This window comes from Stegodyphus dumicola, chromosome 11 (assembly GCF_044657685.1).
Source record: "Stegodyphus dumicola isolate Sdum_Otavi_A_Nest chromosome 11, ASM4465768v1".
NCBI classification, from domain to species: Eukaryota; Metazoa; Arthropoda; class Arachnida; order Araneae; family Eresidae; genus Stegodyphus; species Stegodyphus dumicola.
In genome coordinates, this window is record NC_140778.1 from 62,216,904 (window position 1) to 62,361,082 (window position 144,179).

Consider the following 144,179-nt stretch of genomic DNA (forward strand, 5'->3'; position numbering starts at 1 on the left):
TGCTGCTTAGATTATGGAATATATTGCTTATAATTTACAGTTCTCAAATTTTGCAAATCTTACAACCTAATAGCTTGCTGTATATGAATAACCTTCACTGAGTATTATTACTTTTATTAATAGTATGTTGACATAACAGTTGACTTTTTATTTTAAATTTTATGCCAATTTTCTACATTACTTAAACATTTTATCTAACAGAAATCTGAATTTTTTGTAATAAAAACTCTATAATAAAAGTAAGAGTACAATTTATATATAAAAATTTGACTACAGGGCAAGCAATTAGATACTGATTTCAATGTCTTTAAATGTTATTATTATAAAGTTTAGATATATTCTTATTAAGATATACTTTTATTCTCTTGTAGTGGCCCAGTTATTGCATGAGAAATCATTATTTTTTATTTCATATATTTGTTCATGTGTTTAATTATTTTATAAAATTAACTTTAATATTTTGTAAATATTCATATTTATATTTCTTTTATGCTAAATGGAAATAAGTAGTTCATATTTATATTTAAATTTCTTTATGCTGAATGGCAACGAGTTCTAGTTCTGATTCATGATTGCTAGATTTTGGTTTCAAAACGTTGCTCGTAGCGTCGCATTTCGATAGCCGGAAAATAAAATGCAATAACTTAGCTATTTGTTTATAATTCATGCTGTTCCTAGTCATAAATTAATTTTAAACATTAGTAGCCAAGGCTACATCGTGGTGACCCTGATTAATTTTCGAAATGTAAACAAATGACTCTTCTGAAACTGCTATGAAAGATACGATGCAGTCACCGGAGCTTCATAAGGTGTGTGTAAAAATACCTCCTTTTTGGACTGATAAACCGGAAATATGGTTTTTTCAAGTTGAAGCTCAGTTCAAAATTAGTAATATCGTTTCAGAAGAAACGAAATTTAATTATTTAGTTTCACAGTTTGAACCTAAGTTCGTCAAAAATATTTGGGACATTGTAACGAACGATAGTGCCACAAAATATTCGGATGCTAAAATTAGGTTATTACATTTATTCTAAGAAAGTGAAAATGTACGGATTAAACGTTTGATTACTGGTATCGAACTTGGAGACATGAAACCAAGCCAACTTTTGCAGAAGTTGAGATCAGTTGCTACTACAGATGTGTCTGAAAATCTAATCAAAACTTTATGGCTGGAGAAGCTACCTGAATAAAAAATATATTATTAATTAGTGATGAAGATGTAACCAAGTTAGCGTCTATGGCAGATAAAATTAGTGATATGAATCGGAAACCAGAAGTATTTAGTGCTAATGCTCCTTCCGTTCCCGCAAATGATTTCTTGCAAAGAATTATCTTTCTTGAACAAAAAATTGATCAAATAACCATTCGCTCAAGACGCAGGGACTCGGATTTACGTAATTCACGTTCACGATCTCGAAGCCGATCTCGTAAACGATATGACCCTACTGGCAAATTTTGTTTCTATCACTTTCGATTTGGAGCAAAATGTATTCCAGAGAAATGCAAGCCTCCGTGTGCTTGGGTAAAAAACGATTCCAAAAACCAGGAAAACTCGAATCTGCAGTAGGTTCAGCGGCAAACGCTGCTGCAGAAAATATGAAGGATTGTCGCAAATTTCGTTTATTCGTTCGTGACCGAAGATCAAATTTGCACTTTCTTATTGATAGCGGAGCTGACGTAAGCATAATTCCTGCTACTTCACAGAATAAATGTAAAACTGAATACAAACTGTATGCAGCTAATGGCACAGATATTTCCACTTATGGCATAAAAACGCTAACTCTTGATTTGGGATTACGTCGTGATTTTCAGTTTCCATTCACAATTGTTGATGTCACAAAAGGTATTTTAGGAGCTGACTTTCTTCACAAATATAAATTGCTTATCGATATAAATAAGAAAAAATTAATTTATGGCGTAACACAACTTTGTGTCCAGTGTGATGTCGCTGCTATTTCCAGTGATTACTCAGTAACCACATTAAATAAATCCATAAAAATTTTCGATTTACTGTCGAAATATCCCGAAATTTCTAAACCTAACCTTTTTCCTACACAAATTAAACATGGTGTTACACATTTTATTACGACTGATGGTCAACCCGTTTATTCAAAGGCATGACAGCTAGATCCAAAACGCTTAGCTATAGCTAAAGAGGAATTTAAATTTATGCTTGACAATGGAATAATTCGTCCATCAAACTCCCAGTGGTCAAGCCCCTTGCACCTTGTTACGAAAAAGGATGGTTCATATCGTCCTTGCGGAGACTACCGACGATTGAATGCGCAGACGATACCCAATTCCTCGCATTGAAGATTTTCATCATATTTTAAGAGGTACAAATATTTTTTCTAAAATTGATTTATTCAAAGCTTATTTTCAAATTCCCATTGCAGAAGAAGACAAATGTAAAACGGCTATCATCACTCCTTTCGGTTTATACGAATTTAATGTAATGAGTTTCGGTTTAAAAAATGCTCCTGCAATGTTCCAACGATTTATTCATGAAGTCTTTAGAGGATTAGAATTCGTTTTTCCCTATTTAGACGATATACTCATTGCATCCAGTACCCATGAAGAACACGAAAATCACCTTAAATTAGTTTTCGAAAAATTACATACATTTGGGTTAAGAATTAATGTTTCAAAATCTGTATTTGCTGTTCCACAAATCGAGTTTCTAGGTTACCTAATTACACCTAAGGGTTCCCGTCCTTTGCCAGAAAGAGTTCAAGCTGTTACTAACTACAAACGACCAGAAACAATTCATGAACTTAGAACTTTTCTTGGAATACTTAACTTTTATCGTCGTTATATAAAGGATGCAGCGCAGAATCAAGCATTGTTACGTGCGTATCTCAAGGGAGCTAAAAAGAGGCACAAACGTAAAATCGAATGGACTGAAGAAGCTGAAAAACAGTTTGAAACGTGCAAGAATGACCTGGTGAACACGGTACTGTTGTCTTTTCCCAATTCTGAACTACCTCTGGCGTTATTTACAGATGCTTCAGATACGGCGATTGGCTCAGTGTTGCAACAATATGAAAACTCCTCGTGGAAACCAATAGTATTTTTTTCTAAAAAATTAAGTGATACTCAGCAAAAATATAGCACCTATGATAGAGAACTATTAAGCATATATCTTTCAGTTAGACACTTTAAGCATTATCTAGAAGGAAGAGTATTTACAATTTATTCAGATCACAAGCCCTTAATATTCGCCTTTCGTCAAAAACTTGACAAAGCAGCACCTAGACAGGCTCGCCAACTTCAATACATCTCCCAGTTTTCGACTGATATAAAATATGTAAAAGGTGAGAATAATATTGTGGCGGATACATTATCTAGAGTTAATGAAAATTCATCGATAGATTATGATAAAATAGCTGATGAACAAACTCAAGATGAAGAACTGAAGAGTTTGCAAACCACTACTTCCTTGAATTTCAAGCAATGTTCTCTACCTTCGGGGAAATATTTGTGGTGTGATACATCAACTAAACATATTCGGCCGTATATTCCTCAGGCTTTCAGAAAACACGTCTTTCAACGAATTCATGGTTTATCACATCCAGGAATAAAATCGACTATGAAATTAATTACATCAAAATTCATTTAGCTCAACATAAAAAAAGATGTACAGTTGTGGACAAGAACCTGCATTCCTTGCCAAAAAGCTAAAATCAGTCGGCATACCAAAACAAAATTAGGTAGGTGAGTTTGAAGTACCACCAGGAAGATTTTCTGTCATCCATATCGATCTCATAGGACCACTTCCACCATCTAAAGGGAATATTTATTGTCTTACTTGCATAGATAGATTTTCGAATTGGATGGAAGCAATTCCTTTAGAAAATATTTCCGCTGAGAACGTCGCAAGAGCCTTTTATAGCAGCTGGATAGCGCGTTTTGGAACGCCAAGTAAACTCATTAGTGATCGTGGATCCCAATTTAAAAGTGATACATTACGAGCTTTGTCCAAAATCTGTGGCATCAATTTACAACACACTACTGCCTACCACCCCTCGTGTAATGGCAAAGTTGAGTGCCTTCATCGAACATTAAAAACAGCATTAAAAGCCCACAACAACATATCTTGGACGGACACGTTGCCAACAGTACTTTTGGGTTTGCGTACTGCTATTCAAGAAGATACCAATCATTCTATTGCGCAAGTAGTTTATGGCCAGAGTCTCAGACTTCCTGGAGAGTTTTTCAGCGAACCAAGTATCCAGACAGCATCGGAGACTTTTGCTAATAAACTCCAGAAACAGATGGAAGTTGTTGCACCGAGACTAATTCGTAAAAATTCATCTGAACAGATATTTGTACATAAAGACTTAAAAAATTGTTCTCATGTGTTTCAGCGAATAGATCGGGTAAGAAAAAACCTCTGGAACCCCCTTATGAAGGACCATTTCCTGTTATTGATCGCAAGGACAAATATTTTACTATTAGCATAAAGGGAAAACATGTTAATGTATCCCTGGATCGCTTGAAACCAGCATATATTTTAGCTGAGGAAAATTCCCAGTTGATACAACCTGACTACAGTTACTTGCAGAGACCGGACACAAATTCCTATGTGAATCAAAAACATTCTCGCACAGGTAGAACTATGCGTTTACCTGTTAGATTCAAGGACTGACTAAATTATTCTGATAGTGGTTAACACTGCAATACTAGTTACTACCTATTTCTCCATCTTCGTAACGTAACTTAGTTACTGGTGGGGGAGTAGTGTACTGGCCTAGTTGTTGCATGAGAAATAATTATTTTTTATCTTATATATTTGTTCATTTGTTTAATTATTTTATAAAATTAAATATTTTGTTAATATTCATATTTATATTTCTTTTATGCTGAATGGCAATAAGTAGTTCATATTTATATTTAAATTTCTTTATGCTGAATGGCAACCAGTTCTGATTCATGATTACTAGGTTTTGGTTTCGAAACGTTGCTCGTAGCGTCGCATTTCGATAGCCGGAAAATAAAATGCAATAAACGTAGCTAGTTGTTTATAATTCATGCTGTTCCTAATCATAAACTAATTTTAAACATTAGTAGCCAAGGCTACACAATCACAGTTTCATCCATTTCATTTCAGTTGAAAAATGCTTTAAAAGAAAGGTTTAAAAAATAGAGATAAGATTCAGATAGAACAATTTTAGTTAATCGCAGTTTTCTAAACATTTGTATAAACTGAGGAAATGGATTGCGAAATTAAGAATAATTTGAAACATGATTAATTAGGTAGATTATCAATCTTTAATCCATTAAGATACGTAAGCAAAGAAAATTAAATGAAGGAATTATTATGCATAGTATATATTTTATTTTAATGAACTAATCTAAGTATAAAAATTGCTTTATATCTTCATAAAAAGTTAAATATATGAAATTACATAACATTTATTCGAATAAGAAAAGTAAAACAATATTTTGTTTTTAGCAGAAGCGGTCTGAGAGACCGCTCACAGCAGTTATGCGACAATTTAAGTCACAGTAGTTAAAGGTTAAATTTAAAGATTAAAAGTCCGAATATCCAGCACTCAGCTAAAAGGCTAGCTGCCTCAATTAACCGGATTTTTTAAAAATTTTAACTGCTCGTCGCCCTTTGGAAAATTAAACAAATAATACACTTGGAAGTCTTTGTAAAGGATGTATCCCAGGCTAAACAAGGCGTAGTAGAAACGTCGCAAAATGGTTGCACACTTTGGATGAGGTGGTGCTAGCTTTTGCATCGCCGATTTTCAGTAATGATAATTTCGTTCATAAACTAAACAAGAAATATTTTTGAATCTAAAAGAACAGGTATTTTTTTCTGTTACACGAAATACGACAGTCTGTACATACAAAAATTCAATTTAATTCACGTTTTCTCACATTAAACTTGCTTGACATTTATGCTTTTGTGATTTCACAAAATAGGTACTTATATTTCGGATAACTCCTTTATGCAATCTCATGGCGGTTATTCGCCTAGTGAACATATCAGCGATTTTGATGATCTCAGAAGTGAGTCCTTCCAATGAAGCTTAGAAAATCGGTTTTTGTCTGTGTAATGTAAATACTATGTAATGCAATTTAAATACTATGTAATGTAATACTGTAATGTATATACTATGTAATGTAATGTAATACTGTAATGTAATGTAAATGTAATTACTGGGGATGTAAATACTTTGATTTGTTAAGTTTTTTATGGATATTTTGTGTAGATAATTTTTATATGGATTGCATGTAGTAGTTACGAAATAAAAGTTTCAGAGAGCATGACCGCCTGTCTTGTGAAGACACGAAATAAATTTTAATAGAAATAATAGATTCCGTAGTGGTAAATAACATTTGTTCGGAAGAAAACGCTTCACTCGGGACACATAATTACTTTGTAAGCATTTCATTATAAATAAAATATTTAGATTAAGCTTCCAAACTATGTTTTATATAACTCATCCTTAACACTCAAGTTAAGCAGAAAATTTCTCCTTATATATTTATAGAGACTGCTAAGTACCGAGATGTTTAATTTATTATTGTTACTTAAATTATATAATCAGAGTGTTTGAAATAATATCTCTAATGGTAATGATAAAAAAGTGAAAAACAGGTCTCTGAATTCAATGGTGTATATGCAAAGCTTTCCCTCATCCGTTAAAAAAAAACTTCCGAAATAAGGCAATAATCAAAATAAATTGTAAGAATAGTTATATCTTGTTGTATGGGGAAACAACTTATATTAAGGAATCGTATCGATGTACTTGTCAATAAAATCCGACACCGATTAGTAATATAGGGCTGCTCGGATTGTATTTGTACCATCAATCAAGCTCACGAAACAAGAGTTGATCAGAGCCCAAGTTAAAAGACGTTTAGGCAAAACAACAGTTTGAAAGAGCCGAAGGCTCTAAATAAAGCGAAACGGATTTCGAGGTATTAAGAAGCGGAACCCTTTTGTTCAGGATAAAAAATGAAGATTTGCGCCAAAATCCTTTTGTTGGCTTAATTTTAAATTTAATATTACTAATAGATTTTAATTTAGTATTTTCTATTCCAGTTGAAGGATAACTTTGCACTGTCAGAATGGAGGAAAAGCTTATCTCACGAACTATCACAATGAAGCAACATTTCTACTCGAAATGCAAAAAGAAGAAAATTAGCATGATAATTATCATAATACATGATGATATGATTATGATAATTATCATAACTTCTAACTAGAAGTAACTGCAGGTAATAAAAAAAAAGTTTACGATTCGAAAGATTTGATTCGTTAAATTTAATCCTAAAGAATTTTATTCGCATCATTTAATAGTACGAACTTAATTGAGTCAAACATAATCTAAAATATACAAACTTTTTAAATCATCCAATCCAACTAAACTGATAAATACTGTTTTACGCGTACGGGTTCGTAACAGACTGAATGCGCACAGGCCCGTTGGTAGGTTAACAAAATTTATTTTATATAAAAAAAAAAAAAAAAAAAATCAAATTTCTGGAATTTTCCGCAGAAATACTCGTATAGGTGTCCACAGTATCACACATTACAATCACTAGTTGCGCCTTAAACTACTAAGCACGTCAAACGCAATGCAATGAAAAGCTTATCTAAAGAGAATGCTAATTCGGATACATATCAATGCCCCTGGAACTAAGAAATTGCAAAAACAATAACTAAGCAACTGAGAGCAAATTCTCTCTCTTCTTCGTAAGTAGTTTTCAGTCCGTTGGCGAGATATTTCTAGTATTTTCTGCTTCTCGAAATTAGTGGAAAGCAATACGATGGTGGAATTACGGTTACAGTTAACATAGTGGTGAATTATATTTATTCAATTTCAATACATATTACGGTAATACAGGTACCAGACCAAACTGTCGCCAAATGATCGCCCAAATTTGGTAATTTTGGCGATTTTTTCGCCAAAATTACCGAGATACCCATTTACTCTATGCCATATGCACTTGCCCCTGTGATCTTGCTTTTCCAGCATAGCTTCTCTTTAGATTTTTCATGTTACGAAAGAAATATAACAATTTTAATAAAATTTCCTATCTAAATGCTAAATTCGTAACACTATACTAAACATGCGCCAAATAAACTCCTATTTCACATTGAATCCGATCGGAATATAAAAGTAATATAAACAAAATATTCCCTTTCTAATTTGAAAGGCATTCTTTTTTTTTTTTTTTTTTTTTGAATGCTCTCTTAATTTTCATAAAATATTAACTAATTCCCTAAATTATACTGATTAAAAATGTAGGCGAATTTTTTACTAAAGTCTATGCAAAAGAAAAACAGTGATCGTAATAAATTTGAAAAATATCACAGTTCATACACAGTGCATTATAATTTTGCTGACGATCTATGAATTCCTGAAAATCAGCGAAAACACGTGATTTTGCCCGTTCGCTTGCTTACGGTATATTCTCTTGTCATTCTAATCGCGGTCGACAGGTAAAGCCGCTGAACCCTGGTAGTTCGGTCCGAGATTCGAAACCCGCGAACGGGCTTGCTGAATGGGCGTTTTCGTGGTTTGCCCCATGTGTAACGTGTATACGAGCCAGTTTTCCTTAGAAAGTACTCCATGAAGGCATCCCTCCCCTTAGGCAAATAGCGCTCGAGGCTTTGCCATAATCACACATACACCACTTGTCATTCTAATCTTTTTGCTTTTGAGATGTATATTTCTGAAGTTGTAATATTTCTGAATGTGAAACTTCAAAACATAAAATGACTCTGATTTATTAACTTGTTCCTAAATGTAGAATACAACCTTTAAAACGGAAGATTTTTTTAAAAGTAAATGTACTAAAGAATCACATTCGGAATATTTCCAGGAAAAATAATCAGTTCTTGTCCATGTTTTGCATACTCGGATACTAATTTTATTGGAAATCTGACATATTCGTTTCTATTTTATATTTCACTATTACTGTTTGGCTTGGAGAAACGTTTTTTCATGGATATGACATACTTCTCCTATACGTCTGTGACAGTTCTAATAAATTACATGACCAACTAGTGTGAATAAATTCCATAGTTATACAGGAATTATCTTGAATGTTTGCTTAATTTGAAACGAAAAATGCAATCTATGTGAAAAAATAGAGGAAGTTTGCCTTAGAAAGTCCTCCACGAATGCTGTTTTCCCTTGGTCTTTGCATGCTTTTCCGTACTTATCACCTAAGTTCATTGTGTGCCTATCTTTTCTCTAATTTGTGAAGTATTCCTATTTGAATCGTTTTAAATGATTTTTAAAGTGCGTATATATTTTCATCAATGCGTGGGGAAATGAGGAATGCTAACACCGAATGATTCCAAGCATCGTATCTTTTTTTCATCATTTTTTTATTAATAATACAGCCGGTTAAAAGAGAAATATGTTTCGTACTTCGTGAAATATATTTTATTTATTATGTGTGATGCTGATGATAAATAGTTTATATAAACTGATTCGGCTATTACAGAGACAGTCTTGTGAAGAATGCAAAAGGCTCATTCTTGCGAGAAGGTTAAAATGTAACTAATGAGAAATACTCGTGTAAATCAACACGAAATACTCGTGTAAATCAACACAGCGTTTCATTTTGTGCTATAAAAACAGAGAATTACTTCCTAACACAAGAAAAGGTTAACTCTCCGGCGTGCTCGGCAAATGACGAAAGCCGGATAAATCAAATTTTCGGATAGTTGAGTAGATAAAAACTTAATTCAGTAAATAGAGAGAAAAAACGATTTCTGGTTTAAAGTTACAAAAATTATTCTGGTTAGCTATTAGGTTTATCATCAGAAGTCTAATATAAAATTTACAACAATCGTAAACATAGAGCGCAGACAGTGGAGAATTTTCTGCAGTCTGAATGTACGTACGTTCATGTAATACGAAATATATGTGACAATTCCCCATTTAGTTTGTATTTATATCCGAATTCCTTATAGTAAGCTGCTGTTCTGATATATTTAACAAAAGTGACACTAATATTTGTTTAATAAACTTGTGCTTTCTTATTACATTACTTTCATAAACAAGTTTCAAACATATATAATAATTAGAATATTCTTAACTATGGATAGTTAATTAAATATTCGGATCTAAGCCAATAAATGGAGTACTCGCAAGCTTATTTATGCGATTTTGCATTTTCATACTTTTCAGTTTAAAATATCTGCAAAAAATAGTATAATATTGTTGCGTGCGTACGGGCTCGTTTGAATCGAATGCAGAAGTCCAATGAAAAATGGACAAAATTTTATTATCACAATAAAAATTCTTAAATTCCTTTGGATATTCTCTCAGCATTACAATATCTTACAGTAGTTATCTTTTAACTACTCAAACCTTCGATAGAAGTTAATTCAAAACAGCTAAAGAAAGCTAATCCGCGAATTCGCTACAATCAACAAGAGCAGTTTCCTAAACAAACTCTTAAAACAACAACAAACTAACTAATAATCGAATTGAGAGGTTTTCCTCCTTTTTATATGATTTTAAATCGCGCGCGAGAATTTTCTGAAACTTTCTCGAATTTAATGAAAGAGAATCAGGCTTACGCTCCTCTTCGAATACAAAACTGGGCAAATTTGTTCAGATATGCATTTTAGTTTTGATAAAAATTTTGAAATCGAAATCTTCGAAATAAGCTTTGATTCGAAGAAGTAACATATTTCAAAATCAAATCAAATCCAATATAATACATAATATAAATTGTTGGCCACCAGTTATTTTGTCCCCTTTTGAAGTACAAAAAACCTGAAAAATTTGTTGAGAAAACAACTATCTACCACCTTTTATACCGATCGTTTTAAATAAAACTGCGCTGTATCTTTGCAGCAAAGCAGTGGTTATGGAATATGTATTAGACCACTGTCTTCTTTCCTGCTAGGTTCTTTTTGGAGAAATGTTGGCGGTATATTTTGGAGCATTGATTTGTAATGTGATTGACGACTATTCAGTTAAATTCATTGAAGAAAATTGCAACAAAATTCCAAAACCGTAATGTAGACTTGATAAAAAATATGCTGAAACCAGCACTGTTCTTCAATTGACATAGAATCAGCAGGTTGACAGTTCTTGAAGTCTTTACAGAAAATGAAGTTAAGGTAGATACAGCTGAGTTACGTTTTATTCAAGAATTTATTCAAAGCTAAACACTACACGGAATGTTTTATCAATCAAGCCTGTTTACTAACAGTAGAGTTTATTATTTATTCTTCCGGTTATTAATTGGGGTTTCTAATGGAAATTTCTATATTTACTCTTTGCAGGTAAATTTCGACCTTTAATTAACAAGTGCCAATCGTTATTGAGATAATAAATCTTCAATATGATTAATATCCTCTAGACTACCTTGCAAATAAAACTACAACCATGCATAAAATTTACTCAGAATTTACCCTTTATATTAAACATTCTCCAAATTCTTATCCAATGGATGTAATGTGAGGTGGTTAAAAATATTAAGTTTTGTTTCTGAAAGCGTTCAATTTGGCGAAAAAACACACCGCTCTTTTTTTTAAATGAATCAAATATTTAGTCACAATATTTAAATAACTTTGGTAAAAATGGATGTATATAAAATGAATTAAACAAATATTGTTCAGTTTACTTAATACTCTAAAATTAATATTACTAAATTTACATTTTTAGTAATGAGTTAAAAATAAATATAACTATAAAAAACCTGAACCACAAACTTGAATGAAAATTTCTGTATTTTCACGATTTCAATATTAATGAAAGAATATCTCAAGGAACACTAATTTATATCCTCTAAATGATAATTTAGCTTCTTTGATTTATAATGATATGAACAATCATTTTCTTGAGTTTTGGGTGGTTTAAATATTTTTGACGTATATCATATTATGAGCAGTAATAAATCAACTCCTTTCTTCAAATAAGAATTTGGGAATTAAAATCTACCTTTAGACCATAGCATTTGTTTTGTAAAGACACATGATATAGATATATACATAATTAAATTAGATAGGTCTTTCATATGGGCACTAGAGGGCCAACCAGCGGTCGAGCTGTAAAGTCGCTGAACACTGGTAGTTCGGTTCGAATCTCGCCAACGGGCTGGCTGCATGGGAGTTTTCGTGGGTTTCCCCATGTGTAACATGTGGTTTCCCTTAGAACGTCACAATATTTAGTCACAATATTTAAATAACTTTGGTAAAAATGGATGTATATAAAATGAATTAAACAAATATTGTTCAGTTTGCTTAATACTCTAAAATTAATATTACTAAATTTACATTTTTAGTAATGAGTTAAAAATAAATATAACTATAAAAAACCTGAACCACAAACTTGAATGAAAATTTCTGTATTTTCACGATTTCAATATTAATGAAAGAATATCTCAAGGAACACTAATTTATATCCTCTAAATGATAATTTAGCTTCTTTGATTTATAATGATATGAACAATCATTTTCTTGAGTTTTGGGTGGTTTAAATATTTTTGACGTATATCATATTATGAGCAGTAATACATCAACTCCTTTCTTCAAATAAGAATTTGGGAATTAAAATCTACCTTTAGACCATAGCATTTGTTTTGTAAACACACATGATATAGATATATACATAATTAAATTAGATAGGTCTTTCATATGGGCATCAGAGGGCCAACCAGCGGTCGAGCGATAAAGTCGCTAAACACTGGTAGTTCGGTCCGAGGTAAAAATGGATGTATATAAAATGAATTAAACAAATACTGTTCAGTTTACTTAATACTCTAAAATTAATATTACTAATTTTACATTTTTAGTAATGAGTTAAAAATAAATATAACTATAAAAAACCTGAACCACAAACTTGAATGAAAATTTCTGTATTTTCACGATTTCAATATTAATGAAAGAATATCTCAAGGAACACTAATTTATATCCTCTAAATGATAATTTAGCTTCTTTGATTTATAATGATATGAACAATCATTTTCTTGAGTTTTGGGTGGTTTAAATATTTTTGACGTATATCATATCATGAGCAGTAATAAATCAACTCCTTTCTTCAAATAAGAATTTGGGAATTAAAATCTACCTTTAGACCATAGCATTTGTTTTGTAAAGACACATGATATAGATATATACATAATTAAATTAGATAGGTCTTTCATATGGGCACTAGAGGGCCAACCAGCGGTCGAGCGGTAAAGTCGCTGAACACTGGTAGTTCGGTCCGAGGTTCGAATCTCGCCAACGGGCTGGCTGCATGGGCGTTTTCGTGGGTTTCCCCATGTGTAACATGTGGTTTCCCTTAGAACGTCCTCCACGAAGGCAACACTCCCCTTAGGCAGATAGCCGTCGAGGCTTTGCCATAATCACACACACACACACATATGGGCATCCAAGATGGTTAAATATTTGAATTCGAAGCTGTAGCTCTTATTCATTAGAGTGAAATAATTAGTTTTATTTCGCTGTGCCAGTTAATTTCAAACTGCTTTAGCTTTATATTATCAAAAAAGTATTAATTTAGATTATAGCTCCGTGAGACTGTACCTTAGATTGATTGTGGATCAAATCAGCACCGTTCCCTTTATTATTGTAAAGACAAAATGTGTATTGATGCTTCTAGGAAAAACGACTGTAGAAGATTCATCTCCTACTTTATACTCTGTCAACAATATTCGCTGTTCTCTTTCTATAACTTTTTAGAATATATAATATTTAAAAAACTCTACAAAGAATATAGCTTGACATTTTACAAAAACTTAATTTGCACTCTTTTTATTTTGAAATAAACTTAAGATATCAAATTATTGTTGCACCTACTTTTATATCTAAGCCCTACTCGATCGTATTTATTCTTTAACATGTAAGAGGAAAAACGTTTAGCATAATTCTACAGCTTATAAATTTAAAAACTGATGGGAAACAAGGTTCTCGTTAGAGGCTTGAGTTCTTATAAGTGTCTTCTTGATATAAAGCTTCAGCCAGGATCCCGTGGCTCGTGTCCTACGGCCACCTAAGGAGACTTTATGACGACACGCTTATCCATTACTGGAAATTGTTTAGCAATATTGCTATAAATGACCTAATTAACGGAATTTAAGAAGAAATGTTGAAAAGTGATAATAAGTGAATAGGATACATCAGAAGTTTTCTACTGCAGTGGCAAAATCCCAGTCATTATACTAGTATTCTAGATTCAACAATTGTAGTGTGATTTCAAGTCTAGCAAAATATTGCAACCAGTAGTAAAGAAACTGACAGAAAGGTTGTTGGAATTAAGACTTCGGCTGCTAGGTTAATGGTAATTCTAGAAATGTCGCTTAAGGGCTTAAACAATAGAACTTTGAACTGAACAAGAAATCATATCAGTCAGTAAAGACAATGTGTTATCCTCCCAAAAATCAAAGCAGTTTAAACGAATTACATTGAAATAATTTTTATTAAAAGAAACAAATTAATAGTTAGCCTTTTTTTTTTTTTTTTTTTAATATCTTGTTCCACAGATATAAAAGGCTTCATTATTTCATTTACAATCATTTTTTTTTCTATTTTTTTATTTTACAATGCTTACGTGTCATTTGTATAAATTTTAATTGATCATAAAAAATCCGAAAATTTCCGAAATTTGGAACTGCCGATGTCCCGGCGTTCCGGGTCTCGGACTTGGTTTTGCTTTCATTGCAAAAAAATATAATTAACGGCTTACTTCCCAGCTCAATGGAAGCATACTGTAAATGTTCCTTTTTAAAACATAGAAAAGATTCTACGCTGCTTGTCAGTTATCACTTATCAATTTGCTTCCGTGCATTGGGAAAATACTGCAAAGGATTTTTCTTAAAAGACAATGAATTTCTAGTACATCACAATATTATAAATAACAATCAATTCTGGTTCAGAATTAATTCATGGTCACTCTACAACGTTACAAATTCTCAATGTTATGGAGACTATTGCGAAGGCTTTCACTAAAAAACAATAGATAACAGACACAATAACACGCCGAATAAATACTAATTCAGAAGTCAAACAACAAAAATCAGCGTTATATTTACAATATCTTCACAGGACTAGTTTCGATGGTTTTACCGAACCACCATCTTCAGCTGCAAAACCGCAAATGAACCAGATAGGAAATAATGATTATATAAGATAAGAAAGCCAGGACAAGAATAAGCAACTGGCGCCATCTGTTGGTGAAACCAGAACTAAAACATAATTTCTTTAAAGGCCGAAGGCAAATTTGGATTGGAATTAGGATTGTTAACTAGAACAGAAAGGTTTTTATGAATGTGAAATGCCTCTAGAAAATCCAGTTCTCCAATGGAAGATGTTTTTTGAATAATTTTGGCAGCAGAAAAACTGAAAGTGTGATTTTCGGACCAATAATGTTGAGCAACAGAAGACTTCTGTGTTTCTTTTTTTCTAACATATGCCTCATGTTGCTTGACGCGAAATTTTAAGGCTCTCTTAGTTTGGCCAATGTAAATTAAACCACACTGGCAAGGAATCCTATAAATACCCCAGGAATTCATATCCGGAATGGGGTCCTTGAGTATGGAACTCGGAATTTTATTGGTGGGAGAATAAACAACCCGAAAGTTAAATTTCTGCAAAATATGTGCAACTTTATAGCTAATTGATGGAAAGAAGGGAATGACAACAGAATTTTTATAATCTCCTAAAACAAGAGTGTGCCTTTTAGTGTGTTGAGATGAGAATTTTTTAACTGCTTGATTAATAATGTTGGGTGAAAAGCCCCTGTCAATAGCTATTGCTTTTAAATAATTTAGTTCTTCATCAAGGGCTAGTTTGGAGGAGCAAACTTGAAGAGCACGGAAAACATAAGAATAAAATGAAGTTAACTTTTGTTTATTCGGATGACATGATTTAAAGTGTGGTGGAAGGCAAACCGATGAAGGTTTACGGTAAACCGTAGTACTGAAGTTGGATGTGTTACGTGTGACCAGAATGTCGAGAAACGGAAGAGAATTGCAAGTCTCAAGTTCAAAAGTGAACTGAATAGCAGGATCAATAGAATTCATTGTTGAAAGAACTTTATTTAAATCATCTTTATTACCTTCAAGCAGAGTCAAAGTATCGTCTACGTAGCGGAACCATGCCGGGAAGTTTAAAGTTTCAAACAATTTTGATTCATAATAATGCATGTAGATATCAGCCAGGATGGGACTGAGGGGGCTTCCCATGGCTAATCCCTCAGTTTGCTTGTAATATTTATTTTGGAAAACAAAATGTGTTTGTTTCAAACAGAGTTGAGTGAGAGAAATTAGCTCATCAATTTCGATGCAAGAGAAATGAAATTCGCGATTCGAGAGAAATTCGAGAAGAATTCGAAATTCGAGAGAAATGAAATTTTTTCTGCTGCCAAAATTATTCAAAAAACATCTTCCATTGGAGAACTGGATTTTCTAGAGGCATTTCACATTCATAAAAATCTTTCTGTTCTAGTTAACGATTCTAATTCCAATCCAAATTTGCCTTCGGCCTTTAAAGAAATTATGTTTTAGTTCTGGTTTCACCAACAGATGGCGCCAGTTGCTTATTCTTGTCCAGGCTTTCTTATCTTATATAATCATTATTTCCTATCTGGTTCATTTGCGGTTTTGCAGCTGAAGATGGTGGTTCGGTAAAACCATCGAAACTAGTCCTGTGAAAATTTTGTAAATATAACGCTGATTTTTGTTGTTTGACTTCTAAATTAGTATTTATTCGGCGTGTTATTGTGTCTTTATTATAGAAGCCCCAAACAGGCTTATTTTTTGCTTTCTTTTTTGCACGTGGTGTGGCCGCCATTTTGTGATTGCATGAGTTTCGGTAAGTACTTTTTTGCAATTTTCAAGTTATGTTTATATTTTGTATATTTGGATATTGTGCTTTGCTTGTCTGATTTCATGCAATTTGCTTACAAACGTTTTGTTTTCTATTAATTTCATTGAGGGATTTTTCTGCTGTTTTGTGTGTGCTTTATTATTGTTTAGTTAATTTAGTTTGATTTTCTGTATTGTTTATCATGCCTTCATCCGTTAATCGTTTCACTAAATTACGCCTGAAACGGTAAAAATTCCTGAATCATCTTGACTTTTTACTTAAATGTAAATGTAAAAAATCGATCCCCAATTTTATTCAAATCAAATCTAATCAAAAACCTTCGAGTCGCGTTTCAAGAATTCTTTTAAATTGCAAGCTTAAGGAAGGTTAACACGGCTTTTATGGCATCATACAGATTTCTTATGATGAAGATCAATGCTTAACCTCAACGTTAAAAGGACTCGCCACCTTAAAACAACGATTCGCCCATTTCTCTTTTATGCTATAACAGCTTAAGCCACCGCACCCACATCCTAGCGGAAGAAACTTTAACGTTTCAAGATATACTACTTAGTTGTTGGTTGTTGTTGGTATTTAATTATGGCAAAGCACACTAGGGCTATCTGCCTAAGGGGAGGGATGCCTTTCGTGGAGGACTTTCTAAGGGAAACTGGCTCGTATACACGTTACACATGGGGAAAACCACGAAAACGCCCATGCAGCCAGCCCGTTCGCGGGATTCGAACCTCGGACCGAACTACCAGTGTTCAGCGTCTTTACCGCTCGGCCGCTGGTGGGCTCGATATACTACTTAGAAATCTTACGAATTCGTCCTGGTTTGTGCGCACGCAGATTATTCATAATGTTCTCGGCACTTTCCCAGATCACAATTACATCCTCGCATAGTGATTTTTTTGAAGGAATTACAAACTCGGTTTATGTCCATATAACCTGTGTTGCGGAGTATGATCGTACCACTGAGCATCCGTTTAAAGGTCCTAGGACAATTCAGCACAATGCTATATATTAATAGTTAATCTTTATATATTTGCATATATTTTTAAGTTGCACTATCCGCGATTCCAGCGCTCTGATACGCCATCTAGTGGCTAAAAGGTGGAAACAGTAAAGCTCGGCATTTACGTTTGACAATGCTACCTAGTTTGTGAAGCGTGTTGTGATCGAAAAGTAATTAAACGTTTTATCTTTTATTGTTGTGGGCATATGTATAACTTAAAAAGAAGTACAGACCGCATGTTTTGTTGTGTACATCAGTGTAAATCACGAGCTTGCAAAGAGCCTGAGTTATGCTTCAATCGCATTCTTGGTTCGAAAAATATCGAACGAGATAGCAAAACGAAGAGGGTGGATTCGCGTATTTCGAATTGGAAAGAAAGTGGGACATTATATGAACGTGCGTTCTAAGCATTTAAAAAAAAAAAAAAAAACTGATTACATTTTTTCTCGTAAGAAAAGTTTTCTTTATATATGCAAAATTTCTTTCTCGTGTATCATACATATAAACGTGTATGTGTATTCTTCGAAAGTAAACATGCATATTAGTGTATTGAAGTATAAATCATTATAGCTCATTAATCTCTTAAATATTATTAATATACATATACATATACAATTATCCTTTCATCCATATTTTACCTGCAGAAATTTAAATTGTGTTTCAGTTTATGTTAGCAATGATTTAAATGAAAATTTATAGAATGACACATATAAAAGTAAAAGTTAATTATTTTAACGTTAATGATGAACTTTGAATTTCATATTCTAGTAATGTTGAAATTTCTGTGTGTGAGTCATTTCCTGTTAAACTATTTAGAACTGTTTACAGTGGTTCAGGGTAGTTAGCATAAAAAATTTCCAGTTCAGAAAATAGGTATGATGATCTAGTATGAGTAATAGTATAAAAAGTATTACAGATATCAAATCTTTTCCACTATAGAATAGCATGCACCAAACAATTTCTTATAAAATGATATACATACCATTGTTACTCGCTGAGCACGGTTAAATGTTTTTTCTTATCTTTTATAGCAGTGTTCGTTTTGAAGTAAGTATTAGTAATAAAAAGTTTTTAAAGTAGCTTAAAAAATTTATCCATGGTGAAAATTAGCTAATGATGAAAGTATTTTTTCTCACTTGAAGTATCAAACGGGCATATGTATCTTTTTCGAGAAAATCTGTTGTTTTGTAATGTAAAACACCCAAGTATTTGTTCAGTGATAAATATTGATAGGGAAGAGACTTTTAAGTAATTTCATTTCTCAGCCATTATTCAAAATGTGGTGGCATATAACTAAATAAATTTGGAGTAAATTAAACAGCGTGCACAGACATGTGTATACAGATATACAGGTTAGCAAATAAAAGCAAGAACAGTGGATTTGGATCAGTTCAGTGATTTATTAGATTGTTTATGTATTCCTGTTTTATTTATAACAAAATTTTATTTAGTAGAATAAGAATGTGTAGAACATTTAGTAGAATAAGAATAATACATGAATACACAGCCTTTTAGTTGCAAGAAATAAGATTTTGCATAGTTATTTAAAGATGCAACCATATTTATTATCTCAAACATATTCTATCTTAGTTGTATTTCTGGGGCAAATATGCATTAATTCTCTTACCTATTATTATGTCATTATAAAAATTTCATTTTATCGTGTTGCTTATATGTGCGTAACTAGAATTGGTGTCGATTCTATGCAGTGTTGATACCTGTAACTATAAGCCTCATCGAAAATATATGCATATTGGATGCCTCATCAGTGCTAAAAAGATTTAGCGATTTTTTTTTTTACTGGCACAATCTCAAAATTTTCATTGCCAGTATGTAATTGTTTGCATAAGCACTTTTACTAAGAAAATTATAGTACATATAAAAAATGCTAAGGATAATAAAACCTTTGGTGACTCCAGATATACATATTGATTTGATATTATCTGATAAACATTGTAAATGAATGAATAAATTTGTCATTAAAATATTTCGGAGGAGTAAAAATACATTAAATCATTAAATGAAGAGGCTAGATGAAATATTCAAATTGTCCAGCTTCTACATTTAGTGCGACAGTAAAAAGTCTGAAAATAATATTAATTCTTTGGTAAAAATATCTTTATTTATACCAAGTGTTGCAAATCAATCTTAAGTTATTTTTTAGAATGATATATAAAAATCTGCATGTGTATCGTGTATGCAGTGTCTTCTGGATGCATATTCGTGCAAAACCGATGAACACTGGTAGTTCGGTCCAACTTTCGATCCCGGCGAACGGGCTGACTCCATGGGTGTTTTCTTGATTTTACACATGTGTATTGTTTAAGCACTATCTTCTGTATGCATACGTGAATAAAGCGCTAAATCTGGTAGTTTGGTCCATTTTCGAATCCCGGCAAGCGGGCTGACTGCATAGGTGTTTTCGTGATTTTCCGCATGTGTAACATGTTGGCAGTATCTTGTGAATGCATAACGTCAATAAAGCGGGTGCAGCGCGGGTAAAATCGCTGAATACTGGTAGTTCGGTCCAACTTTCTAATCCCAGCGTACTGTCCAGAAATTGTGGATGCATATGTGAATACAGCGGGCGCAGCCCAGGAAAAAAAATCGCTGAACACTGGTAGTTTGCTTCAAATTTCAAATCCCGTCGAATGAAAGCGGGCTTCACTGGTAGTTTGGTCCAACTTTCGAATAAAGGCCAATGAAAGCAGGCTTCAAGCCGCTCAAATGGTGGGCTTACCTGCTAGCAATCATGCGAGCTAGCGTATATCTTGTGATTGCATACGTAAATCAAGTGACCTAAAGTGAATAAAGCGGGCGCTCCACGAAAGCATCCCTTCCCTCATGTAGCGGGCTTGTCCGCTAGTGATATATAAAACTGTCCCTCTCTAGCTACATCCCTGAAATTAAGCATTCATTCAAATATTTAACAGATAGATTTGATCATATTTTATGCATCATGCAGACTATATTTCCAGCTCTTTCATTTAAGTGCAATTTATTTCCAACGTATGAACGTAAATACTGTACAAGCTTAGTCACTTATTCGTAATTTAATTCAGTTTTTATATAAAAGTTAAAATTTACCAGGCAATTGCTTAAAAAAATAGTTTAATAGATGTTGCTGTAATTTAACACTTTTGATTTTGATGTTTTCAGAAATTTGCTAAATCAAGTTTATCTTCGTGTGACCTTGCATCAAAGGCACCGATAATAAATTTGTTTTGGCATTCAGTGCTAAAATTTTTAAAGAAAAACTTATTATTGATGTAAAAGAAGGAACAAAGTATATTTATCTTGGTAATATGTCTTATGATATGCTTATTTATGGTGTCATGATATTGCAGTAACTTAACGGGCATTTCATATAACTTGTTTCTTAAGTTGCATAACCTGTTTTCATAACATTTTGTTATCAAATATATATAAAAGGTAAATTTCTAATGAAATATTCTTCATTTCACAGCAGTGTTATTTACCGTGATATAACGTGTATTCACATTTATTATACGGTTATGATCATTATTCATTATAGAGCTTTATATATTTGTTTTATACATTTAATTTATATCATTATGTTTTACATGATTTTGCTTTTAGAATATATCACAATATATATTTCGAGTTGCTAATAGAACTACAGTGGTTCCCAAAGTGTTCGTAAACTTATGATTTTCATTGAAATAGGGCTCTATCCATTAATTAAAAGTAAACTTTCTGAATGAGACTTTAATAATAAGATCTATAATCTATTTGTAACAAAATTGTATAAAATATTTTTTAAATGTAGTGAAACTTTATTTTTAAGATATTAATAATCAAAAAATGACAAACATTTTATCTCAAAAAAAATGAAGATCTTCATTCTAAGAACTTAGTTGGAGGCTATATGCCTTAAGGAAGGGATGCCTTTGTGGAGGACTTTATAAGGGAAACATTTTAAACATTTAAAGGGCTCGTATACAAGTTACACATGGGGAAAACTACGAAAACACCCATGCAGCTAGCCCGTTCGCAGGATTCGAACCTCGGACCGAACTACCAGTGTTCAGCGGCGTTACCGCTCGGCCGCTGGTGGTCTTCGCGGGCGGTAATTATGTGAATTAGGATGCTATCATACCGCTCACCCGATGGCAAAAATATAGAAAAGGCAAAGTCAAAGGTTAAATTCATTAATTCTAATCAGAATGCACTAGCAAAGTAAAGCACTGTGGTTTTACATAATTTCTGATTAAGCTATTGAAATTATACAAACTGAAATAATTCTTGCATTTAAACTTGTGTTCCAAATTAAGATTTAACTTGAAATTAATGTAGATAATTACTGAGAGAATTGAATTTTTGTAGTGTACTTTACGTGAAATGAGATCACTTGGGGTCATGTGATGTGAACCGGCGAATCAGGATGTTTTACCATGAAAGCATAGTAAATTCTTAAATTAATGTCTTTTTGCAAATTTATTGGCTTTTTTACAAAATTTTAAATGACATTTAAATGTTTATACCTTTAAAATAAAAATTCTTAGAACTAACATTTGTCTATATTTTTTATGTGTATACTGTGTGTTGCTCATAAAGTCTGCTGGGCGAGATTTGCGCTGGCGAAACGGAAAAGTACCAAAATTTGCATTCTATGAAATTGTACTTTTTAAATGATAAAATTTTAAAATCTACAATCTGAATATTAGAATATGGTTGGAAAATTACCATAAAATTTCTTGTTTCTACCAAAACGCTTTTAATATTCTGCTATGGAATGGGATAGTTCTTATGAAAATTATATTATGGTACTGGAAATGGCTTCTTGTTTGCTTAAGAATTATAACCAGATAGTGAAGCTCTTACAAAAAATTTTATCTGATTAATATAATTTATGCCTTTTTTATAATGAAATGGCTGTTGTATATAATGATTGTAGTTGTTTAAGAGGTATGTTATATTTTCCCATGAAACCATTATGGCATACTAAAATTCATTTGATAAGTTTAATTTATTTTTGGCTGTTGGGTATTATATTTCTATGTAAATACATTATGGTATACTGATGATTATCGTCAAACTCCTAATATTTTTACTCTACTTTCGACCATTTTTGGCTAACAAAAACTGATAACAATGTACATTAGCCCCAATAATGGATAAGCATGATATCAAAACGTACTCATAAATTCTTGGTGGTTTCTTTTATCTGTTGATTATCTAACCAAATAAATAGCATCTGTTCCTCCCAAATTTCCACAAATAATTTTTCAAGGTTTTTTTATATGCTATATCTCTATAGTTTCTGTTGATCATGTAACTTAAAAAGAAATATCTGTTACAATAATTTTTGAAATAGCAATATTTCCATCAATCTTCTTGACTGACAAGAAAATATGTGGAGTTATTATAGCATAGGGAAAAACATGACACCAATTTTACAACAAATCTGGGCTAATCTTTGGAATATGGTAACAGGTAGTTTTGCGACATTTTGGTAAGGCGATAAAGGTTACTAGCTAGGACTTTAGCAGTGTACATGGATACAGTCAAGAGTGTGCGCAATGCCAATTTTGTGCAATTCTGGGATGTTTTTTTAAGTGAAAATAGGTCGACGTGTACATGGATGATACCGTGTATGTGCAATTCGTAAAAATGCGGCAAGCAGTGGGCGATTCTGCCCTTTGTCCCAATTTCGCACCTAATCTTCGTCATGATTAAGCACTTTTATTCCATAAAAGTTCTAGCATAAGCGTAATTCGGCTAGCAGATTGTTGGAAATGTTGAGTAAAAAAAAAACATGCCTTTACTTCGTGAAAACAAAATGGCGTTCGAACAAAAACTAGCAGGTTGCTGTAACAGGGTTGGTCACCAAATTTTAGCCAAAAAATCGCCAAGTTACCATAATCCAAAGATTAACCCAAATCTGAAATTTTGTTTTGTGAGTCTCTGGTTAAACTAAGGTAGGTATAGGTAGGTATGAGGTAGGTATAATTTATTTAGGATGAAATAATTCTTTGGCATAATGTAATTCATATCATCTGTGTTGCTACAATTCTGTTTCAATACAAGACCATCATATCAGTGTAAGATTTCCTATGTGGAGACTTGGTTTCGAATCTTTGTGTAATATAATACAGAGAAGCTCGTACTGTAAATTCGTAAGTATAATTTAATCTTCTATTAGATTGGAATGGACTTGGTGTTTTCATATAGAATGTTTCATATTCAAAGTGTTAGTTCGGTGTTTCATATTCAAAGATGTTGAAGTTCATAAGATTTCCTATGTGGAGACTTGGTTTCTAATCTTTGTGTAATATAATACAGAGAAGCTCGTACTGTGAATTCGTAAGTATAATTTAATCTTCTATTAGATTGGAATGGACTTAATGTTTTCATATAGAATGTTTCATATTCAAAGTGTTAGTTCGGTGTTTCATATTCAAAGATGTTGAAGTTCATACAATGTAATTAATTAATAGTCTTATCACACATAGACTTATTTTTGAATTTTTGGCTCAGATATAAAGTTATTAATTAAAAACAGCATTAGAATAGCAAAACTGATTAAAAGAACACTTCCATTATTTTTAAAATTGATATATTTAAATGCTTTTGTTCATATAAAAACAACAATAAACACATTTCTAAATAATGAGATTATTAAGAAAATTTGGAACATTTATAAAGGTTTGCAAGGACAACATGATCGATTTTGTTATAAATCACATGGTTTTGACATGTTTTGAGTATGCTCCTACCAGATTGGTAGAAGCCTGGTGATCCTGTTATGAACAAATCTTAACAGATAAAGATATAACATGTGAATATAGAATCTAAAGAAAAGGTAAGGTTAGATTAGGCTATTTGAATATGGCTAAGCACATTGGTTATCAGCTTGAAGAAGAATGCTTTTATGAAGAACTTTATAGGGAAAACTGGTTTGTATTCACAAAACACATGCAAAAAAATAAAAACTGCACAGCCAGCTTGTTCACCAGGATTTGAGCTGAGATTAAACTACCAGTATTGAGTTGTTTAAACCACTTGTAGGACAAAACTAAAGAAAATGCTTGTAATATCATGTAATCAAAAGTTAACTGCATGTTATATGCCAGGATTGCTTTCTCAAGTATTGAGGTAGGTAATACTTAATCTGCTTTTTTTTTTTTTGAAATGTTTGGTCATGGTATTATTCATTGCATGTATTTTCTATAATACATATAGAACATTAATAGTTCTATAACAAGTGTCTTTTTTTCATTTTTAAGTGCTTTGCTTGTTGATATTCTCAAAATTGCATTTGATGATTAGTGCTATCATGTGTATAATAAATACAATAGATGCATATAATAGATCAATATATTTTTAGTATACATATAATGATTCAATATCATTTTTATGGGAAAAAAGACACTTTTGACTGCACAGATTTTCTAGAAATCCCAAGTAAAACACATATGAAATCATTTGTTTACAATCAGTGAACGTTAAAATCAGCTACCTGTCACAAAACAACAAAACAGCGACACAATTTCCTACAACAGCCAGCAGTTCCTCCTTTACATGAACAAGAATTTTTTTTAAATTTTTATTTAAAAAAAAATTATTTTGTCCTTTTTGAATTTATTTTGTCCTTTTTGAACAATGAAATGTCCTTCGATTTCATGCGATCAGGACGCTATAGAACTTATCCTTAAATAGAAAGCCAAAACTTCTACATTGGATTTGAAGTAAAATTCCATGCATTACCAAATGATCAGCTTTTTAAAATTTCAGTAATACAGCGAGAATTAAAGCCTCCTTGAATAAAATCAAACATTTCGGAAGAGCTAAGTAACTCCATTTTTGAATGTACGAAGTCAGATCACAAATGAAAATACCGAGTTTTATCCGCCATACTAATGTGTGAAAGCGCCATCTATAGGTGAATTGAATCGCGGATACCTTTCCTTCGCACCTATGCTTGATTTTTCGCCCATCGGTGCAGAAAGACTTAGCGGGTGCAAAACAAGACATCTGTCTATTAGTGCTGTAGAAGTAACGAGAAATTGTGTACCCGTATGTATTCGTTACTCGGTGAACCAGTACTCGTTACTATCGTATCGTTACTCGTTACTTTCGGTAAAATCCATCGGTATCCGTATCCTGAGCCTATTTTATCGGTCTACGGCCCTAAAAAGGGCCTTGAAACGTCGCATCGCATTGAATCACGTGAGCTTTTCTACCCCGCGGGAACTGGGTAGTACTGCGATAGGGAGTTTTGCGTCGCATTTTTGAGTAGAAATAATTCACTTTATTTTGGCTATTATTTTTTGGTGCACTGGATATGATTCATAATTATTTTCTATTGCTGTCAGGGCTTAGTTTCTAAAGTCAGAAGCGCCTAAGGAAGGCCGTCAGGAAAATAGGAAAAAATAAAGAAAGAAAGGAAATAAATATTACAATAATAACATTAATTAATAATTAAAATAACAAAAAATTACTTATTAAAAAACTTAATAATTAAAATAATAAAAAATAGTGATTAAAATAATGAATAATTAAAGTAACATAATAATTAGCAACTGAAGTATAAAATACTCATAAGTAAAATTTAATAAAAATGTAAAAACAAATAAAAATTAAAATAATTTTTAAGTTTATGATGATTAATTAAATAATAAAGTAAAATACCAGATCTTGTCTTATTGGCTTAGTATCGTTTCGTCCTTTCTCATTTCATCCCCAGCTCGAAAAAGTGTTATTTCGTTCGCTGCCTTCCCCCACCAATTCCCTCTTTCCCGTTTCATCCGCTGTTTGAAAAATAAGTGTTTACTTTACGATAAGGTGAACGTCTGTTTACTTCAATTAAAATGGTTTAGAAGAGATGTCTCAGGACTTAGAAGACTTCAAGATTTATTTATCCTTGGAGATGACTGTTTCTACTTCGACTTAGCTTTTGATTTTTTAATAATATTTAATATTTTATGCAGACAAATTATGTTGAGCAGAATAATGAATTTCAGACGTGTTCAAAAGGTGTGTATCTGAATATAATAACATTTTTGTTGTATAGTATCCATTTTTTTAATTTCACACATTTCTAAAGCAACGGAAGTACGGTATCACTATTTTGGCACACACATCAAAAACATGTATAATTAAGATTAATGTTACATTCCTTATTAAAAGTAATGGGTCTTCATTAAATGCAACCATTCATGCTTTTAGAGGATTTTACATGTGGTGGTCTTAAAAAGATGATGTTCACTACCAATGTTTGTTTATGTTCCCCAAAATAGAGATCTCTTAAAAGGTGACCTTTTAGAGATGTTGTAAATAGATGATTTGCTATAATTATTTTCCAATAGATAATGGAATTAATGTAATTTAATGTCAATAACTCGAGGAAGCAAGTTTAAATACAGTGCAACAAAAATACAGAAGTATTTTAAATGACGAAAATATTCATATTTTGTCAATATCAAATTTAAAAAAGAATTAATTTTGGACAAATTATGAAATCTAACTTTTAATGTCGTCTTCTGGTTTCTATATTTATATCTGGCAAAGTTTTATACTTGTTATGAAAAAATAGAAATGCAAGAAGTTTGAGTCCCGTAGAACAAAGATTGACCGGGAAATTTAGTTTCAAAATTTGCAATGTTTGGTGCCATTTGTAACTTGCCTTCGGGTATCGCTTGATTGAAAACATGTATAATTAAGATTAATGTCCATGTATAATTAAGATAATGGGTGTTTTCGTGGTTTTTCCCATGTGTAACGTGTATACAAGCCCGTTTCCCTTAGAAAGTCCTCCACAAAAGCATCCATCCCTTAGGCAGATAGCCATAGTGTGCTTTGCCATAATTAAACACACGCATACACACATGAAGCGTAAAATTCAGTATTCGTCAATTTTAGATTCTAGGTATATGACAAATTTTTTTTTTTAAATTTTCGTTTTGTTTTTAAAAATTAATTCACTTTATAGCTTTTCTCGAATTTATTATAAAGGTATAGGAGTTAAATTTTGATTTATATATAATATGATATAAATTCATCATTCATTAATAATATTTTATGTATAACAAAAAAATTATTATTAATGTTCCAAATTTAAATTTTTTTAATGATTTGTCTTCCATTTGTTGTATATTTGTTGAATGCATAGCTAAATATTTCAATTATACACAATAAGATTCTGCAGAAAACAATTCAGCTGGCATGACAGCTAATTGCGAAAGAAAAATTAGAGTCTTATTGCTCTTAGTACAAGCAGCCATTTTAAAATTGACGTTAAAATAAATTTATTCTATGGTCTATTAGAAAATAACTATACTGAATCATTTATTGACGACTTCTAAGAGGTCGCTTTCTGAAAGAAACCTGTATTTTTGAGAACATAAACATACGTTGATATTGAACATCACTTTTTTAAGATGCACAGAGCTCCAAAAATCATCTAAAAGCATAGACGGTCACGTTTTAAAAGGCTGACTACTTTTAATAAAGCTTGTATATTAATGTTCATTATACATTTCTCACATTTTTACTTTCTTTCAAAACAGCGACGCTGTGGTTCAATTGCTTTAGAACTATGTGAAACTAATAAAATGTGCCCTATGTTATAAAAACCTAATTATATTCAGATACACAACTTTTGAACATGTTTGAAATCTATTATTCTAATCAGAATACTTTGTCTACAGAAAACATTGAATCAATATTAGAAATCAAAAGCTAAGTGAGATTAAAGTAGGAAGAGTCATATCGTCTCACACATTTTAATTGAAGTAAACAGGTGCTTACTTTATCGTAAAGTGAACACCCGTTTTTCAAACAGCGAATGAAAAGAAAAAAAGAGCCCACCGGAGCTCGAGCGGTAAAGTCGCTGAGCACTAATAGTTCGGTCCGGGGTTCAATTCCCGGCTAACGGCTAGCTGCACGGGCGTTTTCGTGGTTTTCCCCGTGTGTAACTTGCATATGAGTCAGTTCCCTTTAAAAAATCCTCCACGAAGGCCTCCCTCCCCGTAGGGGCAATAGCCCTAGTGTGCTTTGCTATAACCGCATAAACCGAAACCGGAAAAAAAAAGGAGAATTGGTGGTGGAAGGCAGCGACGAAACGTCGTTTTAGAAGAATGGGCTACATAACCAAATTTCTATCTATACTCTGGTAAACAGTACATTATTTTCTCATCAAAAGCCTAAATTTAGCTAATGCTCGGCTTAGTTCTTAAATTGCAATTTTAGCCACAGCCCCCAAACAAGACGATGTCTGGTATTTTATTTCATTATTTAGTTATTCATCATTAATTTAAGAATTAACTAAATTTTCATTTGTCTTTAAATTTTTATTGAATTATAATAATAATCATTTAATATTCTAGTTGCTAATTATTTTATTATTGTAATAGTTATTTTATTTATATTTATTTATTTATTTATTTATTCATCTTTCCTGATGGCCTTCCATAGAGCTCCAGCACTTCTAATTTTAAAAATTAAGTCCTGACTACAACCAATGATTGCGAAAATAAAAGTCAAGTAACTTATTTAGTGATAATTAAATAAAATAAAAGCCAAAGCTTTTATTATATATATATATATATATATATATATGTTTGTGTGTGTGTGTACTTTAAATTTAATTATAAGGACATATATATATGTACTTTACATTTAATTATAATTTATTTGATATATATATACATATTTACGTTTGGTAGCATTACCAATTGCAATAAAAAGGGAGGTGCACATCTAGATGTTATAACGGACCCATATACAAAATTTCAACGTTCTATAACTAATCGTTTTTGAGTTATGCAAAATGCATACATACGTACTTGCACATCACGAAAAAAATCCCTTTCAAGTATCAACTTAGAGTCATAATCATTAGTCATAAGTATCAGCTTAGAGTAAATGGGATTACATTTAACAATAAGTTTTTTTTTTTTTTTGAAAAAAAAAAGAGAGAGAGTCCTTCATTATGTTCGTACATGTGACATACGTCACCCCAAAAAATAATTCACATGGATTCCGTAATCGTCAAAAACGGATATTTCCGTTAAAATATGATACCCAAAGTTTTCTCGATTACAATAATTACTACCATTTTATTTGATACAAGGAAGTAAAGAACCTATATTAACCTACATATTCTTATATAAACAATACCTAAGTGCAGTATATAAATATTTCAAATCAATAAAATCTCACTATGGCACGTTCAAGAAAATAAGTAAATAAATAATCATCTAAATTTTTCAAATTACAAACATAAATAGCAATAGTAAAAAGCAAATACAAAATAACGCTTCCCGCTATCAAAATTGCTCATCTTCTTAAATATCAACAACTAAACTAAATAGTATTTTAACTAAAACACATAATGCAAACAAGAATTTGCCCGATGCCCAAAAAAATTCAAAATTATCTATGAAAAATATGAGCACATTGTAACGCAACCGCATCATTCGCATTCGCATAGAAACCTCATCATTCGTATTCGCATAGAAATCGCATCATTTGTATTCGTATAGCAACCGCATCGTTCGTACTCGAACAAACCGCATCGTACGACAGATGCGAGTAACGAACAGATGCGAGTAACGAAATGAATTTGTGAGTACCGAATCGGTACTTCGAGTCAACCGATGTACCCGTTACTCAGTAACGAATACATGCGGTTTGCTCCAGCTGTACTGTGTACTTTGTCTGTCTGTCTAAATTGATCGCGCGCGGAAAGGATGTCTCGTGTACAAAGTAAGTGCTAATTTGTTATTAATACAATTTAATATTATTATTTAATATATATTATGATCTAAATTAACTTTAATTTCATATATTGTCAGAGGATGCTAACGAGAATAAAGTAAATTCTTAGTTTAACACGATTACTCTTATGCTTCCATTCAGTCATGTTTAGCCTTTTTCATATAAATTATAATAATTAAAAAGTATTATATGAAATTAGCCTTTCATCTAAATTAAAACATCAATGTTAGATAGTTATTTACTATTATACTTCCTTTCTTGCCACAGTTATTAGGGTTGCTGTAATTATTTTTGGCAGCATTATCATCAACAATAGTTTGGCAATTTTTTACGGCCCTCGAAACCGAATAGTACCTTTGATTATAATGCAAAACAGAAAAAATTCAATAATAATATTAAAAAGTATCTCCATTGTCCTTGGATGGTAATGTGAAAATATAATTTATTTTCTTCTGGTTTATTTACGTTATACAGCACAAAGTCTTTAATCTGGTCTTTAAAGACTTCGCGATTATGGATTAGGGTTTTTCCCGGATTATAGATCATCAATTTAAATCTGGTAAGATGGCATGCAGAAATGATAAAATTAAAAATATAAAACAGTAATTTATGAAATAAAGAGCAATTATGATCTAAAGCAAGGATGTCAAATTCGCGGCCCGCAACAAATATTTTTGCGGCCGGGCCAACATATCGGCAAATAATAATAAAATAACATATCGACGAAGAAAAAAATTAATTGTTTACTGCTAATCGACGAAGAAAAAAATTAATTGTTTACTGCTAAGTAATTAACGATAATTTATTCAATGTTGTTAGATTACTCACAGCGAGCTGACACACACACTACTTAAATTACAAATGCGTGTGAGTAGCTTGCGTTCAGCTACCTTCGGCTTTTGGGGGACACGTGCACTCAGAACTTGTACGCATCCCCCGATAGCCGAATGTGGCCGAACTCATGGTCTCAGTTTTCCAATCATAGTTTTGTACGATATATTGGTGCATGCATGTGCATGCACTTTGCTTTATTATTAATTATTACTTAATTCATATTGTTATGGATTTCATAGTTATTTATTTATTTACTTTTTTTTATTTAGAATTGTAATTAGATTTGATTTGCTTCGTGTTGCCGTACCGATGCCTGGTACTACCACAGGAGAAGATATATTTACTTGTGTTTTTGGACTTCTGCAGAAATACAATCTACCTTTGGCAAAATTAAATTCTGTCGCTACAGATGGCGCTCCATCAATGACCGGGAAAAACAAGGGCTTCGTAGCATTACTAAGAAAAAACTTAGTGAAATTCACGGTTCAAACATTCATCATATGCATTGTATTATGCATCAAGAAGTTCTATGCACGAAAGTAATAAATATGGAGAATGTTTTGTCATATATAAAAAAAGTTATAAATTTTATAAGATCTCGAGGTTTAAATCAGCGTCAATTCACTGCTTTCTGAAGTGAGTTAGATAGTGAATATTCGGGTTTGTCCTACTATACCGAGGTACGCTGGATATCTTGCTCCAAGATTCTCAAACAATTCTGCGATTTGAAAGAAGAAATATGTCAGTTTTTAAAAACGAAAAATGAAGACGTAAGTTTGTTTTACGATCCAATATGGATACAAGATTTATCTTTCTTGGTTGATATAACCAAACACTTAATCGATTTAAATTTATCGTTACAACGAAAAGATCATATCATTACAAACATGTTTGACATAATTAAAGCATTCAAATGTCAACTAGTTCTTTGGGAAAAACAACTTAAAAATGAAGATTTGACGCACTTCCTGACGTGCAGCATGAACAAATCAAGTTTAGATGATACTTGTTCGTATCAAAAATACGCAGAAAAAATTGCAAATTTAACAACTGAATTTGAAACGAGGTTTAATGATTTTAGTTCCCTCGAAGACAATTTTTTTTTTTTTCTTCTTCGATTTTCTCAATAAGTATTGACTCAGTACCCAGCCATATGCAAATGGAGGTGATCGAGATTCAATGCAACTCAAATTTGAAAGCAAAATTCATTGAAGTGGCATGCCTGAATTTTACAAATATTTACCGGCCAGGTTTGAAAATACTCGGAAATTCGCATATGAAATTATTTCCATGTTTGGTAGCACTTATCGGTGCGAGCAGTTATTTTCAGTCATGAAAGCTAATAAGTCTCCTATTAGAAACCGTATTAATGATGCTCACCTTGGGTCAGCGTTGAAAGTTATCACTGCACACAAAATTTCTCCCGAAATAGGAAAGATAACAGCAGAGAAGAGATGTCAAGTATCAGGACATAAACATTAAATTTTTCTTGTTCTTTTCTATATAAATATATATATATATGTTTATTATTGTATTATTTGAAATAAATCTACGTTTCTATGAATATTGATTTTTTTTTTTTTTTTTTTTTTTTTTTTTTTTTGCGGCCCGCCTAAAGTTAAACCTTGTTTGTTTGGCCCAAGTGTACCTATGAGTTTGACATCCCTGATCTAAAGGGTATCAAAATTTACAAAAGCTTAATATTTATTTGTTTACTTTTTAAACATTTCTTTCAATGTAAGTTGTTTAAGTTGCTTCGTTTCATGTGTTAATACTTTCTCTTTAGTTCTCTAAACAGGCATAATTTCTTGTTCAGTAACAAAGTTCGTCTGATTTATAGAATATGGTAACTGGTAGTTTGGCGACATTTTGGAGGCGATAAAGGTTACTACTACCTGGGACTTCGGGTAATAATGTGAGCAGTACTTAGTTCCGATTACGCATTATTTTGTGTGAGGGAAATGAGAGATCATGGGATATGTCATGTGATATTAATGGACGAATTACGGTTCTTTAATCGGAAAAGGGGGGAATTTGGAAAAATATCTGTGGCTGTATATTATTTTGTATTAAGCTTCATTGTGTGTTGTGTGAAGTAGGGTTGAATAATTTTGGGATTGTGTGGTGCTGTCTAAAGTGAAAAATCGTATGAATGTTTGGAAGATGAAGGTTTTAAACATCTTGCTGTGAACCACAAATATTATTTTAAAGATCCGGAAACAGGTGCACATACCAGTACAATAGAGGGCATGTGGAGTGCTATAAAAAGCACCATTCCGAGGCATTGTGATAAAGAGAATTTTGCTTTTTATTTAGCGGAGGAAGTGTGGAGGAAAAATTCGCAGAAAAAATCGTTCAATAATTATATTGAATACATAATAAAAGTGTATCCACCATGTAAGCAAGATTCTGAAGAAGATTAGGTAAGTTAGTATTTTTAATTATTTGAGGATATTATTTTTATGCATGTAAATGTAAGGTGGAAGTAAAGTAATTTGGTATTATTGGGAAAATTGTTATTAGCAATGATTTAGTTTAAAGTAATTAGGATTGTAAGCTAATTTTTATTAATTTAATGTATGTGCTTATTTATATTTTAAGTAGTGTTTTTGAATTTAATTTTATTTTAATTAAATGATAGTTATTTTGTGAATTTTATGTTTGTAGGAATTTGGTATACGTTTTAGTTGAAGTAAACGTGCATGGAAATAATTTAAATATTTGTAATGTTTGCAGTATGAATTCGTTGGTGACGTTTATAATATAATAGATAATTTAGAGGTAAAAGTTTTTGGATATTTTATTTATTTTATACGTGGTGTAATGTATTTTGCAGTAATTTACAAAACAGACAATCTTCTTTGTAGAACATAAATTTTATTTCTAGTTCTCGGTGATAGACAAATTTTATACAATTCTTAAGTGGCAAAATTTTAATACTACTCCTAGCTGGCAAAATCTTCAGAATACAAAATCTTTTTTTAACAATATCTCTCGTTGCTGAGTAACGGTTTGATATAAATATGGCGTTGCCACTTCAACAATAATTATATTTATTTATTAAATAACAAGATATTACAACCTCTCCCCCCTCCAGATAAACTTTAATTTATATTTTATAAATTAAAGTTTACAGTTTTTAAAACAATAATATCAGCACAACACAGAATTAAAATACAATTAGAGAATTAAACAAGAAATAACATAATAACATACACTGAAGAAGAGAGAAAGGAACAAAATATTTTTTTTATCTATATAGAGAAACAAATTATTTAATCAGGCCAGGGAGTACGACTTAATGCGTCTACATTTTTATGGTTTTTACCACTTCGATGAACGATCGTGTAATTGTAAGGTTGTAGTACCAGTGCCCATCTCATAAGTCGTGGATTTAGACTCACATTATTTTTGAGCCAAACTAAGGGATTATGATCGGTCATGATGAGGAATTTAGTATGCCCGTCTAAATAACATTGAAGTTTCTTTACAGTAAATATTATGGCGGCACATTCCTTTTCTGTGGTGCAGTATTTTTTTTCAGTTTCTGTAAACTTCTTACTGAGGTATAATACTGGATGTTCATTGTCTCGTTCATCTTTTTGAGCTAAAATGACACCCATACCAGAGTTTGACGCATCAGTTTGCAAAATAAACTCCTTATTGAAATCAGGTGCATGTAGTATAGGCCTTTGAGACAGTTTCTTTTTTAGCTCTTCAAATGCTTTTGTGCACTCTTCTGTCCAATTTATTTTCCCTTTCTTTAAGTTTCCTTTCAAAGTTTCTGTTAAAGGTGCTGCGATAGATGAGAACATGGGAATGTAATGATTATAATATCCCGCTAATCCTAAAAATGCTCTGACTTGACTTTTTGTGGATGGCACTGGAAAATCAAGAATAGCTTTTACTTTCACTTCACTTGGCATTCTTATACCACGACCTACAATATGTCCTAGATATTTTACTCTATCTTGAGCAAATTTACATTTTATTGGTTTAATAGTTAAACCAGCGTCCTTTATTTTGGACAAAACGGCTTTCAGGTGACTTAGATGTTCTTCCCAGGTGTTTGAAAAGATTGCCACGTCATCTAAATATGGAACAGCAAAGTTTTCACAACCGTGAAGGATTTCGGCCATCATTTTACTAAATGAAAATGGTGCATTTTTTTAAGTCCGAAAGGCATCCGTAGAGGTCTAAATGTGCCAAAACTTGTAACAAAAGTGGCTAATCTTTGAGCATTAGGTGTTAAAGGTATTTGCCAGTATCCCTTTGTTAAATCCAAAAGAGTTATATATTTTGCGCCTGCTACCGTTTCTACTCGTTGTTCGATGTTAGGCAAGGGGAAGAATTGTGTTTTAGTCAATTTATTCAATTTTCTATAGTCGATACAAGGTCTTGGATCCCTCCCTGGTACTTCTACTAAAATCATAGGAGAAGTGTAATCTGAATCTCCTATTTCAATTATTTTATGCTGAAGCATTTTATCAATTTCTGTTTTTAATATATCCGTTTGTCTAGGAGACATTCTGTATGGTTTACAGTGGATTGGGGTGTTTTCTGTCAATTGAATATCATGCGTTATTAAATGAGTTTTTCCAGGTTTGTTAGAAAAGATTTTTGAAAACTTCAGCAGCATATCATGCAATTCTTGAATCTGTTGTTCATTTAGCTTATCACTTAAGGAGCTGTTTTCTTTGATGTTCTCAAAATCGAACAATGTTGGTTCAGAGTCAATTGTTGGGAAATTTTCCTCCATATCATCAATTTCAGATTGATCTTCTGTAATCATAAGGTTAACCGATTCTGCTCGTCTATGATAGGGTTTTAGCATGTTAACATGGTAGACTTGGTTAAAGTCATTTTTTTCTTCGAAACTCGCAACATAATTAGTTTCGGATAATTTCTTCTCAACCTTCCCAGGACCTTTCCATTCAACTGCTAGTCTGTTTGGTTTATTCGTTGATACAACTAATACTAAATCCCCTTCAGAGAATTCTCTTTTTATAGCTTTACGATCGTACCACACCTTTCTTTTGGTTTGCATTTCCAGCATTTTATCTGTAGCCAGCTCTTTGCATCTTTTTAACCGATTTATCAATTGAAAAACATATTCAACAACATTATTTCCTTCGTCTTTAGGATTCATCCATTGTTCATATAATAATCTTACAGGTGTTCTAAGATTTCGACCATATACTAATTCTGCAGGTGTAAATCCCGTACTCTCGTGCGTTATTGTTCTTAAAGCAAATAGAGCTGCGGGAACTTGCTTCTCCCACTCGGGCTGCTTCGATACATAAAACTTTTAAAATTCGTTTGATTGTTCGGTGAAATCTTTCAACAGGGTTGCTCTGCGGATGGTGTACTGAGCTTCTAGTTACTTTTATTCGAAATTTTTCTACAAATTCTATGGCTAGATTGCTCATAAAGGAGGTACCTTGATCAGTTTGTATTTCTTTCGGGAAACCCATTCTACTAAATATTTGTAACATGGTGTCAATTACTGACGTTGTGCCAATATTAGGAACAGGTACAGCATCCGGATATTTTGAAGCTAAACAAATAGCTGTAATTAAATATCTATTGCCATTCGGTGTTGTTGGTAAAGGACCGCATGCATCAAAGTTAATTTTTGAAAATACTTCTGCAATAATTGGTACTAAAGTCAAAGGTGCTTTGGCTTTATCATTAGATTTTCCCACTCTTTGACATGGATCGCAAGTTTTAACATACTCTTCTATTTCTTTATAGCAATTAGGCCAGTAAAAGTATCTTGTTAATCTATCTTTAGTTTTCACGACGCCTAAATGTCCAGATGTGCTATCATGACATAATGACTTTATTTGATCCCTATATTTTTCAGGAATAACAATTAATTCCCTTTCATTTCCGTTTTTATCCATTTTCCTTTTCACCAACAATCCGTTTTCTTTTACTTTGAAATCATTTGTCTTGCTGGAATTTTCATTTTTAGCTTCCTATAGTAATGACGTTAGATCTCTGCTTTGATGCTGAGATTCAATTAATTCCTTTGAATTAACATTAATCACTTTCTTAATTTCCTTGTCTTCCTCATCAGCTTGCGGTAAAATATCTTCGTCAGTTTCAATAAACTTCACTTCTTCTAGTTTCTCCATTTCAATTTCTCTGCTTCGGTCATCTTCATGAGATCTTTTTACTTGAGATCGTGTCAAAACCGCATTTATTTTTTCTAAATTTAAGAATGATTTATTTTTGAACAATTGTGCAGTTTTGTTACCCAATACATATCTTCCGGGATCATTTGTAACAACAGCTGCCTTTGTCTTTATATTACCAAGCTCGCAATTTACCTTTTCATTTGGTTTTAAGCGAGGACACTGAGGCTTAAAATGTTCATATGATCCACACTCGAAACAACGTGGTCGATATCTTTTGTCATATAAATTTTCTTGGTTTTTGTTTTGAACTGATTCCTTTGCTGATGATCTTTCTTGTATTTTGAATCATCCCATCTATCAGAATGCTTAAAATGAGGCGGATCCTCTATTTTTTTCACAAAATTATCATAACGCAGTTTAAATGATCCTTTGTTAAATTTCTCAGTCTGATTGGTAGAAAATTTCGGTTTTATTGTTTTTCTCACATCTTCAAAATCTTCAATTTTCTTAACCATTTCAGTAGGTGAAATGATGGTTGTCCATTGATCCATAAAATGTTCTTTGAAATCAGGAGAAGTACGCTTTTTTATTTGATCAACCAGCATGAGATCTTTTAGCTGTTCAAAAGTTTTAATGTTTAATCTGTTAAGCCATCCTTCTAAATAATTCTTTAATTCATAGTAGAAATCATACCAAGTACTTTCAGTAGATTTTTGGTGTTTATTAAATAGTTGTCGAAATTTTTCCGCACTTAATTTAAATCGTTGTAACAGTAAAGATTTTACATATTCATACTTTTTCGCGTCCTCTTCTGGTTCTCTAGCAATAAGCTGAACAATGTCAGGAGGCAGTAATGAAATAAGTTGAGTCACTTGATTTTCAGCAGGTATATTCATTATTTTAGCTTGACGCTCAAATAACACCAGGAATAAACTTATTTCATCTTCTTTAGGGTTGAAACGTGGCATGACATCGTGAATTCTGATTTTTAAAGGCTGCTCAGCGTAGTTTCTACCGGCTGTGCTGTTGCAGCCATTGCTTCCAACTGAAGTTTCTGTAGCTCAGAGGCTCTAATTCGCTCTTCTCTTTCACGCTCTTCCTTTCTTTCCCTTTCTCTTCTTTCTCTTTCTTCTCTTTCACGTATCTTTTCTCTTTCTTCCCTTTCGCGTTCTTCTCTTCTTTCTCTTTCTTCTCTTTCGCGTTCTTTTTCTCTTTCTTCTCTTTCGCATTCTTCTTTCCGTTCCCTTTCTGCTCTAATTGCAGCCAATAGTTCTCGAGTAAATTCCTCATCATAATCGGGACTTTCAGTAATCAGTTTATGCAACTGAGCAATCTTAAATTCAGGTTTCACGGTTAAACCTAACTCTTCTGCTAGTACTTTTAAATCCTGTTTTTTACTCCTAGCTAAGAATGACATGTTGACACAAGTTACCTTTATTAGGCGTCCTTTTGAAATTGAATCTAAAAGATCGTACTTCTACTAAAAATGTATAATTTCTGGCGAGACTTAGTTTCTCAAATACAAAATTCACACTAACCAATCAATTGGAGGGAATTATTTAAACAACTTTGCCAGGTTGGCACAAAATACTATAATACTACGTCGGGTTGACGTTTTAACTCACTATTCACAAGCCTCGTTAGCTATAACTATATAAACACCTTTGCCAGTTAGGCAATTTTACCCACGTCAGTTTGACGACTTTACTATCTATCTCCACGCCTGGTTGGCGATAACAAAAACAATTTTTGCCAGTTTGGCAATACAACTTTTAGAATATACAATCTGTAATACGTCGGGATGACGTTGCTATCTATCACACGCCTGGATGGCGATAACTAAGAAAACATCTTTGCCAATTCAGCAGTATAATCAAATCACACTACGTCAGTTTGACGTTATTACTTATTTTCACGCGCCTGCTTGGCAACAAATTCAAAAACTCAGCTAGCAGTTCTTTTTTTTTTTATAAATGCCGGGATGGCTTACACATATCATTTATCAACATAAAAATTCAATACAAATAAAAGTAAAGCATAAATAATAATTTCAAAATACTTCTTTACCACAAATACCAATTATAAATTTAAGCTGAATATTTTTAGCGTTAGTTATTTTAAACAAAATCTTTCACGATAAACTATAATTCTGAAATAAAGTATTAAAATTCAATAAAAGCTTTTTTAAGAAAACCAAAAGTTAATCTTATCTTCAGAGATCAGCAGTATCCTATTTTTGACAGTTTTTGCTCGGACGCAAGTTACAGAAGCACAGAAGATAAACTTTGAATGATCCGCTTCAAATCTGGCTTTATAACGACAGACTTCTTACATCCATTTCTCCTTGAAATAAAAAAAAAACTTGGCAATTGGTATTAGCAAACTTGTTCTAAAAAATTCAGCAAATTTCTGGGATTAGGAGACCAGCACCATAAAAATTGATAATTGCACTCCTAATTTCCAGTATCTCGGTGGAACCTCCAATTTAATTATGACTGTAATGTATTTTGCAGTAATTTACAAAACAGACAATCTTCTTTGTAGAACATAAATTTTATTTCTAGTTCTCGGTGATAGACAAATTTTATACAATTCTTAAGTGGCAAAATTTTAATACTACTCCTAGCTGGCAAAATCTTCAGAATACAAAATCTTTTTTTAACAATATCTCTCGTTGCTGAGTAACGGTTTGATATAAATATGGCGTTGCCACTTCAACAATAATTATATTTATTTATTAAATAACAAGATATTACAGTGGAAATGTTCATATTTGGAAAGGGTATATACTTTTTCATTATTAGGTAATTTCATATATGGGCAGTTTTCAGATAAACGGCCCTGGTGATTTGTTGACATCTTGGAAGAGTGCGTGTGCGCCAGATTATGGTAACCCTGACAAGCGGTACAAACCTGCAACCCACTCAGGGAATTTTCCTGAAGGACGAAAAGGGATTTTTTCTGTTTACATAGATTTAGGAAACGTTACGGCAAGACAAAATAGAAGTTGGAAAATCGCAAATCATAGTTAGTTCATATTTTCGCAAATAGTTATCGGGTGTTTAATCATAATTAGTTCATATTTTCGCAAATCGTTATTAACACCCGATAATGCTAAAAATAAAGCTCTATTCTGTTTACGGAATGTTCACGGTAAGACAAAATGAAAGATGGAAAATCACAAATCCTAATTAGTTCATGTTTTTGCAAATCGTTATCGGGAGTTTATTTCAATTGAAAAAAAATAAAGCTCTACAAACATTTTTAGTCAAGCAGTGTTTTTTTATAGGAAATTTTATTTCCTGTCAACTATATACGGAACATTTTCTCTTCAATCAACATAAGGCCTTAACATATAGAAGATATTTAGAAACTTGCATGTACACAGAATTGCTTCTGCATTAAAGACATCTTGTTAGTAACAAATTCCTGTTCCTTCAGGGTTAGTATCAGCTGTACCAGCAGCTGTGTAGGCTGCAGTTTCACATGCTCCTGCTTGTTTTGTTGTAAGTGTTGTTTAAAAAGCAAAAGTCGATTTCATTTGTATAGCACAAGTTTCAGCAACATACTGCGATCACAGTGCTGCAAAGATTTAGTTCCTATGACCATTATTTCAGCAAATACTTAGTTTTTATTATTCTCGTGAAATGCGGCCGATATTCCTTTGTTTGTGAAAGTTTTTAAGCGAAGTGCCAAGGATCACAAGTTATTTATAAAACTCTTCCTGTGTAATAGTGCTGCTGTCTATAAAATTAATTGAACTGTTTGATAAATTCACATTCCCAGGATACCTATGGATGCCATTTGATGTTATTATTTCAAGCAATTAAGGAAGTACAGCTCATTAAAATTGTGTCATATTCAGCTCAATTAATGCAAGTTTTTCCTGAATTATAACTTATTTACAAGACTATCAATGCTGAAATCATATTCAAGAGCATTTAACGTGCAAGTGTTATTACTCAAGAGCATTTAACGTCCCTTTATCATCTTCTACAGAGAGATTTTTTTTTCCCCACATACTTGCCTCCAAAACCAGTTGGGAGGTGACCTTGAACTGTATCTGTATGCCCACGACCGTGCTGTATTGTTACAGCTCTAAGAAGAACAGCGCCCTTTCATTGCACACGGCTTTCTCAGTTTCATTGGTGGAGAATTTTTGCCCAATTTCAACAATTGTTTTAAATCTTTAACCAAAGTTCTAAAAGGATAAAAGCACTGAATGAAACTGGCTCAAATACTGCATCTTCACAGATCATCACATTATTAGTTTGATACCATGCGCTTATCTTTCAATTAATTAATTCTTGAATCACTATTTTTATTCACTTGCAAGCAGAACTCTGCACAGTTTACCAGTTTTCATGGTATATTTATTAACTCCTGCAGTCTTGGACTTTAGGAAAGAATATACTTTTTTTTTTTAAATTCTTTTTTAATATTATTTTATTTTCACTACAATTATTGTTATTATTATTATTATCTGGTATTTAGAATTGTATGTACATGTGTTAATGTAACTAGTGTGTCTTTTCATACTTATTTATACTCCCCTAACCTATCACATTGTGTTTTGTGTGTTTTGCATAATTTTGAAAAGTTTCTACATACTGGTGTATCTGTTTTCTAAGTATAATACTGATTACTTAACACTCACTTGCAGAAATACCTGTCTGAGTAAGGTTTAGAATTCCTCTTAATGACTTAATACAATGTACGTCTGACAACTCACAGTTATTTAATTAATTAACCTTTGGTTAAGACTTGACATAATATAGTATTGTCAGCAGATAAATCTTTATTTTTATTTATTTTGTGCTTCTTTCTTTACATATATATTCTTTTTCCTAAGAAACATTGGAACTGTATAACACCTGAATTTAGAATTATTTTTGTCAGACTTTATGTGAGTAATAACATTTATTCTAATAAGCAATTATTCACTATTATTTACTTATTTATTTATTTTTGTTGACTTCATGTACTAGAAATTTTCTGCTCTGATTATGAATAGCTTCTGATTTATTGTCATTTTTGTTTTATGTGTGCTATGAAATTGTAAACTCTTATCGACGGCTTCTAAAGATAGGTCTTCCTCACCATCATTATTAAACGTCTCCCATTCATTAACTAGCAATCCTGAAAATGCTGACTCCTCCAGATTGAATGATATTCTACGAATTGCTGCTAAAATTAAAGATCTTCTAAACATCGGCAAAATTAGAAAACTTAATACTCAAAAACATAAAGATATTTCTGGCCATTTAGCAGCTCTTCATCAAATAGTGGAGACCAAGAACTTACTCTAGCGAAGCACGAAGGTACAATTTCGGAACTGAGAGAACAACTGTCTCTTCAGCGTTCAAATGCTATAGTTATTTCTGAAGTGAAGGAATATTTGCAGCAACAACAACATGAAGTTAAAAAATTATTCGAAACAAAGTTTCTAGAACAAACCCCAAATTCTTACGCTGTTGCTGCCGCCAAAAACATTTCTTTGAAACAGACTCCAAAAAGTCAAATCAGAGGTCATATTCTACTCCTGAAACCTAAAGATTCAGAGAGAACACCTGAAGATATCAGACACCAACTAAGTTTGACACTTAATCCAAAAAAACTGGTTATTCAAATCAATAATATTCGTACTACTAAGTCTAATGAGCTTTTAATCGGTGTCGAAAAGAAAGCAGACTTAGAACACTTACACCGCTCAATCATTGAAAATTCACAACTACAAGCCTCCGTAACTGTTCGTACTTCAAAACCCAAAAGTACCAAACTCATAGTGTTTAATGTACCCTCTTCAGCGGCTGCTGAAGATATCAAATTGGCTTCTCTGAAAATTACATCAAATGATAATCTTGATATTTCGTGTTCTCCAGTTCACCGATCTGAAAATACAAATAATTGGAATGTAGAAATTTCTTCTGATTCTAGTGACTGTTTTACTTCGTCAAGCGTCTTCATTGGATTCAACTTGTATTCCTTCCGTCCCTACATTTCACTTCCCCGTTGCCTTCATTGCCAGGGTCTTGGACATAATAGTCGAAGCTGTCAAAATCCTCCCTGCTGTTCCATCTGCGCAAAACAACACATAGAGAGTGTACCTCAAACGTAAAACTCTGTGTAAATTGTGTGTGAAGTAACCAAGAAACTGGTTCTTCATTGCCAACTGATCACGGTGCTCATGAAAGAACATGCCAGACTTACAGGAGTCAGCTCAACAAATTATTGTACCTGGACAAAGCCACAACCTCACATGTTGCCATCATCTGTGACTAACAATTCTTTAGTTGCAATTATCATACAAGAGCGCAATTTAAAGAACAACACTTCAACTGAAGATTATAACGTGGACAGTGATGTACAAAATAATCTACCCCTAACCTTGCTAAAAAAACTCTATGCCATTTTCTTCAATTCGTTTTCTTCAAATCAACTTACAAAGAGCAAAAGCGGCTTTTGATCGTCTAGCAGAATTCTTAACTCATAACCATAAAGAATTTTGTTTTAATCCAAGAACCCTATTGTATCGAAGCGAAAGTAAGTAGCATTCCAACGTCTTTGAATCTCTTTCAATATTCTCCTCAGTCCCCTAATCAACATCCCAGAGCAGCTATCATCAGTTTTAATCATGGCTGGCACCCAATTCTAATTACAGCTAAACGAGACGTAGTTACAATCAGTCTTAATAGTTCCAACTCTCAACTTCTTATTTCAAGTATTTATGCATCTCCCTCCGAGGATATTTCTCCTTTGCTTCAAGATTTAGAATCCATCTTGTTTTCCTTTCGAGGTCCACACATAATATGTGGAGACTTCAATTCACACAACCAGCTTTGGGGCTACAACTCCACTAGTCCAAGAGGAAGGTCCCTTGAGGAATTCTTCAATTCACATAATCTTGTCATTCATAACCATGCTTCGGATTTACCTTCTTTTGAAACAATGTATGGGAGAGGGTGGCCAGATCTCGTAGTTACTTCCCATCACCTAATTAATTTGATTTGAAATCGCAAAATTGAAGAAGACAACTCCCAATCAGATCATAAATATAGTACTTTTGAAATCAAAGGATGAACGTTTTAATGAAATGTTTTAAAATTACTAAAATGAAAGAAAAGAACTTTATTAAGCAAATTCAACAATCTGCATTTCCAGTGACTTCTTCCTTTCAACTAAGTGCTACAAAAGATCTAAGTAAAGCTACAGAAAAAAAATTCAAGAAATATGTGAAAATACCTTTCCAGTACAATCTGCAAAACCTTACTTTCATATAAATTGGTAGACTAAAGAGTTACGCGCTCAGAAACATAAGGCGAGGGCATTGAAACGGAAAATGAAATCGATTACTGATGATGAATTAAGACACCAAGCCTGCCTCAAATTCAAAAAAAGAAAATGCAAACTACAAAAAGATGATTCTCGAATCTAACTTAAAAAGTTGGCACAAATATTGTTCAAACAATAAAGAAACTTATACAAGATCGCCAGTAGTAAAATATTTAAACGGTCGCAAATCCAACTTTCCACAAATTTGCTTTCAAGTTCTGCTAAAATTCAGGATGCCACTCTCTCAACCCTAAATGAGATTCTTGACTCTGTAAAAGATGATCCAGCTGAAGATTCGCCTACTCAAACCAGAATCCGTAACTGCGATGACATTCCACAAACAGACAACGATATTCCGTTCTCAAAACAAGAAATAAAGCAAATAATTAAAAACCTAGCTTTAAAAAAGGCACCAGGCCCAGATGGCATCGATAACCGCATTATAAAATTAATCAATCAAGCCCATCCTGACATAATCTGTAGTTTTTGCAATCGATGTACAGAGCTCTCTACCTTTCCTGATTGCCTGAAAATTGGTAATATAATACTCTTCAATAAGAAGAATAAAAGCTCCGATGAACCTAAATCTTATCGTCCGTTAAATCTTCTCCCAGCCCTGGGAAAAGTTTTGGAAAGATGTCTTATTGGTCGTCTAAAATTTCATGTTTACAGCAAAAACTTAATAAGCAATAACCAGTTTGGATTTCGAAGCCTACTTTCAACAAGTCATTCAATTAATTCAGCTCTTGAACAAGTCAGAAACAATAAAATCAACCAACTTCATTCTGCAATAATATGTCTCTACTTAAAATCAGCTTTCGTTTCTTTATGGTGGCCAGCAGTTTTACAAGCGCTGCGTTCCTTTAAGTGCCCTCAAAATTTATTTCTAATTATTCAACATTACTTCAGAAACAGGAAAAGTATGATTCTTTACGACAACACTGAAATTGTGCGTAATCAAGTCCGAGGATGTCATCAGGGGTATTGCATGAGTGCAGATCTCTGGAATATCAGCTTCAACAACATCATTGCCTATCCATGGCCAGATCACTCAAAAATTGTAGCTTTCGCAGATGATGTAGCTTTTATTACAAGTGGCCATACCAGAGACATTTAACAGAATAATTGCAACGAAACACTCCAGTTATTTAACCAACTTTGCAAAATTCAAAAACTACAAATTTTACATAGTAAGTCCCAAGTCTTAGTGATCCATAAACCAGGACAAGATATAACTAAAGCTTTAGCTCTAAAAATTGACAATCAAAAGATCAAATCTGTGAATACAATCAAGTACCTCGGTTTAACAATCGACAAGAAATTCTCCTGGATTCCTCATCTACAAAATATCAAACTTTGTACAACATCAATAGCTAACTGCCTACAACATATGCATGGATATAACTGTGGCCTAAATCCCCATATAACATGTATTCTTCTAAAAACAGTCTTCTCAAAAATGGTAAATTATGGAGCCGGAATTTGGGCACAACCAATGACAGTGAGAAAGATCAAATGTTTAAATTCAATTCAAAGGCCTTTTACTCTCTGCATTACTCGGGCGTATCGCACAACTTCAAATATAGCACTTGATACTTTAGCTGGCACTCTTCCGTTATCAATCAGTGCAGAAATTGAATGCACCTATATGAAAGTTCTTCAACTTAACCAAGCCGCAGAATTCAACAACCAAACCTTTTGGCCATCCAACTATGAAAAGAAAATTAACCCCAATCTTATCCATCCAGCGCTTCGCTTCCGCAAAATAATATTCCCCATGTCTGAAGAAAATTAAAATTCATCTCCAATTGCTTATACTGATGGATCAAAAATTGAAGGAAAAGTTGGTTCTGCAGTCTTTTTTCAAATTACCCCCTCAAATATCATCAAATGGAAAGGCCATCCTCATAATAATAATAGTGTTTTCCAAGCCGAATTATCAGCTATAAAAGCAGCAATTGAAATAGCCATTCTCAAAAATCTCAACGAATTTAGCATAAAATCTGACTCCCAAGCAACTATTCTAGCTATTAAAAATCCCTTACCTTCCTCTCCATTGATATCCGACATAAATTCTCTTCTTGACAAAATTCCAAACTACAAAATTCAAATTTCATGGATCAAAGGACATAGTGGCCATTTTGGTAATGATCAGGCAGATGAACTAGCCAAAGAAGCAGCTATTAATCAAGATTGTACTGAAATCATCATTCCGTGGCCTCGCTCAAATTTCAAGTACCAATTAAAACAACTTGCTTCAAAATCTTGGCAAGATTTGTGGAACAATGCTCCACAGGGAAGACGCACATATAACTTGATCCCCAATGTAAGCTTCGCATCTCTGAACTCGAATCCTTCACTAAATTACTTTATAACAGGAATGGACCCTTCCCCACATATTTCTACGCAAGAAATTTGGCAAATTCTGATATCTGTATATGTGGGGAACAGGGAACTCCTGATTACACTTTCTCATGCCCCTTAACTGAGGATATTCACATAAAATCCCCAAGAACTGACCTCCTGGCATTCCAAAGGTTTTTACTTAAAAATAAATATCAATATCTAAAGTTTCAGAAAATTATGCAATGACTCTCTTCCTACGGCCTAGATCTCTGTCAAGTGTAAGTCCACATACAGTTTAAACTTGATGAATTTTTACATGCTGTGATTATGGATAAAATGGCTCCGTTCGTGAACTTTATAAACTGCAATAAACCAATATATCTGAAATAACCCATGGACACCCACCTCTTTAGCAATTATTATAACAATTCATTTTAACATTGTGTTGGCAGTACTAATTACAATTATCTCATTATGTTTATTTGTTTATTAATTATGTTTATCTCCTATTTTTGTTGCACCAAATCAGATATTGAATTTATCTTGTGAATCTCAAATTGTATTCCGACTATTTTGTAATCTATATATGTCCTACACCATTATTTTTAATAAATACTGGATGTGGGGTGTACTGTGCAATTGCATGATGTACCATAATAGGCAAACTCTAGACCTTTTGAGTCTATGCAAGTTCTTATAAAACTTTCAATTACCCCCCCCCTTTTTTTCCCTCGAAGAGTTAGTATGGGAAGGCATTACCAGTTGAGCTATGGTACATCGCTGGTGTCCCCCATTCTTTTGCCTTTACCTTTACGTTCCTTCAGGGTTGATAGTAGTTGATACATGATGAAAGATTTCTGAATTTATATTGGACTACCCAACTTATGTTCCTTCTGCTTGGCTGCTGGTAGACTTGCATTGAAAAGAAAAAAAGCACTATTTCTTGCACTATATCATACCAAAAGATGTAAGTTTGTAAAGATGCGTGTATCAGACATATATTTCCAGTGAAAGACGCCTATTTTGGTCATCAGCTCATTTGTCTGTTGTAAAACTTTCCGAAATGTAAGAAATATATTAAAAAGAGTTTAATTGCTCCAGTGCAGAAATAGTAAAATGAAATGAGAGATTTTACAAATACCTTTGTAAAGCAAATGTTTGAAAGATTTCGGTGTGAATAAATATAATTTTTTCCTGTTACATTTTTTTTTAAATTAGACTCTAATAGGTAAACGAGAAAAAATATTTTTGTCCTATTCCTTCAAGTGTAGTGTAGAACGGTCGTTAATGCGAGATGAGATTCTTGACTAATATGAGACTTAAAAGTTAGGGGTGTTTTGTTTATATGTCGCACTTACAAATATAGCAAAATATACATCATAGTGAGATTTTCTATGTTACTATGGGCACTAGCATCTTAAATTGTAGAGTGAAACATGAAGCAATTCTAAAGCTAAAAATAGTGTTTCCTATTTTAAGTACTAATAACTTGCTGTAAAGTCTGCGAAGATACTCTTCCTATATCAGTGATGGCTATAGGTTAAGATATTACTTTATTAGGTTAAATATAAGGTACTTAACTATTAATGGAACCACACTGGGGCAATCTGTCAATTTTTTACAAATGAAAATGTAAAAGTCTCTTATCAGCTGCAGGATAATGATTTTCAGAAACTCTTTTCTAAAATACCAAAAATAATCCTATCTTATATGTGTAATTATGAGAAAATGTCATTTTACATTATAAATCATATTTAAATGAATAATAGAATGGGGTACAGTCAAAAGTCTAATCCGGACTCATCGGGACTTCGGCGGTTCCAGATTATAGATCATCAATTTAAATTTGGTAAGATGGCATGCAGAAATTATAAAATTAAAAATATGAAACCGTAATTTATGAAATAAAAAACAATTATGATCTAAAGGTTATCAAAATTTACAAAAAAAAAAAGCTTAATATTTATTAAAAAATTTTTTCAATGTGTGCATGCGTAAAGCTTACTTTACACATAGTCGAAATTAGAAAATTGCAACCAGAAAACTATTTGATGTGTATTTGTGATATTTATAATGACGAGGAATTTGATTTAAATCATACGAAAGACAGAGTACATAGAGATGAAATACTACATTTAGTAAGGAATTGTAAGCCGAATAAAATAAAAACATCTGCCCTGAAGATAAGGATAGTGCTGACAGATCAATTTCCAGTACATTGCATGCCGCGACGTGATTTTTTTTTCTCATTAATTTCAACAATACATATTCCAAAACTCTTTATTACTTTCTTAAGTGCGCATCTCATAGCATTTGCTTTACAATGTCTTTTAACAGATTGCTTTCCAGTACGAACAATTCTTGCTTAAATAGTTTTATAACGTATTTGTCAACAGAATTTCAATTTATGTTTACAAATTCAATATTAAGGTTATTATATATTTAGATAACATTTGTAATCATTATAAATTAGATACATTTAATAATTAGATTTCTTCACAGTTGTTTATAAATGAATAAATTCTTCATTTCAAATACATTTATAAATAATTTAATGATGATTTGTGTATTTTGTTAAAGGCAGATACATGCTTTTTGCAAGCACATGCATAAATACCCATACATATTTCTCATTTCTGGCATGTGCAAATCTTTAATTTCTGTGCATTCACTATATTTTATTTTTAATTAACCCAAATAAGTAAAACGTGTGAGCCCAAAGGAATTTTTTTTCAGATATATAAAATTAAAATGAGGAACAGTAAAGCCTCTCCTCTAAAAAATTTTAAAAGGTACATGTTACAATAATATATGGATGTGAAAAAAATTTATTTTATTTAAAACATTTTGGCATTTGGAACATAAAATAAAAGTAGCGAATACTCTATCAAAGGTATCGAAAGACGTATACAATTTTAAAGGTACCGTAAGGTATTTTTCATTCTTTATGCATAACATTTTTGCTAAAATTTGTATTTTTGTATTTCAACAGCTTAGAATTTTATAAAACAAATTCATAATCAAAATCGCTGTTGTTAGTTATCGAAAAATAACCAAGATGTGATTTTTGCGTAAATGTCACTAAACTATACAAATTGCTATTATCTATCACTCTATGAATGTTTCTTTCATGTGAAAGTGTCCCTTTTTCTATTTGTATGGAACTGTCGTGTGTCGAAATACTATCAGATATATACACTGTTAAGCGAGCTTCTGAATGTAATCAAAGAACACCCCATCTGGTGACCGAAGCTTTGAAGCAGTGCTTCACTTTTAGTGCCCGGTTGGCCACTCCTTCCTTTCTTATCTCCATGGAAAGGACACTCGCAAACAACTATGCTTTCCTGGATTTTAGACTCAGCTTATGGTAGCCAGGATACCATTGAGATCGATCAGAAAGATAATTTTAATCGTAAATTTACTGTGATCTTTACAAAAGTAATAACATCCTCCAGCAGAAAAATCAAGTGATACTAAAACCATAAATTGAGCTCGTTTATAGCTCGTAATTCTAGCATACTGTACATTGATCCTAGTGTAAGGTAATAACAGATTTTTGTCTCACTTACTGTCGCTACCATCAATCTTCGTCAAACTAGGTGATAACGTTTGATGCATGGATTGTTTAAAAAGTTTATCTGAACAAACTGCGAAACTTCTAAGACTTTGAAGACAATATATTAAGCTTTTTGAAGTAGAAATATTTAAAAATTATTTGTGTTTAACTCGTTAATCGAACCACGGGTTTTAATTTGCAAGCTGAATGTGCTAACCACTGCACAGGAGGAAAGCGCACAGGAGAAATAATGCAAAACCTTATAAACTGCACAAACAGAAAAGCAGGGACATTTCTGCATAAATGAAACATTCATTGCTTGGATGGGTAATAGCAATTTGTTTAGTTTAGTGGCATTTTCACACAAATCACATCCTGATTATCTTTCGATAATTTGCAATAGCGGTTTTGATTATGAATTTGTTTTAGAAAATTCTAAGCTACTGGACTACAAAAATATATATTTTAGCAAAATGTTTCTGTTATGTAATAAGGTGTTTTCGCTATCCATCCAGCATATCTTCGTGGTGTAACGGTAGCACACTCGACGCGTATTCGAGAGATCCCAGTCCCGGCAAGGGCATTGTTGCACGTTTTCATGTTTCCTGCTTTGGAAAAAAAAAAAAAAAAAATTATTTTGTAGTGATGCTCGAACAAAAAGGGTGGTGGAAGATTATTCATTACCACCAGGATTTGACGATTGGGTCCCGTAATTCACGGTCGCCCTCTAAAAGGGGGAGTATATAAGGTATTTTCCTCTTTCTAGCATGCCTTTGCGGTGTAACGGTAGCACACTTGGCGCATATTCGAGAGGTCCAGGCGAGGACATTACACATTTTTCACGTTTTCTGCTTCAAAAATAAACTAATGACTCTACAATGTGTTAAAAATGATAAATACCTTAAGGAAGCATTAAAATGCCAAAATATCGCTCAAGTATAACAGTTTAAAACTCAGTTTCCTTATAATTAATGAGTATAAGCGTGCAAATTTGTATACATCTTTCAATATCCTTGATTGTGTATTTGTTATTTTTATTTTATGTTCTAAATATCAAAATGTTTCAAATAATTCCTTTCAGAATGAAATGTCATTTAAAAATGTAGTCTTTCACATACTTAGGACTCTGAAATATTGTATAAAAAGAAAATATACACATTTATACTTATATTTACAACGTAATTACGAAATATTTATTTCCAATCTTGTCAAAGCTTATTGATCGTAATGGCAAGTCACCGAATGTTTTGGTCACGAAGAGGGGTGAGTCACTGCTTCAAAGTAGTGTAGCAGTGTATGGGAAAAACCAGTTCAGACTTGTCCGCTGTTTCTTATAGGGGACTTACTTCTAGTAGCGTCCAGCCCTAGCATGGTTTATGCTTCACGCATGCGCAATAGGCATATTTTCAGCATTGTAAACTTCGTCGCTTGGCCAAAGAACATCTATGTGTGTTTGGCTGGGTGATGAATTCACAATTCAGTTTTCAGCGATGCATAAGTGAAACTATTACTTTCTACCTCCATGTTAAGGTAGGAGAGGTAAGACATACTCAGATTTTCCTCCTGGATGTTCTGCATCAAAAGCAAGGTGTAACTGCACTGTTAATGTGGTGGGACTCTTCCTGTGCTACCATTTTGAAATCCCGGTATTCCGCTTACTTTTACCTGCACCTGTACATATAATGTTACATGTGAAAACAGAATGTTATAACTTCAGGTATAAGCTACTTGTTAAAGTGCTTTGTGAAGAAACTTTTCCCAGTCTCGAATAAACTAGCCAAAAAAGCTTTTCTATTCATTAAGCCAGTCTCATAACTAAAAGGTAAGCAAGCAAAATCTCTAACTTCTGGCCTCTTAAACAAAAAAGAATAAGAAAAAAAAATCTGAATGATGAATGGTTTCAGATTTTAAATTACGTCCAAAGGGGCATTTTTTTTAACATTTTGTGTGTTATCTTTATTTATTAAATATCATATTCTTTTTACTTAAACCATAAAATTCAATTCAATAAAAATGTCTTAAAATAATTTTAAAATTAGCATATCTTTAGAATTTCCGATACACAGTTCCGTGCACTGGAGATAAAAAGGTGCCCCCCCCCCGTAGACTGTTGCCGTTGCTCGCTTTGAAATCCTTGAGTTTGTTAATCAAAAATTCGTTAAAGTTTTACAAAATATGAAATCGATAATAAAACAAATTTCAAATTTGGTCTTCCTCATGCCCATATTCGTAGGAGGATTACGTCATTCAAAATTCGATGGCTCTATGTACCATTGTTTTATCACAATGTGAGAAATATACGTACATTTATGCAGATTTTCAGTATTTAATTTCTTTAAATATAATGTAGGACTCTAACATTTGGTGGCAACAGTTGAAAAGTGAAACGGATATTTATAGTGATTTAACGCAAAATCGCAAAACTAAAACAATAGTCCTTCAGGGACAAAGCTCCTTTGGACTAAAAATAATACTTTGCATTACCTATCTTTGAAATACATTTTATCAGTTATTCTTATCTCATACAATGCACAGTTTTTCCACTGAAAAAAAAAAAAAGAAAAGTTTTAATTTTTTTTTTTTTTTTTTCCAGTGGAAAAACTGTGCACATTTTAAAGAATTATACCTTCCAAACTGTTTTCTTTTTCGAAGTTTTCCGAAGCAATTTTTATTCACAACATTGTACATTTCCAAGGTGCAGTGGGAAGTTAAGAAAGCAAAAGGTGATTACATGAGATTTAATTACAATGCAATCTGCGCTATTAAAAAATACTCTTTTCTCCATTTTCAAATTTTAATGATGGTGTACATGAGCAATGCTGATAGGTAATGTTACCAGACTGCTGACTATAATTAAAGGTATATTTTTTAATGTTGACTCAATTTATTATTTTTTTTTTTTTACCTCTTTTGTTTCCATGAATAATTCACCTTTACAGTGAATACCGGTTATTACATTTATTAAGTTTTCTAATAAGTAATGAAAATTTGTAAACATTTTTTTATGCAGAAGAAAGTATGTAGAGATTCATATTGCTATATAATGCATTTTGCAATGAATATGCTTTTTTAAATGTTCACTGAAACTTGTATAACTTTACATTAATTTAAATGTTTTAACTTTATTTAATTATTTTTATTACATATTTTAAAATTTATTTTTAGCATTGGATGCCCATGTTACAAGGGGCACCGTTATTGATATAGCTGAAATGGAAGAAATTAAAACAGTCCACATCGCAGTGAGGTCTTCAGAACGTGTATCCGTCCAATTTTGTTTCCGTCTAGGTTTAGATCCTGTCAGCGTGGACTCAGAAGGCCAGACTGCTTTGCGCATAGCTCGCACAAAGGAGTCCTTGGGTAATATTAAAATTCCTATTCATATATTTGATTTCGCTGAATTATGAATTTAGTAAGTTCCAGTTAGAAACCAAATCTAATGTTATTTCTCATTAGATTTGAATTCTAACAGGAATTATTGCACATTACACTTGGTTTCTTACAGGAATTCTTTCATATTAGATCTGACTACCATCTATGCAGTCAAAAGGATAAATACATCTACTGTTCTTGTCATAAAATATTGTTAGGTCAAATCTAAATTTATGCTGAACATGTTTGAGTATTCTTTCACATTGTGCAGTGAAACTGAGCTGAATGCACTGAGATTTTACTGGGCATCTTAAGCACAGTATTTACTTTCGATTCCTCCCCTTTCAGTCAATATTACTACTTAAAAATTGAAAGAGAAAAACGACGCAGTGTATGCAGTTTTTGAGAAAAGCAGCAGTGGCGGCTCATAGCTAAAATGAGTGGGGCTGCTGTTCCAAAAAGAAAAATTAACATTTGTTTTAAAATTGTGTAAAAGGAAACTAACATGTATAAAAATAAAATTTATTTTGAAACTTCATGAAATCTTACAAGGAAAAAATAAAACCTTTTTTAATTACGTTAACCTAAATTGTTAAAGTTCAAACTTTATCTAGTCATATAAAATTGTAATCCATTCTTCTTATTTTAATTTGCGCGAAAAGATGAATAATTTTCTCCTTGATCTCTGGATCACAACTGAGGAAATTTTGCTTTATTGAAAGCAATACTAGGGCATTTAGTCTTCCTGAATTCCTAGTGCTTCTTAGAAAAGTTTTCATTTTTTTTTTTTTTTTTTTTTTTTTTCAGTGTTGAAAAGCGGCGTTCTGCCTCTGATGTAGTCATGGGAACTCTCAAGAAAATTTTTATCAGTTTCCTAATTTCACTAAAAACATCATCTAGATTGTTTTCGAAGATAAATTTCAGCAGCTCAATTAATTTGCAGTATTCATGGATATCAGACCTACCATAAAATACTTTTAGCTCAGTTTCAAGCTTTTCTTTGTCAGTCATTGGATATGTTTCAGTGGTCAGTACTATTTCTTCTACAGGATGTTCATTCCTAAAACTAGCAAAGCATTTCTTGTTAAACAATTTAGCAGCTGCTAAGTGTTTAGTGGAAGAATATTAGTGCATTATATCAGTACATAGTATAAAGTCACATATTTCCTTAGCTTCTGCCATCAGTGTCTTTGAAAAATTTTCACAGTACTTTGAGTTTCTTAATTCTAAAATAGCAGTTTTGAAATTTGTTATATATTCATTAACTTTAAACACACTAATTTCTCTGGATTGCATTTAGTTGTATATTATTTAAACATGAGGCATAATCTGATAAAAAAGCTCTGATCATCACTTCAAATTATCATCATTTAGATATTTCAAAATTCCTGTTGCTTTTGCAATAGTTAGATCTGCATTTGATGTTGATTAAATTTCACCAAGGTAATTTTTTTAAGGTTGCAAATTTTCATGAACTCTGTTTATGGTCCGTATGATGAAGGAATACTACACGCGCGGAGTAAAAAGAAATCAGATTTCCAACAACACGCCAGAATTTTGGCACTGCAAGAGCGACAGTGCTCTTCTCTCTCCCTTGGCTCGCGTACCTGCTTTCTGTGTGCGCATGCGCAGAACAGCCAAGCACTACGTCACTGGAACTGTGAAACGCGCAGTTCCAAACAAAGACTTTTGTACCTTTTTCACATTCTGGGGATTGCTACTGACATTAAGCTTAAAGATTCTGTATTGTAAAAGTGAAAAGAAAGAATTAAAGACTAAAAGGGCTCACTATATTAAATATTAAAGATAATAATAAGTGGAATAGGGGGTGCTGCAGTTCCACAGTGCTTATTACGAGCTGCCACTGAAAAACAGTAAAAGAATTTATCTGCTTAACTTATCTGCTGACGTATAAAAAACGTCTTTGAACAGTTGCGCTATTGCTATTACTGAATTGCTGTTTTTTCAGGAGTTCGGTTCTACTCATTTTGGCATATTTTAGCACTTGTAATTTAAATTTTGGTGGATAGCTGCAGCTACTATTTTTCCCAAAATGTTTTGCTGATTGGTCTTATATTAAATTAACAATAATATTTTGACAAAAATTAATTTGGTTAACTTGAAAATCCTGTTTTAAAAAAAGGAGACGCGGATAACGAGGATTATTTCTAAATGTAGTTTTAAGGCAAATTCAAAATTTTTAAAAACCAGTTCGCTGCTTAAATAAAATTTTAGTTTTTATCATACGGTTCGTTAAACTAAAAATACAGGGTGTTTATAAAGTCCCGGACCCATTTTGATGTTTACTAACTCATAAAATAATAAAGATAGATTAAAATTAATAACATAAATGGTTAGATAGACTAAGAAAGTTTCATGACCCTTGTCAATGAACTTTCACGTGTGCCCCCTTCGTCGCACGGAGAATATCAAGTTGATATTCAATTTCACGCCAGGTACCGGCAAGCATGTCGGCATCCACAGAGGCTATTGTGGTTGTAATTCTGGCTTTTAGGTCATCAATGTTCGACACTTCTCCTGTAAACGTTGTCCTTTACAAATCCCCAAAGGAAGAAGTCCATATATCAGGTGATCTGGGTAGCCAAGGAATTGCACCTCCTCGCCCAATCCATCTTCCTGTAAAATGGTCATTCAAAGAACGACTAACGATGGTACCCCAATGAGGTGGTGCACCATCTTGTTGCAAAAAGACATGTGGCTGAAGTTCTTCTAGTTGTGGAAATACAAAGTTTTCCAACATGTCTAAGTATACGACTGATGAGACCGTCTTTTCTGCAAAAAAGAAAAGCCCAATGACTCGGTCGTGCCTTAGTCCACACCACACATTAACCTTTGGGGAATCCCTTTGTGCCTCACAGTATTCATGGGGGTTTTCAGATCCCCATATGTGCACATTATGGCGATTAACAATTCCGGAAACAAAAGAAAAATGCAATTAATAAGCAGACGATATTTAGAAAAGTACAGATATATAGACTGGAAAATGAAATTATCTGAAATTAACCACATGTGCAGATGATATTTACAAAAGTAAAGATATTCAAACCTGAAAAGGAAAATATATAAGTTATTCCATCAATACATGATATAAGTTTGTTTATATCTTTATTATTTTATAAGTTATTAAACATCAAAATGGGTCCAGAACTTTTTACACACCCTGTATTTTAGGAACCGGCTGAATCTGCCCACTGTTTTAAAATCCATAGCATATAATTTTAACCAGTGGCTGGAAATGTTCTGTAGAGAGAAAAGACAGTGAGCTAAAATTCAACTTTTATTATTGTTTTTCTTTTTTGAGAGAAATACATTCATTCGTTTGTGTATAAAGCTCTCTTATATACCGGTCTTTACGAATGCCTCCTGGATATATCATTTGTGTTGCTTTAGATGGCCAAACATTTATAACTTTTATCCATTCGTCAGGTGTAACCAAAGTTCATTGGCCATTTAGCCGTTTTTTCACTGAGAACATTGCCGAGGGTGTACCAAGGGGCGACCAAATTATACCTGCGAGAATGAGAAAGCCTCATGCTGGTTTTGATGAAGATGTCTCAGAAGGGTCCAAGGGTCTCTCATCGATCTTCTCCATCAAACCTCTTCAGAGGATTTCTCGTGCTAATAGTATTTTAAGTGCCTCCATGTCGAAAATATACTTACAAACACCCAAACCTTTTCCAGAACTCGAATCCATGTCCAATTATTATTTTATTTTGAAGAAATTTTGTTTTTGTAAAAAGAAAATACTTATTTCGATAGGTAAATTGAGATTCACATGAAAAAATGAATAATGATTTTTAAATTGTTAGTTATTTTGAAGCAAGAAACGTGAAAAATGAACAATGTCTTCACTGAGACCATGACCTTCGAGAAACAAGACCGTCCAGTTCTCTCGTGACGTCACGATGAGGAGTGTGAAGAAACCTCTCTTCTGCATTCCAAGCGAGTGAACCACAGCGTGCTAATTTATCAGTAAAAGCTAATTTTATGTTATTCTAATGCAAAGTAAATAGGAGATTATTAAATAAATGATACTATCTTAACATTTATTATATATCATGCTTTAAGACTTCAGATATCTGAGCTTATTTTTCTTAATGCTTGATAAAAATTTTCACTTGGATGATCAATAATTATTGGATGATCAATAATTATTTATGTTAGTCTCATTTTATTTTCCATAGTTTGGATAAACTTTAAAACACGTAAAAATGTTAAGCTTTGGAACTGCAAACAAAACATTACATATTATTTTTCATTCATATGTGAACATGAAAAATATGAATAAAAAGAGTAAGACAAGAAACAACTTTTACTTACAGACTTTTTTAAATAATATATAATTTTCTTCAGTATGGCGATAAAATAAAAGAACTAGCATTTTCGGTTATTTCTTTATTTTTTTAAAATTTAGTGTAGAAGATCTTTTACGAGGGCAATCCCCAAAAAAAATGTCTCCTATTTTTGGGGGGGACGTAGAGAAAGTTTTAATACGTTTGTTGGCAACACTGTTGTGAGTGATGCCTTCTCCGCTACCACATAAGCACGCAGGCGCTTCGCTCGGATGCTCAGTCTTGGCTTGGCAGCCATTCAAAATGGAGCTCCCGATAAACGTTACCGCCAAGTGCGAAGTGTGTGCAGTTATTCGATTTTTGAACGCAAAAGGTGTTAAACCGGTTGAAATTCACCGCCTATTGATGGAAGTGTGTGGACAGTTGTCATGGATGTCGAAAACGTTCGCAAGTTGTGTATAGAGTTTACAGCCGGTCGTACTGAAATTCATGACGAAGAAAGGAGTGGGAGGCCGTCAATTGCCGACGAGACAATCGCAAAAGTTGAGAAACTCATGCGTAAAGGTCGGAGGATCACTCTGGATGCTCTCTGCATTTTGGTTCCTGAGGTTTCCAGAAGCACCATCCACAGGATTTTAACGGAAAAGTTGCAATATCGGAAGGTTTGTGCAAGATGGCTGCCGTGTATGCTGACAGAATACCACAAACGGCAACGGGTTGATTCTTCCCGCGAATTTCTTCGCCGCTATGGTTCTGCTCCGATGATGAGGTGAAAGATGAGGTTCAACGCTTCCTGAAGGGCATGGCGGCAAGCTGGTATGACATGGGCATTGTAAAACTGCCACAGCATCTACAAAAATGCATTGACCGAAATGGCGATTATGTTGAAAAATAAAGCATTCTTCAATCTTTAAAGTGATGTAGCAATTATAGAAAATAAACAGTTCTTTGTATATCTAAAAATATAGGAGACCTTTTTTTTGGGATTGCCCTCGTATAATAAACTAAATATTAAAAAGGAATATTTCATCATTTATTTATCGATATAAATACATTAAAATTTATTTTTAATGATAATTTTTTATGTCAACATTGTTTTAAATTGTCAAATGGGGTTATGTAAATAACTCTGTTATTATTAAACTTGCAGTGATCCAGAGCAGAATAAAAACCAAAGATCTATTTTTAAACTGTCACAGAAAATCATTTTACTTTAATTTTGCCAGCTGTCTTTATTAAATAATTTTTTAATTGCGATATGAGTTCTTACTATTCTATATTACTCTCTAGCGAAATCTTGATATGTTCACGTTAGAGTTTATGAACACAATATAATAGTTAATTTCGTAGCTCTCTAGATCAAAAGTTGTGCCTGTAACTATTAGTGAGTTTTGATTCTTATGTTTTGGCACTTATTTGTATCCTTAAGGAATGGTAAAGGGGAAAAATAATAATTCTCTGAAAATTTAATAGCCATAACATTTTGAAAGGAACACACTGCAGAATTATGCTTTAAATTTAAAAATATGTGAGGTAGTTTAGCCGAGGTTCCCACATCTCGTTACCGAAGTGCACGTGGTAGAGCCTATATCATATCAGGAAATTGCAATGATAGGTATAGGATACCGGACGTTCCTTGCGAAAGCACTTCATTCTCCCAGTATAATCTTTTTTAATTGCTTATTCTACTGTATCCATTTAAAATATCATATACTCTATAGCTCTTCAAAAATTTAGCATTTTGCTAATGTATGAAGTTTAATTTTAAAAACGTAACAGCAAAATTCTAGGGGAAAAAAAAAATCTAAGCTTTATCAGCAACTGGTGTAACAATATTGTTTTCAAATTTTGGTTATATATTTTTAAAAATATAATATTAATTACAAGTTTCACAATAATTTTGAAAATATGACTAACAAAGTTTAAAAAAAGGGAATAATGTGAAACAAACAAATTTGAATTTTTAAATGAGAAACATTATTACTTTTAAATCGTTAAAAATATAATGACAAAAGTAAAACTGAAATAAATTAGATATTACAAATCATTTAATGCTATATATAATCATATTGCACAGGGTTTCAGCAGTACATGAAACAAAATTTGCTATACATTAAATAATCCTGTAGTATTTTTGACTTAATTAATTTATTGTTTACTTTTACATTTTACAATAGTTATTGTTTACTTTTTTTTTTATATTTTACACTAGTTTTTCAGTAGAAATCATTTTGGCTTAAAAAACAGACATATTAAACGTATCGAATATTTAATCCATTTAAGTTTTCTTTAAATATCAATAAAGTCATAGTAATGAAAGTTCACCCTGCTGGTTTTAGTCGGAATGAAATTCTTCCGTTTTATTGCATGTATCCACTTTCACATCTGCATCAACAGGAAAAGCGAAAATATTTATTGTAATTTCAATTACATCGTGGCACTGAACACATGTAAGACATTATATTGTTTCTAGAACAAACAACCCACAAATTGCAAAAAAACTCAAATTTAAAGTGTCCAACTACGAAAAAAGCACGGTGTATACCAAGATTTTAGGTCAATAATTGCAGTTCAACCACTTCTTTCGTAGCAATGGCGACTAACAATAACCTTTGACCCAATGCTGCCCTTAAACCCAAAGAAGGGGTGCACTGTCTGTACTGACGTCACGCACTGTACGTCACTGAGCTGTAGGGCCTTGTTCTCGAAGGCCATGTAGAGACTTGAACCTGGACCTCTCGAAAACGCATCTAATGTGCTACAGTTACACCACGAAGGCATGCGGAAAGGAGCGAAAAATACCTTATAATGGAAGGATAATTTAATAATGTTTATATTTTTCACTGATTTTAATAAATTATTAAATATTTTTTTCCCAGAATGAAACTTAATTAACTGAAAAATTCAATTTACATTATTTTTTGTTTGTTTTTACTATACAGCATAATGGTTCCGAAAATTGCTCATAAGCATAAAAATTTTTTATATTTTCTACATGCAAGTTTAATAAATATAATTTTTTGTAAACGGTAAATGAAAGTAAAAGATGTGTGCCAGTTTTTCAGATTGCTGCGGAAATGGGCAGTGTTAAGGCTCGTTTCCACTACTGCGTACGAACGCGTTGCGTCAATTGAAGACACGCCTACAGCATCTGTACAAGCGTTTCCACTGCCGCGTAGCTTAGACTATTTTTTTTCCCAACGCTAGGTGTCACTGTAATATTTTGGCGCCAAATAACCAGTTTGCGAGTTACGACGCTGAACATCTGAATTTTTCCCGCTTAAACGAGTATGGATCCTGATGTACAACGCAGAAAAGTTTTGTTTACTAAATTCCATGTTATTGGAAATTTTTATTTCTGCTTATGAACTGCGAAATAAAGTACGCTAGCACTTTTTAGATAAGTAAGGTTATAAAGCATATTATGAACATCACTAATTGCATAGAAGCTGAAGAAAATTAAAAAAATTTCTTTGCGTTTCTAGAGTATTCGTTAAATATTAATGAAATAATATATATATATATATTATTAAAACTAAAATGTACTGTTACTGAAAAAATAAATAAATAAAATAAAAAAGTTAAACAAATTAAAAAATAGGGTTAGAGTTGACTTTAAGGTACCCCCCTTGTATTATCGCGAAGTTGTTGTTTTGTTTATCGCCAAGTTGTTGTATCATTTATGATAACCTGAGTAGTTGAATGTTATGGAAACCCTATTATGACATAATCATTTGCATTATTCTGGGAAATTTTGAATAATGGGAAGTTTTGCAAGGGCTTTTGTGGTGTATGTTGTTTAGAAGGTATATTGCTTGTTTCATTGTTTAGACGGCACAATGGCTGAATGTAGTAGGATTAATTTGAAGTTTCTGTACGATTTGGAATGAAAGGGTAAAAGTGCATTGACTGGTGTGTAAATGAAGGTTTACTCATTTACACACCAGTCACTTAGTAGCCATACTCCGGATCCACGTAGTATATTTATTATTCTTATTTTTGTGAATTTCTGTGGCGATGCCGATATATGGATTGTAGTTCAGATAATTTTAGGAAGTTTTTGGATGCTGTTAAGGAATTTTGTGTGCCACAGACTCAAGACGAACGAATTTCTAAATAAGGTAAGGAGATATTTTTTTGTCGTTTTTCAAAATCGGCACGCTCTCGCGTCTTGTCTCCTGGATTTACAACCCCTTCAGAAGACACTACGCAAGGCGCGACATTTACAATGGCGAACAGTTAAATTAAAAGTTGAAGCAAAATTTTGAAAACTGAAAAATCCTTTAAAAACAGCTTTATAATTTTGAAAAACAAACATGGTTAAAACATAGTAAGCTTCAAAAACTTAAAATCGTTACAAAACACTGAATAATTAAAATACATTCACCTATAAAAAGTGCAGAATAACCCACTGCTTGACGCGTTTTTAAGAATTGCACAAACTCGGTATCCATGTACACATCGATCTATTTTCACTTAAAAAAACATCCTAGAACTGCACAAAAATGACATTGCACACTGTCTTGACTTTACCCATGTACACATCGACTTATTTTCACTTAAAAAGCATCCCAGAATTGCACAAAAATGGCATTGTGCACTGTCTTGACTTTATCCATTTACACATCAACCTATTTTCACTTAAAAAAACATCCCAGAACTGCACAAAAATGGCATTGCGCACTGTCATGACTTTTTTCATGTACACATCGACCTATTTTCACTTAAAGAAACATCCCAGAATTACCCAAAACTGGCATTGCGCACTGTCTTGATTTTATCCATGTACACATCAACCTATTTTCACTTAAAAAGTAAATGAAAATTGACAAGAATCCGATTCTTCTTACTCTTGTAAAAAGCGCCAAACAAATAAGTGGGGAATTTTTAAAACTGCAAATCCTTTCAAAAAGAAAAAAAAACCTAATAACTTAAATCATTTCAAAAACATAGTAAATTTAAAGAACATAAAATCCTTACAAACCCTGAAAAATTAATACTTTCACTTTCAAAAAATTTTAAAATATGAAAATCCAGTCCTTACAAAAACATAATTTTAAAAACTAAAAATCGTTACAAAATACTGAAAAATAAAAATACTTTCACTTACCTGAAAAGGGGTAATCCACTCCGCTCAGCCGAAGAACGAAAAGTAACGAATTCTCGAATTATTTAGCAATCAAAACTACATGAACAAACTCAAGGGAGTGCGTAAAGCATAGTTTGTGCAATTCTTTGATGTTTTTTTATGTGAAAATAGGTCGATGTGTTCATGGATAAAGTCAAGGGTATATATATATGTACAGGGTATGCTTCAAATTCGTATTATATAATTTTCAAAATTTTTTGTGGAGAAAATTTAAATAAATGAGGTCATAAATAAAACACGAATATAGATCAAATTTGAGCAAGAAGCTAAGAAAGTTGCAGACAGGGTGAAAAAAGCGCATGGGATTCGAACTCACGACCCCAAAAGTTAAGTGTTGTTACTGATCGGCCTTTACCACTAAGCTAGCATCACACGGGAACGATATGAATATTTTGGCTTATATACATCATCAAGTAAATCAATTTTTAAAACTAAATTCTTTGGTCCTATTTCAGTGTGCTATCGTCTAAAAAATTCACCAGTTTGTTCTTCAGCTTCTAGTACATTTCTTACAAAAAACATTATCATTTAAAGTGGCGTTCCGATTGAAGTTAAACGGGCTGCTAAAAATATATTCCATGTGCTTACAAATATATGTTAGACAGAATATATTTATAAATAGAGAAATACAAATTTAACATGCTCTTTAATGCAGCGGAATATTTAAAAGGCTATTAAATTTAATTTATAATTAACGTTTTTAGCTTTTACCTGTTTCAAAAGAAAAAATAACAAATCTTTTAATATCTGATTTGCTATAGCAGTTTGATATAGTCAGACATTCATTTTCATTAAAGGTAAATGTGTATGCAGAACTAGGAAATAATTGTCAGGACAAATTTTGCTATTTCATGGACTTGGAATTATAATTTTTGTAACTGAATTTCTTGAACGCCTGATTTTATCTGCGAGCAAGTACTATAGTTGCAGTTTTCTTATCTTTTTACTTCTTTGTATGAAGTAAAAAGGAAGTATTGTAATCGCGAAAAGTTTCAGGCAACATATTTCAACGAAAATATCCATTTTCAACGCTATCGAATGCAATGTAACGATGTTTTTGCGTGATATCTGTACGTAACAGAATAAAATACTCTTTTCCATTAAAAAATTATAAAACTGCTTTAAAATTAATTCTGAAGAGAATTTTTCGTGGCGGATTTGTGGCACGGTCTGTCTGACAGTGTTTAAGTGACTTCATTCTGCTGTCCGGGGTTGGGGCCCCTGTTGAAAGCAGATATTTTCACCATCCTTCCAGAACAGGGACATGGAATGTGAGTTGCTGAGTAGTCCTGTCGACTCAGCTTAGTCTTAGCTCGTCTACTGGACTGATAGGTTAGCAGCCTCTTGGATCGCCTTTAGGGGTTAGGGCGTTTAACTGTGTTAGAGCAGCCTCGAGTTTGTCAGCCTTGAGTGCTTCTTCCGCCTAGCACACTGTCTTATTCGACCGAAAGTTCAGAGCACCAGAGCAGGAGTTCGTCTCTGGTTGTTCTCTTCTTTCTTATTTGAACGTGCAAATACTTCATGCGTATGTAAGGGTAGACGCATTCGACAAATTGCTTAATCCTTATTTTGTGTCTACTGTTGCAAACGTAGTAATTTGTGCAATATTTATCTTTTTTGTGATTGCTTGTTGTTATTGTTTTTCTACATAAAAAAAGGTGTAGTTACATATTATGTTAAATTTAGGTCAACTTTTTAACGCGAAGCAAAGATTTGAGCATAATTACTCGAAAACTGTCTAGCTCTCAAGTTTGAACCATTGTCGTATTCTTGGCCGCAAAAATTACTAATATCTAAACCAATTTCCTCTAAAGTCTTTTAATAAGCCGACATTTAATAATAAAGTTGTTCGTCTTCCACCGGTCGTATCTGTTGTAACGCAAAATACTAAACCTTGATACTTGTGTGATTATGCATGAGCTCTGCAGTGGGCGTGGTGATGAGAAGTTACATGAAGTAGTTCTCCAAACGAGAATTAAAATACTAAAAACCTTTCTTCAATACTCATGTCTGTATTTTCTAAATTAAAATACTTCATACAAATTAATACTATTTGCTCTTGGTTGGCATCAGGGGTACAATCAAGTAAAGTAGAAAAATGTTTTGCCTGTTTGACCTTATTTAAAATAATTTGCTTTGTATTATTCCCTAATAAGCTAATTATTTAATTTGGTAATGAAGCATATGTTTTTAGTTAGCAATATTTGCAGACATGATAGGGTCAAATAGTGATCATTTCCATACACTTTAAAAAATTATAATTTCTTTCGAATAATTTGCTACTGGAACCACAGGAAGGCTAAATATTGTTTGCCTAAAAACTGAATGGCGTAGATAATTCTTTCAATAACATTACGCCAATGCTTAGTCTCTGTTTTTAATAAAATTTGAAATTCCGAATTAACAGGTTTATTCTTTCGTAATCGTTCTAAGAAATAGGATTAACTCTTTTGTTGTCTGACAAGATTCGACATGAGTACATCTAAAAAAAATTACGTCCATTTTTGTCTTTGGGAAACTGACACTCGAAACCAAGTTTTGTTAACATCCAAGATTATTTTCTATTAAGGCTTAAACTTGAGGTGGCAGTAATGAACTTGGGCATAATCCGGAATTATCAGGCACAAGCAAATGCGTTATCTATTGCAGAAATTGTAGATTTCAATAGTATTTCTTCTGTTTTTTTGACCAGCTGCATTGAAGTTAAGGTAATTCTCAGGTGAAAACGCTTTCTAAACTCTTTCTGATTATTAAGTTATTTTGGTAATTTCAATGGTAGCTGAGACGTTGATTGATAACTAATGCTAGTAGTGCCAGCTTGGGTATTCTTCAGATTTTGGAAAAACTCAATAATTTTATAGTTCTTGTTTATTAAGTCTTCCTCTCACTTTTTTTTTTTTTCCTTATTACATTCTGATACTCAAACAGTTTTTTTCCGTTTTCCTTCCGACATGTAAGGGAAAACGAAAACAGAAAAAGTGAAAGTAAAAATAAAAGCAGAAAATAACTATTATAAGAACTATTGCATAAAACACTTCTTGAAAATATTTGGAAAGTCACTGTTTGAAATAATTTACCTTACTTCTGAAAAAGTGAGTATATCTTAAACCATTGCTTGGAAAATATAGGAATTATTAGATCAATACCAAATAATTCAAGAAGGGGATGTACTCTTTTGTTTATTAAAGTAAATAAATCAAATTTAAAGGCGTAATGAAAATAACGAAACATTTTCCTTCAGTTTTCCGTACAGCTAAAAATCGGAAAATGGCTAATTTTTGATTTCAGGATATGTTGAATATTTTTACTTGACTCCAAATCTCAAATAGGTATATTTTAAATTCAGTGGCACTTCGTAAATATGTCAATCCTTTCTTCTTGAAGGATAGTATTTTTTAGTTTAATCAACAAATGGTTGATGGAAAAAAAAAAAAAAGAGTAATTATGCTCAAATTGCCGCTTTTCTGAATTACATAGCTAACCTAAGTTTAAAATAATATATAACTGCACGTACCTTTTTTTACGTAGAATAACAATAACAGCAAGCAATCACCTCTCCCCCCCCAAAAAAAAATCGCAAAAAAGATAAATGTTGCCCAAATTACTATGATTGCAACAGTAGAACAAAATAAGGACTAAGCAATTTGTCAAACGCGTCTACGGCGCCCCTATACCCTTACATATGCTTCGGCATCATGTATTTTGGTTCACATATATTTTACAAGATAAGCTCAACTTATGTCAAAAAGTACAAAAAGCATTAACTGATAAAAATCAAAGTGATATAAATAGTATAGATCTTATTCAGGAACTGCAGTTTTTGCAAACTTTTGAGGAAATGTAGCATCGCCAGTCGAAACTCTAAGCTGTACCGTTGTCAACAACATAGCGGTGTGCAGAAAAGAATTTTGGATAGGTATTAGCGCTGGAGCATTTTTTGTGCCCTGTTGTAATCACAGTTTGCACCTTGTCGTAAACTATGCTGCGAACAACAATTTATTCAGTGCAAACTTATTAGATATGTACATTAATTTGTTTTTAATTTTAAGATAATAAATAGTGTTCAGCAATATTTGGTATGCAATGCGTTTAGTATATTATTTCGTTTCGCTTGCAGTGTTACTTTTTTATAACATGTTGTTGTTGACTAATGCTCACTTGTCTGGCCTATAGTCAGCTGAAGCCCACGAAGTTCCTCGTGGCAAGGAGCGCAAGATACGCAACGCCTGCCATTGGCAACAGCTTGGAGCACTTTACAGGCGACAGTGCAATTTAGCTCAGTTTTGCCCCTAATTTTGATGGAGAGCACTTGTGGGAACGGGTCCGAGCATCTCGAACCCTCCTTTCCCTACCACTAACCTTTCAAGAGGACTTTCGCCTCACCTATTTAGAGTGCCCCCATGCCACACAGGCACTGTACATTTACAAACATCCACAACTTCTCTGGGATTCCGAACCCGAGGCCTTTGCACGGCAGTCAGCATTTCTAACCACTTTACCGGTTGGGCTGCCTTTTATAACATAAATGAATGTATAATTATTCAATGAATATGTTTGAGTGCAGTTTTTAACAAAGCACAAAATATTTGCATATTTAGACAAATGGTAATATATATATATACAGGGTTATCCAAATTAAACTTCCCCAACTCAGAGGCCTGTGCAGAGTGTTGTATGGGTCATAATGTGATGAAATTTTAAAAACAGACACTTCAGATCATGCGCTCGAGATTTAGTACACAAAAAAAATTAGTACAAGAAGTTGCCGATAGGTGGCGCTGTAACACTAGTTAATGGGCATATTGCAGCAACGTGATTTGATGAAATAAATCTTCTGTGCAACGTATCAGAAAGACGAGCCCTACAAAAGTGGAAGACAGGTCTTGCACAGGCAGTTGTTTCCAGCTCGCTGATGCACAATGGTGACTTTGAAAGACAAAGCTCTGTTAGTGAAACTTTTTCTGCCAGAATGACGAGAACTTCTGTGCTGCGATAACAGCATTCCGTCAGCTGAAGATCATACGCCGAGTACCAATGACACCACGCGTTCTACGAGACATGATGAAGAAGTTCGAAAGAACGAGACAGCTGGGAATTTTACCAGGTAGATGACGACAGGTTGTGGAATCTGCACGCTAAGAAGACGTTGCTTTGGCGGTCGTGGACCCCACTAGCCAATCGCCACACGGTGTCAGTATGCCAACTGTTTCCCGTGCTGTTGATATGCCCTATACGACCGTCTGGCGTGTGATGAGTTGAATCCTCGGTTATTTTCCTTACAAAATCCATAGTCGTCATCAGCTGTCCGATGGGGATCCTGTAGTTCGGGAAACATTTGCGTTGCAGTCCCTTGCCAGAATGGAAGTCGATACCTGCTTGGCCGTGGAACATCTTTTGAACGGATGAGGCCCATTTTCACCTGAATGTTCAAGTGAATACGCACAACTGCCGCATTTGGGCAAGTGAAAACCCGCGCGCAATCCATCAAGTGCCATTGAAACCTCCAAAGGTTACTGTATGGTGCGGTTTCACTGCAACATTCGTCATTGGCCCTTATTTTTTTGAAGAGGTGACTCCACCAGGGTTCAAAACCTGCTCTGTCACAGGAAAACGGTACCAGGACATGTTAACAATGTTTGTGATCCCTGAACTGCAACAACGTGGCCGCCTCCAGGACACGATATTTATGCAGGATGGTGTACCTCCCCATATTCTTCATGGCTTCTGGTGTTACAACAACGATATTCAACAGGTGTTACGGGCAACTTTTACCGATGCACGTGTGATCAGCCGCTGTTTCCTTACAGCTTGGCCTTTCTGCTCGCCTGATCTCACGCCATGCGACTTTTGGTTATGGGGCATCTTAAAGGATCGGGTCTACCGAGAACACTAGCAACCTTGGCACATCTGAAAGATGCAATTATTCGACATGTTCGTGGAATTAATGTGGACTTACTGCGTTCCACTGTGGAACACACTGCTTTGCGAATGGAAAGAATTGTGGAGAACCACGACACACATATAGAACATCTGTAGAATGTCTTGTTGATCTGCAGCGCCACCTATCGGCAACTTCTTGTACTAATTTTTTTGTTTAATAAATCTCGAGCGCATGATCTGAAGCGTCTGTTTTTAAAATTTCACCACATTATGACACATATAACTCTCTGCACAGGCCTCTGAGTTGGGGAAGTTTAATTTGGATAACTCTGTATATATATTTTTGGTTTTTCATATTATTATGTTAATAATGCTTCATTTTAAATGTTAATCCCTCATGTATCGTTTTAGTCCTAGATTTCTTTTTGCTTCACAAGCTGTAGTATTAGCGTTTTTTACGTTACGGCGACGATAATATGCTAAAGTACTTCATTGACATACTCTGGATAGAAATATTTTTAAACCTATGTATGTTGTCATTAAATAGAAATGCATGTAGTTCCTCATTATGCATAACATTGATAGTTTTTTTTTCTTTTCCATTTTATTGAATGCTTAAAGTTCAAATATACATTTTGTTGCAGCAATGATACAGCTACTTCTTGAAAACGGGAGCAGGTCCATTCTGATTAAACGTGACGGGTTTGGAAGAACGCCGCTGCGCATAGCATGCTCTCTAAAGCCGTTATCACATTAGCTGTTTGTTGCCGGGACAGAACGTTTGTAGCAACAGTTCTGAGAAACGGCCTTTGGCAAAATAGGGTTACCATCTTCACTTGGCAAACAAGCTGAAAGCCAAACAAGAATCAGTTATCGCTCAGATTGGCGAAAGTGACGTTTCCTTTCAAGTGACATTCGCTTCTTCTTGATGTTTTGTATCGCTCACACGCTTTTCGTTTTAAACTTTATTGTTAGTAATGGAAGATAATAGAAAGGTGATTGCTATCTAGTTAATCACTTTGATCTCCACTCTGGCACTTCATGTAACAGATAAACACACTTCTGGTTATAGCAATCAATTACATCAGTAATAGCCAAATTCTGTATACACCTAAGAATAGTTTAAAAACATGTGCTGGATAAGTCTATTTATCACGCATCGCTTATGTGTATTTTCTGTTGTCTGCATTTCAACGAAAATTTGATGGCTCACTGGAAAATTTGTGACCTGGTGAAAGCATTTTCTGACTAACTTTATGGCTCATAATTACTGTTCTGTCCATTCAAATGACAAAAATCTATATGGCTGATATTTACCTCCTCACAGCCAGCAGATACTATTCAGCAAAATGAAGATCAAATAAAGCATATGTATACATGAGCAATCAAACATGTGCGAGTTGTTTACTGTCCAATAGAACACTCGGTAATATACCTAAAACACATTAATTATACCAACTCTAGAAATTAGGTGTTCACATCATGAGTTTGTTTTATGGTTTGGTTTATTGAGATTACAGCAAAGCACACTAGGGCTATCTGCCTAAGAGAAGGGATGCCTTCGGGGAGGACTTTCTAAGGGAAACTGGCTCGTATACACGTTACACATGGGGAAAACCCCGAAAGCGTCCATGCAGCCAGCCCGTTCGCGGGATTCGAACCTCGGACCGAACTACCAGTGTTCAGCGACTTTACCGCTCGGCCGCTGGTGGGCTCAGTTAGTTTTATGTGATTACCGCAAAGCCTCGAGGGATAACAACAGGAAGGATCCCTTTGTAGAAGATTTTTTAAAACTGGCTCGTATACCAGTTACAAATGGGGCAAACCAAGGAAACGTCATGTAGCCAGCCCGTTCGCGGCATTCTAACCTGAGACAGAACTACCAGTGTTCAACGACGCTTCGGCCACTAGTAGGCCCGTGCACTTAATTGAAAAGTGCAATTCATTATGTAAACAGACATGAAGGTGATAATCAGTTGGGCGCTGTTTTAAGTAATCAAATGTTATAAATGCACAGCTGTTACATTTCTTATTATTTATTAGTCATGTTTTTATTACGTAGATCATACGTATGATATAATTATGAATTAACCCAATAACAAAATGTGTACACTCTTTAGTACTCAAATACTCATCAATTATTTTTCAACTGATTATTACATACCCATAATAATTTGCAAAGAACTGATAACTATAGTTGCTGCCAATTACATAATCGTTATCGGAATTAAAAGTAACTTCAAATAAACTTCTTGGCAATGTTCATTTTTGTATTCATACATACATATATATATACACATCTAATAAGTCATATATTTACATACAGATAGAGAGATGCAATGTTTTAGAAGTTGTTAATATATATTTATTAGTATTAATGTAATGAATAAGACTTATATTAATGAATGTATATACAAATGTTTTTCATCATGTATAATAATAAATCCATAAATTTTCCATAAATGTTTCAATATGTAGCATTTACAATAAAAGTATAGTTTCTAATGTATTTATAATTCAAAAAGTATTTCATTAATAACATGAAAATAATAGACAAATTTAATGAGTATTCTCATTATTACATAAGCTATGCTTTTCTTTTTTATGTATCTTTTATGCTGCTTAAAATGTGTCACTGATTATGCAGTTCCGCGCATATACAAACGGATTTAAAAAGATTATTCAAATTTAAGAAATAAAATTCTATTATATAACAGTGTTATAATACACGATCAGCACGAAATACGACAAATTTGGCGAACTTTTGGCTACGAACAATCGAACAATTTGTAAACAAATCCGAAATGCAAGAACGTCGTAAAATACTGTCAACTCTGAAATTTCCACGATTAATGAATATATACACATTTAAAAAATGACTCGGGCAGTTGTATTACAACAAAACAGCAATAATTAAATCGGCCTCTATTTCCACCGTCCATCACTTCACAGCGAGAGCCATCGCCATATTGAAAGTTGCCCATGATCCTTCAGAAGCTGACCTTTCGTCTGATTGGTTGAACGTTCGAGGAACACGTCTCCAGCCGGAACATTTTGGGAAAAGTTTTAAAATGTTGCTCGTAGCCGGGACACGTTCCTCCTAGCTAGACGAAACATTTCTCGGAAGCCTGCCGCTTAAAGCCGTACTACTAGAATCTCGTTTCTCGGAATTGTCCCGGGTAAGCGCGCACGTCTATAGATATGATAACAGCATTAGTTCACCAGAAGTTGTCCAATACTTGCTTGAGAATGGTGCTGACATACAAAATGAAGGTTGTCTTCTATTAACTGCATTGAATCACAAATGTAGGAGTTATATATGCAGAATAATATCTATGCTTCTAGATTATGGAGCAGATGTAAGTAATAAATGTAGTCAAATATATTTATAAATATATTTTCTCAAATTATAGTTTACATTATAAGAATCACATCGTATTCAGAACAAAAGTTGTTTATTTTCTTCGTTTGCTTGAATGCATCCCCAGTTTTATTATTGAAATATAGATTCTGCTTTTAAAGCAAAAAATTATGGTTTGCAAGTTTTGGGTAAAATAAATTAATTAATTAACATATGAACTAATTAAAGTAATTCTGAGTAATCAGTATATAGATTTTCTTAATGTAAGGTGTACAATGTGGTTTAGCTTTAAGAGAGCGACCTCATACGACCATTATGCTGTCACTTACAATGCAAGGATCATGCTGAACTAATTCATTATCACCTTGACAACACTGCTTACATTTATATTGTTGGATTTTTAGTGACCTTATCTGAGTCTTGCTGCAGTATTTATGAAATTTTATTTCTTCAGGCATCCATTACCAGATAGGAATACCCTTAATGGCCAGACAGGAAACACTACTATTGGTACTCCGAATATTAATAGTTCAACCGCTAATACCGTAATTTCCGGGAGAAACTCCGCGGCGCTTACGTGTTTAAAACTTAAATTTTCAGCGGGTGTGGTGTTTCTACCCAGCATTTAGGTGCACTAAAAATAAAATATTTCCTATGATGGTCATTGTACATAGTTTGGATGGCCTTGTCATTGTGCATAGACTGGTGCTGTCCCCACACTAAAGACCACACAGTTGCTTTTTGCGAATGTTATTTTGTTTACATTCTTTCCCTTGAACGGACCTACATGCCTTATTCACCCTAAACGAGATCTCAGAACAATAACATTCTTCCCCCTTTCAAATCAACATTCTCATCAGTTCGAATAGTGTCTCTCCTCTGCCATTCGATGAATCTTCAAGGACCCATCCTTTCCCCACCACTGCCTTTTTCTGCAATTTTTTTCAACGGCGGACACGACTCCACCTGCCTCGCAATAACGAACTCTGGCGTATTTCCCCTTCAGCATGAATGGATTTTTCTTGGCATTCTGCCAGATACGGATCCCATCAGTTTGGGTACAAGTACTTGTTGGATAGTTTTTAAGTAAGAAGGGAGCGGAAGATTTTTGAAAATGTCCCTAAACAGCACAGAAGCTATACTGCTGGTTTTAAGCTTAGTGTAATTTCACGTGCTGAACAAATTGGAAATCGAGCAGCAGCTCGAGAGTTTGAAGTGGACGACAGATGTATTCGACGTTGGAGAACTGAAAAAGAACTTCTTAAAAATATACCACAACAGAAACGAGCCAAAAGAAGTGGTACTGTAAGGTGGCCAATTCGAGAGGACGACCTTGCAAACTGGATAAAGGAGCAACGAGGAAAGGGAATGGCAATTTCGACTGTAAAAATTCGCTTACAAGCAAAATTTATAGCAAAACAAATGAACATAAATGATTTCAAAGGAGGTGTAGCAGATTTATGAAAAGAAAAAATATTTCTGTGCGTACTAGAACAACAGTCGGGCAACAATTACCAATGGACTGGCAGTATAAAAAGTCATCTTTTCTAAAATATGTGACAGCTATTATTGACAAAAAAAAACTTCTTCAGTCGCAGATAATAAATAAGGATGAAACGCCGTTAGCTTTCGACTCTCCTGCAAACAGAACTGTTGATGAAACTGGTGCAAAAACTGTATCTATGTTTATGACGGGGCATGAAAGAATGTCATTTACATGTGTGTTAGCTTGTGCCGCAAACGGTGACAAGCTAAAGCCGATTATCATTTTTAAACGAAAAACTATTCGGAAGGGAGATGGTATGTCATATATCAGGACTTAGGTTGAGTTTTTGCATCTATACGGCCCACGACGATGTCACGCGCAATTTAATCTATTGCGGCATTTCTGTGTAATTTTAATTTTTTTCCCGCCATTTTTCTCGAGTGCGGCGTTTATGCCGATGCGGCCTTTCTTCCGGAAATTACAGTATCTCGATAATTCGAATAGTGAATATAATAGTTTGACCTGGTTTCAAACAGTTACAGGCGAAAACATTGCAGATGAAAACGTCACGCAGAAAACAATGCAAGGCGAAAACGTTGTCGTATAAAATATTGTGGGAGAAAAGGAAACAAGAAGAAAACATCATGCATAAAACTTCATCGACGAATATATTAATTGCTTGCACGATTTCTTTACCCCACCAAACCAATTGCATGCTAAATCATTTTCTTCTGTTTCCACTTCACAGAGAAAAAAATTTACTTTTTCATTTTCATATGAGTATTTTATTGCATGCATAAACTAAAGCTTTCTGCTTTAAATACATTGATTCAAAAAGGCATATTTTTATAATTTTTTCCATAAACACTGAAGCTCAAATTTTTTTTAAATTATTTTGGCAGATTAGAACGTGTCTCTGGAAAATTTGTAAATCACTTTTAATGAAGTGAGTAATTTCTAAATACTAAAGACTAAAAGAATATCAGACTAATAAACTGAAAAAAAAAAAAAAATTTCATTTGATAATTAATGTAAACAATTTTAATATGCTTATACTTCATGCAGTTACTCGTTTTCCCTTTACTAATTGTTTTAAGGACTATATTTTTAATGAAAAATTTCCAGTACAACTTGATAGAAGAGACTAACTAAATAGTGACTTTTTTAACAGTTAACTACATAAGTTTAAACTTCTATTAACTACTTTTCGTAGCATAAATTTTCTGCCCATTTTCAGTTGACGAAATGCTTAAGTTTCCTTCTTGCATTTTAGCAAAAAAATGGTGATTAATTCAAAAATAGAAAACGCAGAGGTAAAGATATTCCTTACTCTCTCTTGAGCTCACAAATCTTTATGCAAATATACATTTACAATTTTTAAAGCTTATGTCTGACCTAAAAAACTAATGTCAGGTATGTTCTCATTATTTTTTTTCCCAATGGCACAAACCGTCCTACTACTAAAGCCAAAAGCGGTAGTCACTTTATTATGGAGGTGGACCACCTCCGAAGGCCCTAAGAGGTGGGCCACCTCCACCTCCTATGAAAGGACGAATACATATGCCCATGGATTCGAACCCAGGCCCTTTGGTATTTCAGTTGGCTTCCCTAGCCACTATACCGTCTAGGCGTATGATGTTATCATTATATGATGATTTGTAGGTGCTTTCCCATAATCGAAAATTTGGATGTTGTTTCCTTAACTATGACTTGTTACCACAATATTTTCTACTATTATGTTTAAACTTGATACATTTTTAAACTGTTTAAAGCTGCGATGCTTTTTGTCTCACGTAGACGACGTTTTCGCCTTGCGTTTTTTCCTTCTAGATGTTTTTGTCACGATGATGTTTCCGATAGGCGCCACTTCAAATAGCGACAAAATAGCCTAGCATTTAAATACTTTATTGATTTTTGCCATGTAGCTCATGCAACCAAGGGAATCCGTTTCCCTTAGAAAGTCTTTCATGAAAGCATGCGAAAACTATCTCCACGCAAACCGGCAAATAATCTTCCGTGATTTTACTTAGTTAAACCAACGCTTTGTTTGGAGAAAACTTGAAATGAAGATAAAAGTTTGGTTCTTTGAAGTCCATATTTCTTTGTATTTATTTTTAAGGATTTTCTGAGATACTGTAGCTACATTTTAAGGTTTTTAATTAAATGTTTTTAAATAAATTTTTAGTTTAAATCATTTATAATATGAACTGTCTATGTGTGTTTGTCATGAAACACAATGAAAATATGGAATTAAATTAGAAAAGTTATGCAGAAAATCCTGGAATATATTGAATGCTATTTTAATGGTAAATAAATATGTAGAGTCATTAAGTTAATTTTTGAAGGAGAAGGCATAAAAAATGAGCGAATGGCCTCGTTGGGACTCGTATCTGGACCTCTCGATTACGCGCCGCATATGTTACCGTTACACCAGGAAGGCATGCTGGAAGAAGGGAGAAAATACCTTATATACTTCCCCTTTTAAAGGGTGAGTGAGGATTAGGGAACCCAGTCTTCAAATTCTGGTTGTGACGAATTATTGTCTACCACCTTTTAGTTCGGGTGCCACTTGTAGAGTCATTAGGTTTTCTACGATGCTGGAGATGTGAAAAATGAGCAATGCCTTCGGCGGGACACGAATCTGGACTTCTCGAATACTTGCCAAGTTTGTTACCGTTACACCAAGAAGGCACACGGAAATTAGAGAAAATACCTTATATATATTGATATAGTAATAGAAGTTCATACTTAGGTTTCAGTTATTAATTTCTCCATAGAAACTTCTTGTAATTTATGAACTATTTAACAGACTCGGATGAATAAATTATTAATGAGTACAAAATATCAATATATTTGTTTGAAAACAGTATGAATGAAATTTAATCAGGTGGATGATGTTGCAACTTTTGATCTTTTTTTGTATTCTTATTATTTACATTTAACAACATCAATAAGTGAATTTTTGCTTACCTTTCTTGATAAATATCCACAGGAACGCTTGCAATGCCTTTTCATTTTTATCACACAGAAGCTTTATTTACAGCTATGTACAACAATTGTATGCTTACATTAGAACGCTCAACATGTTTTTCGGGTTGCCACTATCTCAAAAATCCGCAATGCGGTAAGAAAAATATAACAAGCTTAAAGTAAAAAACGCTGCGCCTTCTCGTGGCCAGCTACATAAACTGTAACAGATGATGCTTGATAAATATTTAATATTCACTGCAGTTTCAGAAAATTTCTAGTTCTGAAATCGAGCTTTCATTTTGTAATTACGCATAATAATTAAAAAGAGGAAAAATTTGATCCTATACTGATAAAGAATATAACTTAAAAATTTTATACATTTCATAGAAATCGGAAAGGGTCGCTCTTTAACAAGCTGCAAAGATAGTGCGAATTTTCTACAGAAACATGTATCAATTTCCGAACACATTTTCTCCTGTAAAAAGAGGATCTCGCGTAAATCTACCTCAAAAACCTAATGGAAATCTAAGACAGCTTTCCTGAAAAATTCCTCCCTCGCGAATAGTTCTAGTCTGCTTTGCGTTCACTAAAATAAACCATCCAAATCTTCCTTGAGGTACGCAGCGGTTTTCAGCAAACCTTTTTTTAAATTTTATTTTGGCTAGCTTCACTTCCATAAGTTGTTCTACCAAAATGTAATCATTTATTATTTGCTCTAAGTAGCTCATTCATTTCCGTTACAATGTTTATATCTGCTTGGAATTTTAAAATATATATATATACATTCTTTTACCTCTTCAATACCATTTGCTGTTGAGTTTCAAAAAAGGCTGTTTCTGCCTGCCTTAAAAATATAATTTCAAAAGAATGATAGTTTTCTTTCCTATGAATATTTTAAGGAATATGAGCTGCATAATCGCCCGATTGGCGATGTGCTTGGATAAGCTGCACGTGATAGGGAGGCATTTTGTTTTTGCTGAGAAGCCTCCAGATACCGGAATGGAAAACTCCGACTGCCTGCACTTATGGAGGTAGTAAATAAGGTGTAGTGAACGCAATGGAGGTAGAAACCTTTCCTACCTCCATGCGTGCAGTACACTTTGCGTACTTAAATGTGGAGTTCCCTGTACCTGATTTAGGACATTCTGTTTGATGTCCGGAGTCTATGTTGATTGTGCCCGATTCATTACAGCTCTTTGAAAGGAACCTGTTTCAGCTAACCTCCTGTGCAGCCTTGCAAACAAATTATGGCTAGGTGTACACCTCATAGCCTGTCGTTCCGCGTACAAGCGGTGTGCGGCTGGCCCACTACAGTTTGTAGCTCATATACCAAATGCATATTGGCTGACTTCCCGTTTGTATAATTATTCATTCTACTAACTCTCTGTCCTGGTGCGAAATGACAATTCCCTGCAAGAACTCCTGCAAAACCGGAACACCATCTACAGCGTCAAAAAAGCATTTCAGACCCTGCATTGGTATATAATTCAGAGTCGTTGAGGCAAAGAATAGACGCTCTTTGGCTCTACCCATCCTAGAAGTTCTGAAACGCGGTACTGAGACCCCCTGTGTACATATGGAATAGAAATATTTAATAAACTATAACAACTTATACGAAATACTATTTCAAACGACACTTGATGATACAGTACAAAGTCTGTAATCCGGACCTCAAAGCTACAAACTTTATACGCATGTGCGTTTAATGCATAACGGACGGAACTTTCGATTATGTCAAAAAGAGTTTCCAATTCTGGAGCTGCAAGAGGATCTACAAAGCGAAAGCATGTTTCAATGTCCATTAAACAAAAAGTGGAATTACTGCAAAAAAATGGATAAAGGCTTATCCGTCTCAAAATTATGCGAGAAGTATGGCATTGGAAAGTCCACTATATATGACACAAGAAAAAGGAGCTTTTTGAATTTTTTGTGGAAGCATCTTAAACAACTTACATTGAAAGATATGTTTAATAAAGTAAACAAATAAATATTAAGCTTTCTTTGTAAATTTTGATACCCTTTAGATCATAATTGTTTTTTATTTCATACATTACGATTTCATATTTTTAATTGTATAATTTCTGCATGCCATCTTACCAGATTTAAATTGATGATCTATAAAAAACCCCCTAATCCGGAATCGCTGAAGTCCCGACGAGTCCGGATTACGGACTTTGTACTGCATTTATTTATGTAAAGATTTTTTAGATTTAAAACGTTTCTTCAAAACGGACATACTTGCTGAGTAGTATGGGAAACTTTATGATTCATCGCATAGTTTTTTTTCTCTTTTATTACTTTTGTTTTTGTTAAAGTATTTTAGTTAGCATTTAATACTAAAACAGGTTTTTTTTTTTTTTTTTTTTTTTTTAGGTGAACCAGTGTTCAAGTCGCGGAACGACCCCTCTGTTGATGGCGGTGGAATGTGCTTCCTATACGAAAGAATCCTCTATTTTTTTATATATGTGAACTATTAAGGAAGAAAGGAGCGGATGTGAACGTAACCAACTCAAATGGACAATCCCCTCTTCACATGGTGGTAATTTCGAATCAAGAAAATTTGGTCAAAATGCTTTTGATTTGAAATAACTACATCGACATCCGTGATCACAGGGGATTTGTCGCATTGTTTTATGCTTGTCGGAATGGTAATCAAAATCTGGCAGAGTTGCTAATAGATTGTGGTGCAAAACTTTCACGCTCACAGCTGGGAGCATCATTATCTATGGCAATGTAAACAATGCTTCAGTTTCTAAAACAATGTCCAGAAAATCAAAGAATTGCGTTTAACTAAATAAATTATGTTTGAACGCAGTTCGGAAGAACATTCGAAATATTAAAGGCATCAGCAGTTTGCCGTTGCCTACATACTTAGTCAATAAAATAATGTTTAAACAATATTTGAGGGATGAAAAGATAGCGGGCAGCACAGCGAAAAAGCGTGTGTAGGAGGTAACCTAAATAAGTTCCTTTTAGACCTGTGTATTTAAAACGCGTGTTTGAAGTATTGTATCATACATTAAGGTTTTAATATTATTCTTAAATCTATATGTGATATTTCGGCAGGCGTGGTGAAGATTAGCATCAAAGTTCATGCATTTCTATAGCAGAATGGTAGCTTTTAATTGCCCATTTTTATTTAAATCGCCGGCCGGCTCGCAATCGATTCTATTTACGTGTCGAAAACTGCAGTAAAAATTAACCATGTTTAAAATTTTTTTTTCATTTAGAGTGAACTAAAATTGTACTGAAAATGGCCTTTGTTAGATTTTCTTTCCCCCTCCTTGTAGCATGGAGGTAGGAAGTAAGATGGAGTAGCCCTAAGCAAGTTTCTCCCGTACCCTGCTCTGAAGCACCGGCGATCCCTACGTGGTGACCAAAACATTGGGTCATTTACCATTGAGTTCAATGGGATTTGACGCGTTCGGATGTAAATATTTTGTGATTACGTCGTAAATATACATATAAATGTATATATTTTCTTTTTCTACAACACTTCAGAGTCCTAAGTATATAAAAACAATATATTTTTAAACAACATTTTGTTCTGAACGGAATTAAATGCTATACTTTTCACAGGACATTTTTCTCAGAATGGTTTAATTTGAATGAAATATTTTTTCAAGTTTTCGTTAATTACATTAGAAACAAAAATTAAGGTAATTCGATTTTATTTGGTTAAGGTACAAAAATTAAGATCAAAGTTTATTGTATTATTAATATTAAAATTATGCATTATTTCTTTTCTATTTATAGAGCTTTTTCCTAAAATACTTTCTTAAATATGACATGATTTTTAGGCTTTTGAGGCATCTTTTAAATCGAAAAATGTAAGTCAATTTATAATTAATGCTCTATTCGGTTCATTTTAAATTAGAGAATTATTAGGAATTAGGGAAATACTTTAAATAGTACTTAACTTTCTCTGAACATTTCTGAAAAGGAATAAGATAAGTTTTTTTTTTTTTTTTTTTTTTTTTTTTTTTAAGTATTATTTAAAACTTGTAACTGAGTTATTATAAAATGTAAGGGGAATAATTCTTTTAATTATACTTATCAGATTTTTTTTTTACCCTTCATTTCAACAATACATATTCCAAAACTCTTTATTATGTTCTTAAGTGCGCATCTCATAGCATTTGCTTTACAATACCTTTTAACAGATTACTTTACAATTCTTGCTTAAATAGTTTTATAACGTATTTGTCAACAGGATTTCAATTTATGTTTACAATTCAATATTAAGGTTATTATATATTCAGATAACATTTATAATCATTATAAATTAGATACGTTTAATAATTAGATTTCTTCACTGTACTTTTACAGTTGTTTATAAGTGAATAAATTCTTCATTTCAAATACATTTATAAATAATTTAATGAATATTTATGTATTTTGTCAAAGGTAGGTACATGCTTTTTGCAAGCACATGCATAAATACCCATACATATTTCCTATGTTTCATTTCCAGCATGTGCAAATCTTTAATTTCTGTGCATTCACTATATTTTTCGTGTAAAGTAATTTACGCTAATTTAGCATACACCCAAAAGTTTTACATAAAAAATATATATGAATAAATCTGAATGAAAATTATATGCATTATTTTTAATACCCACTCAAAGGTCAGTTTTTCTTCAAAATTCCTCCGTGATGGCATCTCTCTCTTTAGGCAGATAGCCCTTGCATGCGTTACTCCATTTAATAAAAACCTATGTGCCTAATTACAAATAAGATATATAAAATTAAAACGATGAGTTTAAAATGAGCAGCTGTAGAGCCTCTCCTCTAAAAAATTGTAAAAGGTACATGTTACAATAATATTTGGATCTGAAAAAAATTTGTTTTATTTAAAACATTTTGGCATTTGGAGAATAAAATAAAAGTAGCAAATACTCTATCAAGGGTATCGAAAGACGTATACAATTTTAAATGTACCGTAACGTATTTTTCATTCTTTAAGCATAACATTTATCTTAAAATCTATATTTTTATCTTAAAATCTATATTTTGTCAACAGCTTAGAATTTTATAAAACAAATTCATAATCAAAATCACTGTTGTTAGTTATCGAAAAATAACCAAGATGTGATTTTTGCTTAAATGTCGCTAAACTATACAAATTGTTATTATCCATCATACTAGGAATTTTCTTTTATGCGGAATTGTCCCGTTTTTCGATTTGTATGGAACTGTCGTCTGTCAAAATACTATCAGAACCGTGTCAAGCGAGCTTCTGAATGTAAACGAAGAACACCCTATCTGGTGACCCAAGCTTCAAAGCAGTGCTTCACTTCTAGCGCCGGGTGGCCCCTCCTTCCTTTCCTACCTCCATGAATTGAATTTTCTTTAGATTATATCTAAAACAAAACCTTGAGAATCGGATAGCCTGCATGGGCTGAAGGCAGATCTCCAGAAGCCTGCATGGGTGAAGGTCATTTTCCTCCGCTCTCATGGCGAGCCATGATCCTAAGTCGAACCATGATGTTCTTTTCTTCCTCTGGATCTGCCTTCAGCCTGCATGGGTGAAGGTCACTTCACCCATGCAGCATTCCGCCGTCCTTCACCATTCCGCCATCCTTCACCATTCCGCCGTCCTTCACCATTCCGCCGCTCTCATGGCGAGCCATGATCCTAAGTCGAACCATGATGTTCTTCCTCTGGATAAAAGCTTTTCCGACTGGAGTGTGCCTATGGATGACTTCACTGATGATACAATGACCGCTACTGAATATGGACCTTCTGTTGATTGAAAAACTAAATTTGGAAATCAAGGTATTGGAATCGAAAATTAACACAATCAAGGATACGAAAAAATAACTTGACACTACTAGACCTGTTACTGAACTGGATAAATACACCAAGGCACTTGCAAAGATGTTACAAGAAGACACGCTGCAGAAGGACTACCTAATAGGTAAGCGAGATATTTTAATTTCTCTGTGTACTAAACCCTCCTCCTCTAAATCGGCTAGTAATGTTAACTTGCAACATCTAAAAAGGAAAATATTAGATAACTCTGATCTTTCTGATAATAACTCAACTCAAAACGATGGATTCATTAAACCCACTCGAGTAGCCTAAATAGGAAAAAAAGAACACGTAAAAAAAATCCCATAACTACTAGCAATAAATTTCATATCTTAAATGCGGACAATACGAAATATCATCAGGATAACGATAATACTCAAAATACTCTTCCTAAAGCTCCTGAGGATCAAACTATTCCACTAGAAAAAAAAAAAAAAAAAAATCTGTACTTCCTATTATGGTAAAACTCCCAAGCAACATCAAACAAAACGTATGTCTGAAGCAACTTGCCCCTGAATCCTCTTCTAAATTTTACAGCAAAAGTAGTGGTGAATTTCTTAAAATCTTTTCAAACACTTCCGATGATCACAAAACTCTCACTACTTATCTTAAAAATCATTCAGCGGTGAATTTCTTAAAATATTTTCAAACACTTCTATGATCACAGAACTCTCACTACATATCTTAAAAACACTACTTCATCAATGCACTACACAAAAAAACAATTAAAGTCGTAATACGAGGATTACCTATTGACATGGACACCACAAAAATTAGTGACGTTCTAACTGAACAAGGATATAATGTACATAAAGTAGTACAAATGACATGTTTATGTACACAACAACCCATGCCTTTATGTCAAGTTCAACTTCTTCCTACACCCAATATTGACTCTCTGTATGACATTACACATTTCTCACTATTCATAGTTGAAATTCAAAATTTCATAGTTGAAAAAACCTCATTTCACAGTGCCAAAAATGGCATCACTCGTCCAAAAACTGTTTCCTAGCCCCATGTTGCGTCAAGTGCGCAGGAGAACACAAAACTTCACTATGCCCAAAAACAGGTTTCTTAGAAAATCCCATCTGTGTAAACAGCAGTAATTCTCACTCTGCGTCTTATTGTGCTTCCTTAAAATTCCCCAAACCCAAAACTATTAGTGCAAATCAGCAAAAAAAAAAAAAAAAAAAAAAAATCCTACTATGAGGTACTACTCAATAAACATCAAAATTCTGGACCACAGCAGACAGAAAAAACTCCAAATCAACCTTATCCCACTCTTGAACTCAGTCAAAACCGAAAACCTCCAAAAACTCCGCATCAGCGTTCATAGAATTTTTTAATGCTTTAAAAGAACTTGAAACAATTTTCAGTATTCAAATTATCTAAGCTAACAATGCTCATCAACCAAAAATTAAACGAATTAAGAAACGCTCAAACTTTTATTGAAAAAATCTACATAATCTTCCTAATCCTCTTAGAGGCTAATAACTCAAATTCTAATTAACTTAATATCCCAACAATTAACTAATTCAGATGATATCTCCTAATGGTAACTCTTCTTCATTTTAATTAAACTTCTATTAACTACCATGTCTTAGACTAACTGCTCCCTCTCTCCTCCCCTTGCTTTTGGCTTCCCTTTCAAAATTGCATGGCAATGAAAAGAGCCCCCCCCCTGCACACTGAGAATCTGTTGCCCACCTACCACCTTCTTTCTCCTTTGCACATGACTGCTCTGACTCCTCAGTTTCAACACCTGAAATGGCCAATAAATGGCACCAGGTTTGCTACTTTTCCCCAAGCTCTCCATCCAGCTACACACTCAGTTACAGCTATCTCTCGAAAGTGAATTTGCTTGCCTACTCGGTGCTTATTTTTATAACTCTTGTCGTCAACATCGACTCATGGTCACCTTTATATCAGACTTGCAATTACTCTTTCCCATACAATGCTCGTGAACATTTGAAAAATCGAAAAAAATTGTTCTGCTGGGATGGGTTTTTAACCAGGAGCCCCAGAGCTTAAATTGCACTGGAGCCTGGCTCTGGTACTTCTCAGTAAATTATAATTTCAACCAGAGTGCACCGTTAATCTTAAAAGATGCCTTAAAAATCAATTCTAACTTCTGAATGTAGGCCTGTCATTCCCTTGCACTTAAGCTTTGCACAGAGGTTGAGAATTTTAAGGAAAGAAATGCCCCCAATTGTATGTCAAAGGCTTATTCTCCAGGATATGCAATGAATTTATGAGAGTGGGTAAATGTTATATTCCTCTCTCAAAGAACTAAAAGTGGTACCCAGATCGTGAACGTTCCACGCTAGTGACTTCCTCCTGCAAAGCTCCTGTATGCTTTCTGAATGATGTAACCAAATGGGGTTACCGCTGTTGTTTCTTGTACCGAGAAGTCTTATGTAGTACATAAATGTTCATTCGTTTTCACGAAGAGGATTTAAATATGGATATAAGCATAAAAGATAAATGTTATGTGTGTAACGAGCCATCTAGAGCGATGACAAAAATGTATATGTTATCTGCGCAGAAGAGTAGCCTCCAGTGTTTTGAACATATGTTAGAAACAACTTTTCCTTGCTTTTGCAGTAAGCACTTGTCACTGTAGCTAGAAAATCTCATTTGAGGTCATGTCTGGAATTTTTTCATGGGTTGAAAGAATATTCGTATAGCAAAATTCTTAGAAATCAGATAGGCAAATCTGAATAATGTAAAGCATATTATTCAGATTTGTAGAAGAAACAGAAATTCACATTTGATGGAAAAAAAAAAAAAATATAAACCATTTATTTGTTTCCACAAGGTGAAATGTTCAGTATATTTTTACCTGATAATAAGTGTTCAATGTTTATATCTGCTGCATAATGAAGTCTAGATAAGAACTTCAAAAACTGAAATTCTAAATGGTGGCTAAATGTTTCATCCAATATGTATGCTGTAAATTATTTGTGTTTTGCTTTAAACTGTTTCTGAATTTCACACAGTTACGTATTACAACCATGCCATTACAGATAGTAATACCATTCTTGGTACCTGTCATGAAAACTATATTAGATATTTCCACTCATCCTGAACAAGTATTAAAGACCATGCCTATTGGGCTCCAGTATCAAATGTGTCAGTGTATAAAATTTACAAAATTAGTGCAGCGTTCCATTGCATTGTTAGAAAAGTGAAATGAAATATCCCACATTTTCAGTCAAATCTTGGACATATTAAGATCAGTGACACCAGGTGTGTAGTGCGTATAAGAAGAAATTTATGTAGCGTCATATCTCTGCAGGTAAGAAATCGAAGCATGATAGATATTTATTTTGAAATCGTTTATATTTTTTTCATGTAATAGATAAAGAAAGCTAAAGTAATTCAGTTGTATTTTCTGCTATCATATTATACATGAAATTGTTTTCCATTTTAAGAACTTAGTTTGTCTCTGAAAAATAAAATAAAATAATAAATGCTATAAAGCACATATGTTAAAAAAATAAACAATTTAATAAATGTCATAGGCAGTAGCTTTTTTGCTATGTGCTTCGGAAAGTATGGAGGTTTTGGAAGTACTGAGCAAAAGTATTGTTGAAATTATTTTAAGATTAGTTTCATTTCTCTTCTTTAATATTTTTTCGTGAGAACTGTATATTGTGTAATTGTTTCTGTATATTTAAATGTGTATCAGTTTTCTCTGTAAAATTCACTTTACACTTTTCTGATTTCTTTTCTTTTCAAAATTCACAAGTTTTGCATCTGTTTGCTCGCACAGAGTTTGTAGGGGTGTCTTTTCGATTAACTCACGTACTCAGGATTTAAAGGCATACGATTTCTAAAATATTTGACAAAATGATTAAGTCTTGTTGGCATTATCATTTAATGGTCATATTTTGTGAGAAATTTTTGATGAATATCTTATTTTTGGAGAATTTTTTGAAGGACATTGAAAACAAAATTATTTGAATTTTTTATTTTTGATTCTGAAAGTTGGTCTCTTAACATGTTTAGATTAGTGTAGACTGAAGGGTACCCCATGTATTATCATAAAGTTTTTGTTTCATTTATTGCCAAGCCAATGCCAAGTTTGAGATTCTCTGATATTTTTTTAAGTGAAAAAATAGGTTAATATGTACATGGATACTGAGTTCGTGCAATTCTTCGACTTGTTATTTTGTCTTTGTGTAGCAGCGATTTTTGGCGCTACGCAAAGCCAAAATAACAAGTCAAAGATTCACACAAACTTAGTCTCCGTGTACCGCCAAAAATTGCCTCTTCATTAGACACCTGTACCGAAGGTTGCAAAAATAGTTCTAATCTTATTACATGGAGAGCTATCTGTACAAAAGAATTTTTGGTATTGTTCCGCTTTGATGACCGTTAAAGAATTGCAGCGAAAATGTATGTGCAAAAGCACCAAATCTAGCAAATGTGCCCATTTAACAGCACGTGTAATCTAGCGTACGCACTGATTTCAGATTGCATAAGTTTATATAGTTCTGAATTTCTTAAGATTCCATTGAAATACTAGTGTAATTTTTAAATTCTTTTTTTTTTTTTTTTTTTTTTTTTTTTTTTTTTGATATCCTATGGATTTAACAGTTTGGCAGTTGCCCTTGACGAAAAGTCTGCAATAGAATTTTGGTGAAGTGCAGAATCACCCACTGCTTGACACGTTTTTAAGAATTGCACATACTCGGTATCCACGTACACGGCAACCTATTTTCACTTAAAAACAAAAATCCCAGAATTGCTCAAAAATGGCACTGTGCACACACCCTTTACTTTATCTATGTAACATCGACCTATCTTCACTTAAAAAATAAAAATTGACAAAAATCCAATTGTTTTGACCCTTGTAAAAAGCGGCAAACAAATAAGTTGGCAGTTCTGTACTTTACCGAGAATTTTTGCAAAGAAAAAGCATTATTCATTATAGAAAATTATGTTTGAACAACCAACAAGATGAAATTATGCTTTAGCGATAACTGGGTAGCAAAATAGCGATGCAGGCATCCATTCAGTTATGTTTAGCAATTTTTATATAAATTATAATAATGATTTGGAATAGTAATTTACTCTTATGCTTCCATTCAGTCATGTTTAGCCTTTTTTATATAAATTGTAATAATAAAAAATATTATATGAAATTAACCTTTCATCTAAATTAAAACATCAATCTTAGATAGTTATTTACAGTACAAATTCCGTAATTCGGACTCGTCAGGACTTCGGCGATTCCAGACTAGGGGTTTTTCCGGATGATAGATCATCAATTTAAGTCTTGTAAGATGGCATGCTGAAATTATACAATTAAAAATAGGGGTACGTTTCTGTTTTGCCGGCGCAAACGATAAAGTCGCCAATAATGGTACAACTGATGCCAAACGGAATATCTTCGCTGATAACCTTTTACGCCTCATTTTCAAAACAAGTCGCAGCCATTTCTTATCCAATTCATTATTTCTTTCAATACTGGCATACAATTATGTAGAATTTTTACAAGATAGTTAAATTTTATGCCCTAAGACCATTCACGGTAATTAAGTCAATTAGAATGCAATCACACTGCTCACCCGAAGGCAAAAATATAGAAAAGGCAAAATCAGTTGTTAAATTCATAAATTCTAATGAGAATGCACTAGCGAAGTAAAGCACTGCGGTTTACATAATTTCTGAGTAAGCTATTCGTACAAATTGGAATAATTCTTGCATTTAAACTTGTATTCCAAATTAAGATTTAAGTTGAAATTAATGTAGATAACTGCTGAGAGAATTAGATTTTTGTAGCGCAGGTTACGTGAGATGAGATCACTTGGGGTCACGCGATTTAAACCGGCGAATCAGGATGTAGAACCATGAAAGCATAGTAAATATTTAAATTAATGTATTTTTACAAAATGTTAAACCATATTAAAATGTTTATGCCTTCAAAATAAAAAATTCTTAGAATTAACATTTGTTAGCATTTTTTATGTGTGTACTGTATGATGTTGGCAACAAAGACTGCTTGGAGAGTTTTGCGCAAGCAAAACAGAAAAGTACCAAAATGTGAAACCGTAATTTATGAAATAAAAAGCAATTATGATCTAAAGGGTATCAAAATTTTAAAAAAAAAGCTTAATAGTTATTTCTTTACTTTATTAAACATTTCTTTCAATGTAAGTTGTTTAAGTTGCTTCGTTTTATGTGCTAATACTTTCTCTTTAATTCTATAAACAGACAAAATTTCTTGTTCAGTTGCAAAGTTCCGCTGTTCAAGTCCTGTAATTGCTGTGCCGAGAATACCGACTAACTTGTCAGTCGAAATTTTTTCGTTTTCACTAACCTCTCTGTCACTTTCTTCATGCCTTTATCCATTTTTTGTTTGATGGACATCGAAACATGCTTTCGCTTTGTAGATCCTTTGGCAGCTTCAGAATCAGAAACTCTTTGACATAATCGAAACTTCAAGCTTACTTTTTATAAAACTGCTCTAATAGTCTGCAAAAAATAATAAGCCAGATCCATTTAGAAGATTAAGGAACAACACAATCTGCAACATTAACTGAAATAGATAATTAGATCATTTTTAGCCTAGCTTATACTGTCCGTTATACATTAAACGTGCATGTGTAAACGTATTATGCGCATGCATAAACGCTACGCATGTGCAGAAAGTTTGTAGCTTTGAGGTCCAGATTATAGATCATTCTGGATTATGGACTCCCGGATTAAACACTTTGTACTGTATTTATAATTATTTGATTATAAGGAAAGTGTCATTTTACATTATAAATCATATTTAAATAAATAATATGATGGGGTATATTTGTTTAGGTAATTCAATGTAATTTCATTTTAAATGAAAATACACTCACGTTTGTGAAAATTGCAACACCATGAAGGACTTACGCGAGTGGGCTGAAATTTTCAGGAAATGCAAAGTAGCGCATGATATGCAAATGATTAGAATTGCAAATCCGTAGCGCATGCGTATGCTGAGCAGCGCCCTCTGAACGGCTGATGGATCCGAATAAATAGACTGCTGTAGCGAGGCGTGTATGGTTATCGGTGGTTATCTGCTAGTGGTAAACGTTAACTCAATCTATACTTATGCCTCGTCGACGAAAGAGAGCGAGATTTGAACAACTTACAGAGTTTGAACGAGGGAGAATCATCGGCCTTCGTGAAGCTGGATTGTCGTATCATGCAGTAGCCTCTTGTGTGCAGCGTAACAGCAGCACAGTGATGCGCGTTTGGAAGCAGTGGACGGACGAGTGTCGGACAACTCGGAAATCTGGGAGTGGACCCCGAAATGTGACGTCAGCTCGCGATGATAGACACCTGGTCCGCATGGCGCGGACGGACCGTACAGCTTCCTCTAGACAATTGGCAGCACTGTGGTCAATAGCTACAGGTGTTTCATTGTGTGCTTCATCAATTCGTAGATGTGTGCTGCAGTGTGGACTGCGCGCACGGACTCCTTTATACAGGATCCCCCTAACGCACGACCATCGCCGCCTGCGGCTACAATGAGCCAATCAGCATAGAGACTGGCGTGCTGATTGGCAGCATGTCGTGTTTTCTGACGAATCCCGCTTTAATTTGTGGTACCATGATGGCCGCATTCGTGTCAGACGCTATGCCGGTGAACGCCACAGTGGACGAACACCCGGAGTTATGGTCTGGGGCGCCATAGCATATCATAGACGATCTCAATTGCTACGAATTGTGGGCAATCTGAACAGCAACCGGTATATCCGTGAAGTTCTACAGCCCGAAGCTGTTCCCTTCCTTCAAAGCTTGCCAGGCGCTGTATTTCAACAGGACAATTCCCGCCCTCATACTGCTCGGATTGTTAAATCCTTCTTTGCAGCGCAGCAGGTACAGCTTCTTCCTTGGCCTGCGTGTTCCCCGGATATGTCGCCAATTGAACATGTGTGGGATGTCATTGGTCGGCGTCTTGCTCGTGTTCCTCGTCCTGTTGCGTCTGCAGACGAACTTTGGGTATGCGTACAAACGATATGGAATGCTCTTCCTCAGTCAGACATTCAAACTTTGTTTGACTCCATGCCACGTCGTGTAGCAGCACTTATTGCGGCGCGTGGTGGCCACACAAAATACTGATTCTGATCTCTTGTTCTTGTTTGTTTGCTTTGAACATTTAATCATTTATTTGTACCACTACCACTCAACTGTGTATTAAATTGCATTCAATTATGATGATTCCTTCTTGGTGTTGCAATTTTCACAAACGTGAGTGTACGTACACAATTTTTTTTTAAATTTCATTTAATTAAATGGAACTCTAGAGTTATTCAAAATGTTATTCATCAGTCTTTTTTAAATACTTCTTTTCAACTTCTTTTTCTTGTTCTAGTTATTTTTTATCTATTTACAAATCTGTATTCTTAATTTCCAACCAAATTCCACTTATCATTTAGGTAAATATCCATACAATGCATAATTTCATACTTTCTAGTGAACCTTAATAAAGTTTAATTACAGTTTTGTGTTTTTGATAAGTTTAAATCAGATTTATATTGTGTTGTGTCCCAGATTTAAAAAATGAATTAGAAATATTTGTACACCAATTTGGATAATTTCTTGACTTTAATTATTGGCTTTACATTGTGTTCAGTTTTGAAAATTCAAATAATATTTCAGGACTTAAAAGTAAGCTTATTTTGTAATTCTAGATATTTTCTTATTTGTATTTACAGTTTGCAAGAAATGGCATTATGGTGATTAGTATAAAAGCGTGGTTCAGCTAAAGTTTCACAAGAACAGAAGTCATGCAGCATGAAACATTTGAAGATTAAATATGAGATATCTCCCTGCAGAGGCAGCATTTTTTAATAAACTCCTTAGCTAATTCACTCATGCATGAAAATGATTTATTGCATATAACTTTTTCATGAGATTAAATAAGCACATGTATTGCTAAATAACCTTTGAATTTAAATGAACTGCTACATTTAGCACATGTTTATAATTTCTCACCAGTGTGGGTAAAAATATGTATGTTTCTAACACACATTTAACTGTGAATATCTAGTTACAAATATCACATTCATGTCATTTCTCATTGTTGCTGGATAAGTATTTGTCTCTTTAATGCACTTGTGTGTGCGGATGATTTACAAACATTGCATTCATGTAAGTTGCCCCCAGTGTGTGTAAACAGTTTTATTTTAATGATGCAAATAATTCATCACATACAACTTGTTCATGTGTGATAAAGATTTAATATGACTTTTGAGTATAAATGGCACGAACACACTCATGTTGTTTTGTACCTGTGTGGAAAGCAATATGTGCCTTTAACATACTTGCATGTGCAAATAACTTATTATATATACTTGGGGTGGCCAAACTTCATGACGACAGCAGCCTCGTAGTGGATTTCATGAATGTTCGAAAGCCGCACATGTTTTCGATGGAAAGAAACTTTTGAAGTAAATTAAGAATTTCACATTTTATATGCGATTCACATGGTTATATGTAAATGTAAATAAATATTTTTTTCCCCTCTGTCCTGCATTCAGGAAAGTAAGTCCCAATAAAGTATAAATTTGAAATTAGTGTCTTGTGTAGTTGAGCATTCTTCTTTCAGACAGAAAAAGCAAACATATTCTTTTTGTTTCCTCCTCCTTTTATAACTGTTGTTTGATTTTAGCGGACGTAAGCTAAAATCAGAAGAATATGTATTGTTCTTTAAGAATACAGTTATGTAATACATTTTTCGTATGAGTGAGTTATAAATAATTAATTTAAAAAAAGTGTTTTTTTCTTTAACTCAAGGAAAATCTTTTAGAAAATAAATGAAGAAATGCAAGTCAACACGCATTGCAGAGAAAACTTTTATTCCCAAATAGGCAATAGAGTGCATTCCAATGAAACTGTAATTTTATGTATACCAGTAGTGTTCAGATTTATCACAGTGTTACCCCTTAAAAATGCAAACCTCAACAAGCAACTTTACTACCCAAATCGAAACTCGGACCACATTGTTTATAATTTGAAGATTTGGTAGAAAAATGTTCATAAAAAGAAGTATTTTGGAAATTTTTTTTGATAAACTTATTCCTGTTTATCTCAAATCCACAGCCAAAACCATTGTGTTTTTGGAACATGAGGGCATGCAGTTTATACACTTGCTATTTGGAGAATTCATCAAGCTCTATGCAAGCATTTTGCATTGAATAATCAATATGAGTCTTTTATTAATTAACTTGAAAGTTGGAATTTTTAAGACTGGACATTGATGATTATTATCAAACATAACTTATAATCTCTAATATTATGTTATTTGTTTTAATTATAAAATGTTTTCTATTCTTGCAAGCTGATTGGTTTATTTTTCTGTTGCTGTAAAAAGTAAAATATATTATTAGAAAAGACATTTTGTCTTTATAGGATAATGCCTGAATCCTCTGATCAAATCTTCATAGCTCTCCACTGGAGTAATAGAAGTAATTGTTGACATGAATTAAACAAAAGTCTTTTCATTTCAAAGGTCTTTAAATTTCTTTCTTTTATATTTAATACAAATAACTTGAAATTATGTATCTTTTTTTTCTAATAGGAGCTTAAAATATGCCCTGTTAAACAAATAGTTACTCTCATTTCTCACATTTGATTTTTTATTTTATGTGAAGAGCAGGACCAGATTGAAACACAGTTGACCTAGGTAGTTACCAGGATATATAAAGGTATACAGTCAAAAGTCGTTAATCCGGACTCCTCGGGACTTCGGCGATTACGGATTATCGATTTTTCCGGATTATAGATCATCAGTTTAAATCTGGTAAGATGGCATGCAGAAATTACAAAATTAAAAATATGAAACCGTAATTTATGAAATAAAGAACAATTATGATCTAAAGGGTATCAAAATTTACAAAAAGAAAAAGCTTAATATTTATTTGTTTACTTTATTAAACATTTCCTTCAATGTAAGTTGCTTCGTTTCATGTGATAATACTTTCTCTTTAATTCTATTAAACAGACATAATTTCTTGTTTAGTTACAAAGTTCCGTTGTTCAAGTCCTATAATTGCTGTGTTGAGAATACCGACTAATTTGTCAATCGAAATGTTTTCGTTTTCAATAACCTCTGGGTCACTTTCTTCACTATCGGAAGCGAATTATAATGACCAGGAACTTGATTTAAATCATATCAAAGACGGAGTACATCGAGATAAAATACTACACTTAGTACGGAATTATAAACCAAATAAAATAAAAACATCTGCCCTGAAGATAAGGATAGTGCTGACAGATTAACTTCCAATCCGCCGCGTGAAATTGATAAACAGATTTCAGATTTCAAAACATACTTTCGCTTTGTAGATACAAATTACATATTAGTAAATATATATCGGAAATTTTATTTGACATAATCTTTCTAATCTATCATAATCTAATGATGACGTTTCTGCCCCCCCCCCTCTGCCGCAGAGCAGTGTGAAATTCATAAACAGATTTTGGATTTCAAAACATACTTTCGCTTTGTAGTAAATATATATCGGAAATTCTATTTGACATAATCAAGCTCAAGCTTACTTTTATAAAATTGCTCTAACAGTCTGCAAAAAATAATAAGCCGGATCCAATTCGAAGATTAAGGAACAACGCAATCTGCAACATTAACTGAATTAGATAACTTTAGCTTAGCGTATAACTCCGTTACACATTAAACGCGCATGCGCAGAAAGTTTGTAGCTTTGAGGTCCGGATTATAGATCATTCCGGATTATGGGTGTCCGAATTAATGACTTTTGACTGTACTGTATTTACTTATGTTGCTTAACAAGTAAATCATAGGTTCAAAAATCTGAGCCGACACTTTTTAAAAACACCAACATTTATTTTCACGACATTTCTAATTCTACAAAATCTTAAGTGCAACTAACTATCAAACAGAAAAGCAGACGTAGACGTAACGATGCATCATCTGGGCATGTGATCCTCGTGACAGACGAATTCTTTAGGGTTGCCACAGAAAGGCAGTGTGTCGCCACAATTCTCCCACCTTTTGAGTGGATGGCTATACGCTCAAAACATAAAACTTACATCAATATAAATGATGGTTATATAACAAAGAAAATTACTTAATACTTAAATCATATTACTTGAAAACAAAATTAATACTGAGTAATAATACAACAATAATAGCACAAAAATTAATCATAATAACTCAAAGACATAAATTACATTATTCGTGATTTTACAACTCTACCACTACTGGTGGTGAAAGGAACTTGCTCATTTTGAGTATTATCTATTATATTATCTAGTTCCAATCTAAACAATCTCTATATCGGTCTCAAGAACTCTGAATTATTACTTTTTACAAGAGCAACTCTTATGTTGCCATCTCGACCAGGGATCACTCGAATAACGCGTGCTAAATTCCAATATGCACGGTATTTATTTTGATCCTCCAGCAAGACAATTTCTCCTACGGAGAGAGGTTTATTTTTGTAATTTCTGGTAGACTGCTGTCTTAACTGCCCTAGATACTCAGAGCGAAATCTCACTCTTAACAATTCTCTCATTCTCTGGAGATACTTCGCTCTTCTACTCAATTTTTCTTTGTCCACATTGTCAATATCAGGTACACCCGACTGTGGAGTTTCATGCAGAAATTTTTCTGGAGTTAAAGGCAAGGGATCTTCAATATCGTCAGACACGTACGTAAGTGGTCTTGAGTTGACAATTCTTTCACAATCACACAAGACAGTGAGTAACTCTTCATAACCAAGAGAAGCACAACCTAAAATTTTTCTTAATATTTGTTTTACAATTTGTATTAAACGCTCCCACCATCCACCCCACCAAGCGGCGGATGGAGGATTAAATTTCCATTGTATTCTCTTTTCAGCAGCCTTAGAGCAGAGGCTGTCCCAGTCAATGGTTTGCAGAACTCTCTCTGCACCCACAAAATTTTTCCCATTATCGGAATATATGGTGGTAGGGCGTCCACGACGTGCTATAAAACATCTTAAAGCTTGAAAAAATGATACAGTTGTTAATGAGGTAACCAGTTCCATATGGATAGCACGATAAACCGCACAGGTGAAGAGCACAATGTACGATTTTCGTCTTTAAATGCAAGGGTCTGGCAAGATCACACCCTACGATTTCAAAAATGTCTGAATCACGAACCCTATCATTTGGTAAAAGCCTGGGACTGTCTCTACTCTTTTAGCCTTAAATCTCTGACATGTTACACATTTTCTTATACAGTTCCTTATAGTTTTACGTGATTTTAAGGTACAGTATTTTTCTCTTAAATGCGACATCAATAATGTACCTGCATGCAACAAATCTCTGTGTGCACTTAATATCAATAATTTGACTACTGGATGCTCAGAAGGTAATATGATGGGGAACTTAAAGCTGCTAGAGTCGTCACGATAAGCAACATTAGACTTAGCTCTTATTAGACCCTGACTATCGACATATGGTTTGAGTCGTCTTAGCTTATCATCTGTTTCACCATTAAACGACTCTTTTTGTATTAATAACATTAAAGCTATTTCTCCCTTTTCTATTTCAGATACAGTCAAATCCTTAGAATGGTTGTTATTATTATTCTTACGTACATTATTATAAAATCTGAATATCCATGATAACATTCTTACAATTTTCTTAAATGATGAGAAATACTTATAGTACCATCCAATACAATTATCACTCTTTGCCAACGTAACAATAACTGTCTTACGTATTTCTGAATTAACCAAATCCTCATCTGGTTCATCATTAGATTTAGGCCAATTTGCCTCATCTTCCCGTAACCAATCAGGTCCCTCCCACCATTTTCGTTCTATTAATTGATCTGCATAACAACCTCTAGAAAGTAGGTCAGCAGGATTGAGACTATCAGGGACATGTCGCCATACAGTTAGGGAGGTCAACGACCTGATTTCCTGTACACGATTAAAAACGAATGCTCCCCAACGTTGATTTCGTCGTATCCAACTTAAAGCCGTCGAGGAGTCAGTCCAACAATGAATACGAACTTCATGTAGGCCAATATCATTAACAACTGAAGACAATAACCTAGAACCAATATTACAAGCAAGAAGTTCTAATCGAGGAATCGTAATAGGTTTTAAAGGAGCTACTCTCGATCTTGCGTGTATCAAACTAACCTTCACCTGTTTGCCAGTCTGTACTCTTAAAAAGACGCATGCACCATACGCACTTTTACTACTGTCACAAAACAGATGTATACTCACAGCTTCATTAATAGATTTGAGACCTACCCATCTAGGTATTTGGATACTGGATAGCAAGTACAACTTTTTAAGCCAAAACTTAAACTTTTTGGTTAATTCATCGGGAAGAACATCGTCCCATTTAAGCCTTAAATTCCAAGTTTCCTGTAAAATTAGTTTTGGAATCAACATTACAGGAGCCGTATACCCTATAACGTCAAACACCTGATGAGCTACTGCTAAAACTAGTCTTTTAGTAACTAGGTCATCCAATTTTATATCTTGACTTATTTTGCAAGATAAGGTATCTGTAACTGTATGCCATACAAGGCCCAAAACAGACACATCTCCTTCCGTGGAGGAATCTTCCTCTGGCACAACACTTCTTATATTGGATTTCCAGAATCTTAAATTAAAATGACCCGAAGCCATAATTATTTGTGATTCATTTACAAACTTTCTCATTTCTATTTCTGAATCCATACTAGCCACACAGTTATCTACGTAAAAGGATGTTTTCAAAATCTCCGCTGTATGACTTAAGCTTTCGGGAACTACACTCAAATGATATTGTATTGTAGCGGCCAATAAATACGGACTACACGTAATACCAAAAACTACCCTTCCATGCCGATACAGTTCAACTTGTTCTTGATTATCCCTACTGAACCACATAAATCTCAAAAAGTCTCGATCTTTTTCCCTTATAGATATTTGCAAGAACGCTTTTTCTATATCTGAAGTGACACCAACGTAATTCTTGCGAAACCGATTAAGAATCGAAGGTATAATTTCTATTAAATTTGGTCCAGTAGATAAACAATCGTTCAATGTTGGGTAACCAGGCGAATGAGAACTTGCATTAAACACCGGTCTTATACTCGTGCTACTATTTTCTTTAACAACTGCTCTATGAGGTAAATAATGTACACCCTTATATTTATTCTTATCCGGTACTTTTTCAATTATCCCGAGTGCTAACCAGTTCTGGAAAACGTCTCCGTAAGCGTCAAAATTTCCCGTAGTCATTAATTTCCTTTTAGTACTTACAAGACATTTTTCTGCTATCACTTTGTTTTCGGGTAAAAGCGAGCTATCCAACACCCACAGTAATGCTACTTCGTACCTTCCCTCTGAATTTACCGTAAGAGTCTCTTCAAAATATTTTTGCGTATCCTCCTGTAACTGAGTTTTGGTTTTACTTACGGAAGGTTCTCTAATACCCAAAACATCTAACTTCCAGAGATCACTAATACATTGACCCTTCACTAACAGAGAAGAAATTAGGAGGGATGCATAATTTATCATAGTTGTCTCAGTGCCAGTAAATTTACCCATAACAGTCCAGCTTAACTGCGTATGCACCGCGCTGACGCCGCACATAAGGGGAACAATTTTTCCAGTTAGCAACTTACCAGCAAAATCCAATTAGTAATTTTATCTCTTTATCTACCTTACACGTACCATTTTCTAAATCACTTAATTTGATACCGTATGACTTAATTTCGCGTAACCACGAACAAGATGGGAGTTGCTTAATTTCAGAACAAATTTTGTTTTGACCAAGTACCTCTAATTTACACTTATATTTACTATATATATTTCTTACTTCAATAACATAGTTTTTATATACATTTTCTGAAGTCTCAACTCCACCAAAAAGAAATTGCTTATTTTTTGATTCACCAATACACTTACAATTTAACCTTTGAGCAACATCATTACATAAATATGATTTCATAGAATCACTATCATAAATTGCTCGTACAAACATTTCTTTAGAACCATTCTGAATTTTTACAATTAAAGTTTGAAGATATACATCTGATACCTTAACATAGTTATTAAGAATGCCTGTTTTGTTTTCGTCATTCCCTAACTTTGTGACACTTTTTGTTTTGTTAGAAGGCAAGTCAGGGCACGTAATCACAAAATGTCGATTTTTACATAAGGTACACCTATGTTTAGCTGTGAACTGATTTGCTCTATGGTTTTTCTTAAGGCACACAAAACAAACATTCGTTTTCTTAATAATATCCTTCTTACATCCTAAACTAATTAAAGATGCATCTTTACAACTTTCAGAGAAATGGGATTTTTCACAAAAAATACAAGTATCACACTTTTTATACTTTTGAAAATTATCATTACACTTACTACTATTTGCATTAATTAGTTCACATGCAGTTGGAACAACAGATTTTGTGTCAAAAAACTTATTTTTCTTATTACTTACTTTATCAGAACCCGAAACATCACGGGTAAGTTTAACTCTAAATTCGGTTTCTACTTCCCTTTTTAGAAAATCAATCAATGACTCCAAATCACTCTTACCTGTTGTTTCAGGTGACATACCTCGTTGTCTTTACCAGATTTGTATTAAATCAGCAGGAAGTGCTGATTTAATAAAGGAACACTAAAGGAAATAAAACAACTGCAAATTTTTCTTTGGTTAAACCGAGTGTTTCCAATGCGCGTAGTTGAGTTTGCAACTTGTCATAAAGAGTTAATAAGTCTATCTTTTGTTTGTCATTGATTACCAGTTTTAATAGCTCTCTAACATAAATTTGAATTAAAACATTTTCATTTCCAAATCGTTCTTTGAGATACTCCACGGCTTTTTCGTAATTTTCTTCCGTAGCAGGAAAACTCCACTATTGCTCTAGGCGCAGTCTCAGGTTTCGTAGATTGTAGTAGATAATGTAACTTGTCTCTCTTGTCGATGCGAGTATCTTCATGTATTTTACTAAACCTCGTCCAAAATGTCAACCACTTTCGGGAGTCTCCATCGAACTTCACCAATTCGATCTCTGGCAATTTCTGTTTTGCGGCTGTAACTATTCCTGATGAAGAACCGCTACTCGGTGGACCAGTAGAAGGCTGTGAATAGTTATCCTTTTTCCTGTTGGCTTTTACTTTCAACGTAGATAATTTATCGTAATATTCTTGAGCTGCACTAAATTCTCTTTCGTATTCTCCTTCAGTACAGCCTTTTTTCTGTAGAAGTTCCAAAAAAGAGTCATCCGTATTTCGTAAAGTTTTATACTTCTCTGAAATTTGATCTAAATAAATTTCTAAATCGTCCAAATCCGGAGAATCTGATCGTATCAGTTCATCCAACTTATTAGCTGTTTTCGTAAATACACTCCTAATTGCTTTCCGCTTCTGTTTTAGTGTTTCTAAATCATCCATGTTTGCACCTAGGAACTTCACTTATTTTCGTAAATTATCAAGTGTCGAAATCGATAATGTCACCCTGTGACATTCATCCTGGCTGCCTCGCCAAATTTGTTGCTTAACAAGTAAATCATAGGTTCGAAAATCTGAGCCGACACTTTTTAAAAACACCAACATTTATTTTCACGACATTTCTAATTCTACAAAATCTTAAGTGCAACTAATTATCAAACAGAAAAGTAGACGTAGACGTAACGATGCATCATGTGGGCACGTGATCCTCGTGACAGACGAATTCTTTAGGATTGCCACAGAAAGGCAGCGTGTCGCCACAACTTATATATTCTTCCCTACTCCCCAGTTTTTTTTTTAATTTTTTTTTTTAGAATATGATTTAAAGACTTCTGACTGATGGTAACAATGTAAAGTGTATGCACAGATAGAAATTATTTTGTGTAAATAAAAGGAAGGTCAGCATGGATGATACTGTTTCGTAAAAACCATGGGGCATTGGAGATGATGTGGAGAAACGTACTATATTGTAACTTCTTTTGGTTTTGGTTTGGAGCCCCAACCCTTTCTGGGGCTGCATATAGAATGACAGGGTCCATGGTACATAGAGAAATAACTCTTTTATTTTCAATGCTTAGGTGAGAGTTTATTTTTAATAAGGGATAAACTGCCGTGAAAGCTTTCTGTGCTTTGATTCAAATGTTATTTACATGCTCCTCGAATTTTAATTTATTGTCCAGATACACTCCGAGATATTTTACTGATTTGTTGAGCTGCACTTTGATAATTTTAATTTGTAAATTGTAGCTGGTTTTTTTTTTTTTTTTTTTTTTTTTTTTTTTGTTGTTGTTGTTGTTGAAAAGAATTGCAACAGATTTAGAAGGGTTGATTTTAATGCACCAGTTATAGACCTCATTATGTGCATTCTCAAGAATTTGAAAAGCAGTGTCTGGCCTGCATGACCTGCTAACGGAGTTGTGTAATCTACAGATTTGGGAAAGAGTACGATGAGGATTAGACATATCATTAATAAAAATATTACAGAGAATAGTTGAAAGAACATAGTCTTGTGGAACACTAGCTTCAACTGACTTAAAAAGAGAGATAGTTCCTGATTTTACTCGTGAATTTTCTACTTTAGACGAACTATTGATGAATTTTATGACGTAAGTAAGAAAATTATAATTTATCATTTTGTGGATAATTCCAGGATGCCATACTTTTTCAAAGGCCTTTTTCAATGTTGAGGAAGCAACCAATAACACATTCTTTATTATTAAAACTTATACTGATGTGTTCAATAATGCGAAGAATTTGATGAGTAGTGGAATGTTTTTAGAATTCAAATTGGGTAGGAGAAATGATAGCATTAGTATTTATCAATTCTTGAAGTCTGGTAAAGATGATAGATAAGCAAGGATAGTTCCGTGTAATCTGATATGCATGTTCCTAACATGTACTCGCAGTAACCCTGTGGAGAAAATGCGATCCGATCCGATCCGAACAATTATTGCTGGGGTAGCACGCTGTTTCCAGCTCTTTTAAAGAGATGCCTGAAGGCACATGACAGTAGTAAGTCTGACGTGGTAAAGTTGTGGGAATGAGGTGATGGCAGAAGTGGGGTGAGCAAGATGCCGCAAGCCTAGGAATTAGGCCAAACAAGAAGACGCGCCGCAGACGGAGTGCAAGGTAAAGCAATCATGAGTTTTATGTTGAGATACTGTGAAAGCATAAAACATGACATACGAGTTTGTAAAGAATATAAACTCCCAGCAGCATACATTTATTAATGTAAAGTTACAGTGACAAAAACGCAATTTGTAAAATCAGATATAAGAGAAAATGCTGAGTGACTGATATGTAATAACGTAACTTTTTTGGTCACGTGACAAAACAATTGCATGCGAGATCAAAACATATTGTGGAACATGTTGAAGTTAATTTATTCATTGTTGGATAAAACGAAATAAGCTGTGTATGCATATTCAATTCCAAATTAATAATAAACCATTAAAAGTTATAGCTATCGAGGAATATAGAACACGGAGCTCTTCAGACATAAACTCATGAAGTATTTAAAAAAAATACAGTAAAGTTAAATATGCTTTTTACGAATAGAGAATGTTTCTTAAACACGTAAAGTATTGAAGAGAAATTTCGTTGAAACAAAATACATAATGATACACAGGAAATTTCATTACCAGAACTTAAATATTTATAAATGGACTTCAGAATACTGCCCAATGTTTCGTATAAAATATCAGAAATAGTGAAATAACATAGGAGATTTTATTCAGATTTTGGAGAGCGGAAGCTTGAGATGAAGAGATGTTTTTTATTTACTTTATAATAAAACAAAATTGTTTTTGCATTCTTTTTTAAATTTTTTCAGAAGAAGGGGTTAATGTTTTAGCATTTCATTGGTATGCCTATATTTTCTGAAATTATAAAATGCAATAGTGTTAACATTTACATTAATAACTGAAATTCTGAAAAAGAATATTGTTTTTGATTATTTGAAAATATAAAGCAACTTCTAATGATGCCTGTCTTTTGAAAAGGTATGTGAAGACAAATTGGAACATTATCTGGTCACCAGTAAAGTATCGAAAACCAATGAATGTTCGTTTTGGATGTGGGCATTCGCCTGCATGCTAAGTTATGCAAATAACAGGAAAAGTATAAAGCATTCAAAAACTTGGGAATGATCATTAGGATATTTTTAGACAAAGTTGACATAATGAATTAATAATTTCAATTATTGTTTAATTTGTGTTAAATAGTTATTGAGTAATAATACATCTGCATGAAAGAATTTTTATTATTGATTTACAGTTATCTAAGAGATTTCTTTACATGTGAAAGTTCATGAGACAATAGAATTTCATTGTATAAAAATATGAATGCAGTATTTATAACCTTCATATTAGGTTAATATGAAGGTTATAAATACTGCATTCATATTAGGTTAATATGAAGGTTATAAATACTTGAATCCTATGCCACGAGCCTGAAACCAGATTTTGTCACGTAGCACAGACTGGTTGCCTTGGCAACGAGCTCGGCTTAAACCACTTATGTCCTTTACGCCTCCGTCTGAACGCAGCTATAAGACCTGATCCCACAGGGGTTTATCTGAGCTAACGGAGAGAGCTGACATAGCCGACCCATCTCCAAAACCAGTTTTTTCCCATAGGGCAGCAAGTAGAAAAATCTGAACTGCAGGCACAGCAGAGTTAGTTGACACATGACACTGACTCCACTGAAATATGTAAAAAAAGGATATTTAAATTAATACGTGTTTAACTGATGTAGCCATGAATAGCGTGTGATATGATAATTTTTTGTAATCATAGGCCTGATATATTGAGTACCTAAAAGGTGAAATTAAAGCAATGATGAAGGGAAAAATAGATCAATAAAAATATGGTGGGAATTCAGAAGCTGTTCCCTGTTATTTACCAACTGTAGTCGCATGTTCCTTATTACACATACATTAGTTTTCACACACTATTCACTACAGTACATATATTAGTTCTAGACAAACTCTAAAGATAAGGACCGCAAATCACATTTTTAAACACTTCCTTTTTAAAAGTAGTACGTACAATAATCGTTTTATGAATTCAACTAGAAACTCAGAAAATTTTTCTCGCACTTTAAAGGCTTTTGTTTATGTGTCATTGATCACATGGCATATTTCCAAGTGGTTATTGAATTCACATATTTTTAATATCCTGATAATAGCACAAACCAATCAACAGAAATACAATCTCCTAAACACAGGTTATGGGAAGAATCAGACTCATCAGGAACACTATTAAATTAGTGACGTGGAACGCGTGCAGCGTCCAATACAAACTTAATGAATTTACTACTTTTTTAATTAAACATAAGACTCATATATCAGTCTTATGTTTACTACGCATTCTAACCCAAGCACTGGAATGAATATTTCTAACTTTTAAGTGTTATCGTTGCGATAGACTAAGTCACAGAGGTGGCAGCGGTCGCCATTTATGTTAAAAATTCGCTGCAGTCCTGCACGATTAATGAAAATAGGAATAACGGACAAGAACTGGTCATTGTTTGTGTGCTATTACCATACTATGATATTATTTTACCGTAGTGCAGAATCCCTTGGAAGAGCGCATTATTGCAAATATTTTGGATAGGAAAAGCAGGTAATACTTGCAGGTGATTTCAATGCAAAATAACACTGAGTAATTTTTGCAGAAAAACTAAATGTAATGGTGAAAAGTCATTCGAATTTATTAATATACACCTTGTTTATTTCAACGCACAAACTGAGTACACCTTCCTCCCATATAATCCAGGAAGAGGAGATATCTTAGCCATAGGTATTTCCACTACTTCTCTCTCAGTTTATCTGGAAGTATTGCAAGAGTTAAATTCAGATCACTATCCTATAATCGCCACCTCAGTCACTACTAAAACTATAGAGACAGACTATCTTAAGGCCACTACCTGAAAACATTTTAATGGCTTGCTCTGCAAAAATCCACCAGATATTAATAGCCTCAAGACGACTCAGGATTTCATACAGCTTGCAATAAAGCCGCTCGTAAGATTCAGTCTTCACTTCCCTGACAAACTGCCGCCTCACATCAAAAACAAATTAAACAACGGAATAGGCTTAGAAAGAGGTTTCATTTAAACTGGGATCCCAACACGAAAAAGCACTTAAATAGACTCAGTAAGACCATTAAGAAAATGATCTCTTGACATCATAAAGAACTCTGGGATGAGAAAATTACAGGGTTCAATGAGCCTAGCAATACTTTTTGGTCGTTTGTTAAAAGATTCAAGAAAAAATCAACTGTAAACAAGCAGATCTGTGTCGATAGTAAGGTTGCATAACTAATCATGAAAAAGCTACAGTTTTGGCAGAACACTTTGACAAGCAATTCATGCCTAACAGTAGCCCGTGCGATTTTGAATTTGTCTACAAACGCTGTTTTCAGTTCCTGGATGGTTCTCGGAGGCGAATTGCAATCGCCCTCCCTATAGCGTCCCAGACATGCTCTATACAGTTGATTTTTGTATACCTGGCTGGTCAATCCATCCGGCGAATATCCTCATTCTCGAGAAATTCGTCGACCAGGGAGAGCTCTTTGTGGCTTGGCGTTATCATCCTGTAAGATGAACTCGGGGCCCACTGCACCCAGGAAAAGGCGAACATAGGGCTTCAAGACCTCATCCCTATACCTCACACCAGTCACAGAGCCTCTGTTAAAGACGTGGAGAGGTGTGCGGCCATCCAAAATTATGCCTACCCAGACCATGACACCGCCACCGCCATAATTGTTGATTTCGCGGACATTGGAGGGTAGTAGCGGGTTCCTGGCTTTCTCCATATGAAAGATCGTCGAGAATCGGAGTTTAGGCTAAAACGGGACTCTTCGGTGAACAGAACGGTCACCCATTGCTCCGTACTCCAAATCACCATGCTGCCCTAACCATTCTAATCTGACTCTTCTGTCCGGGATGCAAACAGCCGGTCTTCTGGCAAACAATCCTCTCTCATTCAATCTTTTAGAAACAGTCGCCCTTGTTACACGGGTTCCTGTGGCTGCATGCTGGTCCCAAGGGAGCTGAGAAGCTGTAGGCCTCTGTTACTTCTCGCTAAAATGGACAAATAGCGATCCTCTGTGGCCATCATTGCTCTCGGACGACCTTGCTCAGGTTTTCTCTGGATGGATTCAGTATCTTGGAACTGTTTTCATAGGTTACACACGACACTGGGCGTTACCCACAGTTTGCCACCTCATTCCATCATCTAAACATTGGTGGTTACTCATTCTTACTATTCCGATGTGAATTTAACCCTCTGGCTGATCATCCCGCGATTTCCACGGAAACTCAAATGTAGCAAAATTTGCTTATCCCGCGATTTCCGAGGCGAATATGTTTTTTACCTTTATTGAGGACCGCACCCCGTTTTCCCCCCGTTAAACCATTGAAATAAATTATATGCAGTATTAGGCGTTTAGTTTACGTTTTGGCCAACAGATATCGTTAGTTGTCCACTAAATTGCGGCATTTGAAGGCACGTGGTATAAGCGCTCAAACTTCACTTTTTGCCGCTTTTTCTTTTTTACAGAAATGGCTGCTAGAAAACGTTCAGCGATTATCTTGATTACTTAATTAAATTATTGAATTATTAGATTGATTATTAATTAGATTTATTGAATCTGGTGCAAAAACTGTGAAGTTGGACTTTGTCTTCAACCCTGTTTTGAACCCTATAAGATTAAACTGCATTTCTAAGGTATTTTTCCCTCAGCGCTTTATATTTTCTTAAATGTTATACATTTTACTTTTTTATATTATGCAATAAATAGAAATTAATTGTAATTCGACTGAAATTTATTTAAAAAAAGATTTTTTTTTTTTTGTTGATAACATCTGAAATTAATTTTTCTGGCAAATTAGTTTCTCATGATAAAAATCTATGTATAAAATATTTTCTGGAAAGTAAAAATGCATTTTTCAATTCTCCAATATATATAGATTCAAAATATGAAAAAAAAAAAAAAAAAAAAAAAAAAAAAAAAAAAAAAAAAAAAAAAAACGCAGTTTTTGAAACGGTTTCGGTCCACAAATTGAGCAGTCAGAGGGTTAACCTAATGCTGCAAGGTAACACCAAGAAATTCGCGGAGGTGTGCTAGCGAACGCAATTCGTCTTACCCTCCACGCGCTTATAAAGCCTGCTTTTTGCTTGCTGGCTCCACGTACACGCACGTGTACGCTTACGTATTTGCCAAATTAAGATTTGCATTTTTATCTAGAAGCAGTGGTTTTTCCTTCAATTCAGTTATTTTCATGCAATTCGATAAAATATGCAAATTCTCTTAATTTATTTCACCGGTGTGCATGAAAGGATAATACTAAACAAACTGCAGCGTCACAGATAAGTTATCACTAGAGCAATTTTGTTTTCGCTCTTTCTACCACGAAGAAACTAGTAAAATTGAACGAATTTATAGGTAGTGCCTTGCACAACAGACAGAACGTTGCCTTACTTATGCTAGATCTTTGCGAAAGCTTTCGACCGCGTCTGGCATGAAGGATTAATATTCAGTCTCATCAGCTTCAACTTTAGCAAAGATCTCATTCTTCTCATCAACTCATTTTAAAGGGAAAAAGATTTTATGAGAACATTGGAAAAGACTCCTATGAGAGTAAACGGAATAATGCTGATATACTCCAAGGTTCGACTTTGGGTTCCATTTTATGCTGATTTTACGTGGCCGATCTCCCTCTTTCTTTTTCCATGCATTAGTGCTTTATATTCAGACCTAATCTTAGTTTCTATTTAGTTAATGTAATTGTTCTATTGAAACATTCTCTCTATATATATATATTTGTGTGTGCACCATATTCAATCAATGCAGCTCCAGAGAAACCATCTTGAGAACTTGTGCTAGAGAGATAGAGAAGTTCAGGTTCCATTCAAGGATTTTTCCATCGATCAAACTTGCGATAGTGTTAGTAGTAAGCCACGGCCCTCAGCCACCCGAAGTGAAGTCACAGAGCGGCGTTGGTTTCCGCCATTTTGGATCACATGACAACGGGAAGTGACGCAGGTGGATTGAATGACGTAGGCAGAATGACGTGATCAAAGTTTCGTTGTTATTCTGTGGTAACGACCCTATTTTTCAAAGCTTTTATTTTTTTGTGGCAACGACAGTATTTGTTTATGTTTATGGCAACGAGCTCTTAAACCATGTATTTGGAATGATATATTTATTTTAAATTACTTAACGCTTTTTAATTATTTCACACGTGATTAATTTTAATTGTTTTATCTTTTTAATTAGTAAATATTATTTTTAATTATTTAGTACGTCATTAATTATTTAAACCACTATTATTTTAGTATAGTAATATTATAACTTTTACATAATTGCACCATGTTTAAACGTAACTCCACAAGCGGGATTCGAACCCGCCATCTCTTGCATGGAAGAAAAGAGCGTTTCCTCTAAACTACCCCTTCATTTTAACGAACTTGTTATTTGTCTACCCTCTTTGTGCATTTCACATTGAGCACCATGATGTCACTAGGAAGGATTGCGCATGCGCGAACCTCCTTTGACATGAAAAACCGCTTCACAACACTACGCATCCACGACAGCTAACGAATACAATCTTACCAACCAATCAGGTTCTCGCTAACAATATCTATCTCCTTTTAACCAATCAGCGTTTTTGTTTCTTTGTACATCGCGTATATATTCGCTCGTGTTGACGATTGCAATCGTTGAGCAGAAATGACATAGACAGTGCACTTAATAAATTCCTAGATGGCATTCAAGTGCCATCAATAATGCCTCGCGTGTCATTAAAAAAGAAAATTACGCAAGCAGACTTCCTAGGAGCATCAGGAATTTAATTATGAAACGCAACCGCCTTCGTAAAAGATGGTATCTTACCTGGGGTCCCCAGGTTCAATCTGAACTTAACCGAATCAATAAGAAAATTAAGAAACTAATTGACTTGCACAGGGATGAAATCTGGGAGGAGAAGATTTTAAGTCTCAATTCTATGGACGGCTCATTTTGCGCTTCTATTAAAAGTCTCAAATGAGATACTAGCAGCTCTAGGTCCATTTTCACTGACAGCGACATTGCTGTTACGAACAAGGACAGTTCTCGCAGATTATTTAGAGCTGAAGCTCATGCCAAACAGAACTCTACGTGACATTGATTTCGTTTACGACATTTGCTACAAAGTTAAAGATTGGCTGAACGCTCCTACCGTCAGAAAACAAGTAAAATACGCCTCCCACCGGAAATTAAAGATTTAATTAGGAAACTTAAGGCCCGCAAAGCACCTGGGCATGTAATATTGCCATCAAGAGACTGCCCATGAACGGATCACAAAGTACACAAGTATCGTAAACGCCTGCCTCAACATCAGCTACGTCCCCAATTGCTGGACGCACGCAAAAATTATATCATTGCCAAAACCAAGAAAGGATACTACCCGGGCAGAGGGCTACAGGCCCATTAGCTCACTCGCGGGGCTAGGAAATGTTTATGAACGTGTTATCCTAAATCGGCTCAAGCCTATCTTAGATGTACTTCCGCCCGAACAGTTCGGATTTCGCGCAAAATTATGTACTTAAAAGCAGCTGTTAAGGCTTGTGGAATTTTGCGGAGATACCCTACACCACAGACAAAAATGTTGCCATCCCCATGCTGGACGTAGAGAAAGCTTTCGACCGCCTCTGGCATGAGGGGCTGATTTACAAGCTAATTAATTTCAGCTTCGAAAGGGGAATGATTGAGCTCATTATTTCAATCTCAAATATAAACATTTCTGTCTCCATCGGTAAAGACGTCTGCGACACTAGAAAAAATAATGCTGGGGCATTTTAGGACCAATTTTATATTTATTATATGTTGCACAGGCAGCATTTTAGGACCAATTTTATATTTAATATATGTTGGAGGCTTCCCGCGCGCCCACATTACATAGAAATAAGTTTTTAGGATATTATGCAGACGACACAGCTTTAGCTGTTAAGTCTGATAACGCAAATCACGCTTTAACTCATTAACGAGCCCGTCCAAGGCCAACTAGATATCTACAGGTCTGCTCCCCCGATTTGTGACGTCACAATCGAAGGCGATCGTTCCTACGATAGACGCAGGCGACTGTTTCATTTATTTCGTACGCAGCTTTTTATTTCAGACACGAAAGTCAAGTGAAATTAATTTTTACAACTAATATTTTGAATTTTAGGTTAAATAACGTACTATGTTATATCGTAATGATATTTAAATATTCAATACTGTTCTACCGATTTATCAAACAGAAAATAAAAATAAGATTCCAGTGATATTGTAAATTTAGCAGAGCTAATTTAAATAAACTGAAACATATATTAACTTTTATACGGAAATGAAATGGACACAAAATTATTTATAAAAATTATACGGTATGTTAATAATGAAAAGATAGCATATGTAATGAACTCAACATAAAATGTTTTCATTTCGTAATACAAAGAAAAAAATATGTTAAAGCTCTTAGATGATTTTATATTGCTTAAATTATGCAGACTTATATTGCTTGAATACTAAACAGACATATATAGTATTTCATAATAAAATTAATATCAACTCATTAAATTTAATATAATAAAATATTGCATTATAATTGTTTTTCGGTGCAATGGTATTGAAGCAAAATGAACTGTTTCTTTTCTTTATTCTGTTAATAATGCCTTACTTATTTTGTTAGTATAATTTAGCTACTTGTGTATGGCAACAGTAGGAGATATTCAAGTTGGAGAACGATGTAACGACGCGAGGAGCGTCATTGTTTTTTTCGTGATAATAAAGTTTGTTTTCGTTTAAACTGGTTCTAACATTGCGTAGTTCAGGCAGAGCGAGGGGTTTAGAATAAATTGTAGTTCTGTTATTTCTACTGTCTGCTATTTTTTCCCCCTTTGAGAACATACAGACTCCCCGTGCACCAAATATGTACAACACGGGGCTTACAGAAGTAAGTTAACTAGAACATTAAAGGTTACATGTATAAATAAACATTAAAAATTACATGCATAAATAAAGCGAACAAAAGCAGAGAACAGCAGTCTGGACTTCACGAAAACAGATAAGTTCACTGGCCAAGTCACTCCGAACATTTTCAAATCGTTCTGTAAGCATAATCTAGGGCCATCAAATGTAGGGCATGAGAAAATCAAATGTTCCACATCCTGAGGAACTCTTTTTGAACATACACATAAATTGTTTGATCGTAGATTAAAACGAAACAGATAACTTGCAAATATACCGTGACCAGATAAAAACTGAGACACTTTAAAGTTTAACGAGAGGAAAGACTCGGAATTCAGTCTATGGTAAATAGAAGGAAGGAACTTTTTGGTGACTTCAGCATTATAAGATGAAATGTATTCCTCATTCCACATAGCTAAAAGCTTTTTATAATGAAAGGACTTCCAATAACTCTTTGAAATGCTAATGATGATATCAATGGGTAAATTTAAGGCATCTTTAGCTAAGAAATCAGCTCTTTCATTTCCGTAGAAACCATGATGAGCACGCACATAAGCAAAGCACATATCAATACCTCTAATTCTAAGTGAACTAACAGTTACTAGGGCTTCGATAACTAATTTATTGCAGCTGGTGATACTGTTCAAAAGTTGAAGAAAAGAAAGAGAATCAGAACAAATAAGGTACTTTCAGGATGTTGTCCCATGATCCTGGATCCATTTGACGGCAAGATAAATGCACAGAAGTTCTGCTTGAAAAACTATACATTCATTCCGTATACGATGTCTAAGAAAACAAATCTCGGAATGGCCTTCAAAAAGAACAAATGCAAGGCCAACCTTGTTGTTCATCTTGCTGCGATCTGTAAAGAAAACCATATGAAAACTTATTTCGGCAGTCTCTTTATAATCTCAGAAATTTATGGGTTCTAAAGAAGCGGGATGAGGAAGATCAGTGAAGGAGACAATTCCATTAATACAGTCTTCCGAAGCATGAGTTGCCAATGACTCAAAAATATTATTCTTATATGCAATTTCAAAATCAATAGGCAGAACTCCTGCAAGAACAAAAGTAGCCTCATAGCTTAAGGTTTTATAACCACTAATAATACGAAGAAGAATTCTCCGTTGAATCTTTCTTAAATTTTTTTTGTTAACCTTGTAGGGTTTATATTTATTTTAACTAACATTTATTTTAAGTTTAAACTATCTTTCCTGTCAATCCTTACTTTCCCCTGGAACTGCCAATGCCAGAATATGTAAATTTGAGTAGAACGCGCAAGCATTCAAATTATCAGCGGAAGTAGTATGATTTAAATAGAAGGAAACAAGTTCGGTGAGAGAGAGTTATTCTTACTTAGCGAGCGCGGAGGTAGTTATAGAGATTTGAAAAACCCCGCGTTGCGGCCTATGTGCTTGGCGGGAAGTAGTTGCAATTGTTCCAGTGAGCTTCAAGTCTGCTGAATTAGCAGCCGTATTGTAAAACGCGGTGAGTTAGTTATTTGAGAGAGCCTCGTAGTTAGAATATTGTCTTTAATTTCTTTTCAGGTTTTTATTTTTATTTTGACTGCCGAGTTGGCACCGTTTGTAAGCGTCAAGAGAACGCAATTGTAAATTAGTACGTTGAATAAAAAGGGACTTAAACCCTTTATAAGACTCTGTGGTTTATACAAGCTTTCACAGTCACCTCTTGGTTGCGTGCTAGTTAGAGGCGCGCAACGTTATATTGGCGCCCGAACACTTATCGAACTGAAATGGCCGAAAACTGGATGGAAGCCGCTGGACAACACCAAGAAATGACAACGCAGTTAGAAGGATTTGGATACCTGGTCCAGACTTTGAGAGCATCAATCAAGCCAAACGTCTATTTCGACGGAAAAAATTCGGTGTCCGTATTTTTAGAAGGTATAGAAACCACTTTCAGCTCTATCCTGTGCCCGAAAGACAAAAAGTTGCTATCGCCACATCAGCACTAAGAGGACAGGCCGCGCTATGGTGGAAAAATATAGGCAAATTTCTTCTAGGTGAATTTGGAAGCCCGACGTATACTTTTGAAAATTTCAAAAAATCGTTAGTAAAGGCCTTCCCCATAGTGAAAGATCGCGCACGGCTGGAAGCCGAGCTATATAGTTTCTATCAACGGGATACAGCACAATTGACGGACTTTATTTTACGAAAAATCAAGCTAACGGATATGTTGTATGGGAAAAAACCCGATGCGGAGATTATTGAAATAATATTACCAAGATTGTTACCCGCTGTCCAAGACTACTTTGAAATTAGAAACCCAACCACATTGCAGGAACTTTTCGAATTGGCGGTGAAGTTTCAAAATCGCAGAATCGCGGAAAGAGCGAGAGGGGAAACATATTCTCAAAGTACCAGAAGGAAGGAGGAAACAAGAAATGGAAATCGCTCATATGGGGGAAAGAACTATCAAGCTAACGCATCGAAACTTGAAGGGCAAGGCCCAAAAAGAAAATTTGAAAATAAGCATCCGCGTACCCAGAAGACACAGATTGAAAGGAAAGCTTTAAACGACTAGAGGGGCCTGTGAAAGGGAGGGTCCAGACCCCGGAAGTTTTAGAAAAACCCTCAAATAGACATCTAAATACAGTCATCGTAAAAAACTCACAGCTACCAATTATACAAGTCCTGGTTGGCGATGTACCAGTAGAAGCCCTCATCGATACAGGGGCAGAAGGCAATTTCATGAGTGAAAAGTTCTTCAAAAAGAATTTTTATAGGATACGACTCTTTAAAACCAGAAATACGGAAATTATAGCGGCGCAAGGAAAAACATGTCACTGCATCGGGAAAGTAGCATTAAACGTACAGGTAAAAGAGGAAAATCTCAAAGTATTAATTTTTGTGGTGAAACACCTCCAACACTCTCTTATTTTAGGTATGGACTTTTTAAGGGCCGCGAGGGCCAAATTAAATTTTCAAGATAGTTCCGTGGTGCTGGAGATGGACCAGAGGGTGGTGGAACCGGTGGAGACACCTGAATTGGACCTTAGCCATTTGAATGACCAGGAAAGTAAAGCAATACAGCAAGTGGTGAGTAATTTTTCTCATTTGTTTTCAGAAAAGCCGGGAAACTGTCAGATTGTAACTCACAAGATTCAATTAAATGCCGAAAAACCTTGTAGGACTAAACCTTACCGCTATGAGAAACAAAAAGACGTAATCATCGAAGAACATATTCAGGAGATGTTAAAGAATAAAATAATAACGCCCATAAATAGTGAATACGCGAGTCCAGTCGTACTATGTAGGAAAAAGAACGAGTTTCCTCCTTCGGATAAAAGGGCTTGGAGGTTTGCTATCGAATATAGAAAACTAAATAGCATAACTAAATTCCCAGTTTACCCTTTGCCGGTTATAGACGAGATCATTAGACAGATCAAATCGACGAGATATATGTCTACTTTGGACTTAACGTCTGGCTACTATCAAATAGCTATGAGACCCGAAGATATACATAAAACTGCGTTTATAACAAAATCGGGCACTTATGCATTTTTACGCATGCCTTTTGGGTTGTGTGGGGCCCCGTCAACATTCCAGAGAGCTATGGACATTGTTCTAAAGCCTGTCCTAGGAAAATCAACTTTAATTTATCTAGATGATATAATTATAACGAGTAGTACGTTGGAACAACACATTAGTGATCTCGAACAAGTTTTTAAATTATTAAAAGAGGCCGGTCTTACAATTAACGCCTCAAAATGCAAGTTCGCAACTAAAGAACTTAAATATCTGGGTTATAAAATTTCGCAAAAGGGTATAGAAACGCAAGATTCAAAAATAAAAGCTATTAAGAATTTCCCACCGCCCAACACCGCCAAGAAACTTTTGTCTTTCCTTGGACTATGTTCTTACTATCGATCTTTCATAAAACATTTCGCTAATATTGTTGAACCACTCTTAGTAATCAAAAGAAAAAAGAGTAAATTTACGTGGACAGCGGAAGCTAACACGGCTTTTGAAAGATTAAAAGAAGCGCTTATTAATGCCCCTGTTTTAAAATTCCCTGAGGGCGACGAAAACCTGGAAATTGCGGCAGATGCATCAGACTATGCGGTGGGTGCGGTTCTTATGCAAAATAACCATCCGCTGGCATTTTTTAGTAAAACATTGAATCAAACACAAAGGAATTATACAGCTACAGAAAGAGAAACATTAGCCGTATTAATGGCTGTACACAAATTTCGAGTTTATTTCGGCAAATCGCCAGTAACTGTCTTTTCGGATCATGCGGCTGTTGGTAGACTTTACTCGGGAAAAAACCTAACGCCCAGGTTAATAAGATGGGCTTTAAAACTCCAAGAATATAATATCACAATAAAATATAAACCGGGTAAGGAAAACAATGTAGCTGACGCACTTTCTCGTATAAAACTGGACGAGGAAGGTAATGAACTTAAATGCGCTGTGTTGACTTCAAAAATTTTAGATTCTAGAGATACGGTTATTACTGAACTGAAAGCTGATCCTGAATTTGGAAATATCTATGCTTATTTGAAAGACCCCGAAGGCTTTGAGCATACAGATATCGATGCGATAAGAAATAGAGCAAAAAACTATGAAATAATAGATAATTTATTATTCTATACGAAAACAACGAACGAAAATCTTGAGTATAAGCCAGTCATCCCAGCCTCGCTTCGATTAAGCATTTTGAGGGAGTTGCACGAAAAAAAAAACAGCGGGCCACCTCGGGGTCAGAAAGACTTTAAAAAGGGTACGCGAGGCGGTATATTTCCAGCAATTATACAAAATAGTAACGGCGTATGTCAGGTCCTGCAATCAATGTCAGTTAATAAATGATATTAATTACAGCCCGGCCGGGTACTTAAATAGCACTCGCGCTACATTTCCGAATGAAATTTTAGGCATAGATCTCCTTGGTCCCTTCCCCCAGAGCGAGTTAAATAAAAATCGTTTTCTTTTAGTAATAGTAGATCATTTTTCAAAATGGATAGAAATTGTTCCACTTAAACGCGCGTCAGCCAAAACAGTCGCAGATGCATTCTTACACAGATACATTTTAAAATACGGTGCACCGATAAAAGTCATTAGCGATAACGGAAAACAATTCATTAGTCAAATATTTGAAAACATATGCAATGGACTTGATATACGCCATATCAAAATGGTTCCGTATAGACCACAGGCTAACATAGCAGAAAGAGTTAATAAAAACATTGTAAAAATAATTCGAAGTTAGCACACATCACAAGCGCTGGGATGGCTACATAAATGAATTAGCTTATGCTTTAAGAACGGCACATCATGATACTACGGGAAAAACTCCAGCAGAATTATTTTTAGGCAGAAAGTTAATTACGCCTTTAGATAAATTATTCTTTGTGCAACAAAGAGAGCAGGAATTCAAACAAAAGGACGTGCAAAAACTAATTGATCAGGCGCTTAAAACCTCGGATACGGCAAGAAATAGGCAGAAAATTTATTACGATAAAAAACGCCGTGAAGCAGATTTTAAAGTTGGTGATAAAGTATTGAAACGGAAATTTTCTTTATCAAGTGCCCCAGACAATTTTATGGCAAAGCTAGCTCCAAAGTTTGAAGGCCCCTATGTAATTCAGGAAATCAAAGGAGTAGTTTTATATCTTAAAAGCGAGAGAGGGGAAATCTGTAAAGCAAGTCCCGACCAGGTGAAAAAATACTATAATCCCAATGATTTTGAAATCCTTAAAAGTTTCTTGCAGGACTCAAGTCTAAACGAAATAGAAGGGCCAGAGACTGCAACAACTATTCCACCACCCAAGAACCGGAGAACTGAAGAGAGACCTAGCACTTCTACAACCCGGACGTCGGTATCAAAAAGAAAAAATGATTATCAAACTCCGGCGTTTAAGAAAAACAAAAGTACAGATGAACCGGGTAAAGAAACCGTGGTAAAAAGAAAAACACCACCTACAAAGGATGGCAGGAGGAATTACACATCAAGAAGAACGCGCACACGGCCACAGAGTCAGGTGCCAGCAAGGCCGCCGTTCCGGAAACTGAAACGCCAACAGGAAGCACAGAAGTACGAGGAACAGAAGAAATTCAAGGACTCCAGACCGGAGGACGTCAAGACCAGCCGTCCCAGGCAGAAACGCAAAAGCCAACAACCAGACGATTACTCCGTCAAGAGGCCAGCATGTAGAGGACGCAAAAGAAAGATCAACGGGGACGACAATTGGAGATCAACAAGGAGAAGATTGACATCCATGACACCTCTAACTTGGGATCAATTTTGTCAAAAACGGATGACGGAGTTTCAAGCATCGAAAACTCAAAGATAAGTTAAAACCTTCTATAAATATTTTTCTCTTTTGTTCCGAAATGTTATGCATAAGTACGAAGTTCTATGTTTTGACGAAAGTCAATATGTCTCGGTTGAGACTTAGTTTTGTTTTACTTTATTTAGCTAAGGCAAAAGTATTATTTTCTTTAAGTGTAAAAGCTAAAAACAAGCATTTTCTGTTGGTCGAAAGACTAATTCTGTTATGTTAAAGCCAAAATTTGGCCGGAGATAAAAATAACTTCGTATTCTTGTATGTACTAATAAGAATTTTAGTTTCAGTGCCGCCAGCTTGGCGAAGGATGAGTAAAGTAAAAATTTATTTTCTCTTATTCATTTTATGGTAAATTGTAAAAAGCATATGTATTAAACTTTTGTAAATGTATGTAAATACTTGCATGTTATGTAAAAGTAGAATTTAGTCTAGAAGCATAAAATTGTAGATGCTAAAAGTGAATGCTTAAAAGCAATGAAGTCAAAATTTAAGTATTAAACTGTAAAGTCATGCTTTAGAGCGAAAGCCTGCATGTTTAAAAGATGAATGAGGGGGAAGTTAGAATGAATGTGTTTTGTAGGGTTCTCCACCTACATTTGAATTTTTAAGAATATTAAAGTAGCTCATTGAGTTGTAGAATGTCGAGTAAGGTGTGTCTATTTGGTTGTTGAATTCTAACAAATCATGGTGGTTAGGGGAAGTGTTGTAAGACTAAAACACGAATATTCCCGTTTGACACCACACACGGTGGAGAGCCAGGGTAAAGTTAAATTAATGCTTGAAAAATTGAATGAATGTGAAGTAAACAATAACTAAGAAAAACGAAACGTTAAAAACAAAAATTTATTGTGTCAAGAAAGTGTAAATTATAATGTATGTAGAAAGATACTGATACTTATTCCTTCCAGATGCTGGAAGGAAAGACCAAGATTGATTGATGAAGTCCAGGAAAAGTTGCTGTAAGAAGAAACCTTTGTAAAGAGTAACAGAATTTTAATTGTTACATAAGATTATTTTTGTGTAAACGAGGCTTTCGCCAGTTAGTTCAGAATTAGATAAACTTACAACAGGTCGATTGTAGGACCTGCTTCCAAGATTTCCAAATTCTGGCAGCGGCAAATGTAGGGCTTATTTTAACTAACATTTATTTTAAGTTTAAACTATCTTTCCTGTCAATCCTTACTTTCCCCTGGAACTGCCAATGCCAGAATATGTAAATTTGAGTAGAACGCGCAAGCATTCAAATTATCAGCGGAAGTAGTATGATTTAAATAGAAGGAAACAAGTTCGGTGAGAGAGAGTTATTCTTACTTAGCGAGCGCGGAGGTAGTTATAGAGATTTGAAAAACCCCGCGTTGCGGCCTATGTGCTTGGCGGGAAGTAGTTGCAATTGTTCCAGTGAGCTTCAAGTCTGCTGAATTAGCAGCCGTATTGTAAAACGCGGTGAGTTAGTTATTTGGGAGAACCTCGTAGTTAGAATATTGTCTTTAATTTCTTTTCAGGTTTTTATTTTTATTTTGACTGCCGAGTTGGCACCGTTTGTAAGCGTCAAGAGAACGCAATTGTAAATTAGTACGTTGAATAAAAAGGGACTTAAACCCTTTATAAGACTCTGTGGTTTATACAAGCTTTCACAGTCACCTCTTGGTTGCGTGCTAGTTAGAGGCGCGCAACGTTATAACCTCCTTGGCAAGAACATGTCCCCAAGCACGACAGCCGTGCAAAATGAAAGGTACAATACACTGCTTATACATGAGTTTCTTAACATCATAGCTTACTCCAAAAGTATTTTTGGCAATTCGGTGAAAGCCATTAATAATTTTTTCACATTTAGCAGAAAGGAATTCAATGTGCTTTTTCCATGTTAATTTTTGGTCAAGAATGATACCAAGATATTTAACATTTTCTACAAATTCCAACGGAGAAATATCAAGCATCAAAGAAGCAATATTTTGTTCATCAAACGTACTGGGAACAAGCATAGCTTTACTTTTTGAAGGATTGAAAGTGAGTTTATGAGAAATCGCCCAACTGGAGACAAAATCTAGAACTTCTTGTGCTCTCAAAAGAATGTTATTCAAAATCCTTCCTTGGAAAATTAATAGTAAGTCGTCTGCAAACGCAATTTTTAAACAACCGTCGAAGTCATCTCGACGGTTGTCATTTATGATTTATGACGGTTGTCATTTATGAAGCAGATCATTTATGATTATGTTCCAAAGAGTAGGTCCGGATACAGAGCCTTAATGACAGCCTTTTTCTAGAGAATAAACCTTAGCTTCGTTCCCAAGCTGAAGCTCAGCAGTACTCTCATTCAAGAAGCTTTTAAGAAGGTTATAGATATTATGTGGTATACCAGCATCTTTTAAAATTTTTAAGATAGATGGCCACCAAGCATTATCAAAAGCTCCTTTGAAATCCAGGAAAATAAGAAGTGTAGTATACTTCATTTTCTTTGCACACTGCAAGATATTACAAAGGCGAATAATGGCGTCTTCAGCGGACTTCCGAGGAGTAAATCCGAACTGAGAATCATTATAAAAGCATTTTTGTCTCAAATACCAATTTATTCTGTTAATGAAGAGAGTTTCAAGACATTTTCCCAAAGTAAGCAAAAGACTAATGCATCTAATATTATCAAGATAAGGGGTTCTTGTATCTAAAGTTTTAGGAATCAAGACAACCCGAGCTCTCTTCCATTGTGCTGGAAAAACTGCTATTTGTAAACAAAGCTTGAAAAGTCTGTGTAGAAATGTGCTATCCACCGCATGAAAGTGCTGTACAATTTCATTAGAAAGAGAGTCAAGCCCAGGTGATTTGTTCTTCTTGAGATTTTTAATAACACTGTTAACTTCTGAAGTAGAGAACGGACAGTCCATAAAAGAAATATAAGGTCCATCAGACTCAGTGCGCATAGTTCTATGAGAATTTCTATCATCACGCGCATTATCTCTTGGGAAATTCTTTGTCATTATAGCAACAATTGTATCACTCAAACTCGAAGTAACACTGCCATCCGGGAGTTTAATTCCCGAAATCTCAATCCTTTTCGCAAAATTGGTCTTAACCCCATACTTATATATAGATTTTCAGACATTGTGAACAGTAATAGTTGAGAGAAAATTTTTCCACGACTCAAGCTTAGCATTAGCTAATTTAGCCTTGTACTTATGCCGCAATTCGAAATATTTAATTTTATAAATATTTTTAAGAAGACGGTTTCTTTCTCTCTGGAATCTACGCCTAGCAGCATTTTACATGCTTTCTATAACAATCAATTTCCTTAAACCACCAAGGGACCCCATTCTTCTTACTTTTCTTCATCGGAATTGAAAGTAAAGCACAATTAAAAACAACGGTAGAAAGTCTGTTTACAACATTTTCTAATGCAATACAATCAGAGCAACTGTTAAGAAGGATATTCAAGTTACACAAAGTTCAGTAAATAAAAACCAGTTCGCTCTTTTTAAATTAAAAGTACACAAATTAGAAGATATAATCGGACGGCATAAAACAAGTTCAAAGATAATCATTTTATGGTCAGAAAGAGAATCTTCCTCAGAGATATCCCAACCTTTAACGTATGGCAACAGTCTTAAGCTACAAAGCGTAAGGTCAATATAACTCGAGTCTTGCGTGGAACAGAAAGTAGGTCCGCGATTTTCATTAAGTAGAAACAAATGATTCGCACTAATAAAATCACTAAGTTTCGTTCCTCTAGCATCAGTAATAGGACTATGCCAAATCGCTGATTTGCTATTCGAATCCATACCATATAAAAAATTGCATGGTTTCTTCATCGTTAAACTTTGTGAAATTTTTAATAGTTCTATGTCAATATTAGTTTGGGGCTCGAAATAAGCGGAACAAACAGTCAAGTCAGATCCATTGATTTTTATATCTAAAACAACAGTATTATAAACTGTATTATTTTAGTTCAGAAAAGGAGAAAGATTCTGGTTGCGAACAATAACAGCAGACTTGACAACTTCTGCTTCGGAATCACAGTAAACTTTATATTTTATTGGAAAGCCAGGAAGAACACCTTTATAAAAGTGCGGCTCCTGAATCAGTGCGACATCAGTGTCATTTGCCTCCATATATAAAATAAGTTGCTGAGTAGGAAGTTTTGATTTGTGAAAATTTATTTGTACAAAAGAAACAGACAAATTGTCGGACTTACCCATAATAAATTTTTGAAGCTGCAAGATTCATCATAAATGTATGGCTGGGGCAAGTTCCAGAACATGGCTTATGATTTACATGAACTTTCTTAGTTGCATTTTTCGTCTTTTAATTAAATCTTATGCAATTAATACACACTTCTTTTTTATCACATTCTGAACTCTTATGCTCACCAGAGTAGCAATAACAAGCCAAGAGATTTCTGCAATCAAGACTTCTGTGGTACCCTAAACATTTAAAAAATCTATTTAAAACGACAAAATCTTCAGCTTTACACATATTCCACATCACTTTAATACGCCCAAAATTTAAAATACGCTTGCGCACAGCAGGATGCACCTCAATAACCACGCTTCTCTCACGTTGAAACTTTTTTAAAGTAAAGCGAACTTTAACGTCTTTCCAAGTCTCTTCACTCACGGTAATTTCAGGATTTTGTTCTTCAATAATTTTTAACATTTCATCATTACTAATGCTGTTTGGCACATTTTTAAGTAAAACTTTAGGATATTTTCGTCTTGGAATAGACGGATTCAAAATAGATGAGTCTTCTAGCAAAGCAGTAAACAGTTTTTCTTTATCATATTCCGAAGCACATTTCACCATTACTTTATTGTTATGAACTGTTCGAATATTGCTAATTCCAATTTTATGTTTCCGAGGGTTGATTTCAGGATTTCAGCTTTAAGGAGCTTTTTAACTTCATCAGATGTACAGTTTTGGGCACTCACAAAAACACAGCAATCTGAATCAGTCTGATTTGTCCCAACAGATGGCGCCACAGCATTAGCATACGATTTCGTTTGCATGACTGAATTCAATAAGCTTTCTTTACAAGCTTCACGAAAATTTACAGATTTAACATGCTCAACATACCTAGTAATCAAACTTTTAATCTCACCCAAAGCCTTCTTCGCATCATCACGAATCTGCGGATTCATATTGCATTTCGATACGATGGCTGATTCCACCTTTTGAAGCTCATTGTCCAGAGCTGCATAGATCTCGTCACCACCACAATCCGCCATGTTGGCGCTCCCTGTCTGCTATTTGCTGCCAAAATTTCCACAAAAGTAATACAGCACTTTCATTTTAGGCCGTGCACGAACATGATTTAATGCTTGTTGTAAAAGTGACGGAATTCTGAAGTCCTTATCTGGAACGCTTTCTCAAGAATATGAGCAAATGCCCTTTCTTCAAGTGAAAGAATATTAGCAGTTTAAAGATATTACAATTTAAAAAAATATTTAAAATTAAAAAAAAAAACTGAATTATGTTACATTCAGGAGCGCTTTTCTAAAGCCCCACAGGAACTTTTTATTAGTTACAGTATTTGATTACTTGTAAAGTCTTTCTGCTAAATTTGTTAAAACGTAATGTACTTCTAGCGTGATAAGTATTAATATAGTTTTGACAGCACATTTTCTACATTTTTTTAACTTCTTTAACCTATTTGTAATGTGATTCGGCCTGGCTCAAAATACCAGTGTTCAGCAAGTTTACTCCTAGGCTTTTACCTCTGGTACTATAGCGAAATATCTCTAATATTTAATTTTCCACTTACTCCAATAATACAAGAAGCTGTATATTAATCATGAAAAATAATCAAAGAAACAAACGTCTCATACTAGGACACTCAGTTGAGTACAGGCATTCAGCAACTACCAGAATAGAAGCTCTTTACGTTTGACGCTGTAGTGAAGATGAGTCCAACATTTTAGCTTCCGAAAACCAGACTGATAATGCTTTGATGTTTTTTCTGGCATTCAGCAGAATAATTCGTTCCTACTCTTTCCACTATCCTCAGACAATCCCGACTTGGCCTGACATATAATGAAATCAAAAGATGAGAGTTCTCTACACGAGGTAGAATTGAAAAGGTGAAACAAGAAGCCCTTTGCCAATTAGTTAATCATTATGAGTATGGTAGGAACATCGATTTAAGCGCGATGTGTCAAGGCCAACTAGATATCTACAGGCCTGCTCCAATCTGATGATCACATGATCTGACGTGATAATCTTAGTCCTTCAATTTTGTAAGTTGACATTGCTTCGCCGTAGGACTAGTGCTAGTGAAATAATTGTTTACACGTGTTTTTTCTTCTGAAAAATTTTGTATTTTACCGGAAAGTAAAATATTATATTGTGAATTCGAATTTATAAGAAAAAGTGTGTTTTAGAATGCCAAGAAAGTGTAGTGTATCTAAATGCCGATCAAATTACGATAGCAGTAATGAACATGTGTCGACTTTCAAATTTCCTTCGTATCCTGTACTCTCTCAGAAATGGATAAAAAATATTAATCGCAAAGATTTTGTAGCTGGCAAACACAGTATTGTATGCATTAAGCATTTTGAAGAAAAAATTTGTCGTTCGAGAAGATAAACCTGTTCGTAATGATGGAACGGTATTAGTAATGGTTTTGCAAGAAAAATAGATCTTCCCTCTTCATGGATATTCATAACCAAAGGTAAGATCTTTTGGCTATCGAAATTAGAATTTTTAAACTGTTCAAAACTGCTTGTATCTTTAAAAATATTGGACGATTTAAATGTAAGAGTTTTTTGCAATGAAAATGAAATTCCCATTGAAAAGTTCAAATGGATATTTGGAGAAGAAAAGCTATGTGATAAATGGCTTAAACTTGAGACAGTGATTAGCCATTTGGATGGTTTTTCTGCTTCTGATATTCATGATGACTGCAATTTAAATTTAGATAAAATATCAGAACTACTGTTGAAATGTGCAGAAACAGAAAATAATCCACATTCTGAGAAATTTAAGTTTTTGTATGAACAGATTCAATTAATGCAAATGAAACAGCATTCGTATAGTGCAGAATTCTTTGCCTGGTCTTGTTATATATTTTATTGTAATCCAAACAGCTACAATATTATACGTAACAGTAAGTATTTTATATTGCCTCATCCGTCATACGTAAGGAAGTTATCTCTGAAAATTGGCCGAGCAGATTCTGCATTACAAAGAAGTCACTGGATGTATTTGAAAAAAAAAAAAAAAAAAAAATGTGAAATTTTAAATGATTCTGAAAAAATTGTCAATTTATTATTAGATGAGATATATATAAAACCACAAGTTTCGTATAAAAGTGGTCGTGTTTTAGGTTTTTCGGATAATTCGCAGATGGAGGCCACAACTCTGCAAACATTTATGATAAGCTATATTAGCAAAAAACAGAGATATTGTAGCAATGTTTCCCGTAAAAAACTTATCATCACATCAATTATTAATATTTACAAAACAAGTAATTGACCATGTACAGTCTTGTGGCTATCGAATCATAACTCTAATATAAGACAATAATAGAATTAACAGAAATATGTTCAAAATGCTTTGTGGTGGTGCATTAAAATCCTCATTTATAAACCCTACCATGCATAATCTTCCTATATTTACATTATTTGATACAGTTCATTGGTAAAAGATTACATTGGGTGCCCCTCGTTTATTGGCGATTCTTTCTTGATGCCAAGATCGGCGCCAGGAAGTCACAATTTCAAGATGGCCGCTACACAAAACCAAAATAGGAAGTCGAAGAATTACATAAGATCTGTGTCCACGTACACATCGATCTGTTTTTACTTAAAAAAACATCCTAGAATTGCACAAACTAGGCATTGCGCCTTAAATATGTCCATGTACACATCAATCTATTTTCATTTAAATAAAATCAGGAAGCTAAAACAAATTGAAAACTATTGTGGTAACCAGAAGTGAGGTTTCATCGGCAAAATTTTTTAAAAAATGTCGCCAATCGAAGGGACACCCAATTCTACTCTAAAGCCAGTTCATTTATCGAAATCTATATGAAACAACTGGTTCAATCAGAACGATTGAAACCAAACATTTTTTATACCGTCATTTGAAAACTCAAATATTGTTTACAATTCCAGTGTTCTACATTTAAAAAGATTGTATAAAATAGAAAAAAACGATAATATTAAAATGGCTCCAACTTTATCAAGGAAAGTTTTATTTCCGTCTTCTATAGAGGAACAGAATGTAAGTACTGCTATTAAACTTTTTGATGAAAAGACTTTAGCTGCTCTGCAAATTGAATCGCAGAATAATAGAACTTGGTATGGAAAAGATGTCTTAAGAACTAAACATTTTATTGATGTAATTTTAAAGTGGTGGAAAATTGTGAATGTTAAACACTCTAAAGAGGCCTTACAGTTTCGAGATGTATTTATGCAGCTTATAAGGACAACAGAAGATAAAAGCTTAGAATGTTTATCACAGTTTTGTTCGTGGCTTATATCATGGAACGATTTTTGCCTAACAACAAAAAACTGTAAGTCACAAATTGGGGAAACTGTCAAAAGAAGCCCAAGTTGCTCTTCTCCATACAACAGCAACATTGAATGAACTTTCAAAGTATTTGTTAAAAGAATTTAAATTACCTTTTATTCCTTCAGGAAAATTTCAGACAGATAACCTTGAGGGACGTTTTGGTCAATTACAACAAATGAGTGGCTGTAATTATAATGTATCCTTACAGCAGACTATAGAGTCGAAAAGAAAACTAAAATTAATTAGTTTGCTTAAAATGCAATTTCTGAGAAAGGTTCATTTATTTTATAACATTTTTCTTGTCATCATATTGAAGATTTTAATGATGATCAACTTATTGATAAGGAATTTGGTGATGTTTTGCATCAATCCAATGATGTTAATGTTACAGAAAAAGATACAATATGTCTAATTTACATTTCTGGATATGTTTGTAGATCTGTATTGAAGCATATAAATTGTAATCTCTGCAGAAAAAAAATTAATTCTTGACAAAGAAATGATAGTTGAATATTGTGAAGATTTTGCGTACTTAGCTGCTATTGATCGAGGTGGTTTATTTTGGCCAACAGAATTCGTGCTTTTCATTAATACCTCTGCATTTAAAATATTTTCAATCCTAATATCTGAAATGTATGAGAAATTATATATTTCATCAAAAAAATCAACATTTCTATATTAATAAGTCTCGTCACAGAGAAAATTGAAAACAGGGTTATTTGGAATGATAGTATTTGTGAATATGGCAAATCATTGCATGTCACATGCATTTCCAATATATTGCAGAATATTTACTGTAAGGTTAAAAATAACAATTTAAAGGAAACCAATGACCAAAAAAGAAAAATGGGTAAATTAAATAATTCTGGAATTTAGGTGAATTTTTTATGTAATTTTAAAGTTAAATAATTAGTATTTGCAAACTGTGCATAACTGAGCCATAGAAACTTGCTGCTGCCTACTAGTGGCTGAGTGGTAAAATAGCTGAAAACTGATAGTTTGGTCTGGAGTTCCAATCTCGGTGAACGGGCTGGCTGATAATTACCTTATACGAGCAAATAGAATTGATAATTACCTTATATGATCAAATAGAATCAAAAGTTAATTAAGTTTGAAAATATTGACAAGTGTGATAGAAGCTGATGAACCAACAAAAAGGAAAATGTTAATTTTAAAAGTGAAATAAAAACTTGAGAAATATGGGATGATAATGCGATAGCAAGAAATCTAATGAATTAGACTGTGACAGCTCCATAAGCGTTAAAATATGTGAATGAACACAATACAAAGAAATGATGGGAGAAAATAAAAAATGAAATGGCGGCAAGAACAGAAGATATTCATATCAAATGTAGAAAGAATTAGCTCAACTGAAAATGATTCGAAACGAATCTGTAGATGCTTACATAAATACAGCTGTAATTCTGAAAAGTAAAAGCATTCAAGTTGGGATGAAATAAGAGATACAAAATTAATTTACTTCATACTAGAAGGACGTTAAAGTTGATTGTTGTTAAAATTATCAAAAGTAATAAAGAGAAAGATATAGCTTCAATTATACAAGCTTTAAGATAAACATTGTAGATCATGATTTAAAAGCAATTTTTACCAAAACTAAAGCAGAAGAAAAGATGAGCGAGAACAATGAAAAAAGATTATGTAGTATGATGTATGAAATGATAGAAAAACTAAGTTCAATGGAGGCTCATGAAGTCTGGAAATTAGTTGAAAGATCTATCAATAAGAAAATTACGATGTTTACGAAAACTACAAAATAAGATTTTTGATGTAAAAACTGCATATTTAAATGGATACTTGAATAAACCAATTTATATGGAACAACCACCTGGATTTAAATCAGATTCAGACTGTCAAGCATTAATAGATTGGATAAAAAAAACAAAACAAAGTAGTAGTTCAAGGCACATTAATCGAAATCCTTTGCCGTAAGCCAAATCAACTAGCTAAATCATGTTTATTTTTGTAGATCTCAAATCAGAGGCTACAATGATAAGCCTGTTTTGGCATTCATATTTCAAAAATTTGAATGGCAAATATTTGTTGATGTGAATTAATGATGTTTAACTTAATAATTAATATCTTATAACATTGTAATGATATGCTGGATTTTTCATTGCTTAATACTGCATGCATCTTTTACTATTTGTCTATTATTAAATAAATTTACAGTGTATATTTAATCAGATGTTCTTTCATAAGAATTTTTATAGCATGATATGGTGCTCATTGGGGTAGATTGCATAGTTATGATCTCACTTTGTTTTCAGGGAATTTTATAATATATTTTTGGATATGCTACAAGATTTCTCGTATAATGTTCATGCTTTAAAACATCTTTAAAATAAAACTTTTTTTGTCATATATTTCCCAAAATGTTCACTTGTATGTTTATAATTAAAAAGTACCTTAAGATATTGGATTAAATGTTGAAATGTTTTTATGAGAAAGAAAAAAAAATGGCTTTTGCTTCAATAGAATTGCATGTAAAATCATAAATGTAAATCAAAATTTTATTTAAATTAATATGTTTATGAATTTTGTTATGAAATATCACATATCTTTTTAATATTTAAGCAGTATAAATCAATCTAATTAGTTTAAGCAATACAAATTAATGTAGTAGTATGTGGTGTATAAAGAGTTTAAATATTTTTAAAAGAAAAAAAAAGAATGTCTAAATTAATTGAATACTAAGCATCTGTAAACTATATCCATTTTGGTATATAGAATGATATAGATGATATATTGTAATATCAGTGAGTCCTAGAAACTTATTCAAGTTCATGAAGTTTATTTTTGTGGACCTCGCATCAGAGTTTGCAATAATAGTGTTCCATTATTAATATTTAAAAAATTCAAATGACAACTTATTGCAGATGTGAAATGATAATTTCAACTGGCTAATCAGTATCTTATACTATCGTAATGACTCGCAGGATTTTTCATTGCTTAATATTGTGTATTTTTAATGAGATGTATTAAGAGTGTATTTTTAATAAGATTTTCTTTCATAAGAATTTTTTGGAGCATGATATGATGCTCATTGGGATTGATTGCATAGTTATGATCTTGCTTTTTTTAAGAGAACTTGAAATATATTTTTGAATATTCTGTGTAATGTTTTTGCTATAAAACATCTTTAGAATGAATCTTTTTTCAATATGTAGACTAAACTTCAGATATACTTTTAATATATTAATGTATTAATAAGATTTATGTATTTCACTTAATGTCCACATGTGTATTTATTATTAAAAAGCATCTTAGGATCTCTGATTGAATCTTGAAAAATCTTTATGGGAATAAAAAAAAGAAAGAGTTCATTTTGCTTCAATATCATTGCACCAAAAACAATTATAAAGCAATATTATATTAGAATTAATGAATTGATATTAATTTTATTATGAAATACTATATGTGTTTGTTTAGTATTCAAGCAGTATAAATCATTATTCATAATTTAAGCAATATAAAATCATCTGAGAGCCTTAACATATTTTTTCTTTTTATTACAAAATGAAAACATCTCCTGTTTAGTTCATTACATATGTTATATTTTCATTGATATTATCATCATACCGTATAATTTTTATAAATAATTTTTGTGTCCATTTTATTTCCGTATAAAAGTTCAGATATGTTTCAGTTTAATTTAAATCAGCTCTGCTAAATTTACAATATCACTCAAATCTTATTTTTATTTTCTGTTTAATAAATCGGTATTTAGTATTTAAATATCATTACGATATAACATAGTACGTTATTATTCCTAAAATTGGAAACATTAGTTGTAAAAATTAATTTAACTTGACTTTTGTGTTGGAAATAAAACGCTGCGTACTACATAAATGAAACAGTCGGCTGCGTCTACCGTGGGAACGATCGCCTTCGATTGTGACGTCACAAATCGGTGGAGCAGCCCTGTAGATATCTAGTTGGCCTTGGATGTGTCCTATTCAATGAAAATACGCCAAAATGGCACATGACGGTAGTAAGTCCAGACACAATAAAGTCCCGAGGGAAGACTCGATGTTTTGAAAGCAACGCATGAGCCTGGTCACGTGGGCTAAGGCAGTCTGGAAGAAGATGAGATATTGTGGGCTACAGAAAGGAATTTTAATACCTGTGGCAACTCGTGAGACCACAAACAAGCAAATCACATAATTACGTACGCTTCATTGAAAATTCTCCGATTTTTTCAAGTATGACTGCTGAAAGAAATTTTTAATTTCATCTCTAGGAGAGATGTGCACGGCTTTGACTGCGTTATTTCTAATTTGCTCTGTGTATTCTTATACAAGAATACAGAAAATGTGAGTCAATGACTTGCTCGATTTATTGCTCGCTGCCACTGGTCGACACTGCGAAAAAAAATAACTTAAAAATATGTTTAAGTAATTCAGATTTTTTTTAAATTTATGTTTCTTTAATGTTATCACCACAACATGAATTTATTTGAACATTATATTTCACACATTATACATAATATTTCATTGTAAAATTTGGTGGTAATTATACGAAATCGTACAATTAATATAATATTCGACTTTAAATTTGAGAAAGTAATGCTTTATTATCTGGTTTATCTGAAATGGTTGCAGCTCTCAGGGAGTTTTCAAAAAATAACTCCGATGTTCTGGTTCTAATTTTACTCTTAATATGCTTCAGTATTGAAAATATGCGTTCGCAAATATACGTACTGTCAAATGATGATGACAGTGAATAACGTATGACTTGATAGTGAGACGTATTTATATCTCGGTAGGCATGATTTATAAAACTCGAACAAAGAGACGTCATCGATTTTTCCTTGAGCTGAATCTCAGAAAGCAACTCTGTGTATTGTGTTTGAAAATGTATTGGCAATATCTCTAACAACTATTTTCATAGTTTTTATCAAATCAAAAAGTAAAGCTGCTTATTTTTTCCCATTTTTAGTGCTACGTTTGTCTAGACCTAGAGTGTTGAAATATAATTAACTGCATGCATTTATTTAGGCTTGCTTTATCTGACAGTTCAGAAAGCATTTCATTTCAATCCAGTTCGGAACGTCGAAAAGCCCTTCCGGTTATGTTGAAAGCCAGCCGATCGTAACTGATACGCAGTCGCATGGACCTCCGACCTAAGATTCTACACCAATCAAAGTTATATGTCCATGCGACGGAAAAGAATCTACCATCCACCGCCAGCGGCATTCACTGAATCAATGATAGTAATATTACAATGCTAAATTGACAATGCCATCTATACAATAAATGTTACATAATAATCCATATGAAAAATAAATATACGATCAATTAATAATTACATTGTCATGGATAGGATCTATATTGTGGAGAGTGGAACTTATATATTAACCAGTTTTTAAACCTATGTCTTCTTCAATACGTCATAACTTCATGTTCTTATCAGTTACACACCTAATGATGTGTGTCTGTATTATTTTTGCAGTTATCCACAGAGTAAGCCAGTCACATCAGTTCAGGCAGTTGATAGTTACATAGCCCAAAAATGTATCATCCAAGCGGAGTCTTAATATTTCTATGACGCATTGCGATAACTTGTTGTGTCTAAATGATTCTTGCTTTCGGCCACGCATTGGGTGCCCTTGTTGTAAAATGGTTGTTAATTTGGATGTAAAATGGGAATCTCTCCGTGCACCTTGAAATCAATACTTTATATTAACAACTTAATAACAAAACTTCGACAAATCTCAAAATTGTTTGATAACTTTATATATGCATGTCTGAAAACTGAAGCAAATGGTATTTTCAGAATAGAATGTCTGTAACCTTGCCGGTTTCAAAAAGGAATATCTCCTATACTTCAAATACTCCTCTTCCGTGGAACGGTGTACACACCAGAGTACCTAGGTGCGAGACCTTACCCCTAATCGAATAGAGTTGTACTTTCCTAATCAATACTAGAATCATAAGCTAAATCCAAAATAATAACTTTTTAAAGAATAAAATAGCAAAATAATGAACTTAGATGAGAGTAAGAGGTGTAACGGAGCTGTTGAACCAGAAAACTGGTGTGACTGTTAAAAAATGTAATAATAATCAAAAACTGTCCTGAATTCGGAGTGATCGCTGTATGATATTTTAGTTCTGATGCAAAGGGCAGTCACAGACTACATTAGTCTATTAAATTCAATTATAGTCAATATCCCGCAAAATGAAATGAAAAATTTGCAGAATTTAACGTTTGCTACTGATCAACTAAACGTTGGTAAAAACAATTAAGTAATTCACGAAATAAAAGTTAAAATTAGAAACAAATTCAGAATCAAAACCACAGTTCCAATTCCAGTTGCCGTTGTCGCCGCGTCCAACTTGCTTAAGAATGCAAGTTGTATACCGGCTATCGTAACATAGGTGCTTCAAGGAGCGATGCAAATACAAATAGTGGGTCCAGAGAACAGGATGAACGTTCTTGACGCCTTTGCCACGTGAAGGATGTGAAAAACACATTTTACAGAATCAAACAGTACATAAAACATAAAATACATATTTCTCCAGGGAATAGACCACTATTTACATATAATTTATATGTCATGCTAAAATAGCAGAAAGATCTGTGAGAAATAGGAAAAAGATTTGGATTGCTTATTATGGATTTACAATATGGAATTGTAATAAGAAATTTAAATCCTATGCAGAGAAAGTTTGCTTTTCGTTTAATACAAAAGCTCCGTAAGAGCGCAAGTGGCGATCTTCTTGCAGAATTTTATAGTTGAAGAGATTGAAATGATTCATAATGTTACAATCTTGTGGGCTCTGATGGAACTGCTTACTAATCTTGTGTAAGAAATTAGCAAGGGGTTCTACTTTAAGGTCATCATGAAGACATTTACTTCTTTCAAAAACGTGGGCGTCTGTGATGATACCGCAGGTATCTATCCTGCACCATTTGTAATTTTTTAAGTTCCTGGTCAGTAATTGTCATTGTTGCTTAACAAGTAAATCATAGGTTCGAAAATCTGAGCCGACACTTTTTAAAAGCACCAACATTTATTTTCACGACATTTCTAATTCTCCAAAATCTTAAGTGCAACTAACTATCAAACAGAAAAGCAGGCGTAGACGTAATGATGCATCATCTGGGCACGTGATCCTCGTGACGACGAATTCTTTAGGGTTGCCACAGAAAGGCAGTGTGTCGCCACAATTCTCCCACCTTTTGAGTGGATGGCTATACACTCAAAACATAAAACTTACATCAATATAAATGATGGTTATATAACAAAGAAAATTACTTAATACTTAAATCATATTATTTGAAAACAAAATTAATACTGAGTAATAATACAACAATAATAGCACAAAAATTAATCATAATAACTCAAAGACATAAATTACATTATTCGTGATTTTACAACTCTACCACTACTGGTGGTGAAAGGAACTTGCTCATTTTGAGTATTATCTAATATATTATCCAGTTCCAATCTAAACAATCTCTGTATTGGTCTCAAGAACTCTGAATTATTACTTTTTACAAGAGCAACTCTTATGTTGCCATCTCGACCAGGGATCACTCGAATAACGCGTGCTAAATTCCAATATGCACGGTTTTTATTTTGATCCTCCAGCAAAACAATTTCTCCTACAGAGAGAGGTTTATTTTTGTAATTTCTGGTAGACTGCTGTCTTAACTGCCCTAGATACTCAGAGCGAAATCTCACTCTTAACAATTCTCTCATTCTCTGGAGATACTTCGCTCTTCTACTCAATTTTTCTTTGTCCACATTGTCAATATCAGGTACACCCGACTGTGGAGTTTCATGCAGAAATTTTTCTGGAGTTAAAGGCAAGGGATCTTCAATATCGTCAGACACGTACGTAAGTGGTCTTGAGTTGACAATTCTTTCACAATCACACAAGACAGTGAGTAACTCTTCATAACCAAGAGAAGCACAACCTAAAATTTTTCTTAATATTTGTTTTACAATTTGTATTAAACGCTCCCACCATCCACCCCACCAAGCGGCGGATGGAGGATTAAATTTCCATTGTATTCTCTTTTCAGCAGCCTTAGAGCAGAGGCTGTCCCAGTCAATGGTTTGCAGAACTCTCTCTGCACCCACAAAATTTTTCCCATTATCGGAATATATGGTGGTAGGGCGTCCACGACGTGCTATAAAACATCTTAAAGCTTGAAAAAATGATTCAGTTGTTAATGAGGTAACCAGTTCCATATGGATAGCACGATAAACCGCACAGGTGAAGAGCACAATGTACGATTTTCGTCTTTAAATGCAAGGGTCTGGCAAGATCACACCCTACGATTTCAAAAATGTCTGAATCACGAACCCTATCATTTGGTAAAACGCCTGGGACTGTCTCACCTCTTTTAGCCTTAAATCTCTGACATGTTACACATTTTCTTATACAGTTCCTTATAGTTTTACGTGATTTTAAGATCCAGTTTCTTTCTCTTAAATGCGACATCAATAATGTAGTACCTGCATGCAACAAATCTTTGTGTGCACTTAATATCAATAATTTGACTACTGGATGCTCAGAAGGTAATATGAAGGGGAACTTAAAGCTGCTAGAGTCGTTACGATAAGCAACATTAGACTTAGCTCTTATTAGACCCTGGCTATCGACAAATGGTCTGAGTCGTCTTAGCTTATCATCTGTTTCACCATTAAACGACTCTTTTTGTATTAATAACATTAAAGCTATTTCTCCCTTTTCTATTTCAGATACAGTCAAATCCTTAGAATGGTTGTTATTATTATTCTTACGTACATTATTATAAAATCTGAATATCCATGATAACATTCTTACAATTTTCTTAAATGATGAGAAATACTTATAGTACCATCCAATACAATTATCACTCTTTGCCAACGTAACAATAACTGTCTTACGTATTTCTGAATTAACCAAATCCTCATCTGGTTCATCATTAGATTTAGGCCAATTTGCCTCATCTTCCCGTAACCAATCAGGTCCCTCCCACCATTTTCGTTCTATTAATTGATCTGCATAACAACCTCTAGAAAGTAGGTCAGCAGGATTGAGACTATCAGGGACATGTCGCCATACAGTTAGGGAGGTCAACGACCTGATTTCCTGTACACGATTAAAAACGAATGCTCCCCAACGTTGATTTCGTCGTATCCAACTTAAAGCCGTCGAGGAGTCAGTCCAACAATGAATACGAACTTCATGTAGGCCAATATCATTAACAACTGAAGACAATAACCTAGAACCAATATTACAAGCAAGAAGTTCTAATCGAGGAATCGTAATAGGTTTTAAAGGAGCTACTCTCGATCTTGCGTGTATCAAACTAACCTTCACCTGTTTGCCAGTCTGTACTCTTAAAAAGACGCATGCACCATACGCACTTTTACTACTGTCACAAAACAGATGTATACTCACAGCTTCATTAATAGATTTGAGACCTACCCATCTAGGTATTTGGATACTGGATAGCAAGTACAACTTTTTAAGCCAAAACTTAAACTTTTTGGTTAATTCATCGGGAAGAACATCGTCCCATTTAAGCCTTAAATTCCAAGTTTCCTGTAAAATTAGTTTTGGAATCAACATTACAGGAGCCGTATACCCTATAACGTCAAACACCTGATGAGCTACTGCTAAAACTAGTCTTTTAGTAACTAGGTCATCCAATTTTATATCTTGACTTATTTTGCAAGATAAGGTATCTGTAACTGTATGCCATACAAGGCCCAAAACAGACACATCTCCTTCCGTGGAGGAATCTTCCTCTGGCACAACACTTCTTATATTGGATTTCCAGAATCTTAAATTAAAATGACCCGAAGCCATAATTATTTGTGATTCATTTACAAACTTTCTCATTTCTATTTCTGAATCCATACTAGCCACACAGTTATCTACGTAAAAGGATGTTTTCAAAATCTCCGCTGTATGACTTAAGCTTTCGGGAACTACACTCAAATGATATTGTATTGTAGCGGCCAATAAATACGGACTACACGTAATACCAAAAACTACCCTTCCATGCCGATACAGTTCAACTTGTTCTTGATTATCCCTACTGAACCACATAAATCTCAAAAAGTCTCGATCTTTTTCCCTTATAGATATTTGCAAGAACGCTTTTTCTATATCTGAAGTGACACCAACGTAATTCTTGCGAAACCGATTAAGAATCGAAGGTATAATTTCTATTAAATTTGGTCCAGTAGATAAACAATCGTTCAATGTTGGGTAACCAGGCGAATGAGAACTTGCATTAAACACCGGTCTTATACTCGTGCTACTATTTTCTTTAACAACTGCTCTATGAGGTAAATAATGTACACCCTTATATTTATTCTTATCCGGTACTTTTTCAATTATCCTGAGTGCTAACCAGTTCTGGAAAATGTCTCCGTAAGCGTCAAAATTTCCCGTAGTCATTAATTTCCTTTTAGTACTTACAAGACATTTTTCTGCTATCACTTTGTTTTCGGGTAAAAGCGAGCTATCCAACACCCACAGTAATGCTACTTCGTACCTTCCCTCTGAATTTACCGTAAGAGTCTCTTCAAAATATTTTTGCGTATCCTCCTGTAAATGAGTTTTGGATTTACTTACGGAAGGTTCACCAATACCCAAAACATCTAACTTCCAGAGATCACTAATACATTGACCCTTCACTAACAGAGAAGAAATTAGGAGGGATGCATAATTTATCGTAGTTGTCTCAGTGCCAGTAAATTTACCCATAACAGTCCAGCCTAACTGCGTATGCACCGCGCTGACGCCGCACATAAGGGGAACAATTTTTCCAGTTAGCAACTTACCAGCAAAATCCAATTAGTAATTTTATCTCTTTATCTACCTTACATGTACCATTTTCTAAATCACTTAATTTGATACCATATGACTTAATTTCGCGTAACCACGAACAAGATGGGAGTTGCTTAATTTCAGAACAAATTTTGTTTTGACCAAGTACCTCTAATTTACACTTATATTTACTATATATATTTCTTACTTCAATAACATAGTTTTTATATACATTTTCTGAAGTCTCAACTCCACCAAAAAGAAATTGCTTAATTTTTGATTCACCAATACACTTACAATTTAACCTTTGAGCAACATCATTACATAAATATGATTTCATAGAACGACTATCATAAATTGCTCGTACAAACATTTCTTTAGAACCATTCTGAATTTTTACAATTAAAGGTTGAAGATATACATCTGATACTTTAACATAATTATTAAGAATGCCTGTTTTGTTTTCTTCATTCCCTAACTTTGTGACACTTTTTGTTTTGTTAGAAGGCAAATCAGGGCACATAATCACAAAATGTCGATTTTTACATAAGGTACACCTATGTTTAGCTGTGCACTGATTTGCTCTATGGTTTTTCTTAAGGCACACAAAACAAACATTCTTTTTCTTAATAATATCTTTCTTACATTCTAAACTCATTAAAGATGCATCTTTACAACTTTCAGACAAATGGGATTTTTCACAAAAAATACAAGTATCAGACTTTTTATACTTTTGAAAATTATCATTACACTTACTACTATTTGCATTAATTAGTTCACATGCAGTTGGAACAACAGGTTTTATGTCAAAAAACTTATTTTTGTTATTACTTACTTTATCAGAACCCAAAACATCACGGGTAAGTTTAACTCTAAATTCAGTTTCTACTTCTCTTTTTAGAAAATCAATTAATGACTCTAAATCACTCTTACCTGTTGTTTCAGGAGACATACCTCGTTGTCTTTCCCAAATTTGTATTAAATCAGCAGGAAGTGCTGATTCCACTAAAGGAAATAAAACAACTGCAAATTTATCTTTAGTTAAACCGAGTGATTCCAATGCGCATAGTTGAGTTTGCAACTTGTCATAAAGAGTTAATAAGTCTATCTTTTGTTTGTCATTGATTACCAGTTTTAATAGCTCTCTAACATAAATTTGAATTAAAACATTTTCGTTTCCAAATCGTTCTTTGAGATACTCCACGGCTTTTTCGTAATTTTCTTCCGTAGCAGGAAAACTCTCCACTTTTGCTCTAGGCGCAGTCTCAGGTTTCGTAGATTGTAGTAGATAATGAAACTTGTCTCTCTTGTCGATGCGAGTATCTTCATGTATTTTACTAAACCTTGTCCAAAATGTCAACCACTTTCGGGAGTCTCCATCGAACTTCACCAGTTCGATCTCCGGCAATTTCTGTTTCGCGGCTGTAACTATTCCTGATGAAGAACCGCTATTCGTTGACCCAGTAGAAGGCTGTGAACACTTATCCTTTTTCCTGTTGGCTTTTACTTTCAACGTAGATAATTTATCGTAATATTCTTGAGCTGCACTAAATTCTCTTTCGTATTCTTCTTCAGTACAGCCTTTTTTCTGTAGAAGTTCCAGAAAAGAGTCATCCGTATTTCGTAAAGTTTTATACTTCTCTGAAATTTGATCTAAATAAATTTCTAAATCGTCCAAATCCGGAGAATCTGATCGTATCAGTTCATCTAACTCATTAGCTGTTTTCGTAAATACACTCCTAATTGCTTTCCGCTTCTGTTTTAGTGTTTCTAAATCATCCATGTTTGCACCTAGGAACTTCACTTATTTTCGTAAATTATCAAGTGTCGAAATCGATAATGTCACCCTGTGACATTCATCCTGGCAGGCTCGCCAAATTTGTTGCTTAACAAGTAAATCATAGGTTCGAAAATCTGAGCCGACACTTTTTAAAAACACCAACATTTATTTTCACGACATTTCTAATTCTCCAAAATCTTATGTGCAACTAACTATCAAACAGAAAAGCAGGCGTAGACGTAATGATGCATCATCTGGGCACGTGATCCTCTTGACGACGAATTCTTTAGGGTTGCCACAGAAAGGCAGTGTGTCGCCACAGTCATTTACACCCGTGAAGCATAGGTCATTATTGGCCTGATAACAGAGAGATAAATGAGTCTCTTCTTAGCCAAATGTAGTGAAGAATATTTTACAAGGATGGGATAAAGCCATTTAATGATTTTTAAAGCCCTATCTCGTATGTTATTAACATGCTGAGTCCATGTGAGGCGATCGTTAAACAATATTCCAATGTATTTTGCTTGAGAGACGACAGGAACAGGTTCATTGAAAAACGAAATTTGTTTTCAAACGGGCGTTCTTTTTTCGTTCCGAATAATCTACAGTTGTGATTTGGATGCGTTAATTTGACCTTTCCACTGTGTACACTATTCTTAAATGTGGGAAATGAAGGTTTGAAGTTAAAATACAAACCCCGGTCATTTCACTGCTGTTTATTACGTACAAAAACATTTTAAATCAGTGGTATTCAAACTTCATCTCAATGCCACCCCATAAAAATGCAAAGGAATCCAAAAGACAATTTTGCGACCACAATCAGAGACTCGAGTCTTAGTTATATACTTTCAATTAGGACTTTTTAGGGCTTTTATTCACCTCGGCACTTCACTGTGTAACAGACCTATTTAAGTGTAATTGAACTATTTTATTCACGCCATGAACTCATGAACTGTAACCGAACTATTTTATTTAAACGCCATCTCGTGGCGATATGAAAAAACGTCAGTCGAACTCCAGCCGCCATGTTACTATGTCTCTGTTTGTTTGTGTATAGTTTACTATGTCTCTGTTATTCAACTGTTTGATGTTCCATTTGGTATATGTTTCATTTTTATGTATATTTCTTTTGTTTGTAACCGTTCCTGTGTGCTCTGTTAATAAATCATCTTAAAGCTAGCCGGCATTAGTGTCTATTGAGGAACGGCTACATCACATTGGCGCCCAACTAAATTTGAATCCAAAATGGCGCAACAAAATGTTTAGAATTTCTGTTTGGCTTCTACAAGCTCTTACTCCCAAATTTAACTTTTAGTTGCTGGAGATCGGATCAGTTTCTTTTCAGGTGTGGACTACTGGTCAAATATTCTGGAAACCAATTCTGGAATTAAAATTGTCATACCGTGCTGCTAGCACATCGAATCATCAACTGGACAATTTCAACGGAAAAGATAAGTTTCGTTTACGTTATCGTTTAATCTTAGTTTAAAGTTCTTTTAAACTGATTATTTATTATAAGCTGTTTCTTAAAGCAAATGTAAATTCTTTACTGAAATCTCATTTATTGATACTACATAAGAGTATTAAACGAAAGCAAACGGCTTTCTGTTAACCAAACGTTATTTCTTGAATTGTAATTTGTTATTTTAAAATGTTAATGCGCATAGTAAATTAATTTGTGAATAATATTGTTTCACTGAATACATGTTTTGATGTTAAAGTTTGAATATCTTCATGGACGTTGTTCATTAGAATTTATTAGTTTCGATTCTGACATACAGCAGCAGATGTTTTCCCCCCGCGGAAATGTTTAGACTAGCGATGATTTATGATGTGTTTACGTCAAATCTTTTATTATTTTTATTTCCTTTGAGTGCTGTTGTTCCTTATTAAATGTTTTATTCTACATAAAATAAAATATTGTACTTGTTCATTTATCTTTCGACGAACATTTTGAGAAAATGATTATAGTATAATACTTTTAAGAAAATACGATTGTTTTCCTTTAATGAATGCATGTCTTGAAAATATTTCTTGAAGCGAAAGAAAATAATTATGAATAAAATCGAATGACTATTTAAATAAAGTAAAAGAGTTACTAAGCGTGTGTTGCTTAATCAGCTTAATATTTTGTCAAGATTAAGATTGTCAAGATTAAGAATTCAGCTTAAATATAAAAGCTTATGGTAAGACATTTATGTATGTTTTGTATGTTTTGCTAAGTAGTAAACAATTTTTGAGCAATTTATTATATGTTATTTTCTTGATACAAGTTTAATTTATGAGGGCATTTTATGATATTTTTACGACTCCGAAATAATAAACTTTGTGAGTATTATTGTTTACATTTATAAATACTGTTTAATAGTGGTATATAAATGTACGAGTAACATTGTTTACATTAATACATGCTGTTTAATAGGGGTATATACATTTTACTTAAAGTTATAATTATTAATTCTAAAATACTGTATTGTGAATAAAATCGAAATAACAACAAATTCAACTTCATCTTTTCCCTCCCCCCGACCTCTCATATAATTATGGCTTACCTTGCCAAAGCACGAAAAGAGGATTTAAAAACTCTCGCTGCAGAACTGGGTTTCACTGTAAACGACACTATGCGAGTAATAGATCTTAAAGATCTTATTGTCAATTCTGACACTTATGATGAGGCTTTTACCAGGAATCTTCTGGAAACTTTAATCGAAACTAGACAACAAAAACAACGTGAAAGCAACGATCTGGAGACACGTCAAAGAAAAGAACAAGAACTTTTATTAGAATTGGAACGTTTAAAATTAAACCTGGCAGCTGCTAGCTCAAACCCTAACTATGCCGCCTTTGCTTCAAATGCAGCTATTGGAACAAATATTCAACACCTAATCCCTAAATTTACAGGAACTTCTGACATTGCAACCTACATGCAAATTTTTGAAAGACAATGTGAGAAAGTTAATATAAAACAAATAGATTACATCACTCATCTCCTACCTCTTCTGCCTATAGACATTTCGCAAATTATTTTAAGAGAACCAAAAGACAAATTAGAAGATTATTCTTACATCAAGAAGATTCTACTACAAAGATTCAAATTAAATGCTGAATCATTTCGAATTAAACTTACTACACACCAAAAACACCTTGGGTCCTTATGGAAAGATTTTGCTTACGAATTAAACAATTATCTCGAAGAGTGGCTTCATAGTCTCGATGTTACAGACTTTGATCACTCAAAGACTTGGCCCTGACGGATCAGCTTAAAAGAAGAGTCAGTAGTGATGTTAAGGAGCATTTTATTGATACTTGGGGAAAAATAAAGAGTTCATCTGAATTAGTACAGAAATTGGATGATTATGAAGCTGTACGTGTTAAAAATACGAACTATAAAACTCAACTTCCTGGCAGGCGGAACTATGCTTACAAACCGACTAATCCATTCAAACACAAAGTAGAAAATCGAACAAGTGACATACAGGGAACTCATAAAACCTTTTTAAATCGTGGTCAGCAACAAACAGAAGGAACGCGACCTCCTTTAACATGCTATGGGTGCGGAAAAACTGGTTTTATCAAGTCTAAATGTCCAGACTGTAACCCCCAAAAGACTTCAAATTCATCAAATTTTGGCACTATCCAAATCCGATCCTGTTTATCTTCCCCTCGGACTGATGTATTTCGAATTAGTATTGGTGGTGTTTCCGGTACAGCTTTCGCCGACAGTGGTGCTAGTCACTCAATCGCAAGTGAATCCCTCTATCATATTCTGCAGAAACAAGATGCAGTATTTGAAAAGACAACACTAGAGGTGTCTTTCGCTGATGGTTTGGTATCTGAAAAAGAGGTACTTCGCACCGAACAAATTATTCTTCTCAAAGGCAGAGAGTTCAAAACTCCGCTCCTTGTGTTGCCTGATGCCAAAAATAACTCGACTCTGTTAGGAATTGACTTTCTTCAAAAAGCTAAAATTGTTTTAAATCTTGCTGAAAATAGGTGGAACTTTTCTGATGAACCTCGAAGAAAATATAGCTTCGTGAAACCTCATCAATCCCAAGTACTGGAAGAAACCCCAGTTGTTGTAAACAACTGCCAACTACGAGAAAATGAAGGACAACAATTAACTACAGCCCAACGGCTTGCAACTGATGCATTGCTTAACAAATATTACACTGTCTTCAAAGTAGGTTGAGAAGCCACTCCATTCATTGAACACCATATTAACACAACAAACAGCCCCCCTGTTTCAGTCCCTCCATATCGGATATCGGATGAGCCCAAGTAAGAAAGAACTGTTGAAAAAGAACTTGATTCCCTTCTAAAACAAGGTATCATAAAAGAATGTGAAAGCCCCTATGTCTCTCCTGTGGTTCTGATTCCCAAGGCAAATGGAAAAGTACGGTTATGCATTGATTATCGTAACCTAAATGCTCAAACCGTTCCAGACACTTATCCTTTGCCACGTATAGATGATTTGTTGAGTGAAGCAAAACCGACACCTTATATGTTAACTATTGATTTGAGATCTGGTTATCATCAGGTGAGAGTAGCTGAAGAAGATCAAAATAAGACTGCTTTTGTTTGCCCTTTTGGTACATATAAATTTACCCGAATGCTCTTCGGATTGAGAAACGCTCCTGCCACTTTTTCTAGATTGTTAGATAGGTTCCGTTCTGGACTTAATAATGTGTTTGCTTTGACATATATAGATGATATCATCGTGCTGTCATCTAGCTTCGAAAAGCACCTTTCTGACTTAGAACAAGTTTTCCAACGTCTATCGTTATTCAAGCTCAATGCTAATCGTGAGAAGTGCCACTTCTGTTGTGAAAAAGTGAAATATTTAGGGCATTACATTACTAAGCATGGTATAGCTGTTGATCCACACAAGACTGTTGCCATTGCAGACATGCCATCGCCGAAAACTGTTAAAAGTGCAATCGTTCGTACAAACGTGTTCCTGGTATCGTCGATACATTCCAAATTTTTCTCAAATAGCCAAACCGTTAACGGATTTAACAAAGAAGAAAGCGCTGTGGAAGTGGGAAGCACAACAAGAAAATGCTTTCCAAGAGCTGAAATCCAAATTAATTAGCCCGCCGCTAGCAATGTAGCCATTGGAGCAGTGTTGCTACAAGGGGAGAAAAATGAAGAACACCCTATAGTATATGCCAGCCGCTTGCTGACTGCATCAGAACGAAACTATTCCACCATAGAAAAAGAAGCCTTAGCAGTAGTATGGGCCCTCAACAAATTTAGAGAATATGTTGAAAGCCAGTCTATCACAATCACCTCTGACCACCAACCATTGAAGTGGCTGATGTCTTTAAAGTCCCCAACTGGTAGGCTCGCAAGATGGGCCTTACAAATCCAATCCTACAATCTGACTATCAATTACATTCCTGGACGATTGAACTTTATTGCGGATCTATTGTCTCGTCCTATTTGTGAACACTCAAGTACAGATTCTTGTCAAGTCTGTGCTGTCTCTGTCGAAATCCCTACTATTAGCCCTGCAGAATTAAGACAATCACAGCTAGAAGATGATGATCTTCGAAAGATCATCGAAACTTTTGAGAGTCCAGAGAAAGAAGCAGACTGTGCAACTTGGACTGGAAGAGGCTACGTTATGAACAGAGGAGTTTTGTACCGATATTCCCCTGATTCGGAAGAGGAAGAAGCTCAACTAGTTGTACCTCATAAAACAGAAATATTT

General features: G+C 33.9%; 1 protein-coding gene across 1 annotated transcript; it reads left to right on the forward strand.

Annotated features, from left to right (window-relative positions):
* Positions 1–30,352: 30,352 nt before the first annotated feature.
* LOC146994048 (uncharacterized) lies at positions 30,353–92,690 on the forward strand. Its single transcript, XM_085826751.1, has 4 exons — positions 30,353–30,552; positions 53,941–54,135; positions 79,680–83,226; positions 91,829–92,690. The coding sequence occupies exons 1-3, from the start codon at positions 30,537–30,539 to the stop codon at positions 79,781–79,783; spliced, it is 315 nt and encodes a 104-aa protein (XP_085682877.1). The 5' UTR covers positions 30,353–30,536; the 3' UTR covers positions 79,784–83,226; positions 91,829–92,690.
* Positions 92,691–144,179: the final 51,489 nt, after the last annotated feature.

Excerpts from the sequence above, each read along its gene's own strand:
- LOC146994048 (XM_085826751.1), top strand. Across the intron at positions 54,136-79,679 it reads TCGCACAAAGGAGTCCTTGG|GTGAACCAGTGTTCAAGTCG; the intron begins GTAATATTAAAA and ends TTTTTTTTTTAG.